This window comes from Melospiza melodia, chromosome 1 (assembly GCF_035770615.1).
Source record: "Melospiza melodia melodia isolate bMelMel2 chromosome 1, bMelMel2.pri, whole genome shotgun sequence".
Classification (NCBI taxonomy): domain Eukaryota; kingdom Metazoa; phylum Chordata; class Aves; order Passeriformes; family Passerellidae; genus Melospiza; species Melospiza melodia.
This window is the reverse complement of record NC_086194.1, coordinates 156392894-156537072: the sequence shown is the minus strand read 5'-3', so window position 1 is coordinate 156537072 and position 144179 is coordinate 156392894. Positions and strand designations below refer to the sequence as shown.

Sequence of the window (144179 nt, the reverse complement as noted above, 5' to 3'; positions counted from 1 at the left end):
TCCATGAAGCCAGTAAGGCTTCAGACTGGAAACACAGGGGGGGTTTTTTTCCTGCCTGACTGAGGAGTGCATGGCTGGGAGAAAAAAATGGGAGAGGGTTTGGTGTACTTTGTCATAGACACCATGGCAGAGCTGGAAGCCTGGACCCTAATCACAGATGTGCCAGAGTCAAAAGGTGACTCAGATCCAAGATATAGGTCTGGGTTCAAATATCTTCAGTGTGTCAGCTCTTCTGAAATATTTCATCACTACATTATTCCTCATCATCTATTCCAGGGCCACGTTACGCTCTGCAAGTGTAAAGGCCTTTTTTGATTCAGGACAGTGTGAATGCACATAGGCTGCTAAAGCAGAAACATCAGCAGTTACTAAAAAATGCAGGACCTTTAATCCAGAAAGGGCTAAATAACTGATTTCCTTCCTGCAAGGTCTTTCCAGAATTATTCATTTGTGTAATAAAAGCCAGCTACACTTCTGAGAAAGAAACAGTCTTACACAATGACAAAGAAAGGACATTTTCACTGTTTGTTGAACATTAATTTTGCCTGAAATAAAAAGTAATGGATAACCCAGGTTAAAAAAAAAAAGCCACATAAGAATGTCTGTATTTGAGCTGCTTTGAAGGTAATCAACACCCAGTTTTTGCTCTCACTTCGTAAGAAAAGCTCCTTTAATACCTTCTGCCAGCTCTCTTAAAAGTTTGGCTTCTCTTCTGAAGAGATTCAGGAGTGCAGGCAAAATCCTTCTTACGTTGCAACTTTGGGCCCTATTTGTTTTGGATATGATGGTTAGTGGGTTTGATTCACTAATCTGACTTTATTAAGAGGCTGTACAAGGTATTCCACAAAGAACAGCCTGCAAGACAGAGAAAAACAGGGATGCACCAGGGACAGGGGGCCTACACAAACTGAACCTACCATAATGTAACAAAATCAGGGCTTAAAAAAACCCCAAAACTAAGCCAAGGGTAAAAGATTTCATTTTATTCCTCCCAGTCCTCTAAGGCAGAATATGAAAGCAACTGACAGAAACCTAGGGATACCTTCAGTCCCCATTTTCTTTAGTCTTTCTTCATTGTAGGCAGTTTAAGGCCAGTACTTTTAGTCCTTTTTGTGCAGAGCAACTAAATAGTTCTCTCTGTGTCCCATAAATTGTATCTGACAGTGTCTGCTGAAGGAAACCTGTTCTGCATCCATTTAAACTAAGAAAATATAGTGGATATATTTTATAATATAAATATAATATATTTACACTGTGTAAGATCCCACTTTGGTTTTGGTCCCCCTGCCTTCTAAGCAAACAGATCTAACCGTTTGTTGTATAACCATAAACACACACAATTTACTCACAATTTAATTGTTTCTGAAGATTTAAATAATTTTTTCCCCTAATTTTACAGGTAAATACAACTTTTGTGTGAATGGAAACCACTCCACTTACTGCAGTCAAGTGGAGTTGACATCCATGTTACAGTTCAGCTCATCTCTTTTATGCTTAGAAAGTAAAAACAGGATTATGAAAATAATTGATGCTTTTTCTCTTTTGTTTTAATTTAAAATGCTTTAAACATTTTAAAGCATAAACATACTACAGTTGCTTTTTTTTGACTTGGTGGGGGAGAGAATTACCCATTTAACTTCAAATAATAAGTATTTCAGAAGGAAAAGCTTAGTTTAACCTCTTGCTTTGAATTTAAAAGTGCTTTCAAATTTTCCTGTGTGAATGATCTGAACTCTTTGACTTGCAGCTGGGTTTCCCTCAACCCCTGGTGGCAGAGGAAGGGGAAATTTCACATCAGATGAAATCTTTGAACCCCTCTGGGCTCTGCGCACCCGTGGTTGCAGTGGGCCCTGTGAGTGAGGTGGCTCTGTCCCTGTGGGAAGGAACAGAGCAGAGTGCCAGACAGATGCACTTAGTGACCATTGAAGCCAAAACTCCCTCTCTGGCCATATTCAAATAAACCTTGGTGCCAAATCTTTCTGAGCACAAAACCATTGGACTGAGCAGAGAAATGTGAAGGGTTCACTACAATTGACAGAGGCAATATGAAATACTTTGCTTCTCCACTAGTAGCATATTGATATTTAATCAAGCATTTAAAAGAAAACCAGACTGTTGACTCAGGGTGAGCTGGTGAAGTGACCCAGGGACTTAAGATGAGATTACTTTTTTTTCTCTGTTCTTGTCATCAACCAGCAGCAAGGAGGCACTAACCCTTTCTTTGAGCTTCCTGCTGCTTCCAGAAGCAAGTAAGCTATGGTAACAGGAGTTCCCAGAGGCTGCTCCTTAGTGGTAACTCCTGATTTGTCCTCTAGCTGGAAATGCACCTCCAGGAATTAGACAGTTCATTCATTATTCTTTCCTATTACCCCGGGCCCCTTTCTACTGGTGGAGCTCTAGCAGCAAGAAGAGAAGGTTGAACTGGGGTAGGCTGCAGATCCTGGTCACTCACTTATGCTGTCTGCAAATGAAAAAAGCTACAAATCAAGCTATACTGCTGTGCAACATCTGTCTGAGCAAGACCAGGCAACCACTGAAATTTCTGTTCACAGAGAAATTCACAAGAAAAGGGCAACTGAAACAGGGTTCACAGAAAATTTGCAGAGACCAGACTGAAACCAGACGCATTAGCATAACCCAGAAAGTTTTTGGATAATCAGGTGTCTGTCTCTGTGGAATCAAAATTCCCCTCTGGCACAACCAGCCAATGTTTGCTTGGGAGGTAGAAGTGAAAAGCCAGTGGATCTGAAATCTGAGCTTCCACAAGAATTTCTCTGGTCGGTGCTCAGCGTTGCCTTCGGGGGATGAGGAGGCTGCTGGGCAGGATGTCGGCTGCTGGGCTGGCTCCCAGCGCCTGCGGTTATCGCTCGGGTAATCCCCCACGGTATAGCTGAACTAAAACTAAGTTGTATCCATTTCTTCTCAGCCCGTCTTTCCAGAAGCAAGGAGATTTTCTTACTCTGAATAAACACCGAAATAGTATTTTTTCCTTATAATTCTTTGTCTGAACACTGTAGCTGAAAATATTTCCTTTTGTAGCAATGACTATCCATGTTGGCAATAATTGCACTGGCAGTGGTGCAGACTGGCTCTTTTTGCTTGCCTGTGGAAATTTAATTTTTCAGTGGGTCCTTCCTCTAAAACATTTACAAATCCCACAGAAACAAGAAAGCCTTGGACATGTGAAAAATTCCAGGCATAAACCTTAAATCATAATTTTAAAAGAACTATAAAAAGTAAGACATATTTTCATGCCTGATGTGGGCCTGAAGATTGCCTTTTACTTTTGAAAATAAACTGTGCACCCGAACCCATGATAAATCATACATAAATAAAACCATACCATAATTCAGATGCCAGAATTCAGAAAGGGCAGTTCTAAAATGTTCATTTAAAGAAGGGTTTTCTCATCCATTTCAGGTTTTACTCAGAGAATGGAGTACTACAGGGTGTTCAGAGTCTGGTGGAGAGAAAGGAGAGGAATACTTTTTTCACAGATTGGAATAAAAGCAGAGTTAGATGTCCTGCAATTTAAAATTCAACACTGAATTTGTATTCCCTAGGCACAACACAGTGAACCTGAATAAAACAAATTCATGCAGATCAGCTAAAGCCATGTATGACAAATTAGTCTAACCTCATGCTTCTTACAATATGACTTCATTCATAAGAAACATTAAACCGTCTTTTCCTTATTCTTCTTTCTCATTTCTATTGCTTTCTTCTTGCCGGAATAATGCCACTGTCCTAACTCTTCATATCAGAGCTCAGTACTGAACCAGTGAGTCAGCATCCTTTCCCACAAGATTCAGTACTTGGGATTTTTCAGGGAAACACTGCCAGCTTGTTATGTCTCAATGGGAATTTTTTTGGAAAACACCTTACATTTGGAACATCAAAAACAACCGTTGAGCATTATGTAGATGAGGGCCAAGGACCCATTATCTTCCCAAAGGATACCTTACCAAGAAGGCAGTAAATTGCCCAGGAGGTGGGGAAATTACTCCAAGCCCTTCTCCAGTGCTGGCAAGCGGCTCCCTTCAGGCATCTCAGGATTGAACATTAACTTAGTCTAGAGAGAGTGAAAAATATCTTCAGGGCTGAATTTCAAACTCAGCATTCTCCTACAGAAAAAGAACAGAAATGACTATTAAAGAATTGTAGTTTCTTTATTCTTATTATTGTAATTATTTCGATTTTATGTATAAATAGACAGCTCTGGAAATATACATTTATTTCTACAGTTAAACTTTCTGTGGGAATGGAATTTTCTCTGGGGCATGAGAGCAAACCCAGGAAACTGCTGATTAAAAACATACTGTACTGAATGGGCTTGTAGGTATTTTAACCTTAAGCAAGGCTAACCAGGCAACAGGACTGATGCTTTTTTTGTGTGTCAGACTTATTGTTGCTTCAGTAAAACTGGAGTATGAGTCTTACAATACCTACACTGTGGGAGCAATGATGATTCTTCACAGGGCTGTATTTTCCTAGCATAAGGGTTTTCCTAGTCATTACCTGATGTATAATCCAGGCTTTTTGTTTGTCAGAATCCTTTTACTTTGTATTCTGTGGGTGTTTGAGTTTGTCCTATACCCTTCAGGATTACACAGTGGGATGTTGCAATAACCACTCTCTTATCATCATGTGAGAGGGAGCAGGGACATTTCTGTGGGAATAGGTGCAATTTCTGCACTTCCAAAGCAGCTTGTAAATACAGCGTAGCACAGAGCAATAGCAAAGTGCTCTGCCATCTGATCACTGCTGAAGGAGCCTTTGAGAAGCAAAATATTTTTTGGAGGGTTGGTTATTTAGAGTGCAGTGGTTCTGTGGTTAATTGCTGCTCCTTACAGACTCAGTAGGTACCTTGCAGATTTTCTGCATGGTGACGTGAAGGTGACAGCATGGCTGAATGGGAGAGGGGTAAAATGCAATGTAAGAACAGAGCCTTTCTCTCTGCCAAAGCAGGGGAAAGAATTGCATCAACAAACTGAGCAGCATGAAAGCAGAAAGAGCTGTAATAGGGCTATTGTGTGATTAGAATGGTTTTAAGGGAGCAACGAAGATGGGACATGAACAGTCAAACCTGTGTGTTTCACCCAGTACTGTTCTTTTTGAAATTCATTTCTTTGTGCATGTAGAAATACTCTGCAATTAGTTTAACTGAAGAGAACAATAATTAACAATAGTTAACCCAGAGTTTGAATTCATAGAGCTGTACAAAGAGTTTTTAATACTTCCCTGGTTGTGGCTCCTGGACATCATTTTTTGTCCAAGCAGACACATTTTTTCTATTCCTGTTTAATGCAAATGCAGTTCCTGCCTCCCCATTTTTCTATGACTGTTTAATATGCACTCAGCCACTTGTGTGGCCCCATTCCAGGATGGAGGCTGGAGGCTGGTGTGTCCTGCCTGTCTTCAGGCTGTCAGGGCCCCTTCCCAGCAGTGGTGGATAGGATCTCCTGAGGCTGGGGAGGAAGAAGTTCACTCCTGGTGCCACCTCCCTTCTGTGTGTGCTGTTGGACAAGGAGAGGTTGAGTGGCAGGAGAGTGAAGCAATTATCTGCACCCAAAGGAATCACTCAGCTGGATTGCACCCCAAGGGAGAGCTGGGCTGTAAGTCCATGTTTCACTGAGACAGTGATGGGGTGGGAAGACAGAGACCCAATTTCAGCACACAAATCTTTGCAGCAACTTCTCTGGTGGGTCTGAACTCACTTGTGCTGCATTTAAATTGTCAAGTCATGGAGGGTACAGAGAGGGCCTGGGAGCATCAGTGGTTGTCAGTTCTATAGCTGGGTATTGAACTGCCTTGGGGCTGCCATTGCTTGCCTGTGAGCATCCTCTATCCACACAACATCACCCCAATACTGCTATGGGGTCTTTGTCAATAACTGCCAAGGAAATCTCTTATTTTCTAAGTGCTTGTCTTTTATGATTGTTTCAAGAGACAAAGTCTGGTTTTGAGGCACAAAGTGCAAAATTTTTCTGCATCATTCCTCTGTCTTCTTGAGGTTTCAACATGTCAGTCTTCTCAGACTTTCAAAAACACTTCTCAGTGACAGTAACTACCCGCTCCTTGTATCCCTGTGTTGGGTCCCAACCCACGCGGCGTCAAACCAAGCTGCTTCTCTCTAGTTCCAGAGACTGGAATAGTCCAGTTTCCCCATGGCTCCACCAGCCTGCCAGCTACTCTCAGTTTGTTTTGCTGCAATCCAAAAACACACCCTACTTTGAGCATTGACACATCTCCCAAGTGTGGACACCCTTCCCAAAAATATGAGCCTATGTTAGTCTTCCCTAACTGCGGCCAGGAGAAAGAGGCTTCTGCAAAACCGCTGGTGTTTAAGCACCTTGGTCTTTGATGTCTCAGTCTCTCCCCGTCAAAGAATGCAAAGACCTGATCTACCTCTTACTGACACTGAATTTCCATTGTATTAAATGGGATTAGTTATCCTTTAGGATGTGTCATTTCACTCATCTAAAGTGCCATAGGCAGACTGTAGCTCACCCTGAATACCAAACCACCGATACTGTCAATAGACAGAAATTTTGTTTTGTCTGCTGACAAAGTTCTGCATATCCAGAATGATATATATCCTACTAACCAGAAAAATTATTTATTTATTTAAAAGAGAATGAAGACTTTCCTTCTTAGATAAAGAAATAAAGGAGAAAAATATTCTCCAGAAAGTTCTGTCTTCACCATTATTGAACCACACCCTGTATTCTTCACAGAAGAAATATTGCCAAAGCCACAGTCTTTCATCATGTGGTTCCTTTTAAATAACCTCCTAGGTACTAAAGGTCAGGATGATTTTAAAAAAATAGCTTGGTAGTATGAAAGAACTTTTTTTAAATGCAAAAAGACAAACAGAGGAATCCTACGCAAACTTGCCATAAATACAAGGGATGAAGATGATGATGAGTGGAATAAATTACGTTCATATTGTGTTTATCTGCTTTATTTTGTCTCAAGTTTTATTCAGTTCAAAAGTTTAACATAAAAATAGAATTATTCAATTGATTGCAATTCTGCATCCATTTTTATAATTCTTTCCCTTAGATTTGTCCTTGAACTCCCCTGGGAGTAGTCACACAGTGACATAAGCCTTAGCTTTATACATATTTTCTGTCTCCTCACTACTGAGCTTATTGCCAATATTGCTTCTTCAGCTAACTAAGGGAAAGGAAGAAAAATGAAAAAACACTTTTTTTTCAGTTATTTTTGTCCAATTTTCATTTCTCCATGCTATTTCAACAAAGAAATATTTTGAAGGGTGGGCCTTTCCCATATTTGACATTTGCCCAAAATCGAATAGTTTCCGATAGTCTGCAGAAATTACTGGTACCTTTTTCTATAAATATTTGCTTATTTCTGAGCCATGGTTTTGAATTACTTTAAGACTGACAATTTGGGCACTTCGAAGGTGATTTGTGAGCAAACCAGACACCTCTGCCTTGGATGTGGCAGTGCTGACCGATATCAGGACAGGCAGGGTGGGTGTCTCAGGGTGCTGAAGGGATAAGTGGTGTTCCTGCTGTAAGGTGTGTGTGAGTCTGAGTGTGGTGTCCGGTTTCTGTGCTGTGCCCATTCCCAACCATCCCATTCAAACGTCATTATTTAGTTCTCTACACTTTTTAAAAGCTCTCTAGTACCTAGCTTTATTTTTAAAACATTCATTCTATAGCAGACTATACTATGGATTTTTATTCAGAGCATTCCTGGCCCTGGTCAGGGACCAGGTCAGGGTCTACTGTGCTTGATGATGTGCACAGCACAAAAAATATTATTGCAGAACTTAGTGTCTAGTTTCTTCATTAATTTCTCCCATACTCCAAAGCATTTTCTGGGACTTTAGAGACTGCCTTGATGGAGGACAAATGCATATAAAAACCATTTAAAAAGCAGGGTTGTAAAAGATTTTTGAATCATAAGGTTGTGCTTTAAACCCACGGTACTTTTTGATAGCTCAGGGTTGTTTCCACACTTCGAGAGCAGAGCTGGAAACGACAGCTAAAGAACATGCCTTAAAGCCCATCTCACTGTCTCCCTCAAATATTCCCAAAACTCCTTTTCCTTTCTCTCAATGAAGGGGAAGCAGACAGGACAGGACAATCCCTGCCCCTGTCTGGGGCAGCAGAGACAGCACACTTCTCTTGCTTCCTTGTTCCTCTACTCCTTTCCATCCCAAGGCAAGGCCGGCCTCACCTCTGGCCAGAGGATGGCAAAACATTTTCTTCCTGAGCCTGGTCAGCAGCCAGGCTGGGAGGAGAGCAGCCACTGTAACCCTGGCAGGTCAGGGCACCCTGAGCACAAAATCCCTCTTCAAGTCACCTCCGAGGCCCAGCTCTGGCTGTTTGTCCCCAGTCCTCACACCTCACATTTTGCCCCCCACAGCAGCATTTCCTCCAAGCCAGGGACACAGGGACCCCTCTCCTACCTGCTGCCCATTGCACATCTTCCTCCTCCTGCAGCCTTCCTTATAAAACAAGCTACCACCCCCAAACCCACATTTTTTCCAAGCTTTCCTCCCACTTTCTGTTTGCCTCACCCTCTCCCTCATTATCCTGGGTCTTGCTTTTGTTTGTCTTGGCTATTTTGGGCTGGAGGCTCTCTGGGGAAGGGAATACAGTTGAAATGTCTCCTGCTCAGGATGTGTTCAAGTCATTCAAGTCATGAACTTCATATGAGTGAAGTTCATAAATGAGGGACAAACTGGCTGAGAAGTGTTTACTCGAGCATGGGCAACTGATCAACTGAATCAGCTTTAAGATGTATAATTCATTAAGCATGTGTAACTTTGCGTTTGGGGGGAAAAATCCTATTTTGAAGGCACAGGTTATAGTTCTATGCTAAATTTTCCCAGGAAATCCAGTCCAGGCCATGCTCTACTGTAATGAAGCATATCATGTTCACATGGTAGTTACAGCTTAAACTGTAGGCTCTGGCTCCAAGCACCTTCTTCACTAACACAGCATTGTTTACAGAGAGTTACATGTAACTACTTGAAAAATATAAATATAAATGTATAAAATAAAACCCATGTACTAAGAAACAACCATGCTTTTCTCTAGAGGGCTCTATCTCTGTGACAAATTTTTAAATTATAGTGCTACTTGATACTGGATTTCTACTAGCAATTCCAAAATTGTTGTATATGTAGAAAGGATTAAGATGATATTGTTTACAAGGTGTGTGTGATCTGCATTTTGTTGCCAGTAAGATCATTATTCTCACTTTAACACCTAAAACACCCCAAACCTCCACACCTGTCAGAGTCATGGAAACATCTGGTATCTATTTTGCAAATTTGAGACTCTGTTGCTATAATCTTTTAATTACATATAAAACCACTTTCTGTTGTACAAGTATGTAAATTATCCCAAATGAATCAACACAAAACTAGGAATTTTTTCATGTTCAGCACCATTTCTCAGTTACAGAATTAAATGAGATGCTAATAGCATGTGAAATTTAAAAGGGAGTTTATTCCTTTTGATAAAAAAGAGATGTGAGAATTCAGTGAATATTGAGTCCCAAGTATTTTAAATCAGTATGTCTCATTTGTATTTGCTATATGGAGAGCAATTCTGATGAACACCTATCGTATCAAGCAGAAATCTCTTTCTCATTCTTTGCTTAAGATGCTCTCATCTCTAATAGAAGAATATTTGTCATGCAAGGCTAAATGCTTATGGATTTCCTTTCCTTACACAATGGAAAAGAATATGTTGAATATTCAAGCTCTGTTCACATGGTTTACAGGAAAAAAACCCCTTTGGCTTGCATTGTGAACGACCACTGGTCCTTAAAATTGTGAGCTTTTGATGATGACACTTATCCAGTCTCTGTTCTGCTTTTATGGGGCTCAGGGCTTTGTAGGTGCCTCATTCTGTAGCTGAGAGAAATGGTAAATGACAATTTTTTATGTGACCTCTCAGTGCTCCCTTCCTTTAAACACAGTGGCAATATGTGAGGCTTTCCAAGCCTGTCAGGCCCATGCATCATCTTTCCTCCATGAAATTACAAGCTGTGGTTAGGGCAGAGGTTGTGAGCTCTCCAAGAACGTCACTGGGCCAAGAGTGGTGCTGGGCCAAATGTGTCTATGGAACTGTAATTGGTCATATCACAACCACCTGGTCCTTTTAGACTGGAACCAGAAGGACTTTTGTAGCTTCTTCTACACCTTTGCAGTGACCATGAAACTCCATGATCAATATTTACTTGGTTCACATATTAACTACTAGACCAGACAGGGAGTAGCAGAGACCCCAGCTCAAGATAAAGTGCAAAATCCACATAGTCTGTCTTTGTAATTAGTTCCTACTTTAGAATAATCAAGAGTAAAACACCAGTCAAAAACTAAATTGAAAAATTTAATTGCTTTATAAAATAAGATTATGAAATTCTATATAAAAATCCAGCTTCTTAAATATGGTACATTCACTTCCTCACAGAATATTTAAATATTCAGGTCACTTGAGCTATATTTTCACTGTATTTGAGTTAAAATCATTGGATAAATTAAAACATCCTTACCAAAAGATACCACAACTTATACAAATAATACTAAGCAATAATACATTTTTTAAATACAAAATGTAAAGAAATTAATAACTCTTAGGGCATGCTACAAAATTTTGCCAGAAAAATATATGGAATCATATTTGTTTAGCTAGAAAATATACAGTGTGCTTTCCAATTCTCTTCCTAAAATTCAGTCTCATATCCATTTAACTTAATAAATATGTACAACAAAAAGGTTTATTCCTTGAAGAATATAAATAGCAAATACTGGAGTAGAGCCTGGTCTGGCATTCCTTTCTCATCTAGTGACTATAGTGGGACTTTTCAACTCTGAATGTGCAAAATTGCAGAATCAGGCCCTTAGCGTTACCATCGGGTTAATAGCTTTTACAAAAGTGATTTTTATTAAAGAAAAAAAAAAAAAAAACAGCAAAAAAAAAACCCTTCAAAACCACTGCAGGAGACTTAGAACTATTCCAGTCAGGCATTTCTATAAATAGTAAATCAAAATGTAGGGAAATAACGTTCCAGTTTAATTACTGCTGGCAGTAATTAGGGAAGAATAGTCAGTGGAGATAGAAACGTATCTTGAATTAGACACATTTTACTTTCACAGATTTAAGTTGGTTCCCTACCATTTCTAAAAAGAGTTTCTGGTATAATCTATACATTGTAAATCTGTGAAGAAACTTTATCACCTTCTTCAGGCTTTGGATGGTTCGTTTTGGAAAGTGGTACATTTTCAAGTGCTTCAGTCCATACATTAAACCTTTAATGGTGTCTTGGTCACCATTCTTTATTCTCCACAGATTGAGAAGCTTCAGAACTTGCTCTGTGGATTGACATAGTTTCATTGTGCGCTCAACATCTTTTTTTCCCACTTTCTTGCCTGGCAGGCTTGCCATCAGCATGTTGAGATGTTCAAAGGTGAGGTTCAGGTGGCCAACGTGCTTTAAGACACTGTTTTCACAATGACCGATATCTATAGAAAGCAAAAAGAGAAGAGAGCTAAGTACAGCATATTACAACTTTACTGTAGCCTGCAAAAAGCCTTCCAAAATTCCAAGCTGAATTTGCTTTCCAAATTTCTTTGCTTCAAATAATTCTCTCATCTTTGCTTTTTTGGGCCCATCTATCCTGTAAAATGTTGTGTGTACGTGAGAGGACTCCTAGTATTTGCTTCCAGTGAATGAAAATTTAGCTCATTCTCTTCAGAAATGCCTAGGCAAGCTTTGTTAAAATAGCAATTTTGAATTTTGAAGTACTCTAGACACTTCCTAGATTGACATAAGCATACATACTAAATAGCAGAGGGGTAAAAAAAACATTTCTGCAGCATTTTTCAAATCTATTCTGAGTGGACAAAATGTCATTTGAATGTGGTGGTTGTTGATGGCGGTTTACATGAAAAGAGTTGGCCTAACTACTGTAAAAAACCTTGTTATTAATACTGCAGCACTATTTCATTTTTGAAACGTGTCTTGGTAGGTTCAGCACAAACAAAGCCGAATCAAATAAACAAATGAATCAGCATGACAAAGATACCAGAAGGGAAAAAGAAAGGAAAGCCTCTCTATGTATTCATAAAGTCACAAATATCAACCTCTACTTTACAGAAGACAAACTGCACTCAGCTGCAGGGAACCAGCTCCCTGTAACCTCGGCTGCTCAGATATTACAGTGGGAAACACTTTCCTCACTTGATCAAAATTCTTTGTATGTTGTGCAGTCTTAAAAGGGGACCTTGGTCACGGCACAACACACACTCCAAAGTACGCAACAAGTCTGGAAAGAATTCAGTCCTTGACTGATCTGGAGAAGTGGAATTCTGTTCCTACTTCCCTTTGACTTCCCTATGCTTATGGCATTGATGTATCTCAGTGAAGGCCTGCAGGCCCCTCTCCAAGCACAACACATCCCCAGGGGGTATTTGATCCAAGCAATTTTTAAGTGCCATTCAGAAGGTTTTTTATAATGCATATGCTATCACAATAAGATACCTTGGATAATCTTCTTGACCATATCCTGTTCTTTGTTTTGCTGCTTCCACAGTTTCAAAAGATGGAAGGTCTGTTCTTGAGGGCTGTGCCTTTGTTTAATCCTTTCAATATTTTCTGTGCTAACCTTTGTCCCAGGCAAGCTGTCTGCTAGTATGTTCAGCCAGTTAGGTGTGACATGAGTAGGAACAGCAAACCTGAACATAGCCTCCTCACACAGGGTTACATCTGAAATGAGAAAGAGATGTCAATTGTTCTGATCTCTTACCTTAACTGTCTCAGGAAAAAAACCCCAAAACCAACAAAAACAAAAAACAACAACAACCAAGCAGCAAGAATGATAAGAAACAGTATTTAAAAAACAGACTAAGAACTTGTCTTTGTAGTGCTGTTTCTCTTTGTGCTTGAGTTCTTTTTGGTCTGAGCTATAATAATTAAAATTCTACTATGGCCATCACCATAGCAGGGAAAGAGCTAACAAGCTAGGTATTTTTATCCTGGATTTTAGTAAATTAATTTTAACAAAGGTATGTTTTCAGAGGACTCTTCCTTAATATGATACACACCTATTCCACATTTTTGAGGTGTCGGATCTGTATTTTCCTGACAGATGTTGTCACGAACCTCATTGCCTTTCAAAGCTATTTTGAAACCCAGGGCACTACAGTTTGTGTGCTTAAGACAGGCTGCTTTGGAGGAGGTTTCATTTGAGAAAAATCCCTCTGGACATCTCTCACATACAGTGTCACTCTCAGGGGTACCTGTGGAAACAGGAAAACAATGCATCCAATTACATATAACCTCAACTATGGAGAAAAAAATTTAAAAAGGAAACAGCAAAAAAACATTCCTCTCTAAACTGTCATGCTTCTGCTTTTCATGTTTGTGATCTATTAAGGAATCACTTTGGAAGAAAAAGAGACAGAAGATGCCTTAGGAAAAGGATGTTCCTGCCGATGTTATACAGTAAATAGTACTCTTAAATATGTTACCAAGTTTAAAATCGGTGATTACTGATTAAATCAGTAATTTAGTAAAGTAATATCTTCATAACCTTGATTACTCAAGTCTATTCACACATTATGCTATGTCTGATCTTCATCCTTCAACTATACAAATATTCTGTAAAGTAAATAAGTGGAAAAAAATTTTCACTCTGAAAATTCTGAATTTCACTCTGCAATGACTGCCCAGAGCCTTACTTGAATGGGTTACTTCAGTTCGAGATAAAAATACAATCCAATTCAATATCAACTAAAGACAACAATTTTGAAATTCTTTTTGGGCCCTGAATAAAGTGTTATTAAAAGCAAAGAAAGCAGTGTCCAATATTTAAAAAAATATTTAATAGACATACATGCTCTACTTGGTGATTTATAATGCATAGTTTTACTTCAGAACTAAATATATCATACAACTAGAGAATCACAACATATGGTTCTAACATAGTAAGAAAACAAATCCATGAAATCTGAAACTATGCAGTCTAACCACCAGTGGCAGGAAAGTAACAGCACCAATAACTGCTGTATACTCACTCCTAATTCATCCTTATTCATCCAACATTTAACAAGTGCCTGAAGTCTGGTATCTAATACTGCATTATTGAACATGAGCTTAAGCACATGCTTAAAATTTATTTGAAAAAAATTGGCAACTGTATTTGAATAAGAAAATACCTCCATCTAGTGTATTTTTTTAGTATTTACATGTTTATTTTATGGATGTTTATTTTAATGTTAGCTTTTTAGCAATCTTTTCTTTATTTCGGGAAATCCTTAGAGAAAAAGAGTATTACACATCTCGAGTTTTCAATCAGCTGTGAAATCAAGAAGAGTGCTTGCACACAACCTGACCCAGCACTTCATCAGACAACGAGTGGAAACAAAGGAGTTCGTAGCTGCCAGGGTCCCTGTATGTGCCAGCCCCCTGGCAAAGCCCGCGCGTCCTGCAGCCCCAGCATCGCCCCCGCGCAGTGCGCGCTGCCCGCAGCGCTGCTGGACACGGCTGCGGGCAGCACCTGCACCCGCGGGCAGCGATTAGCTGGCCTGAGGCAGCTGCATTTCAGCAACTTCCCTGCCACAGACAGCTCGGCTGTGTGCTGGCAGCGGGGAAGTGGAAGAAAGGAGTGTTCCTGCAAATGGTGCATCGTTCTGCTCACAGCTTGCTGCATAATCTTTGCAGCACAAGGGAGGAATATACCGCGTTCTCCATCAGTGTTCTCAGGACTGAGCATGAAGTCACTCTCCAGCTCTGCCAGCTTCTTCACTGTTAATTTCGCCGCTCTTGTTAAGGACACGAATTGCCGCTGTCTGCCTGCCCTTCTGCCACTCCCTCCAACCCTCCTGGAATCCCCCATTCTTCCCAGGGAAACGGCAGCAGCCACGGGAGAGACAGAGCTGCCTGCCTTCCCAGCACAACGCTGCTCGAAACCCTGCCTCATCCAGGGCCCGCCGCGGCAGAAAGGAGCAAAGCCTTAATCTTCACTCACAAAAAGGGACTACAAAGAAAGGTGATATCCCAGTGTAATCATGAGCAATGAGCACCAGGGAAACAGAATTCTAATGCTTGAAGCCTTAAATGAAGCACTGGACCACACCATCTCCCTGTGAGGGAGTGGAATCATACTTTTCTGCTCTTAGGTTTTATTTACCTGAATGTGCCTCATTACAAAGTTCAAGGCTATCATATGGCAAAAAGCAGTAACACGGTTACTTACTTATTACTTATTATTACTTACAAATAAGCAGTATATGCTTATTAAACTCTTAGTTGTTGCCTCACCACAAAAAGTGGTATTGACACAGGGGGATGCAATTATTTTTACAATGTTTTCATTCCTTTTTTGAGGTCTGCTTGGGTTTAGCTGGTTCAATCTGATGGTCTTTTGGAAACAAACTTTTCAAGATGTTACAAAACTCAACATTTTATCTTCTTTAAAAGTTTGCTTCATTCTGATCTGAGGGATTGAAATTTGTCTGCCATATTTCACCGCGCTCAGAGGGATGCAGTAGGCTGGTTGCTCAGACAATTTATGCTTTCATCTCCCAAAGTCTTTCTGAGGATTTTTGTTTCCAGTCCCTTTTGACTTGCTGCTGAGATACAGTGGAACCTCATTAACCCAAACTCCTGGGTATAATGGTTTAGGTTAATGAAGGTTTACAATATGGAAATGTGGTAACTGCCAGGTGGAAATGCTTAGCAGTGGAAGGGGATCAGGGTAAAGCTTCATCAACCAATTACTCAAGGACTAGTGAGCAGCTACAGCAGTGACATTTCTCCTTCTGCCAAAGCTGCTCTCCAGTGAGAGGTTCATAACCCAGAAAAGGACTTCCAGCCTGTCATTCAGCTCAGCACTAAAATGCACAGGCCAGCCCTAGTGTTTCTCACTCCAGGTACATCATTTCTAGGGAAATCATTCTGCCTGCAGGTGTCTGAGACACTTTGATTTTCTGCATTTCCTTCCTCAGTGCTCTTCTCCAGGCAGTTATCAAGCTCTGGTACAATGACAGTTTGCAATTCTTTCAGGCTGTGTTAAATACTGGAGCTAAACTGGGCCACAGCATTTGCCAAACAATAAATGATGTATTTGGTTTTGAGGGAAGAACAAATTATTGGTTTAACAATTTATGTTGTCTTAAATGAAGAATACGCTCCATTGAAAAGTGCTGCTTTGCTCTATATTCCCACCAGACTTTCAGCACTGTGCCAGCTTGCTTGACAAAGAAATGGTTGTTTGCTTGATAATAGTAACAGTTTCTCTAAGAAAGGAAAATTCCACTTAGGATGCTGATAATTAATTATTACCACATATTGCAGTGACACTAGAGCTATATTAATGTTGTTATAATTATATACTTGGTGTCAAACATGTAGTGCTCCTGGTGTTTGTCAAGATATACGGTTGCTTGAAACAGCAGATTTCAAAATGAAAACCATTATTATTTTTCACACACACAAATACTACATTCCAGATAATGTTCCTTTAAAAGAGGCAATCCATCATGTTTCTCATTAGAGTGCAATTTGCTACATTTGCTACTGCCATTAAGTTATATATTACAGCAGGAGCAGGGTATTCCACTGAGAAACCTTCCTTTGGCTGCAGTCCAAATGATGCAGATTAGAACAAGTTCAATTGGCTTTACAATTTACTGTCCTGCAATTTCATCTGGACAAGCCTCTTTCCTAATCTTGTCACTGCCACGACTCGTGGACGCGCTGCCGAGCTCCGATTACGCCTGTGCCTATGGAGGAGCGGGACCCACCTGCCTGGGCAACCCCGGAGCCGGGCGGACACTCCGTGTGCCTCAAGCAGAACTCGAGCTCCAGGTACCTGCCCGGGACGCACTCGCAGACGCGGTTCTGCGTGCTGGAGCACTCCTGCCTGACGAGCTGCAGCTCCTTGCACACGGTGCTGCAGTACTGGCACTCCTCGTTGCTGTTCCACTCGTCGGCGTAGTACTGAGCCGGGCACGGGGCGCACTGCGTCGGGCTGCTGGCGCTGCAGTGCCGCTTCACGTAGCTCCCCGGAGGACACTGGTCACACAGCAGCTGCCGAGATGTCTCTGGGTCGTAATGGAGATACTTGGGGGGAGAGTCATCTTGGAAGGTCCATTTGACAGAAATGTCCAAGAGCTAGCAACAGGAAAACAAAACATCGCCTCCTTTTAGTTCCGGGAAGCACCGCGATCACAAGGAAACCTGCACTTCAGTCAGTTTATGAGTCTACTCATGTCACTCATCTTCAAACAGATATTTGCATTTGAAATTTCTGAGATACCTGCAAGCTTCCAGACTCTCCCATGTCTAAGAATGGGAAAGTTTTAGGATCTTATCTAGCAAATCTTCCCGACCTAAGTGATTCCTTCCATAGATGTAGATACTATTCTCTGATTTACACCCTTTTAATATCACTGGGCAATGACCTTTTACTGCCTGGCACCAGAAAATCTGTCCAATGCACAGCAGGTGGGAATCATACACCTTTGTGCTCTTAAGCAGAAATTGTGCCTGAACATATGAATATGACCAGTGTAGTGCACCATCACCACAGATACCTTTAAAGGTGATTCCTTACACTATTTCTCTTACACTATTTTTTACAGAAATTAATGGCTAGAACAATAGAGGTTACTTTTTAATGCCTTCCATTCAATTTTGCACTGATATGCAGAAGCTTTTGGGATGTAATGTGGCAACTACATCAAAGGAGAAGATACAGCTTGAGACAAAGGTAAGGAAGGATGCAGGGTACGAAGAGCACATTAAGGACTCAATTGTGTGAGCTCGAAGAGACCAGGCCAATGCTTTTATTTCCTACCTGAAACCACAGGCTCACAGCTGTTGGGAAAAGCTGGTTCAGTACCAGCACATACCATGACAGCTAGAGTCCTCCTGCTTCCTACAACAGTCAGCTTTGCTGGTGTGACTGGGGACCTGGTGAGCTGAGACAGCCTGCCTTGCTGCAGAGACAACCTCCATATCACTTTGTTTTGGTCTTACAATTGAAAATTTGGTTCCGTGATTCTGTCAGTCTACCACAAAAATAACTTTTGAGAACCACCCTGATCCCCACAGGGTCTGCCAACAGCTCACTCTCCTCACTGATAACCCAGCTCTGTCCCTGCACTGCATGCATGGCTACATGTGCCACTGCTCTTCCAAAACTTGTACATTATTTTATAAAGACGAAGTAAACTGGATCTGACTAAGATATTTTTCAGTGTATCCAATAAAATTATAGATCTAACTGACTTGTCTTTATTGCTAATTTAATCCTTGTCAGCTAACACAGAGTTGCCAATTCAATTTCAAAAATGTCTTTCCTCTTTTCAAATGTCCCCAAAGTATAAGTGAAATTAACTTTTTTTTTTAAAGTTGTATTTTCTTGAGATGCTTCATTTAAGGGCCTCACTTCTGCCATATCAAGGCACTTCTAAAGCCATAGTCTTACTAAGTTTGGAAATGGCAATTTAAAACTTCATCTGCATTAACACAATTCACAGAAAACAACAAGTGATATGAGATGCTTAGCTTAGGAACTCTTATTGCTTAAGAAAGTATTCTTAAATGCATTCTCCTATTGCACATCTATGAATCCACTTTTCATACACCTGTACTTGGGCTGAGGAATGAAATGCAGATAGTATGGATATTCCCTACAGCCTCTTGCAGCTACCCTTGACTAATAATGCCCTTGACTGACGACTTATCAGATTTCTTGAGGATGGAGATCTCACTTTTCTTGTGGTCTCAATGCACAATACCTTTCACTGTGAGAAATTCCTTATTAGTCTTTGAAGTTTGATGAACAACTCCATTTTCCTTAAATGACTGGATCTGTTTTATGTGATCTATTTAACAAAGAGGGTGCAGCACATTTTTTAATAGTGAGTGGCTTTACATTGAGGAAAAATGCCCCCACCCTTGGTAAATCTACAGCTATGACTCTAGTAATAAGGAAGTCCTGGTAATCTCATTAATTGTTGATGTGAACAGTGACATTTTCTTCTACGGTTTTAGTTCAGTAATAGATAATACAGCATCCCAGAGTCCAAGACTTGCATGGACACAAACATTTCCTTCACAGAACATCTGACTACAACATGTGGCACAGGCACTACAAAGATAAGCATCAACCCACACTTCACATTGATATCTATGGAAACCCAAGACAATTCCCAAGAGAGGTGAACATCTGACACTGTGAAAATTATTAGGGACAGCAACCAGTCATATGGGCAACAGTCCTTGTGCAGAAACATCAGTATTCCTGCTCTGCAGTGCACAGCTCCCCACAAACCCAGAGCTGTCACGGCAGTAGAATCTGCTCCTCTGGGTTGTGCCTCTGCCCGTGGTGACACATTTTCACGTAATGAACAAGGTAGGTGAATCATTTCATAGCTGTTAACTCTACTCTGCAACATGTAGGAGCAAGAATAACAAGATTTTATCTATTTTCCTTACTCAACTATTTACATGGGAAACCATGTATGAGGCAAATAAAGAGTTTTGCGGCAGGGGATGATTCAGTATTAAAATTAATTAGAATTCAATAATCAGGGTATGAAAGCCTAGGAATTTGTAGGGGAAAATGGAGGCATCTGCTCCCTGAAGGACCTACAGCTGTGGGAAACAAGCCACTAAAAACTGAAAACATTTCAACACAATTTGAGAGGAATTGACTTTAAAAATTGAGCAAAACAATACTTGAACCATATGTGTGTGAGACATACTGAGTTTTGTCCTTGGAAGAACCAATAACTATAAACTAATAATGGCAACTAGAATATTATTAATCTAAATGAGCATAACCAAACCCCATAATAATAGGATAAATAAATTAGCATCACTAAAAGAACAATCAGTCTTCCCATTTGATTTTTTTCTTTTTGCTTTTAAGAGAAAAGTACATCACACTTGTTTTCTCTTTTTTCCCAGGAATACATTACATAGCTTCAGTAATCCATTGATCAGTGGCTGAGCCACATGTATGCAGGAGCCAACTATTTTATTTAGTAAAATATTATGACAAAAAGATCCTTCAGTCAAACTAAAGATATGCAATGAATATCTCAGAACTTCACCAGAGCATTTTATACATAATTTTCAACATAGAACTAGATCACCATTACCACTGTTTGACTACTGTGAGCCTATTGGCACAGGGAGCTGTGCGACTCACTGCCATAGGAGATTGCAAACAGTCAACTTCAAGATGATACCTGACATAGTAATGGATGAAAATAATAAAGGACTATTAAACATAAACATCATCTTTTGATCAAGAAATCCCAAATCAAAAACTGAATTCACAAAAATAGTGGTATTTCTGCCATCTCTTCTATGCATCAGATATCAACCACAGCCATAGACAGCATTTGGGTCTTTTTAGGGCATTTTTTCTGGACTTTTTTTTTAGACCAAATATAGCCATCAGTATGTTGCTAAGCACATTTCTAGACCTCAATCCCCAATACCACACTTCATAAGACTACTGTAGGTTACTTGATAGTACTTAAGAAAAAAGATCTGCAATTGTTTTCTATGCAGTCCAAACACACATAGCACAACTGAGTATTCTGAATATTGATATGCAACCTGCAAATGAGAAGTTATCTTTAAACCTACATCAAGTGCCAAAGTAAATTCAATCTATTTTTCAGATGTTTTGCAAGAATTCAGTAGTAATGGTGGAAGATAATGAAATATAATTTTCACTATTTTTACTGCAGCAACTTGGCACAAACAGAATGAAAAGACTCTTTTGTCCCCCAGTTCACAGAATAAGCTGGAGGGGAACATCATTAAATTGTTCTTTCTCCTGGCCTAACACACAGTGATTTTGTGCTGACATTAGGAATTTGCATCACCTGTTACAGCAGATTTGCAGAGCAAAACAGATGGTGCTGAGCACCTGACATCCACATTATGTATTATTCTGAGGGGATATTTTGGACTAACTTCAATCTGCTCTCATGGACAAGCATGCATTAGTGGTTACAGTGCATCTGGTGTCTCTGGGGCCCATCTCTAGATTTGCTTTCATGAGTTCAGTTTACTTTGGTAAATCCACTTTGTGCACTCCAGGGCTGCTCTGATATGGAAACTAAAACACAGTAAATAAAGATGATCAGGAGAGGCCCTTCAATAGCATGTTCCTAAGACAAATTAAAATGGCATTTAAATGCATTTTATGTCCTTCCTGACATTTCCTCTCCTAAACTATGCTATGACCAACTTGATAGCAGTTTCTTAGCTACACAAAGCTCTGATTGATCTGAATGTCCATATTGAAATGCAGTCTCTATACTAAGCACCTGAATGTCTTCTATTCACTAAGCACTATTTGAGCACAGAAAAGGGCCATGATCTGAACTTACTAGTTCTGAACAGTGGTCTCTCCAAAAGGTTCATAGAAAGCAAGATTTCTTCCATAAACATGCCTGGCCTGTTTTGCTCTTGCTGGAAAAGGTGTAATGTGCTAATTTGAAAGAAGGAAGAAATTGCAAGTCCAGCTTCAGTCTACTGGAATCAGTAGTAGGGACAATGAGTATGTTCACCCTATAACCCTTCTGAAACCAAAGATGGCATCCATCAGTGCTGCACACAACCAAATTAATGGATTTGTCATTCAGAAGATTGTGTAAAATTCTGTTCATCCTTGTTTAGGAAAGGATAATTCACTGGGAAGCAGTACAGAGACAGTTTCAAAGGAAATGGAGACCTCCTCCCTGGAGAGGATCTGGACTTATTCAATAGCTTGGCAAGTCACAAGAGAAGCTATGGACTCAGTACAGACAGCCAGTGAACTCAGAGAGAAGAACTTTCTCCATTAAAGGATAATACTGGCAAATGAAAAGGGGATTCTCTTGTCAGAGGAAGATTTGGAACAGCCTTTCACTGAGAAGCAGGTGTAAGAAACCCATGTGTCCTAAATATAGCTCTCGATGCCTTTCTGAAAGCAAATACCCCATTTCATTTCCTGGAAGAGATGGCAAATGGACTGAAGAGATCCAGGCAGTTTCTTTCAGTTTTAAACCCTCAGCCAATTCTTTATATGCCAGCACTAAGGGACGAAAATAATGCTCAGTATCTTTTTCATCTTGACAAATTAATTGCTAGTGTGATTCATTTGTAAACAGTTTTCCTAGGGTTAGTAAAATGCAAGGCTCAATTAAAAAAAAAAAAACCCTAAAGGTTAGGGGATTTTTGTTATATGAGTATGAAATTCTATCAATAACAAAATTGTAATAGCAAAACCAAAAACAAACAAACAAACAAACAAAACCCCACACCAAAACTAGAATAAAACCTAATATAATTAACTATATCTAACAACCTATTGGGTGAAATGGAGTTCTAGTGTCATAGGCTCACTGCTAAAAAGACTGAAGAACTCAATCTTCCTCCATGTCCCTGGGGGAAGTCCTGGGCACCTCTCAGGATGGCTGGCTCAGTGTGAGGAATTGGGATGAACTGTAAATACTGAAATATAAGTCTAGTGTAAGTCAGTGTGATGCAAGCAAATGCTGAGAACTTATTCAAGATGAATTACTCAAGGTTAGACAGCAGTTCTTTCACTGTGTCACTCAGCACATTAGGCCTGAAGCTATATTTCTCCATACCATCCTTATGTCAGCATACACATAAAAGGCCTGTGCAGTCCATTTGTTTGATTCCCTAGAAGATGCTTTTGAAAGAGAAATAATGTGATTGTAAAATTTCATTTCAGATCTTGGGAAAAAAAAAATACACACCCTTCTCTTTCATCTTTAAATGTAAGGCAAAGAGCTGCTTGACTTCTCCTGTTGAATTAAAATGAACTAGAAGACAAAGCACATGAAGTAAAAATCCTTCAAGCATCATCCCTTTAAATCAGTGCTTTGTGGCAGAAAAGAGAGTGGCTTTTCAGCATATGAAAATATTATTATATAGCTTGGCTTTGTGGTTTTGGGTTGTAGACCAAAGGAGAATGTTTAATTTGCTGAGAAAGATAAATCTGTTTCTGTTTTGCATTCCACAAGTATTCCAAAGCATATTTTCTTGTGTGATAAATAATCATTAAAGACATCTGTCAGATTGCTCCCAGTGTTTGCATTGGGTTCAAAGTAAAACCTCACAACTCTCCTACTTTGCCTTCTATATAAAATATTTGGACAAAACAAAGGCAGGAGGCTTTCACATATCCTCAGCCCTTAGGCAAAATTCCTCACTGAAATCATGCACAGGTCCAGAGAAATCCTACTGGCAAAATATAGCACTGGATGATATTATCAAGGTCCTCTTCCATCAATATCTTGTATCTCAGATCCAGTATGTGACAATGCCATGCTGGATCAGATCCACATCCAGCTATTGAAAATCACCATTGTAAAATGCTTGCCATCCTGGCAGAAATGACTCCCATCTAGCTCTCATCCACCTCATCTTGCTGTTGTGGAGGCCCATGCAATCACCAGGTTTAACCTCTTTGGGCCAGCAGCTCTGCAGCACTGCTGATCTGCCCTGTGGGGGCTGCAGGCTCACAAGTACACTGCCCAGGCAAAGGACCTTTCTGCAGACCACAGCCAAGTGTCAGGTACACAGTGGCAAGAGCCAAGTACACAATGAAACCCGACATGGAGTCATCTTCACTGCTTGGAGTTCAGCTATAAAGCTCTTCTACCATTCTACCAACTGCTTCATTGTAATCCACTCACTTTGGACATAACAGGACCTATTTTTGTTTGGAAGACACTTTATGAAGTGGAGGCTCCTCTTTTACATTAGGAGTTTAACTGGTGACTCTCCTGAGTGATGCATATTCAAAACTGAGGCTATGAAACACTGTCTTCATTTCTCTGCCAGTAAAGGAACATGTCAAAAAGTCAAGTCTTGTAGAGACTTTTTGAGGCACCATTAGTTGTCATTCATGCCAATTTAGGGGTCTAAATTACTGTTTCATTTTCAGTGGTATGAAAATGAAATTCAGATGAAGAACAGTTTTACATTTTATCAAAGCAATGCTAAATTGAAAGTCTTCATTTCTATGAGTTACATTTGCCTTGAAACCTGTAGAGGGACAAAGCAGGGAAAACGAATCAGATAACTCTCCAAAATATTTGTCTTACATTTTGGAACATTATTCACCAGAGTGACAGCAATATTTAGAGCTAACCCAAACCTGGGATGTTCCCACTGCAACTACAGTCTGCCTTTGCACTGACAGAACTACTAACAGCTGACTGCTAGCTAGAGGATGTATGTCCAGTACTGTGTGCAAACAGGTGTTTTTACAGAAGGAGCAAAATTAAGTTTTCCATGAGATTTGAACAGTGGGTGTAACTTCAATTGTCACAATATCTTTTAAAAATTCTTCTGGTAACCTTAGTGTTTTATTTTTAGTGAAGACACATGCAGACATGCAGACAGAAAGAAAGTCAGACAGAAAGATAACTCCTACCCTCACAGGCTGCAAAGCCACTGCTGCCTACACACAGCAAACCCAACAGGCAGGCCAGAAAAAGAATGTCACATGTGCCCAGAGATCCAAAATAGAGAAAGGTCAAGTGTAAGGGTCAAAATAGTTACGTGACAAGTAATGAGATTCAGCTTTGGGGAATTTCTTTCAATTCAGTCCAATTTCATAATGTTTGTAAGCAGCTTTAGTGTTCCAAGCAAATGACACAAACATGAGTGCACCCCCACATCAGGAATAACCTTTCTGAAACCTTAGCAAAGAGGCCAAGGCTGAAAGTACATCATGCCCCAGATACAATGTCTCCAAACAAGGCTGGGCGATATGTGAGCCAGACCCACAGAACTTTTATCTATAGTTGTACCTCCTAAAAGGGTTGCTGTACCTCCTAAAAACAGATATTAAAGCTACTTTTCTGAGCTCTAGCACATCTGACAGTACTTAAACTTCACTAATTTTACTTTAATTTCACAATAATTTAAAATAAATTTAATAACAACAACAACAATAATAATAATGCAGTTGAATGATGATCTCTTTGCTATGCACTGCCACTGATGTATTTCAGCTCCAAGACTCATCTGCCAGAGGATTATGCTGAACTTCACCAAATGCTATTACTTTGTGGGAGAACATGAACAGGCACATTGCATTTAATCAAAATCAAAATCCTGATGTGATTATTTTATGACAGCCACAGATAAGAAGCCAGGTTGATAACCAGATATTGCTGAAACTCCCAGATTAACTTCCTGTGATTTCATATTGACAAAGCAGGCACAACATCAGACATGGGATGAAAAAGTTGTCCTGCGTTTCAATCTGCCGACCACATGCCTGACAAATTTTACTTCCCGTGCACCATTAATTACTTTGGGTTTCCTTCTCAAAAAGCTCTTTCAGAAAGTTGTACAGAGAGTAATAAACACGCATTACTCATCAAATCCTGGAAATCTCGTTGCATTTATAAAAAGCTTTCAGAATAAATGGATCTCAGTTCTAATGCTCTGCCACAACATTAATGCCGTTGTGCTCACCAAAACAACCCAGAAGCAAGTTACTGTGCTGGAAAGAGCCTGCTCTGAATATTATTTTTTAATGTTTTTCTTTGAAAGTTTCCTTACGCAAAAGATGAAGAGCCTCCAAATAGATGTTACACAGGATCTGTCGGTAGGCAGGTTTTAATTAAACTGAACTCATATACTATTCCATGTGACTAAATGGATTAAATAACAGTTTGAAAGATTTACTGCACTGCTAACATCTCTAATTTTGCATCTGGAAGTATCTTACTAAATCACCAAGTAAACAAAAACTTATTAAAGCGGGGGCTTATACCAGATTTAATAACCCAACTTCTTCTGTAATAGCTGCTGACACAGCTACTAATTCATCACCTTCTTGCATTTGAGGCTGAATTTTCTAAGCCAAGACAAGAACCACACACTAGTGGGGTTTTTTTGTGGTGTTCACAGTGGTTTTCCCGGGTAAGAAATCCAACTCAGTACCTGAGAGTGCCCCTGCAGCAGAGATTAGAGGCAGGCAGGGATGGAGCTTTTGTAAATCAGAAACAAACACTGTAGCCTACAGTTTCTAAATTCATTACTCGATACAGGTTTTTGCTTCAGACCAGTCTGATGAGGCCTTATAAAAGGAGGGAGGAAGTCAGAAAAAAAAGCAAAATAAAGGCAATTTATGCCACTACCTTGAGAATGGGATGAAAATCCCTGCTGTCTCCCTGGAGCTGAACGCGTCCATCACATTCCAAACTCACCAAGAAAGTTTGGAGAGATGAAACAAAAAGGGTTTACCAAGAAAACGGAGAGAAGACAAAGCAACCCACAAACAAACAAACAAACAAACAATCCCCCCAAAACCCCCAAATCCAAAACAAAAGCCCAGAAGAAAAGCCGTGTGTCTCTCCAGGCTGGTGTCTGAAGCTGCAATGCATCCTAGAGCCCATCTACCTCTGCAAGGGACTCACCACAAGCGTGCAGCACAGGAACTTGTTCATTGTGGTCGGTGGAAGAAACCTCAGCGCGCTGGGAATCAGGCAGAGTCAGCGCCAGGCTCCAGCAGCTGCTCACATTCCCAACATTAAAGACACGATATATATATAGTCCCGGTGTAACAGGAAGCCTGGGCTCAGCTTTGATCACACATTCCCTGCCGTGACCAAACTTTTCTCTCGCGCACTCCCCCTCACCTCCCCCCACCCCCCTCTTTTTTTTTTTTTCTTTTTTTTCTTTTTTTTTTTAAGGAACCTGTAAAACTTGGTGACTTAATGGAACCCTTTGAGCGCCGTAACCACAGACTGGAAAATGCAGGAGGGAGTGTCGGGGGCTGGCCAGGGGAGGGTTTAATTGCTCCCTGTCTGGCTGTCTGGCCGTGCCGCCCTGCGCTGCAGCGGGGCCGGAGGGGAGGCTCCGCTCGCTTGGCTGGGCTCCGCGGGGGCTCCCAGCAGCGGGGCAGGCTGGAAGCGAAGGCCAGGGCGGGGAAGCAGAGGAGAAGGAGGGTCTCCGTTCCTTCCCTTCCCTGCTGAGGCAGGAATGCGAGGGACGGCCCCCGCCTCTCTCCGAGGCGCCTCCGGCCTACCCCGGCCCGAGGGGCTTGGCCCGGGAGAGGCCCGGGCGAGCGGCGACACGGGGCCCTAGCTGTGATTTTCCAGCGACAGTCGTGCCTTCAGCATGGTCCTGCCCCAGGAGAAATCCCACTCAGAGCGCTGTTCTTCCTTCTCCCCAGTTTAAGTTAGAGAAGGCCATTTTTCTGAAGCCATAGGGATCAAACCCTGCTGTTCGTGCTTCCCGGGATTGCTCCGAGGACTCCATGGAAGCCCCGGGGAGCCTGTGTGTGCCAGGTGTGGAGTAGAGGAAGGTGCAGAGAAAGGATTTATTTTCCCAACCTGCAGATAGCTATAAACGATTGTGGGAGCCTGTGGGATCCTGGGGAAGAAGCCAAACATGATGTGCCTCCAGATTTCACAGATGGTTTTTTCTCCCTTTTCACAGGCCAGACCAAAACCTCAGCTCTGGATATGCCAGCTCTTGAGCATTTAAAACTGGGGCCCCTGTTGGCAATGGGTGTGCAGTTTCTCCCCTTTGAGTCACAAGGCTGAGCAGGATTGGCAAGAGTTAGGTGGAAAAAGCCTGCCTATTGTTTCATAAAAATTCAGCTGTATTGTCTGGAAACCATCATCTTCAAGGACAGCCTCACACATGCCTCCTTACAAATCTATAACTTGATGCATAACCTAAGATTGAAACAGATTCTGGTTACACTTGTCAGGATGATAAAAATTCAAGACACTTGAATTAGTGGTAAATTCTCTGTGAGAAATGGTGTGAAAACTGGCACAGAAAGCCGACCACGCCTGAGGGAGCATTTCTGGTATTTGATGGGTAGTAGTCACCACTTGATTAGTATTGTACCTGGAATGGATGATGCAAATGTTCCTGTAATCTTTTCACAACTTTTTAGTACTTTAGCATTTATTCTTAAATATATTTATGAATGTATCACCCAGGTAAAAGCACAGTAGTGCCAATAGATGGATTTTACCTGTACATTCCCACATTTTCATTGTGGAGCAGTGGGAAGGATTGTTCCTGACATGGACATCTTTGAGCATGTTAGGATAGCTTTGTGTGAGTATGGTGTTCTCCAAGCAGGGACCAACTTCAAGTGTCAACCATAATGCTACAGCAACCCATCAGCAGAAGTTGTTAAGTTCATAAGTAGAAGTTTACATTAAACTGCTTTTATCCTCTCAAAGGCCAAGAGCTGGACATGGCAATGTGTCTCTTCTGATTGTAAGCAGCTCCAGTGTCAAGTCAGGGGATCTTGGGAGGGAGGTGAGGCTGATTGCCTTCATCTCAGATACAGCAGAAAGAAAAGCACCAACTGCATAGCAAGCTCCTTGTGTTTAATTAACACTGTTAACTGAATTTCAGTGGGCTTTGGATGGGGCTATGTCTTCTCATTGCTGGTACTAGCCATAAATGCACAACAGCTGGCTCTGTCAAGAAATAAAATTGTAGCTCATAAGCCTATTTAAACAGGTTAATGTGTATGGACAGTAGCGTTCATATCAGAATTTTCTAGTGATGGAAGTATTTTATGCAATTAATCAGAGCAGAAAACAAATTAGAAAGCCATTGAAATTCTTCAGCTGAAAATTGTGCTGTTGTTTAGAAGAGGGATCTTCTTCCACACAACTATTTTGTGTATATTTTTGTTCAGAGTTAGATGTGCTGACTTTTTTTGAAAAGATGTTTTTCATCCTTAAGCAGTGAAAAAACTGGCAGAGGTTAATGAGAAGAAAACAGATCCTCCTCAAGCTCATTCAGCTAAATGGAAGGGTGACAAGTGTATCTGTTTCAACGATGACAGCGTGTTGGGACTGCTGCTAAGGAGACCATCACCTTTACCAGACACGAACATGAACTTTTCAGCCATCTAATCTCTGTAGAGCTGGCTGTGGATGTTAGCAGAGAACTGTGTGCTTGTACTTAACATGTTTGATCCTGAAATCACACGTACACAATAAATACAGGATCCCACACTGCCATTTTCAGTGTCACTTTCCAAAGAAGAACTGTGCTTTAACAAGGTTTAAACTGCAGTTTGAATGTTTTCACAAGTGTTTTACAACGTTGCCACTTTGCCTTTGGGAATTAGTTAAGAACTGCATTTGCAGAGCATAGAATCATGGGACAAGGCAGTAAACCCTGTAATAAACACTTGTCCATGCTACAACCAAGTTGTTCTCAGCAGTGTTTAAAAGAACCACGTTTGTGACTACATGCCATAACAGAGAAGAGACACAGCCTGAAATTATTTTTTGAAAGTTAAGTGCCTTCAAGTATCCATTATTCATAGAAGATTACAAACTGTTATAGGAAAAGAAACTAAAAAATCAGGTTTTCTTCTTTCACTAACAAATCTGAAGTGGTGAGTATTACAGGCATTAAGTACTCCATTCCATGTTATGGGAATATAACTAATTTATTTTAATAGTCATTAGTTAAAATGGTGTAGAAACAGCCCTCTAGTTAACAGAAGTGGTTCACTGCAACTTGTAACAGTACATAAGACTGGAGAAAAAGGACAACTTGCATTGGGCAGGCTGAAGGTTACCAACACTACGTTGCTTTCAATTTGCAGTGATGTGCTTTGGCTAGAACATCAACTTATTGATTCACTAGTAGTCTTATTTCCAGACAGGTGTTTATCTTTCTCTGGTTTTTATCCTCACTATTTGTATTGCTGTCCTGGATGTTATTATTGTTGTAAATCTATTTTTGTTCCCATGCATCATTATAATCACCAGGTCTATAAATGGCTTTGCTCTTCAAGCCTGTCTGATATCTGGAAAAATTCACAAGTCCCAACCAGTGAGTTGGTGCTGGCAGGTGAACACTGCCTCTCTGAGTCATCTCAATATATCAGTGTGGTGTTTATTGAGCCCAAGCAACAAACAGTGGGAAGACTGTGGCTTCAGCCTTGGGACGTAGAGTTCACCACATGTTGCATTTAGAGAACACTCAGAGACTCGTCATTAAGAGATTTATGTCAAACTAAGGGGAAGAGGAATCTTTAAAAGATCGATTGGCTCTGAAAACAAACATATTAGCAGCAAGAAGGCAACAATCTGGCATTCTACCACGCTATTACAGCTGTCCCTTAGAAATGAATCTCTCTCTGTAAATTGTAGGAGCTGATGATCTGAACTGAGAACACTTTGAAAATGGAGGCTTAAAGAAAACTGTTAATCTGCAGGCAGTGTGGTGGTGCAGGTACCAGGAAAGTGTGTCAGATTTGACCAAGTAGGAGAAAACCTGCAGCTATTGCCCCAACCTTTTTCTCTAATATAACTCAGAAACCTTGGGGATAAGATTTCATGCCGATATATACTGAAGAAAGAGAAAAGATATTTAGCTAATAATGTTGTCAAGAGAAAGCTTATACCTATATGATTATCTTTGTTTTAACTGTGTGGCTTGTTTTATCTTTTAAGTGGATGTGTCTAATTTTTTTTTATTGAGACTTTGCCTTGTTTTGTAGATCTGGGGCATATACATGGGGCTAATATACAAAAAGGAAAATCCCTTTTGTCAAACTGCATCCAGAGAAGGAAGAATGGAGCTTTTCCTATACTTGATTTGGATTGTAGGATTCGAAGGTTGCGATGGAGGAACTGGTAAATTAGGTCACAAAAGATGTATAGCATATCAGCCATAAAAAGAAGAAAAAATAAAAAAATAGAAACATCTCTAATTTCAAAGTTAAGAAGGACATATGTTATTTGCTGTCTGGGCTTGTCTATCTAGGGAATTAAGTCAGCTTGTGAATTTGAAGAGTGCTGGTTCCCTGTGTGGCCACCCTTTGCTGGTAGATGATGTTATCTTCTCTAGTTCCCTTTTGAAGTGGATTGACTCCATGTAATTCGGCTGGATTTGTGAATTTTGCAGGTTGTATGAACAACTTGAACTGTGTAAGATCAGATTCCTATCTTTCAGATGACTGTAGTTCAGAGTAACCCCCCTCTTTGTATAGGGGTCACCAAACTGCTGCACTGTAAATTTACATCCCAGTCTGCTTTGCAGTCACTCCAACCTACAGACAAACCAGCATGAGCACAAGGAATGCTGAAGATCTGTGAACTGAGAAATGACACTTGTATTTAGCCATTCCTGCCCTTGCCATTTTTGGCGTTTTTTCCTAACTTGATCTCTGTGACATCAGTAGGCTCAAGGCAATGATTCAGATCCTTCAAGTACTCAGAAACCTTTGAAGTTTTATGAAAAACTCAGTTGTAAACCCCATTTGATAAGAAGGAATTCATTGTTCCCAGAATCAACATTTCCAGTTAACACCAGTACTCCAAAAGAGAAAGAGACAGCACATATTTTACCGAAAAGCTATGAAAACTGGAACTGAAACAAGACAAGCTTTAGCCAGTAAGATTTTCTGGCTAACAGGTTTTTCTTTTTTGTCTCTACTAATTTGCTTGCTACTCTGTAATTGAAGGTCACTGGTTAAGGAAAATGGTCCTCTTAGCTCATGAGGAGCGTCTGCAATTTCATTGCTTTCAGTCTGACTTCATTGTGTATATTTGGGCAGCATTAACATGGCACCAAGTTTCCCTCCTTCTGGTTTTCCGCATACGCAAGATTGTCGGGCCAGAAATGATGCCACTTTCAGCCTTCAATGAATTTTGCATGGAGGCCTGAGGGTTTTTTCTACATGTTCTGAATTCAAATCTGTCAGACACTGGGTTCATTCGGCTGTGAACCAGCTATTGGTTTGTGCAGCTTGATGGACAGTCTGTATAATTTACATCCAAATGGTTTCACCACCTGTGGATTGGTAGGTTCTCCCCTTTCAGCCAGGAAAGCAGTTAAAGGCAGTTGTCATCTGTGAGAAGAAGCTGGCTCCTCCTGGACACAGGACCGTGGCTGCTTCTTGTGACAGTAAACATCTACAGTACAGCAGGGGCTTTCAGTGCTGTACAATCTGAAATACAGGTGAGGTAAGAGACTGGAACCTCAAGTGTAGACTTTACTGAGGTTGGACAGAAAAGCTACTGTGAGAGAGTACAGTCTATCATAGGAATCAAACAAAATAAGGATATTTAGTGTAAAAGCAATATCCCTCAGCTGCAAACATCAAGCAATCTGCATGACAATTCTATGAGTTACCTAGATAGCATTTAGAAATACAGTATTTTCAGACACAGAGCATTGCTTTTCTCCTTATTTATACAAAGTTCCTGGCTTTGCTGTCTGACATATCAATGCCATGCTGATTTGAATTTCTCCAACAACCTTTCCTATTCTCACTGAACTGAGTTTAAGAATTTTGTCCACACCTTAGAAAGTGGCTTGGTTCTTTCCCTTACTATTTATCTTTATGTCTCTTTTCATGTGGCTTCTGTTTCCTTTTCCATGCCACTGAGGCCAGCCTCAGCTTGCCCATTTTCCCCCAGCCACCTCTTTGTCTTCATCATTCATAGATCACCCTTCTTGAATGTATATTGAAGACTCTTTACTTACTGCTCTATCCACCCTCTCTGGCTGGGAGCAATGAGTGTTTGATGAGCAGGCATAAGTGTATGCAATATATGTGTAATATATATGTGTCTTTATATTACAAAATGTATACTTCTCTGCCTTGGACTTGCTGTACTTTGAAAAACATTCTAGAATTTCTTACGTATTCTGCCTTCCTTCCAGGCAGGTTGCACAGCACACCCACAAAAAAACCTCATTTACAACTATACACAGAAACAATCACAATAAAGTAACAAAATCAATAATGAACACCCAATATTTCCTCTCCAAAATGGCTATCAGAATTTATTTGAAATTCCTTGTATAATGTCAGCTCTGCAGCTTCTGGCTTCAAAGGAAGTGAGTGCAGTGGCTCAAACTAAGAAGAAAAAGGAGGGGCCTTTGTGAAGTAACGCAGAAGGAATATGCAATTTGTGGATGATGGCAAAAGTCACTGGGAAAGCTTGCCATGTCCCTGCAGAAATAGCACATGCTCACGTACTAAATGCTCTGAAGCACCTTTTAGGTAGTTTTGTTTGTGGCCAGACTTCAAGCATAATAAAGCTTTTGTCCTTTTCTTGGTAGAGAAGGTTGAAAACCAAAAACAGGAGTGGGGAGGAGATGGAAGGAATTTCAGACACCTCAGGAGAGGCATTCCAGCTGGTGTGGACTGTGCTACATCCTTCCTGGATGCTGCAGTGCATTCCTTTGTTTCCTCTGACCAGACATTTTCTTTTGTTTAGTCCATCAGTGCCCTGCAAAGTATGTGGTACATCCTCGCCAATGTGGAATGCACTGTACAGTCTTTATCCTCCAACTCTGAAGTTTCCCCAGATTTAGCATTTTTATCACATGCTGCTTTTTAGTCCCTGTGTTAAAAGAACTATTAATTATTGGTTTTAATTTATCTTATTCAGCACTGAGAAGTGAGCTAAATTAAGCTTTGGTGGAAGCCAAACTAACTGTCAACTTCATGCATATTTATTCTTCATCTTGAACTCAGCAGGGTGGCACCCTGAGAGCAACAGCACAGATTCCAGCACTTCACCCAGCAGGGACCAGGACTTTTTAAAAGAGATTGCCCAGAGTCAGTGATTATTGTCCACAAGGGAACACACTGATTTAAAGATTTTGCATCTACCATACTGTGCCTCAGTTAGCACTGAGAGTTCACTGTGTTTCATGTAATGTGAATCTTGAACATTGGACATTTGACTTCTCTGTGTGTGTATGTGTATGTAAGATGCACCTCTTCCCTGAATCCACCTTATTCATGCCTCCAAAAATGTATAAACTTCCCCTTCAGCTTTCTTCTAAGCTTGTCCTCTCCTGGTGGGATTTTGAGATTTTGCTTTTGAAGCTTACCCTTAGCTTTCTAGCCTTTTTTTTTTATTTATTTATTTCTTTCATGTTGATCTCCATACAATTCCATGTTTCTAGAGCTACAGGGATTCTTCTGGCCTGCTCTCAGAGTAGGCAATACAACTTTGTACTGTAAGACAAGTTTGCACATTACCATGCTCCTTTTCAATCAGGATTCAAGAATTTCACTACGACGACAAATATTAAAGAAGGAGCCTACAGCCAGTGGTGATGGGCCATGAACCAGGCTCCTGTCAGTGAACAAGAAATTAAAGGTTCCTCCCAAGCATTTAGTAAGAAGCCTATTTTTTCATGGGAGTAAAGCCGAACTTTCTTGATAAATTTATATTGCAGGAGAGGGTGCTCACTTGATCTTTAGTGAGGTTTCCCAGTAAGTGTTTCGGCAGCTGTGAGTTCAGCTCCAGGAGGTGGAAGCTTGGCTCCGTGGCAGTCTGTTCCTGGACTCCTGAAGACTCAGGAGGCTTCAGAAGTGGAAAATAAAATCAGGGGAAGTGAGTGTTCACCCTACTAAAAAGTATTAACACAGAAGAGATCAATATACTTTTTCCTGTGTAAAAACAGATATGGCAAACAAGAAAGAATAGTAATAATAATAACAACAACTTTAAAGTGGCCTTTCAGTTAAAGAATTCAGTGCTGCTGCTTTAAATTGTTGATGCTGACTGCACAAGGAAAGCTAACAGCATTCTGATTTGTTGTGAGAACTTCCCCCTAAAATGTAAAAGTCTTTCTTATCAGACAAAGCCTTTCCCTTCTCTGCTTCTGCCATCTTTTTTCATATTGCTATAAAAAGGCTAACAGTAAATGTCAATGAAAATGAAGGCAATGTGGAAATACATAGAAACTGCTGCTTTGTTTGTTTTTTTTCTCTGTGAATTATTTTAAATAATTTTGATCTGCATCCAGAGCAGTTTGTGGAGGCACAAAATAGTGCATGTGGAACAGCAGGCAAGAACATGGAATGAATACTAATGCACTCAAACACCCTCCCCCAAGCTCTCTTAAGCCTGAAAAATCCTTCTGCAGCATAACTACTAGTTCCTCTGGAACTTGCTTATATCCTCATGGAGGAAAGCCCTTTAGTATTTAATACAAAATTATTATCTTTTCATACAATTTTTGAGCTGTTAGAATTTAATACAAAATTTTATCCTTTCCATACAGTAGCTTGGGGAATAAAAAATCCTCTTCAGACTATCATGAATAAATTCTAAAATGTTTTTAGGGAAGATTTTTCAGGCCAATAATACTTTTTTGTAGGACCTGCCTGAATATCCCTTGATAAATAAAATGTGATTTTTTTCACAACGGCAGAATCTTGAGCTAAATTGATATAACAGGTAAATTTACCAGGACAAATTTTAACTCTTCAGTGTAAGAGAAGGGCCACCTGTGAAAAACAGAAGAAAATAAATAGAATATAAAAATCACCTTTTTTCCCCTGAAAAATATACTACCATTTCTGGAAAGTTAAATACTTAAATTATTTAAACCTTTTTGGCACAAAAAGCAAAAAGGCCTTTCTTTTTCTTCTAATTTCAGAGGTCTAATTACAATCTGACATATCACTCAGAGATGCCAGCTGAAGTGCACAGCACAGAGTTTGGGGCCAGACTGGTAGCAGAGCATTTCTTTTTCACTAAACCATTAATTCTGTGAAAGGGGCCATGTGATATCTGGCCTGCAATAACAGAAAACTTCAATCAGTGGCATTCCCTTTTCTGGTCCCTCTGCCTCCCATTTCTCACAAACTGGATGTTCATTTTTCCTCCTATTCTGCCTGTATAATGACTTTACATGTTCAGAGTGTAAATGTACTTAGGTAACCCCTCAGAAGGACACATATAAAATTTCAATTTTAAATGTGCATTGGATACCTCTTTTTCCTACAGACTCGGAACTCCAAGGACAAAGTGGCTGCTGTTCCTTGTTATATGCAGAGTTTGAAATTGCAAACAGACAAAAAGTATCACCATTCCATAACTAAAGACAGCAAATTTAGTATTTATAAACCTTTTGTGGAATGGGCTGTTTGCAGATGTTTACTTCCCCAAGGCCATTTATCCACAAAAGGGCAGGGTGGCCCAGTGCAAGGCTTTTGAACAAGCTGATTCCAGTTCTCTGCTGGGGCATCACTCTCATGCACTCCCAGCCAAACATCCACACTGGTCTCCAGGTTATTTTGGCTCTGCAAGAATAGATGGGATCTGACAATCTTGCAAAATGGAGCCATTTATTTTTTATTTTTTTTTCCTTTTTAAAAATTCTTTTTGAGTAAAACATCATAAACTGGTATTGCTAACAGCTGGGTTCTGCAATGAGAAGAGCTGTATGATTACCTTGGGTAGGTAACTAAGAAGTGGTGCTGACAGGCCTTGGCATTTAGCATGCTGACTGTGACAATGGAAAGATTTATTCAAAACTACTGCATCAATTAGAGTCTGTTGCGCGAGGGCGTATTTGGCCCAAGTGTCCGGCTAGCTGAAGCTGTAGATGGAGGTGGCCGACACCCCCGGCGCATGCAAAGCCAGCCCCCTTTGGCGTCTCAGGCCTCAGGCTGGGCTGGATGCGCGGAGCGGACGGGAGCGCAGAGGAACGAAAGACGAGGTGACCACAGGCTGGGGGCTAACTCCGGTTTATTGATCGTCCGATGGTAGGAACAGGAAGGGAGGACGCCAACCAGCTTGTGGCAGGGAGTGGAGGGAGAGGTGCAGTTTTAAAACGAAGGGGTGGAGAGAGGAGGGGAGCCCAACTAGCCAATCCGGGAAGGATACAGACATAACTGACATAAGTAACCAACCAATCAATACAACATAAAGGAGGAGCCCCGGGACCACAGCCAACCACAACCCCCAGAAAGGAGAAGATTCCAGAAAGCTAGGAGGAGTGGGGGGTGATTGACTGGGCCCAGGGAGGAGGAAAAACTTACATATAAGGTGTACAGGGGAGGGGAAATTATATAACAAAGGGAGATTGGCAGTTGAGGGGGAAGGGGGTTACCATGGAAATCAACTGTAAGGGAAGGCAGTGGCGGGAAAACCAGGGGAGGGAGGAACCATTTTGTAGAAACTAGGGGGAGAATACATAGAATAGGGGAATAACTGGGGAAACTTAACAACACACCACAACATCTCCCCGTTTCTTAACAAATAAAATGAAAGAACGCAAAAGTCCATATAAACTTAAACTTCAGGGACCCGCGGCTGGTCCGGCCAGTCTTCGTCTTCTTCGAGCTGGGGCTCGTCCGCCCATAGATGTTCGACGGGCGGCACGGTCGACCCCTCCTCATCTGCAGCTTCTTCGGCCTCCGAGGAGAGGTCCCCCAGCTCGATGTGCTCTTCTTTGGGCACTGTCGCATGATTAATGCTGGGAGAAGTGGCCCTGGATATCAGTCTCTGGACCAGACCGCGGATCACCATAACGAGAACTGAAAGGACAATCAAACTCAAAACGATTTTTATGACACTTTCAATAATGGAAGTGGCCCACCCGCTCAGGCCCCAACCCTTGAAGAGGTCCCCCAGCCAGTCCGAAGTCTCTCGTTGGACTTTATGGACGAGGTCTTGCAGCTTGCGTATGGATTGTCTGGCGTCCTCGGCTCGGGTGGACAGGTTCAAGCAGCAGAGGCCCTCAAACTCCTCACAATGATGGTGGTGGAGCAGCAATAGAAAATCTATTGCTGCCCTGTTTTGGAGTGTCGCCTTCCTTGTAATCTCCTCGTCTGACAGGAGGTCGTATAGCGCGGCTGATGTAAAATTGGCTTGCTTCGCCACCCAACACTCTAGGCGGCCCAATTCTCCTAGAGCCTTCGCCACCGATACCCACGGCAACAAAATGGTAAAGGCGACGGACTTTGAGTGTGACCAATGAGTAATTTCGGCATCACAATCCTCGGTGAGATCCTTAAGATCTCTTTTAGACCTGCCCAATTCGGATGTGATGTTGGATCTTTTCCAATCAATAATTTGGGACATGTTGGGTGTGAACAGCGTCAGTCGGCCAAAAGTGCACGGCCCTCCCACCAGGCCAGAGGGGATGCCTGCCCACGCTCGGTCTCCGCAAATTAAAAACACACCCCGAGGAAGGGAGTAAGGGGTCCGGCCAGTAGTGGTGGGGCCGAGGATCTTCAGGACAGCCTGACACCACTGTCTGGCCTGATATTCTTTTTTGGTCTGGAGGACCACCTCACTGCCCCTCTCTACGGGGGTGATAGTATAGTCGAACTGAAAACAGATAGAGGCATTGGCGGAGCCGAGTAGATGTAATTCTGTGGGCTCGGAGGTTGCAGGAGCCAGCCTGAACACTCCGTCTCTCCAGGCATTTGAGGAGTCAAAACTGGGGAGGATAGTAAGGCTCCGGGCCAGAACAGGGTAGAAGGAACGTTGGAAAGTGGGAGGGAACTCGCCTGGAGAGAATGGGATCCCCACAAGGCAAGACGACATCGGGTCCTCTGCTGCGCCGGTGTCTAGGCAAATACTGTCCTGTCCGAGGGATTGAGCCAAGGCACGCCAGACGTTGACCTTTGGCTGGGGGACAACCCACGGCTCCGCAGGTGACATCAGGAGCCAGAAGGTGGTCATAAGGATGGTCAGCGCTCCGGGGTTTGGGGCCAGCGGTGTTGCAGCGGGGGCCATTGGGGAGATGTAACTGAAATGATACAAAACAGTAAAAGTACATCGAACTCATAAGAATGGTTCCTCCCCGAAAAGCCAACTTAAATAAAACATGCGGGGTGTCATATCCGGGAGTGGGGGAGAACAAGAGGAAACATGAAGGAGGAGGTCCATTGGTGGAGGAGAGGCTGGAGGGGAAGGCTCTTCCTCCACGGAGGGAAGGTCTGGAGGAGCAGATGGTAGTGGATGGTTTTGCCTCCTCCGCCGCCGCCAACACGCCTGCCGGACTTGTGGCACAGTCCCTGCTTTTGTCCCCTGCTTCGGGACGAAGGGCCTTACCCACTTAGATGGAACCCACTTGGGACCTGAGGGGGTAGACACGCAAGCGTATCCCCTCCCCCAGGTCACCAAGTCGAAGGGGCCCTCCGTCCGCCAGGTCTCCGGATCCTTAACCAGAACCGGAGGCCTGACTTTAGGCTGCAGCTGCTGGTGGCTGCCGAAGTGCCGGACCACTGGGGGATTTTGGTTGTCGAAAGAGCAGTTAAGGAAGTTGAGGGTATACAACGCTCTCGACAGCCGGACGTGGGGGGTCTCCACCTTCATAGCCGGTTGTTGGCGGGACAGGGTCTTCTTAAGGCTCTGGTGGGCCCTCTCCACCATGGCTTGGCCTGTCGGGGAATAGGGGATGCCGGTCTTATGGACTATTCCCCATTGCTGCAGGAAGCTCCGCAGCTCCTTGGAAACATACGCAGGGCCATTATCAGTTTTTAGGGCCCTAGGGATGCCCAAGACAGCGAATGCCTGAAGCAGATGCTTCTGAACATCCGCTGCCTTTTCCCCTGTGTGGGCAGAAGCGTATATGGCACCGGAGAAGGTGTCTACCGAGACGTGGACGTAACACAGCCGGCCAAAAGATGGAACATGTGTTACGTCCGTCTGCCACACCTCGCAGCTCGCCAGGCCTCGGGGATTAGCTCCCGAGACCACGGTGGGCATCTGATGTTGCTGGCATTGGGGACATGTGGCCACAATCGCCTTGGCCTGGTCCTGCGTCAGATTGAACTGCCGAACCAGGCCGGGCGCATTTTGGTGAAAGAGCTGGTGGCTGATCTTAGCCTGGCCGAACACATCTGGGAGCGGGCCCTGCGTAACGGTAGCCGCGGCCAAAGAATCGGCACGGCGGTTGCCCTCCGCGATGAACCCGGGCAGATCCGTGTGTGACCTCACATGCATCACATAAAATGGGTGCTCGCGGTGGGAGACCAACTCGACGAGCCGGTTTAATAATTCGAACAACCTTTTGTTGGTGACCTCTTGAAGAACTGCATGCTCCGCTCGAGACACTACACCTGCGACGTACGCAGAATCTGTCACCAGATTGAAAGGTCCAGGGAATCTCTGGAAGGCCCTGACGACTGCATCTAACTCAGCAACCTGTGGAGAACCCTCCACAGTAACAACATCGGTCTCCCACTGCTGAGTCTGAGGATCCCTCCAAGTCATAACCGACTTGTGGGATGCTCCAGACGCGTCAGTAAAAACAGTCACGGCATCCAGTGGTTCCCTACTTTGGACCTTGGTTAGAGATAATTTGAATTCTGAATTAAATAATTTGTGGGCCGGCCGATCAACTGCGACGCGCCCAGTGTAGCTGTCTAACGCAAACTGTAGATATTCATTGGTCTGCAACAGTTCTTCAAAGGTCTTTAATTTTAATTGGCCCGCTTCCAATTTAATTGGAATGTGAATGCATGCGAAGTCACATCCTGCCAACTCCCTGATCCTCGATCTTGCCTTGAGGATCAGTTCGGCTACCAACTCTTGTGGCCGTGTCATCCTTTTGGACCTATGGTGGCTGAGGAACACCCACTCTATGATTAAGAGGGGGTCACCCAGACCCTGGTCCTTCAGGTCTTGGTCCCACTGATGGATCATGCCATGGAGGTGTGGCAGTTTTCCCAGTATAATAAATTTGAATGGCAGGCCCGGATGGTATCGATGGGCCTGCCTGGCCGAAATAATTTTTTGCACCTTCTCCAGAGCCACCTCTGCCTCTGGGGTGAGAGTCCTAGGGGAACTAAGCCCCTCTCCCCCTTTCAACAAATTGAAAAGGGGGGCTAGGTCTTCGGTGGGAATGCCTAGCCAGGGTCTCACCCAATTTAAAGACCCACACAGTTGATGGACATCTGCTAGGGTCTGGACTTTCGTCCGAATAGCCAATTTTTGCGGAACAATGGTCCGCTTTGTGATTTGGAGGCCCAGGTACTTCCAAGGTGGCATCCGCTGAATCTTATCCTGCTGGAGCTCAAACCCTGCAGCAACCAACGCATTGGTTGTCAGGTCAAGCGCATGGGCAAGTAGACTGTGGTCGGCCGCACACACGAGGATGTCGTCCATATAGTGATAAATGATGACGGCATCCCCGAGGGCTGTACGTAAAGGTGACAGCAGCGAAGCGACATACCATTGACAGATCACAGGGCTGTTCTTCATGCCCTGCGGTAATACCCGCCAATGATAGCGCTTGGCCGGGGACTCACGGTTGATAGACGGAACCGTGAAAGCAAAGCGCGGAGCATCGTCCGGGTGAAGGGGAATTTGGAAGAAACAGTCTTTTATGTCAATTACTGCCAAATTCCAATTTTGGGGGAGCATTGCTGGGGAGGGCATCCCTGGTTGGAGAGATCCCATGTCAACAATTAAATCGTTAATTTGGCGGAGGTCGGTCAGGAGCCGCCACTTATCTTTATTGGGCTTCTTGATGACAAAGACAGGGGAGTTCCATGGAGACATGGACTCCTCGATGTTGCCCTTAAGTAGCTGCTCCTGCACGAGCTCGTTGAGCGCCTTCAATTTCTGTTTGTTAAGTGGCCACTGTTGGACTTGTACTGGTCTATCAGAAAGCCAATCCAGCTTCCAAGTCCGGCGCTCATCAGTGGCCACTGCCCGAAAAACCTGGGGAGCCTTTGGCAGGTCAATTCTGGCTCCCCACTGGGCTAGCAGATCTCTCCCCCAGAGAGGCTCGCTGTAATCTAAAACGAACGGGCGCACTGAAGCCAATTGCCCGTCGGGCCCCTTAATTTGAACAACGCTCTTCGATTGTTTGGCCAATTGTAAACCCCCGACACCAGAAATCGTGCCCGCTGCACTTTGCAAGCCCCAATGCGACGGCCACTCCCGAGAGGGAATGATCGTCACATCTGCACCCGTGTCCAAAAGACCCCTGATAACCTTTCGATCCCCGCCCAACGAGAGCTGGCATGTCAGGCGGGGCTTCTCCCTCCCCACGAGCTGCGCCCAGGCCACCGACGGAGGCGATGTCTTCTCCGCGCCGCTGCTCCAGTGGTCTTGATCGGGCACGGGGATGGCCTGGGCGATAACCTGTCCCTTGGGAAGGAGAAGTGGGGGTCGGACACAGTACAGCCCTACCGCGAAACGATCCCGGTCGGTAGTGACCAGACCGGGGATGATGTGCACGTCTCGCGGCGTGTGCTTAGTGTCACCGATGACAGTCCACCTGCAACGTCCTAGTTTCCTCCAGCGACCCGGATGTTGGAGGTCGACAGACACCAGCTGGATGTTACTGCTAGGGATATAAAAATCCCTAGTTAGCTGCAGCCTGTAAGGGGAAGCAGAGGACAAGGTGTTAAGCGCAGGAACTGCACCACAGGTATTAGTCAAGTCCGTGAAGTGTGTCAAGTCCGGCAAAGTGAAATTTGGCGGCGGCATTCCCTCATCTCCTTCCTCCCCGCGTTGTGATCTTTTGCCCGCCGCATTTTTGTCTTGGCGCAGGGAGGGGCTGCGCTCTTGGCCTAGTTTTTTGCCAACTTTTTCTCCCTCTCCCTCTGTTTCCGATAGTTCAAATAATCCAATCTCATTGGACACTGGGGCATCCAGTGCCCAATCTCACCACATAAGTGGCAGGGGTGGGTGTCTGATGTTCTTCTGCTGGGCCCTGGTGTCGGTGGCCCAGCAGCGGGGGCAGCCTCAAGATCGAATGGCTCGGGCTCGGGGAGGTCGGCAAAGGCTACGGAGTTACGGCGCGGGCGCACAGGGAGTGGAACATGAGCCACTACCGCCTCCATCATTGCCTCCACCGTGGGCCGGGGAGTTCGGGGGAGAGTCCGAATAGCCTTCCGGCATTCGGCATTGGCATTATAATATGCCATCTTTCTTAACATGGACTCTCTCTCCCGGTCCCCAGACACCTGTGCCTCTACGAAACGGTAGAGGCGTTCGATGAAGGCTAAGTAGGGCTCTTGCGCGCCCTGCCGCACCTCGTCCTCCTCCCATTGGGAGGTGACGGTTGCCAGTTTGAAAAAGGCTCTCTCCGCAGCCTGAGCCGATACCGTCAGGTGTTGAGAAAAGAGAGCCCGAGCCTGGGCTGCCCCATTTGCCCACTGTCCCTCGCCCAACAGCTGTTCCTCCTGCACCAACAGGCCGTCCGCATCGTGAGAAGTGGCAGGACTCCCCCAAAGATCTGGGAGAGCCTCCACAATCTCCCTCTTCCACTCCTTCACCCAAATGCGAAACTCCATAGGGCCGGTTAGACTGGAGAAAAGAGCCCTCAGGTCAGCGGGCACCAGATCTCCCTGCGCAAGGGCATTACGGAGCAACCCCCGGAAGTATTCAGACTCCCGGGAGTAGTCCTTCTGCGCCTTGCACAGTTCCTTGATCCGGGCCGGTGCTAAAGGCACCCACTGCGCCAGAGAACTCCCCTCTCCAGTCAGGGTGTAAGAAACCGGGGCGGCTTCCAACAAAGGCACCGGCCCCGGCCTCCGGTCATCCACCCCCCCCCCCCCCGGAACACAAAGCGTGGGAACCGGAAGGGGAGGCGTGGGAACCGGAAGTGGAAGAGGTCGAGGCGGGGCCTGGTAGCGAGGCAGGGCGAGGGGGTGGGCACGACACACCACCCCTCTCCGCCCCCTGGGTGGAGCTTGGGTGCGGAGCCGAATAGGAAGGAGTAACAGGAGAGGGATCCACGGGGGGCTGAATCGGGGGAGGGGATACGGGAGGAGCCGAGGGAGGAACCTGGGCTGGGTCAGTGGAGGGCTGTACCGGAGGCGGTACAGGAGGCGGAGAAACGGGAGGAGTCGGAGGAGGAGCTGAGTACGAGGGAGGAGCAGAGGCGGGGTCAATAGGAGGCTGGACCGGGGGCGGAGCAACAGGCGGGATTGAAGGAGGAGCGGTAGGCGGGACCAAGGAGGGGTACGAGGGAGGGGTAACCGATGAAGGGGTTGGGTCAGGAGGGAGAAAGGGGTTGGGATTCGGGAGAAAGGGATTCTGGGGAAGAGAAGGGGCCCTGGCGGGAACGGCCATGTGGCCGGCGCCATTTTGGGCACCCTGGGAGCCATCTTCCAACTCTTCAATAAACCGAACTTTAGGTCTAACAACCGGGGACTTGGGGGCCGGGACAGGGGGGTCGGGACGGAGAGAAGCCTGGCCAGGGCTCCTCGAAGGGGGAGGCCGAGCAGGTCGAGGGGGAGCAGGGGCAGGTGGAACCCCCTGCTTCTTGTCGGCCTTTAAAATCCCCCTCGAGGGCTCCTGCCTGTGGGATGGGGGGGCGGAATGAGGGACAAGGGCAAGCGAACGAGGAGAACGCGGGGACAAACCAGAACTTGCGGGCCCTTTCTTCGGCTCCCCTACTGGGCGGAGAGTGGCAAGCACAACACCCGCCCAGTACGCCACGTTAGCCAGATTCGTCTCCCCAGACTTCACTACCTCATTTAATTTGGCCACAACGGCTGTCCAAAAACGTGGCTGCTTTACAACTTCTGGGGAGACGTTGGGGAACTTCGAAAAGACCCACTTAACCAATAACTTTAACTCTGGTTTGGGCGCCTTGTGCCCACCAGTGAACAACAACCCTCTAACATAATAATATACCTCTTTCTGTTCCTTTCCCAAGCCCGCACCCATGGCACCTTTCTAGCAGCAAAAATTTCACCACTAGAAAGGGGGAAAGGAAACCGATGACACTCCCCTCTCACCCGGGGAAAAACGCAAACGAAAACACCAAACCGCTAACGACGAGCCTCCGCCCTCCCACCGCCCCGAAGTCCGGGAGAAGGTGTGAGGGACAAGGAAATAGGGTGGTGGGTCCGGCCCCCGCGTCCGGGGAGAGTCCGGCTCCCACAGGAATATTAAAACAATAAAATTAGGGTTTTAGGGAAAAGGGTGGGGGGCAGGTCCCCAGAGCAGAGCCCGTACCCCTAGGGGAAAGTTTAAAAAGGCGGAGGGGAAGCCCGGAGAGTCCCCAGGGAGAAGGGGCCCGGACTTACCAATCGCGTCGAAGCGGCAACCAAAAATCGGGCGAGGGGGCTTTCGTTCCTGGAGTCCTCCTCAGGCGGTGCGGAGGGTTGGGACTCCAATCCTCGGGGAGCGCTACCCCTAAAACGGGGTCTGCTACCACCCGAGGTAGGTTGACGGCCAAAAGAAACTGTAAGTTCCACTCCGCGGGGTCCGGTCGGTGGTCCGATGTCCAAATGTCCACTCTCAGGCCCCACGTTGGGCGCCAACCTGCGCGAGGGCGTATTTGGCCCAAGTGTCCGGCTAGCTGAAGCTGTAGATGGAGGTGGCCGACACCCCCGGCGCATGCAAAGCCAGCCCCCTTTGGCGTCTCAGGCCTCAGGCTGGGCTGGATGCGCGGAGCGGACGGGAGCGCAGAGGAACGAAAGACGAGGTGACCACAGGCTGGGGGCTAACTCCGGTTTATTGATCGTCCGATGGTAGGAACAGGAAGGGAGGACGCCAACCAGCTTGTGGCAGGGAGTGGAGGGAGAGGTGCAGTTTTAAAACGAAGGGGTGGAGAGAGGAGGGGAGCCCAACTAGCCAATCCGGGAAGGATACAGACATAACTGACATAAGTAACCAACCAATCAATACAACATAAAGGAGGAGCCCCGGGACCACAGCCAACCACAACCCCCAGAAAGGAGAAGATTCCAGAAAGCTAGGAGGAGTGGGGGGTGATTGACTGGGCCCAGGGAGGAGGAAAAACTTACATATAAGGTGTACAGGGGAGGGGAAATTATATAACAAAGGGAGATTGGCAGTTGAGGGGGAAGGGGGTTACCATGGAAATCAACTGTAAGGGAAGGCAGTGGCGGGAAAACCAGGGGAGGGAGGAACCATTTTGTAGAAACTAGGGGGAGAATACATAGAATAGGGGAATAACTGGGGAAACTTAACAACACACCACAACAGTCTGTATTTTATTTCACTGCAATGTGCTTCTTGGTGTTTTGCTTTGTAGCTTATTTAGCAAAATAAGCTCCCTGTTGAATATATCAGCTGACTGTTAAAATGAGTGAAAATCCATGGCTTTCCAAGCAGCACTGCACAGCAAAGAGAAAACCAAATTAAATCCAGACATGCTGATGAGAAGGGTGAAGGAGATTCATCAGACACTCTGGCAACAGCAAATGCAGACAGTGATGGTTATCTCTCCATCTCCCTTCTCCCTGCCTGCTGGTGGCTGGAGTTGATTCAACAATGGGGGAGGTCAGAATCCAAATTAATGATCTCTTTAATAGAATCTCTTTGTCCCACAGTGAAGAGCTGTTCCTTCCCTCTCCTTATCTCTGTTTATGTTCAGGCAGCCTCACCATCTTTCCCTTCTTTCACCCCTCCCTCCCCCACTGTACTCCACCTTCTATCCAAAAAGGAAGAAGTATAAAGCTTGATGTTTTTTGCTGCTACTGCCATATTCACTTTCCTTGCAAGTTGTGACATCTCTTTTGGGGCCTGTCTTGACTGTTTGCATTTCATACTTCCCTGTTTTACATTCATCACAATGGGATTGTGACCTCTTGAATTTCTTCCAAATAAATAAGTTCCAGGTAAGGTCAAGCAATGAGGCAATGGCACCCCACCCATGAAGAGCAGAGTGTCAGGCGCTGCTTTAAACATCAGATCAAAACTCCAGTGTATGGTGCTATGCCACTCCCTCACCCTTTTTCTATTTAAGCAAAAGTCATCAGTAGTGGTCAGAATTGCTGCATCTGTTTGTTGGACTCTGGAGAGACAGACAACAACAAAACAGCTAAGGACTATAAATCTTGCTCAGCAGCCTAGGGCTAGTTCAGCATATGCCAGCCAAAATATGACTGGTATGCAGATATCACTATAAGGCAATCAAGTTATCCCATAACTGGTGGACAGCCCAGGACTTGTTGAACTCTCCTGCACAGCTGCAGAGTTGTGTGCCAGGATCTCTCCTTGAGTGGGTATGCCTCTCAAGGTTACTCCTCAAGGCTGAGAAAATCCTTATCACACCAGATACACCCAGTAGGTGAATTGGGAATAGGAGTACTGAAACTTTGAAATCTTAGCTAAGTCATAGAAAGGCTTTATTGTGTATCCATGGTCATACAGACATAAACCATTGACCAAGTCTCAGACTAAGCCTGAATTCAGCCACTCCTGAAAATTCCTGCTGGGAGGGAGTTTAGAATGCAAGGGGATCCGTTCTGAACCTCATGACTCAAGGGAGGTCTCCTGACAGTTTGCCTGGCGCTGTGCCCTGTGCAGCACATACCTTGCCATTGAACCTTGTTAAGCCACTGTCACATTTACCATTGAGCTTTGGTGACTCACTGTCCTACCCCAGCAAAATGTCTTGTTGCTTCTGCCTTGCGAGTGAAGCTCACGACTCTGTCTGAGACAAGGAGAGACTCAAAGCATGAGAGGGTCCCCCATACTCCAGCTGCTCTCATTGTAAGCCACGGCCTCATTCCTGGGATATGTAAGTAAATGTGCAGCTCTGAGGGTGTCAGTGGCCCACTGCCTTGAATAGGATTACTCACACTCACACTGAAGTACCTTCCTCAACTGGAGCTTCAGTATTGAGTTGAATAGCAGAGAAAAAAATGCTTTTGAGATCCATTGAAAAGTGCTAATTCAAACCCCATGTAAAATGTAGGCTGGTCTGAACAGCTACATTATTTCTCTAAAAAAATATACAGCCATCTTGGCAGAGCTCACATGTTATTGAATTCATTTTTATATGACAGTTTATGGGAAAATTAATAATACCTCATATTTTTCTTTTTTATGGAAACTGTGCAAATACTTGAAGTTAGCAGATGCTAACAACCTTTAGTAGTCTTCAAAACGTAACAAGAAAATTAACTTTTTTCTTTATGATGGCCCTATTTAAAAATCACAGATAAACACAACTTCTTTCCCTCTGAAGAAATGGGCAATCTTTTTAAGTAGCTCATATCAATGAAAGAAAAGGCACATAGATATAGATCAAATAGCACCAATATGAAAATAGTTCAAGATCAAATAACATTTTTGTTTTACTGCCAACCCCTGTGGAGATCCTTTGCTTTCTCACATGTTGAGTAGTTGCTTGGGGCAACCTTTGGGAATTGTGTGCATTTGCCCACCATTGCATTTGTCTCAATGACTTTTCTGTGAAACCACAGTTTGTGGTACCTCCTAAGGGTATTCACAGTGAAAACTTTGTGCATCATTTTAGGGATGTTGAAATTACTGAAATGCTGTGAGTAAGAGACATACAGGAATTTCCCTTACCAGCAGGAGATGAAGTAAACAAGTAAGAAAATTCAATTTCATCATAAACCCATTGGGGGTTGGGGTTGGGTCACCATGTCAAGCTATATAGGAAAAATAGCTTGGTTTCCATGTTCATTAAATAGTACTCCTCTCTGCTGAAACTAGCAGGAATGCTAATTAGTGTTTGCCACTCTCCATTGGACTGACACTGTGAGATGTCTAAATATTCAACTCACTAAAAATTGTAGCTTCTTGTGACCTAACTTATTTCTGAAGCAGTTATTTAGAAGCAAAAAGTTCTGCTTTTCTTTTTCAAAACCTCTCTCTCCATCTTAAGCTGTTCTAATTTTGCAAAAAAAAAGCACAATTAATGCTTCCAAAACCCCAAATCACTTATTGTTACAGTACTGTATTGATGTTAGTCAAAGGATCATTTAGCAGCTGTAACATTTTGCAGTGAAACTCTTGGCTAGTTTAATGATATTGGCCACATTAATGAACTCGAGCTGGAGAGAGAATTTTGCTTAGCAATACTGATTGCTTGTACAGCACAGATAACACAAATGCTTGGTGCTTACTTACAGAAGATCACAGAATCATAAAATAGTTTGTGTCAGAAGGGACCTTTAATAATCATCTAGTTCTACCCCCACATGTGGAAATCACAGAATGCCAAAGGTTGGGAGGGAACACTAGAGATCATGTAGTCCAACCTGCCAAGGCAGGGTCACTGAGCACGTGACACAGGAACTCTTCCAGATGGGTTTTCAGTGTCTCCAGAGAGGAAAACTCCATGACTTCCCTGGGGAGCCTGCTCCAGTGCTCTGCCACCCTCAGTGTATACAAGTTCTTCCTCATATTGAGGTGGAATTTTGGAGCTTCTTTTTTTTTGTTGTTTATGGCTGTAGGTCCTTGTCCATTTTGGATACATACCGTTTTGATTGTAAGATCGTTCCCTGCAAGTCCAAATTGTTCCACTCGTTAATTACAACCAGTACAAAAAAGGAGTGTGGTTTATCTTGTCTTTACACAGCGCATCAGCTTATCTTTTATGCCATACAGTTCACAGAACACCACTTGGCTACCTCAGTGTTGAGTCCAGCAGCTTTTGTTAAGTTTTTTCCAAGAGACATCTTTGTCTGTATTCAAAGACACAAAGAAGTGGAGAATACACCAATATTCTTGCTACTTTGTCCTCATGGTTAGCTACCACCAAAATAATTTCTCTGCTGCTTATTTTTGATATCTTCTGATTTTAATTATACATACTGTTCTTCCTGATGTCATTTTTGAACAACTGAAGCCTCAGTCCAACACCTATTTAAATCAAGGGAAACATTCCTATTGATTACAAAGAATATTGAACCAAGCTCTGAATTATATATAATGCTTCTCTGTGGTTTATGAGATGAAAGTCTCTTTTAATTTTCTAGGAGAAAGAGAATATGGATGATAGAGAGAATGCTGCCCTCTCATGGTTTTATGAATAAATATGATCTCATAATATATAAAAACCACAAAAATTATATTTTAGGTCACTACATGCTGGTCTGTTCTCTTTTATGTATTGCACTGAAAGGCATACTTGCAACAGGTATCACTCTTACCCCCCAAAAATGCTATAAAAGCTCTGAAAACACAGCCCATTAATTGCAGACATGGAAGCAATGAAGCCCAAGGACAAAGGATGATGCAGGATGCAAGTCTAGTATCACTTTCTTTCAATCAGTTAATCAGTTTTTTAAGCTCATCCATTCCCCAAGTGATCTGTTCCACACACTGTGCTTTCCCTATTGGAGAAGTCCTGGATGCCACTGAGCAAGAGGTACAGAAAGTGTTTTTCTAGTTTAAGAGCAAATCAATTCCAAATTACTGAGATTTTTTCCTCTACAAATGAGTAATTGCCTGAGCATGCATGAAGCAATAGAAGCAGGTACAAAATGACTGAAAGCAAATCTGTCTTCCTACACATCCTTGGTAGGTATTGAACAGATGGAACACATCCAGCACACCCGACATATGCAATTCATGCAGTTCCCAGAACAGCTGCTGAACAAACTGCAAGATCAGGGCTGGTGTTGGTCTTCTGTGCCCTCCATGCACATTCCCTGCCCAGCTGATAATGACCTTTATCGTCTTCATGACCAGTTGGAAACTCACAATGAAAAACATGGCATTAAATGAGAAGACCCTGTGTGGTGATTTCCCTAGAAAAGGACTCCTGCAGGCTGTTCAAAGCTGCTTTATATTTTTGTGAGAACTGAATGTCATACTGTAAAACCTCAGACCATGAGCTCAATCACATCTCACATTCTGTGGAATCCTTCATGTGCAAAACCATGCAAGAAACCACATCAAGATGTGCAGACCACTGAAGTCTTCAAATAAACATCACCCACATTTCTCTATCACTTCCGTACTAGGAATAACCAAATTCCATCTTGACTAACTGCTAAACTATGTTGAATTGGGAAAAAAAAAAGCATAAAATAACTAGTTGTATTTAAACAAATCATAGGCCAGAATAGACCATTGGGTCATGTAGCCTTGTCTCCTGCATAACAATAATTTTCCCTAATTACTGCCAATATGTTATGTTTGACTGTAACAAAATACTCCAGGAAAGCACTGGTGTGAAAATGTGAAGAAAGATAATTTTCTTCCTTTGTCAGTTTGTGACGGTTAAGTCTCTGTCATTCTTAGAAGTTTGAGTATTTCTCCTTCAATTCTCACTGAAAGATATCTGTCTGTCTTTCAGTCATCATTTTATAGCCTCATTGACAAAGTATGTCTTAATTGAATAGATGGATCTTCCAAACAGTTGTTACTCAAAGGGCTTTTTTAAAGGAGACTTTCTTAAAAAAAAAAAAAAAAAAAAGGCTTTGTCTCCACAGTGGTATTTTTAATAGTTTTGGATGTAGTCATGAAAATATAATGTAAAATAACCTTCTTTTCCCACATGGGGTGGTAAACCCAGAATTCAGTTATTGCACTGAAAGGGGGAATTCACCCTGGGAATAATATGGTTTACCCATTTTTTCAAAATTGGACTGGGATGTTTTGGTCTGGCCATACTAAGGCTAAAAATTACTCAGATACCAAATGTGAAAATTCAACACATTTGAAAGTACTTTGGTTTTAGTCAGGTTATAATGCTGTAATAGGGTGAATGGCAGCAGAGCAATTCTGGTTTCCAGTTGGTCTTAGGGAGGAAAACCTGTTATATCTATCACAGTCAAACAGATATATCCCTCTGAGCACTGACTGGATTTTATTTCTCTTGAATGTTCTAGAGAAAGTCAGAGTCCAGGCTTCCCCAATTACTCGTCTCTGTTTCTCCATGATGCCAATATTTCATGTCATGCTAAACAATTTTAAAATGTCAGAATAAAGGTAGGATAAAAATATACTCTAAATAGTTTTTACTCCTCCATTTCTCTGTAGCAGATTTCCGAGCTTCAAGAGTCAGCTTACACATAGAATCATATTAAAAATCACTTGAGCACATCCCTCTGTCTCTTCCCAAAGAAATTGCATCAGCAAAAACACAGAGGAAGAAAAGCTTATGATGATTAGTGTTGCCATATGCGCCAAATAAAGGGGTAAATATCTGCTTGGTACATGCTTACCCAAGAGGACAATTCTGACAGCTAAGCAAGCATAACTTTTCAGTTCCTCTGAAAAGACTCAAGTGGAATAAATGTCTGGCAAAATTATCTGGTAAGGTCCACTTTGGGGACTATCACAAACCTCAAATTTCCATTCCACTAAGAGATCTGATGCTGGCCAACAGAAAGAGAGGCACCTGTAGCAAATCCACAGATCCAAAGAGATCTGCATCCTCTCTGATTCGTATGATGGTGTAAGAGGCTTGTGTCTTACTCAAATACACACCTTGCTGACAAGGCTATCCTGTTACTCGTGTATTCTGGGCTGAAATCATAAATGTTTCCCTAACAGAGGGCTACACTGAAATATGACCCCTTTGCATTTATCATATCCATTGAAAATGCATATCAGCAATGATGCAAATTAAGTAAAGTTTGTCAAAAACTACCCTGATATTTTGATTCACCCAGCCTGCTGGTAAGTGTTCTTTCTTCCTCTCTGCTGCTGTGCTAAATACAGCATGGTGTATTTTAAATATTCAGAATTGGAAAGCATTTAATTCATTACATCATACATCTTCAGAATCTTAACCAGAAATATACCTTGCCAAATACATCTATTTAGCCATTGGCTAAACCTAATGTTACAGAAAACAGCTTCAGAAGGCTGTGCAATCCAAGCAGATGATAAGCATGCTCTGTAGCCTGAAGCTTTAGAGAAGGGGCTTATGGACTGCACTACAGACTCTCCAGCTTTCAGGATTAGGTGCAGCTGGGCATGACAGCCATTACCATAGCTCAGGCTGATAAGGAGAATAAATGATCTTGCTCCAGAAGGTATTTTCAGTCTGTATTGTCACAGACCAATAAAGTTTTGGGTCTGTTTCTCCACAGGAAACAGAGCTCCGCCTGACGGGGCTGAAGGGTACATGCAACAGAGACATCTACCACTGCACCTGAATGAAGGATCTGAGACAAAAGGCATGAAGAATGGGAAATGGCATTTACTCATAGTTGTCTTTTGGGTCCACTGAGCCCAAATTTTCCCTCACTGTTGAGCATGGTCAAGTGCCAGAGAGAATTACAGAATCACAGAATCATTTAGGTTGAAAATGACCTCCAAGATTATTGAGTTCAACCTTTGACTGATCACCACTTTGTTAACTAGACCATGGCACTGAGTGCCACATCCAATCATTACTTGAACACCTCCAGGGATAGTGACTCCACCACCTCCCTGGCCAGTCCATTCCAATGTTTAAGAACCCTTTCCACAAAGAAATTTTCCTGATTGAGGTGCTCTCATTGTATTTCAGAATTGCTGCTTTTCTCTGCTTATTGAAATTACTGTACAGTGAAAACAGCTCCAGACCTACAAAACCTTCTGCTTTATACATGTTTTGCATTAGCTGTGCCTTGGGGTTGTTTTTTTACCCATACCTCATTCTGCCTTGTTAGTATGGATAAAGGAGCTGATGACTACAGAGATTACAAGGTTTTTATTCAGAATCCCCCAAGGGCCATTTTGAGCATTTTTGTAGCTATTTATCTATCCAAAACAAAAAGCAAATGGACAAATAAAAGAGAGGGGAATTAAACATTATGCAAAGAAAAACTGAAAGAACTGGCATGACAGTCTGAAGAAAGGGACCTTCTAAAAAAGCAACAGCAAAATTAGCCATTTTCTACCCATATTGAGCACAGAAGAGAAAGAAATTAAGCTAGAAGACAGCAAGAGAGCTGTAGTCTGCACCCTGGAAATACCTTCTGGTTGGAAGGCTTGAATACTGGGAGAGATTGTGTGAAAAACCCATGGCTTCAGTGTCACTAGGATTGTATAAGTAGAGGTTATAAAAACCTTTGTCAGCTACAAATGATTTTATCTGGAGACCAGCAGAAGGTCTTCACTGGCTTCTCAGGGTCCTCTCTAGGGAACAGCCACAGTCCTGAATAAACTCTTCAACTTCTGCTCCCCTTTTACTGATACTGAAATAACAAGAGCTGCAAGTTATGAAAGCCTTGGGAAAGAACCAGACAACATTTCTGAAAGGTTTAGGGAGAGGCTTTCCAAGTACTCCTGAAGACTTTAGCCCACTCACTGTCACCATGGAGAGATGGCATTAGCACAGGTGAGGGATGAAGCCATGTGCTTAAAGGACATTTTCTGTTGGGTGTTTACATGGATAGACAGGAAACCAAATTAACAAACTCTTGGCAGAGCTATGAGGCAAGAGCTTTGTATTTATCGTTCATAAGGAGGTATTGCTATTTTCTACCGCTAAGCTTGTATGCCTTTTCCTCTGATTGCAGTTCCAGAAATCTCCTATAAACTGTTGGACCTCATGGCAAGTGTTGTGTATTTGGGGCTCTTCAGGAGGCCACACAGTCTGCAAGAGAACTTGAGCTGGGGATGTTGGTTTCAAAAAAAAGATCTGCCCAGGACCTAGCCAAACCTGTCCATTGTTTTTGCCAGGGCCACTAACAAGAAGGCTTACAGACAGAAAATAACTTTCTCCTAATTCTGGCCCAAATGTCTTTTTTCAGGAAGCAGAGGGGAAAAGGGTATCTCCTAGTAGAGCCACCTTCCTTGGCTCTCTTATGGAACTTAACTATCATGTCTAAGAAGCAAGTAGGTGCAGAATGGGTCTGAAATGGTTGATTAGGTATAGGGGAAGTAGCAAAGCTCAAATTTTCAAGGAGCTTAAAGTGCAGGGCTGAGTTTGGGATCTATTCTGTACAAGAAGGTGGGGGAAGTATTCACACCTAACAGCTGAAGAAACACAGGGAAATACACCTGTGGACTCTTATCACCATAAAATGAATGTGTTTAATTCATCTGAGCAGCTTTGCAATGGCAGGGGAGAATTCTAATAAAACCCTCTGACCAGGAGAGCCCTTAAGAGAAACCCAGATGCACATCTGGATCAACAATCTTCCCCCTGTCTACACCACTCCCTCCTGGGGAATCAGAGAGCAAGTTCAAAGTTGGCTGAGGCATTTAAATACCCCACAGTAGTGTTATCTCAGTGAGGCATGTCCTCTGCCCATCCCACAGGCACTATCAGGTACCAAGTTTCCCAAAGTCATGGAGTGTCAGTCATTTTTGTACCCAGTCAATTTTTCAAGTGAGCCTTTTCCAAGCACTCTAAAGCAAGACTCAGCCTTTTGTTGCAGTCTGATGTCTTTTCCAACCATTTCTAGGATTTATCTGGTGTGCTTCAGACATGCTGTAGGCTCTGCTCCAAATTGTGTTTCAAGGACAATTTGTTTTAGTCATTTCTGACTTAGGCTGTACCTCCCAGCACAGCCTGGTCCAGGCACTTGTTCTCCCAATACAAAAGTGACTCAGTCTGCCAAGAGACTTCTTCTCCACCCCTTCTCTCTTGGGTGAACTCACTGTCCCCAAATAATGTAATCTTCCCATTTGGCTGTAGCTGCCTCTTCCTATAAAACTAAGGCCATTGGCAATCAAACCTTCATTCCTGAAAGAAACACCAAGAGCAGTCCATCAGTCTGTTTCTTGATCTTTTGAGGCTGTTTCTTCCAGTCAGAGGCAGAAGATAGAAGAAAATGTGTTCTTCAGTCACAGGAAATTCAGGAGGCAGGCTTGAATATAGGGGGAGTAGCTCTGGGAGAGAAAAATAAAATATGAAATAATTAAATAAAAATTAAAATGAAATGAAATGAAATGAAATGAAATAAAATAAAATAAAATAAAATAAAATAAAATAAAATAAAATAAAATAAAATAAAATAAAATAAAATAAAATAAAATAAAATAAAATAAAATAAATGTTCAGTGTCAGAATCTGAGTGGCATTTACAGCTATTCTGGAAAATATGAGTCTCTATGTGGTCTTAATGTTTTTTGAGAGCAATAAGCTAATATGGATCTAGTCCAATCTCCAAAATTCTGCCACAGTGTGTTATTGCTAATTCTTGAAGATTAAAGCAGCCTCTGGCTCTCCCTCAGTGGTCAGTGGCCCAATAAATATTGCAGGCTGCCAGAAATTAAACAAGCTGTATTAATTGCCCTCTGTGGTGGTGTTTCTTCCAAAAATGGTTGGCACTATCTCTGTAGTCATTGCAAGATCTTGCCAATGGCCATGACTAAGAAGTGGAGGGGTAATTATGAGCCTTTTTGTCTGGTTTCCTATATTCACCACAGATATATCACACCATAGTCAATTTGATATTAAAGATATTGACACTGCATAATATCAAAAGTTTCTCTTCAGTCATTTGTTATGTACAACAAAAGTATTGAAGAAACCCAAGGTTAAACTTTGCTAGTAATTAGTGTGGATTTAAATTCATTTAACAGCTGAATTCACACTTGAATCACAACAGCATTTTCCTTTCCTGGGCAAAGTTTTGACTGCTGACAGGGTTTTCCAGTAAAGAAACTCAAGGGACCTTCAGTCATTCCAGTTGAAGACTCTTAATTGTGAATCAACTACTTAGAGCTTCATTCCATGGAACTATGGAACTGGAGAGAAAAAATAAGCACAAACAATGCATTCCACTCTATTTTAAGCGGTTTGCTTTTCTCCCTTTTTTCTGTTTTTTAATCAGTGCGGATATTAGCTCAGATGCATGTTCTCAGCTTTCCCAGTGCTCTCCATAACACACCCCTTACAGGCAAAGCCTAATGAGGTCTGAAATTCAGACTCTGTTATGCTTGTGCTCTTTCCAGTACTCAGGGGAAACAACACATTGCCAAAGCTCCTTTAGTGTTTATATCTTAGAGGCAATACCTGGTGTGTGAGATCACTGCACACACCCTGGCTTTTCACTTGGAGACAATTCTTGTAAGTTATAATAAAGACAATGTTTTACAAAATGCATTGTTTCCAGGACCAACAGTTATAACTGTTCACACTTTCGTTCATACTTTTTCCATGTTTTCTCTGATCTTTGGATAAATTGTCAAGAGGATGTATCAGGTGGTGTGGAATATTGATGTAATTTTCTGGTGACAGAAGAAGAGAGGCTTGCAAATGAGATCTGACAGCTCTGAGAAATGATGTGGGTAAAAGGAAGAATACAAATCAGAGTTTTAAATTTCCTCTGCATTTTATTTAAAATTTATGGAAAAGGAAACAAACTGCTGAGACACGTAAGCTGCTAATCATTGCTGACTAGAACACATGCAAACATATAAACCCACTGATTTGCATTTGGTTTAAAAAAAAGATGCTGCCTTTTTCCAGTATAATTGATAAAGCTGAGTAAATAGCTCAGTGTACAGTACACTCAAGAAGCTGGTGCTCAGTAGATTCTGTGAGAACAAGCAGTATTATGCTATTGTATTCCACTTATGAAATACCAGTATACTCTGGGTAAAAGTGAATCAGGCCCTGTCCCCGGGAATTTCCACCTGACAATATTTAATAGCTGCCTGAGGGGGTCAACAGGGAATAAGAGGTCTGGTCAGCTCATTTCCTGGGCCTTAGGTGCCAGTTTAGGCTGTACTGGTTTCTTGTAGTGTTTCTTCTTAGCAGTGGACCCAGGATTTCAACAGAGGGAAATTTAGTGCTTATGAGTTATGTAAATGCTCTCCTTCCTTTTTTGTATTTTTTTTTTGTATGTCTTTCCCTAATCCATGGATTGAGACCAGTGCTCTGAGTAGACAGGAGAAAAAAAGGAGGATGTCATTCCAGTCTCAGCAGGAGCTGCAGCCTCATACAAACACAGCAAACACAGCAAACACAGTGTCTAGCAGGAAAGTTTTATGGTTTAAAAAGTGAAGCCTTTGAACTAAACACAAATCCTTTGCAGCAAAAGTTAGAAGAATTTTTGTGTTCAGCACAGGAAATACTTTATGCGTTTTTCCTTAGTGGAAGCAGCACAAAGAATAACTCATATTGAATTGAAGTTTTGTGGTGTCTCAACTTTGTTTAAAACAATTTTGAGAGTCCAACTCTACACAGTCTGGTAAAAAATCTATTTTTTCAATCATTTAGCTGACACAGTGTGGTGTCCTTTGAAGGATGCAGAGCAGCCAGAGCAGTCAAAGAGCAATTTCCTTTAAGACAAGAACGGGTTTGATTTTTTTCTTGAAAGGCCTCATGCCTTTTTCATTGAAATACAGAACATTCTTACTTAGATGAATTCTGGGCCTCAGAAGTCCTGTAAATAGTTTTGTGTTTTAATAGCTAAAGAAGGTGAATGAGTATTTCAGGATGGGCAGTGGAGGGGCAAGTACAGATCTCTTCACTCTCATGACCAGGGACAGGACCTGAGGAACTGGCCTCTAGTTGAGTCAGGGGAGATTTATGTTGAGCATCAGGGAAAGGTTCCTCATCCAGAGGGTGGTCGGGTCCTGGAACAGGCTCCCCAGGGAAGTGGTCACAGCACCAGCCTGACAGAGCTCATGAAGTGTTTGGACAACACTCTGAGGCACATGGTGTGAGTCTTGGGGGTCCTGTGCAGACCCAGGAGTTGGACTTGATGGGTCCCTTCAAACTGAGCATATTCTGTGATTTCTATGATGCAACAATTCACTCATTCATTGACAAACCTCCTTTTCAATGAAAAAGACCCCGAAAATGCAATTTTGCTGATTTTGACTCCAAATGATGCAGGAAAATTGCACCTAATCCAAATATGCACTTGTGACTAGATCAGCACATTCAGTTACTACTTCTGATTATAAGCCTGTTTGTCTGAGCTCATCATTCAGAAGACATTCACCTTTCTAGGGCTATTTGATATTCATACAAAAGGACAATGGAGCCATAGATTGCTTGATGAATTGAATGTTCTCACAACAAAGTAGGGTGCACTGAGGGCTGAGCCACAGTCACCTTCATTTAAAGATAGTGGGAAGGGGTGAGCTACAGAGCTCCAGCTCCAAGGTTATGGCACTTGCTCCAGTAGGAGAGCTTGCATTTGGACCTTCTAGGGTGACAGAGCCCAAATCCCTGGCTTTTGTTTCACATGACAGAGCCTAACCATCAGGTTGGGAATGAGGAGTGCACTATTTTTTTTGCTGAAATTGGGACACTCTGTAACTTGAATTTGAGGTCCATGAGTTCAGAGAGACAGCAACGAGCAGACCTGGAGCCGGTAGCTCAGCTGTGTGTGATCTCCACTTCTGAGGCAGGGATTAGATTTCAGGTATTCAGTATCAACACACTCAAGCTTTTGTTGTCTTTTGACCTTTTACTTCATGAAAGAGAGGGAATCTTCAGTAGTGCTGCTTCCTTGTGGGAGAGACCAAAGAGCACTCTGAGTGAAACTGGATTGAAGTGAAGAGCCATTGCAAAGCTTTAAATGAAACACAGTTAGGCCCATAAAACTACTCTTTACCCTCAAAAAGTTTCCTTTCTGTCTCATCCCCACAAAAAGACTTACATTTCTTTTTACTTTTTTTTGGGGGTACTTACAAAACTCTTAATGATGGCTGTAGACCACCTATGTGATTTTCCCGCACTGGGTCATTTCAAAAAACCCACAGAACTAGGGCACAATGAAGTGCACATAAACACATAAAATTCATGGAAGCATTGTTCCCTTACCATATAATATATCCAAGCATTCTTTCCTGTTATTGCCATCTTATTATTGGGAAAATGCCCAGTCCTGCTCATTCTTACAACTCAGCAGGTTCCTTTACGCCAAAAGTGTGTTTCAATGAGAGATGAGCTGGCAAATTCACTTTAAAGTTTTTATTAAATGATTTCATGTGACCTTTGCAACAAAATACCTTTTAAATAATTTCATATGACTATGATGATCAACGCAGAACCAAGATTTGCAGACAGTAAGTTGGTAGAAATTGCTGAACCTAAGGTTGAAACAAAGACACTCATTCTTCCACAGGGGAAAAAAATGGATACTCCTTTGCGATCCCTCTGTTTTTGCAATAAACTTTTCCGTTTGTGCTGTGCTGTTTGTGTCTTCTGTACTGGTGATGGGTTAAATTCAACAGACGACAACAACAACATCCTGAAATTTAAAGCAATATTTTATTTTGGTTTAAGCCTAGTGAAGTAGGCAGTATTAAAGGCGAATGGATGGAAAGGTGTGTAATATGCTGAAGAATCAACTCCTTTGAAAGCAGTGAAAAACCAGAAATTGCCTTTAGCAGCAGGCTGAAAGGAGCATTAGAGAGACACACAGAACAAACTGAGAGCTTGTTGGAGACTGACTGCAGCAAGCCAAGCAGATAGACTGGTTGGGTATTTCCACATCCAACTCCAGAGCTTCAGTCATTCAAGTTACCAAAAGAGTGACTTTTTTGAAGCTGTGTCTATTTTGCTAAAGTATCAGCAAGCAAAGCTAAATTAGCAGATCTTAATCAAGTAAGCTCCCATTATATCAGTTCAGCTAACGAACCACTTGATACAAACTCCTTCACAAAAACGTGATTCCTCTGCTCTACAGCTTTGACCAGATCATAACTCCTTCATTTGACTTTGCATCGATAGTTTCTCACTGTGCCTATATTTACAGTACCACATTGCTATTTCCAACAAGACAGCAGTGGCAGAATTCTTTCCAGTTCTTGGGAATGTTTCAAAGTGGGTAGTAGTGAGGATTGTTTTGAACTGCCAAGATAGAATCACTTAGGATCTTGGCAATGAGAAATAGCATACATGTTTGGGTTGACCTACAAGTAAAAATATGCATTTTGGTATCAAGTTTATTCACTTTACTGGTCATTCAGGAAAGAGTAAAGATTGAAATCACTAACTCCTTCCTCTTTTAGTTCCTCTTAACAGAGTCTGTTGTTTCTGAGTTTACATATAAAATGAGCGTCATGCTAGAACTGATACGGCATATTTCAGTTTCACACTTGCATTTCCCAGGGCTAAGCAAGAGACTCCAGGGAGTCCAGCAGTAGCTCTCCTTCAGCAGGGAGAATAAGAGAATGTTCCTTGGCGCTGGAACATCCATCAAAACAGAATTCAGTGATGACAAATATAAAGGGATCCATTATCTGCTTTCCTGTATATATTACAGAGCCTGGAGCTGCCTGGTTTTCAAGATCAGAGAGACTAAAATGTGTGGCAGGATATGAGGCTGAAACTGCCATTCAAATTCTCCGTGTAGCAATGAAGTAGGGCTGAGACAGTATTGAATTTTATGCCGGCTTCCTGGGCAGGTGTGCTTTTCACCCTGGCTAAGGGACATAACATTTTCTTAACTCCCAACAATTGTGGAATGCATTGCTAACCTCACCACAGGCTGCCACAAGTGCAAACAGCAACCTACGGCAGCGTGACAAACTGACCTCTGTGTCCAGCTTCGAGCTGCCTTCTCCTTCCAGCCAATGCATCCTGGCAATCATTCAGCCCCTTACTGTCCCTCACCTGCTTTTTGTGAAAACAATGTAATTTCCATTACTGGCATCCTAACCCCAATGTTACAAATATAAAAATCAGACGGCTATTCCCTCTTTCTTTATGGGATTTTCCAAGATTGTCTTGGATATATTTAGTATTCATGTGTAATGAGTCAGAGTGTCCACCTGTGGTCTCCATAAACCGATTTTGTAAATAGCATTGACTGATGTGACTCAAAAAAAAAAAAAAAAAAAAAGGCCAGTTTCTGTTTTCCAGTTTTAGTCTGAATTCAAACACTGTTTGCAGTTCCAAGAACTCTGTGGGTTTCATGCTCTAGGTCAGTGGGTGGGGAATACTGGAAAAGGCACACTCCATCCTGTCCCCTTGTTCCGGTGGGCTGTAGGTCTGCAAAAGATGACTTTATTTTATAGCACAGCAAACAACCTTTTCATTTAGCAACTATTTAATATGGAACCTGTAGAAGAGGCCCTGGCATACATATCTTCCTGTGTCCCTTCCTCACTTGGACGTTGCTTTTGGAAAACACTGAATTTTTATCCAGCACAAATGAATACAGAAAATGAGCTGAAAAGCATGGAAGGATGTAAATCTGACTGACATTCTGTAATACTTTGAAGAATATAAGAGAACAACTTTGTTGTTCTGTTATCTAAGCTCAATTATCCTCATGCTGATAGAGGTGCGCACACTGTTGACTTCTTAGTTTGGACTGAAGTCACTTGTGTGTATTGTGAGGTCCTTTGGGGCTGCTCAAGAACCACAGGATTGTTAAGGTTGGAAATGCCCTCTAAAATCATGGGGCCCAACTGTTAACCCAACCCCACTGCTTCCCTTGCTAAACCCTGTACCCAAGTGCCACATCCACACCCCTTTTGAACACCTCCAAGGATGGTGATTTCACCACTTCCTGGGACAGTCCATTCAAATGCCTGAACACCCTTTCAGTGAAGAAATTTCCCCCAATATCCAATCTAAACCTTCCTGAGTGCCACTCAAGGCCATTTTCTCTTGTCCTGTCTCATTGTTTTGGGGAAGGTATCGATGCCCACCTGGCTACAGCCTCCTTTTAGAGAGTTGGGGAGAGTGACAAGGTCTCCCTGAGCCTCCTTTTCTCCAGGCCAAACACCCCCAGCTCCCTCAGCTGCTCCTCATCAGGCTTGTTCTCCAGACCCTTCACCAGCTCCATTGCCCTTCTCTGAACATTTTGCCCTTCTTTGGACAGCACTTGCTCTTGGTTTTTGAACAGCTGAACTGTAATGCTGAATGCTCCTGTATAAATTGAGAGACCTTTTTGGTGCAAGAGAGAAGTTTTGGACAGACAGTAAAAGACTAACAGCAAAGAAGAGGAGGCAGCTTGTATCCTGTTAATAACTGAAAAGTAGTTAATTGAAGTTTAGATTAACCTCTCTGGCAGATCAATATCTCAAGATAAAAGAACCATCATGCATAATGGTAGAGATATATAGATTTGGGTTTAAAGTCAGCTGTAAAAGGATAACTGAAATCAGCTCTGCAATGGTATCAAACCCCATCTCCAGAAAAGATATACCTGAAATATACCTGAAGCTCAGGTTTCAATTTAAAATTTGGCATTTCTTAAGATATTCTTAAGACTTTTCTTAAGTTCTTGTATTAAAATCTTTCATCTGCTTCCTTTGTAATTGCACAAAACAAGCAACTTGACAGATGTTCTATAGTTGCTAAAGGACACTGTAAAACCAGTTCAGATTAAGGTGTTAAAAGGACATGTAGAAGAGCATAGGTACATGCACTATAAGACTGTATATACTCAAAAATAACCAAGGAAATAAAACAAAAGGATATGCTGAGTGTTCAAGCAGTCAGTTGACTTTAGTGAAAGTTTTGGCAAAAGCTAAAGGCAGGCTGGCCACTTCCTAAACGATTGATTGAAATAATTAATGATTATGGCAGCATCCACTGTGTTTCTTGTATTTTCTGCATTAAATTCATTGTTTTTAGGGCTTAGAAATAAACCTCTAACTCTGAACATGTCTATTAAAAGGTCCATTAAGACTCATAGAGCTTTTGAACCTTAATAACCAACCTTAATAGCACTGATTATTTTCCTTCACCACAATTTTATGAAATTTATGATTAGCATGTTTTCATTATGAAAGTCAAGAAAAGTGGTACCTTGAAGGACTTTTACATTAATGCTTCACAAACACTTGAATCTGGTTCTTAAAGAAAACTTCAAGGCTTTCAAAACCACTTAGGTGGGAATGTATGATACAATGAAAGGCAATATCTGCATGACTCTTTGCCAAGTGAAACCACCAAGCACCACACAGATATATTAGGACATGATTTTGCCAGGTGCTGACGTGTCTTGTGAGTCATTGTGTACTCTCAGTCTTTGAAATCAACAGAACCAAGTCAGAAACACCCAGGACTTACTGAGATCAGGTTTCCTACAGATCACTAAAACTGTGTTTTCTGCTATATTCTTTGAATAGAAGACTGAATGCCAAAGCGTCCATTTGCAGACATCAGAATTACTACAATTACCAGGGAACCAGCATTTCTCATGTCGTGATAAATGCAAAGCAAGCAGCTGAGGTGGCAGATAACATGAAGAGTGCTAATTTGGAACTGCAGAGGCATTTGATAACAGGGCAATGGCTGAAGTTCTATCAGCATTTCTATTATAAGCCGCCATAAAAACCTACTGAATCCAGATATTTGGTGTGTGCTTTCTGAGCTTCAGACTCATTCTAATGTTTGCAATTGATCAAGTAGTTTCCGCTGAATGAAATCAAATCAGTTATAATAACTGGCATTCTAGATAACAACTCAACTGATGTTTAGGACAATTAAATATATTTGCACTTCTGTTACCTGCAAACTTTAGTCTTTAACATTAATTGCAGTGTTTATTATTCCATTACTGTAAGAAAGAGATTTCTTATTTCAAAAATAACCTGCAAGAGTAGAGGAGTTTCTCATTGTTTATGGCTTTGTGCTGTGTTCCTGATGTAGATGCTTGTGACTGACAATTTCATCTTAGTATTAAGATATGCACTAGAAATAAAATATAAGAACTACTAAGTCCATTTTGTCTTCTGTGGGAATGGTGTTTTCTGCCTATTGTACTTTATGCTTTTTGGTGTCTGTGATGCTATGTCAAGATTGTTTACTGGCATAGTACAAATTTCCAGTCTTCCTCAGGCTAGCAGTATCCTTTCTTGCATAGGAACTCCAGTAGGCTGGGCACTTTCCAAATACAAAAGGCAGCCCAGCTTTTGTTTCAATGTTGTCAACAGCTAAAAAGGCATGACTGAAGCAGCAACTCAGCAATTAATAAAATCCAGCCAGGTCCCCTTGAGCATTAAGCAAAGCCAGACCCCCCATGAAACACAGCAACAGTTATAGGAATGCCAGCAATTTGGCACAGAACAAAGGAAAGGAAGTACAGAAGAAAAAACATAGGCAATTAAAGTAACCAGAATTTTAAGGTAATTACCCAGCCTGTAATACAGCCCAAAGCCAGGATAAAGGCTGCTATTCTTGTGACCAGTGTCATTGAATATTTTACAGCCTGAAGTGGTCAGGACTCAGAGCCTCAGGGCTGGGATTCACCTGCAGGAGAGCACCCCAGCAGGGCACGAGTGACTCAGGGTAAAGAATGCCCTTTTCTGAATCATGATGCCACTTCCTGTGCCACTTTGTTTTATTTCCAGGATTCCCCTGGCTGTCAGATACTACTACTAGGTAGGTGGTAAGATCTTAGGAAAACTGAGAATATCTGAAGTCTTGGACTGAGTTTGTGCCCACTGCAATACAGTCGGTGTTGCTGGCTTTGCCTCCAGATTGAAGGTTTCTTTTAATTTCCTCTAGGCCTTAAAAAGTTAAGAATGGTAGGTCTAATTTTAAAATATGCCCCTGTGTTTTTTAAGTATTTCTCAGCCTTCTGGTTCCATAGGCATTTAAAAATTAGTCAGTGTTTCCATTACAAACTCCTCCTTTGGGGATTTATCATTGCCATAAAAAACATGCTCATGGCACATATATACTCACACAAACTTTCTGGTGAAGAAAGCTGAATTCAAGTGTCAAAAGTTGCTGTATTAGAGCAGGTTAGAAGGAAAATGAAAAAGAACTTGATTCTGAAATGAATGCAAAATACTTGGGTTTAAGCATCTGAAGAATTTTGTTGAGTTCCAGAACTTTGTTTACATTGTTAACAAGCAAGCACTGGAATCAGAGTAATTAATAGTTGTTAAAAAAATAATAAACAAAATAAATAGACACCATAAATATGCCTTACACTCATTCAAAATAAAAGCCACATTTGTCTATAAGAAAGGGCACAGAAGAAGGCACATAGAGGAAGGGACTAAGATTACAATCTTAATTCTGAAAATAGTGACATCTCAAACACGTAACGAATTTGAAGTGTGTTTTTTATCTCTGCTCTTGTTCAATTTAACTGTAAGAAACTCAAGCTGTTGAAAGAGGTTTGTCTCCTACCTTCTGAAGGTTTGGTAATGCAGAAACCCTTATGCATCTTCCTTCTACCTGCTCATAATATCTATTTTGTATAGATGCAGTAGGAAAAATTAGTATAAATTACAGTAATTGAAGGAAGATTACTGTGAGATGGAGAGAAACCAAATAATGTTTCTATAGATAACTGATTTTTCTTCTGAGGCTAGATCTCTAATCCAGAATTCCTTCCCTATTCTTTCATCTTGTACCATACATGCCTGCTGAAGAGACTGAAGACACAATTTGTACAAGTTGCTTAAAAGGATAAGGGAAGAATGTGGGTCAAGTCACATCTTTTTCCCATACTCTGCACCAAGTCCCAGGAGTAGATGTATTCCCAAAACAACAGAGTGGTGCACTTATTTTGCTGAAACAAGTAAAGCAGGTGAGGATAAACTGGTGAACAAAAACAAAAAGACCAAGCCAACATCCACAAAACAAAACCAAACCAACCTTCCTAACAATGTTCCCCGTGGAGGCACTACACTGTTTCTTTAAAATTCAAAATGGTTCTTTGCCCTGAAAAGTTTGTCAAGTGCCATGCTGCTTCAGACAAAAAATGTTTTGCAGTAAAATCTTTTGAAACTCAAGTCACTTTTAACCATTAGTTTATAGTTACAAACAACTGGAACTCACATGCCTTTGGGCACTTGCATCAAAAAGCTTTTACTGAGAAACAGTAAACACACTCAGACCCAGCAAAGCACTGCTGAGAGAGAAAACTTTGTCATATTTAGTCAGTATGTTACAATGAAGAAAAGACATCTGGGAAGGGCTCTCTTAAGGGCTCAAATTTTGTGGAAGGATACTTGTCTTGAGAGTTCAAGTGTATCTGTTAACCTCCACTGGCACCACAATGTGCAAAACATCAAAAAAATATTCTTTGTGAGAAAGGAAAATTAATTAATGCAGAAAATAAGAATATATTGTTATTATTAAGTTTGCCTTAGGGTTAGATATCCACATGAAGAAAAGGCATAGGAAAGGGACAATTTGCCATTAATGCCTACTTGGTAACTAAGCAAAACACTAAAGTCTGGGTCTGCTTGTGTCAGGCAGCAAGCCAGTGACAAATAACACTCTGGAAGTGTTTAAGAGGTGTCTGAATCTGGCACTGGGTGATGTGATTTAGGGTTCAGGGCTTACAGTGACAGTGCTGGGTTCACAGTTGGACTGGATGATCTTTAAGGTCACTTCCAACATTGAATTTCTATCAAATTGGAAATCAAGGAGTAGGTTCACTGAGCCTCAGCTCAGAAGCCTGGTCCCAAACTAAAAATAAAGAAGTGTCTATAATACCTAGTCTTCATGGCTGAAGCTGTTTTTTTACATCTTCTTCATAATTTGATTTGGAGACTGGATGGGTTATCTTCCTATGGATTCTAAACTATCTGCCAGTTTTCCTACAATTCTGCTCTACTGTTCAGTACAAAGGCTCAATTTCTGCTTACAGCTCCCCTCTTATTTGCTTTTCTCCTTCCCATGCCTTGGAGCTTGTACTTGCCTCTGGTTTAGGTTCTGGAAAAGTGACAGGTACATAGGAAGGGATGACTGATCCATTAAGGGCAGCAATGGTGTGTTGGTAATCACAGTCCATGCACATCATTGATCCTTTCAGGTTATTGGATTCAATGGGAGCTTTTATACACCATGACACTTTGTGTTCAGTCTGGGCATGACTAAATGGGGAAAGGCAGGAGTGCAACACTGCAGAATGGAGGATTCTTGGGAAACCCCAGGTTTGGTACTTCCTTATTTCAAAGTGTTAGTTTTGTAACCAGATCTGACTTAGTGTGAATCAGGACCCAAGGGAGGAAGGAGTCCATGAAAAAGGCAAGAAGATTGTAGCAGAGTACAAAACAAAGTGGCTGAATTTGGATTGGCCAGATAGGCGAATATCTGGCAAGTCTCAACTTCAGAGGACTTGATTTTACACCTAAAAAGTGTGAGTTTCAAGTGTATATTGCTAATTTATTTTGCTTAAGAAAGTCCACTCTGTTCACATGGAACCACGTCTCATCATCAGTGGGACATTGATTGTGACTGCCTGTGACAGCTGCACATAGCCAGCTCTCTGAGCAAGCATTTATACACTCAGCTACCAGCCACACACACACCTCATTTCCAGTGGAGAGAACTGATTGAAAATGGGGTGGAGAGGGCTCCTAAAGTGGGGCAAAGGGAGGAGCCTTTCCCAGCCCCCATTCCCAGAGAGCAGCTCCAGCATCTCTGTAACCTCTTCTGCTGTGCTGGCTGCAGTGGAGCTACACCAGCATCGGCTTGTGGTGCTGGCAAGCTGCCACAGCTTCCCTGAGCTTGACAGGAAGAGGCAGAAACATCTCTGGAAAAACAGTTTTGCAAGACAAAAGTTACGTGTTTCTTTTTTCAGTAAGAGCTTTTCCTTTTTGTCCTGCACATACATGTTTGCACACACCTCCACCACATGTCAAAGCCCTGCTGAAGCACCAAAGAACTTCCCAGGATGAAGTAACAAGAACATTTTATGGTGTAATGGGTCAGGGCTCCCCGGTGTGCAGGCTGAACAATTGCCACCCTGATGATTAAAGCAATGCAAGGTGCAGCCTACTACAGGGTGGAGAAAAATTTCCTCCTGTCCTCCATACCCACGTATGAATTGCAAGTTGCTGGTCCAGAGTGTCCCAATGAAAGTGCTATCACTGTCAACAGGGTGAGAGGAGTCCTCAGCAGGTTTCTTGTTTGGTCTTCCTGAATGAATGTGAATTTTAAATGTGCAAAATAAATATTGAATATCTGCCACCACTATTACAGGAAGAAAAAAAGAATAATGTCACACAATAGCTCATGTCTCTCTCAAGATGCTTTAATGTTGGGAAAAAAATATGCAAGCACAACTATTTTTCTAATTAATTTATCTTTGGGGGTTACCAGAGGAAGGTCTTTTTTGCGTCCCAGACCACCACAAAGTTGAGACATGGGGAACAAGTGATTGTCTACATGATTCTGCTGTGAAAGTTCTGGATTTTCCAAAGGGCCGTTTACAGTTACATGTTCATTCCTTTTTCCAGTCAGTGAGCATTATGAAAATAAAGGACAGAAGAACAGAGGTTATGCTAATAATTCCCAAGTGACCATCAAGAGCATGCACTTTCAGTCTCTGATGCAGATGATAGCAGAGTTTCTCAGGAAGCTAAGGGAAGACACAGCCCAGCTTTGTGAAATTGCTTAGAAGCTAATAATTTACAAAATTTGTATCCATAAGGTCATATCAACAATTGATTTTTGGGTGACTCTTTGAATTATTGGTAGCATTTGTCACAGTCTCTGGCAGATACCAGCTGTAATATTTGTAGTTAGGTAGTCAGGAATTTTCCATCAGAGCTGAAAACCCTGATGGTCAGCAAATACATCTATGACTTTAAAAAAATAAACCTTTTCATTGAGGAAACAGTACCCAATTTCTGGTCTTCTGGCATTCAGAAATATTCTTTACTTGAGGTCTGACATTTAGACTGTTTTATTGTTTATTGAATTTTCTCTGTTACAAAAAAACCAAGTCAAATTAGAAAAATTCTGTGAACTTGACTAAATACTGAGAATGTTGGCCCATTTTACTGTCCTCCAGCATGATTGACTGAATAATCCAATCTGTTGTTTTGCTCCAGTGGAGGTGAAATAAACTATACCTTGCTTCCTCATGGGGATGTTGACAATAGATAAGCTGTTCGTCTGCATTAAATGTAACAATTCTTTGTGATTTCTCCTTTTTGGAAACATCTGAAACTTCTGAAGAAACTGTTAAGCCATGCCAAAACAAAAGCTGTTATGGATGGACAAAAAGTTGTAGTGTTGGACAGAAGCACAAAATTGTCTTCAGTGGCACCTTTCTGCATAAGCCTCACTATCTTTATCATGTTATTTGTCATGTGATTTCACCCTGCATTTTTTCTACTTTCCAAAGCAAATGAAAACCAGTCACTTTTAATGGAAGGACCTTTGATATGTCCATTCTTATGTTCTTCTACATATCCCTGTTCCCATTGTGAATTTACATCATTCTATTGAAATTAACCTGGTGAAGAGGTGAAGTGGGCTCTTCATATTTAAATGCTCCCTTTTCCATTCTAAATTCATAAAGGATTTGGTACAAAACTCGGGGAAGTTGATGGGAGCTTTTCATTCATTTGCACTGAAAGATGTGCTGGAGAATATCTCACCAGTTCTGTAGCTTCCCTTTATTTTTTCTCTTTACCCTATTTCTTCTTTCCACACACCAAAAACATGGGACATTCTTGGTTGCTCCCATATAATTTCCATTTGCATCATGCATCCTTCCCAACCCTTGTCACACACCTATCAGGTATAACAAGGTGTGTCTAAAAAGCTAGATGGCTTTCTTATTCTCATTCATAGTGAGATTTCTTTCTCCCACACAAAGGACAAAGACAAATGATTCGTGTAAATCTAATAGAATCAACTCTCCACTCTGGAGTCATGAGATACAGCCAAAGGAAAAATACAGTCACAACTTCTGGAGCTGAACTGTTCTTGGGAACAACTGCATAAGCAATATTGTGGCATTGTGCCAGAACTTGTTAGCTTTGCTGGATGTACACTGACTCACAAGATCATCTTAGCTCTCTCTGTAACCACTGCACTGGTTGATCTACAAACCAAATTGTCTTCCCCTGCATAATGGGGGATGACTCTTCCTTTTGTCAAGCAAATTGTCTGTGTCATCTAAAAGGTGTTTTAGGCAAAATGTTGAGGTTTTAACCTCAAATAAAGGTATTTGCAAATATCTTAACTCTGTCCTGGTTTGAGACTCCCTTTTTGTTCAAGAGAGACAAAATGGAGCACCATGTAAGAACAACCAAGGTCACTGGGAAAGCAGGGCACCCCCAATTCCCTCACCACCGTGGCCATGTGGAAAGCAGAGAAAGCCTTGGCTCTGTGTTAGCCCTACTCAGCAATAATGAAAACATCTCTGTATTATCAACTCTGTGTTGATAAGAACAATATCTCAGCCACCTCTCTAAATGGAAGACAGAGGTAAGACATCTGTGCAGTTGTCAAGACACTATATGCTGCAGAAAGTTAAGGCAGTGGGCCTTGGGACTGTCATCTAAAGGGAACAGACTGAGCATTGCTGTAGGCTGTAGGCTGGAAAACTTCACTGGTAAGGGTTACACTTCAGGAAGAAAGCTGCTCCCTAACTGGAATACATAATGAGATAAATCAGCTTTCAGGAAAAAGGATGTAGAACTAGTTGGCATTTGGGCCTAAAATTGATAGAAAGTTATACATTCTTCAAATACAATTGTTTATTTAAACAGGTGAATGTATTAAATACACTTTACTAAATATGCATTTCAGAAGATCCAGCAGGTTACAAAACAATAGTAACTAGGCATTAAAACAGGGTACTTGTATTTTCACTCACTTGAAGTAGTAATATAGGGATGGCACATCTTCCAATCATCACCAGCATCTCTGAGCAGGAATCACGATGTGAAATTCCCAGGCTTATGTTACGTACACATGCTGGTTTTGGCTGAGGTTGAGATAATTTTCTTAACAGTGGCTGCTGTGGGGCTGTGTTTTGGATTTCTGCTGAACATGACAGTTGATAATATAGAGATGCTTCTGTTATTGCTGAGCAGGGATTGCAACAGAGGCAGGGCCTTTTTTGCTTTTCATATGATCATGGTGGTGGTGAGGAAATTGGGGGTGCCTGGGAGGCTGGGAGGAGACACAGCCAGCATGGGTGACCCAAAGTGGCCTAAGGGATATTCCAAACCATATGACATCATGCTCAGGATACAAAGCTGCAAGGAAGCAGGAAGGGGGGGACCTCTGAGTGATGGTGCTCGTTGTCCCAAGTAACCTTTGCACATGATGGAGCCCTGATCCCCTGGAGAAGGCTGAACACCTGCCTGCCCACAGGAAGCAGTGAACTGATCCTTGTTTTGCTTCACATTTGTACAAAGCTTTTGCTTTCCTTATTAAACTGTCTTTATCTCAACCCACTAGTGTTCTGGCTTTTACTCTGCTGATTCTCTCCCCACTCCTGCTGGTGGGAGAGCCAGTGAGGAGCTGCTGAGGCTCAGTTGCTGGCTGGGGTGAGCCACAATAAGAAGTGTGCTGGTTTTGACTGAGATAGAAGTAACTTTCTTCACAGAAGCTGATATGAGGTTGTGTTTTGGGTTTGTGCTGGAAACAATGTTGATAAGGCAGGGATGTTTTAGTTACTGCTAGGCAGTGCTTACACAGTATCAAGGCGTTCTTTGCCTCACATCACCCCCGCCACAACAGTAGGAAGCCAGCCTGTATCACCCAGCCTGTATCACCGTAATGATCCCTTCTGGTTTAAAAGCTCTGAATGCTATACATAATCCCTGTAATTAATCTAGCTCCATAGGCTTCTGTTTACGTGTCAGTTATTTTGGCTGTGTGTATCAGAAGAAATAACTGGTTGCACCCAGTCAGGGTTTATTGAAAGCAGGGCATTACTATTTGGAGCAAAGTCTGTTTCTAAAAAGCCTGCTGTAGAGCCTATGCTCATTGGAAACACTGAAGTTGATCTTGGTGACACATCCTATTTGCTGAAAGTTTACGGTAGATTGACTCATGCAGTTCTATGTTGTGCTCAGTTCAAAACACTTTTTTTTTTTGGTTGAGTGGTAGCTGTTTCAGTGGTTACCTTTTGGTTTGATGGTTTGTTTTTAGAGGGCAGAGAAAGTTTACCCAAATTACGAGCAGTTGCCAGTATTGCCTGAAGAAAAATGTCATCCTGACATTGATTTCTTTGGGGAATGAATCATGCAGCTATATAACTTTTAGCAGAGCTGTCTGTCTAGATTTGTGATCTTTTTCTTTCTTTTAGTACAAAGTTTGTCACTTGAAACAATGTGTGATGTCTCATCTTAAGCATATTTATAGTTTTCCCCCTGTTTACCAACAATTCTGTTCTGTGTGTCATTCGTGTCTGGCATATGCATCATCGCTAGCTCCATTTCAGTATAGAAACCCATAATTTCACTTTATATTTTGTGCATATGCATCATTTTTGTGGCTATGTTTTATCCATGATGGGGAATTACAAGGAGGCCTTCTTAATGATAGAAAGCATGGCGTGTCCCGAATATAGCACAGTATGGATAATTGCAGACAGGGGTTTAGGGGTATTTTTGGTTTTGAGAATTAATGACTGTCTACATGGAAGTTTTATTGAATTGCATCACATAAAAAACCACGAACAGAAAACCAATGACACGTTCCTTTGGAGAGCTCCCTTGAGCTCATCTAATCCAAAGAAAATCAAAATGGCCAAATCTTTAAATCAGCACAAACAGAAAACCTGAGTAATGAATACAGCTTGATGGACTTCTTCAGGCCAGATCCTGTTCACTTGCAATCTTCCACTTACGAGGAAAGGACTGAGGAATCCCAGGAGCAGCAAAATCAAAGCAGCAGATGTTTCTAGTCTGGTTCTAATCTCATGTAATTAGAAAAACAGATAAATCATAACTTCTCACTGCCTCATCCTGGCTTTCTTTTTAAGATTGATAATTCCCTTCTTTCCTTGCTCTGTTATTGTGGGTCCCTGTTATTTACTATTTATTAAGTGCTGATTTATGCAAATCTTCAGAGGTAAAAGCCATAATGTTTGCCCTGATGTTCAGGGACTCTAGTCACCAAATCTCATCTTTGTCCTTTGTTTCCTTGAAAAAGGGCAGCTCAGCATTCAGTTTCTGACTGCATGGCCTGCCCAGCCCCCATGGAGCAGCACTCACTGGACATGTGCCTGTCTGTAGGCAGAGCATGACAGAAGGTACACTCATCACAACTGAGGAAGTTGTCACTAAGCATTCAGTTACTGACTCATTCCCCACCACAAATTCTTCTTAAAGTAAAACATGTGAATATCTTCCTAGTGCTTATTGGCAGTAATTCACTTTCAGATTGATTAAGCCTAGAAATTTTTTTTTTAAAGTTACAGTTGAAAATTAGCCAGTTCCAGCTGGGGAACTGGCAGAGGCAGCATTGAGCAGAATGCAAGTGAAAATCTATTTCCAGTGCTCATTTGTCCCCTTGTGAAATTGGCTTCCCACCTCTGTGAGCAGGCGCTGTGCCATCCTGCAGCACGGGTACAAGGGTGGGCACACACTGACTGTGGGCAGGAAGGGCACAAATCCAAGCCCAGGAATGTGGATGCAACAGCACGGCTGGAATGTAAGAACACATTCAACAGTAAATGGGCCATGTCAACAGCATGAAGCTGGAATCACCTCTGATATCAGCCAAACAGCCTCCCTATCTGAGTGAAGCCATTTTCATTGCCAGGGGATCGAGACATATACTGCACCAGTAAAGAAAAGAGGTGAAGAAGGAGAAGAGCAGTCAGATCTTTGTGATGGGTTGTACATTCATGCTCTCCCTGCTCTTTGCACAGCCTTTTTGCTTTTGATTAAGTTGTTGATCTTTGCAAAGAGAGAAACTGATCTGTGATGCAGCACTGAGGATGCTTTGCATGGCAAACCTCTTCTGTGCTGTAAAGCCAAGGACAGCTAATGAAAGATAATCTCTTACCATTAACCCAACTGCTCATAAATTCAGGTTTATTCTTAACTAGTTCTGGTAAGAAACTAGTTAAGGATGCTTTTAACCACCTGAGGAGTAAGACCTCTTTACGACAGAACAGCACAAGAACCTGCAGGGTCTACTCTTTGCTCCCAACCCATGCTGCTCTGACCAAATTGCAAGCACCTAATAGATTGTGGCAGTTTCCTGTCCCTTAGACTGAAAGTGACCTTGAAACCCATAGAAATAAAGCTGGAATCTCCAAAACACTTGGAGAAATGACAGTGCTACATAATGTTTTACTGATACTGTTGGACATGGTCCGACACTGTCTTTGGAACTGATTTAATCTTACTTGTAAACTCATAAATTCTTTTGAATGCTGTCATAAAATTCCATAGATTAAACAAAACCATGCCCCAGTTTTGGTGATGAGAATTACTGTGCTGATTTATGAATCTTTCTTCTATATCTGTACTTATATTGCTGAAGCTAGGGAGCAGGTAGATTAAAAAGCAAAGCATCCAGGTAGGCATCACTTCCCATGTGGGGATGAGGCAAACAAAAATGTGAAGTATAGGAGAATCCTGCCTTGGGGAAAAATGCAGAAAGCTCTGTGGTTCTCAACAGTTTGCATCAATGACAAAGTCATTACTGCTCAGAAATCTTTTTATAAGCCCTGTAGCTCATTTTCTTCCTTGCCAGAGGTGGCTCAGCAGTTATTCCAAGTGATGTGAATTACTCCAAATTGGTAGAAGTCACAGCAGTCCATTTATCCAGCCTGTGGTGGTAATGCACTTTATATGTTAAAGCACTATTAAACTAAACCCTAGCCATAATGACATCACACTGTACACCTAAGCAAGTATCCACAATTCAGAGGCATGCATATGAACTGGGGAGTGGGATCCAGCCTTCCAGTTTGAACTGGGGAGTGGAATCCAGCCTTCCAGTTTCCAAATCACATGTCAAAATCTCCAGAGGTACCAGCAGTAACCATCACTGAGTAGGAAAACCTTATAATTTCAAAATCTTTCTTCATTACACAAAACTTGAACATGTAAAAAGACTTAATTCATTAGCAAGTTAAAAAAGCAGAAAAAATCCACAATAAAACAAATGGCTTTCTGAGTATGAACTGAGTGAAGGAGTTTTTTTCCTTTAGTTTTGTTATGCTGTCAAGTGGAAAATAAGCCACGACCATCACCCTGCCTCCTTTACACTAGCAAACAGTTTGGCAGACAATAACTAGGGAGATGGGAGAATGAGGCTCAAAACTTTCTTTTTCTTGCCAGAAAGACACCCACACAGACATGAAACCAATGTTACAACACATTGCACAACACTGTGCGTCCCCAAACAGCAGGGAACAACTTAGGACATAGATAGAGTTCACTGGGCAGGACAAATGCTTTGAGACACATTTGGTAGCAGAGTGCAGGCAATGACCAAGGCCAGGAGCCTCTGGGCTTGGAGGGAGGTTTCAAGCTTTCCCTGTTTTCCTGCTCTCTCATGTTCCTCACATCTTTGCCCTCCCTTTTAGCTGGATTTTGCTGGGCAGGTAGCTGCCTCCTGGTTTGTTGGAGTTTATTTTGCAAACTGCCAAAGGAAGAGCTAAAAGCTGTTTGGCTTTAGCACTCTTCAGAAGGTGTGCAGCAGAGTTTGAACTGAAAAGGAAGAAAAAAAGAGAAATCAAACAATTATAAATCTAGATAATCTGTATAATAAGAACCTATAGGGTTAACCTACAACATGGGCAATGCAAGACACATCAGCTGAATTCTAGGACCAGGAGAGGAAGATCAAGTAGATCTGGACTGGTAGAGCTTGAGCTTTGAAGTTTTGCTGTTGCTCTGCAGGATAAACAGGTTTCATATAAAATCCACAGATCAGCACATCACCTATGTATCACTTAGTCAATTTAGGGTTTTCTCCTGGACACAGGCCTGACATCTGCCATCTCCTGTGACTATGTCTGCCCCATCACATTGCTTTTTCATCACTTCATGGAAGGGTTTCAGAGCATGCTGGAAAGCAGAGCTCAGCTTTGTCCTAATCCAAGGCTTTGTACAAGGTTCTGTCAGTTTGTGTTGCCATGTCAGCCACTTTTCTGTTCTCTTAAGAAGTGTTAAAGAGAGCAGAATCAGTTTTTCAGTTTGTCATGGCGTGGAGTATATCTATTCTCTTGGGGCAATTTGTGCACCACTTTGCCACTAATCCACACTATAAACTTAAAAAGCAAACACAAAAGACTGGACACCAATGCTATTTCAGTTCCCAGCTGTGTGTCCAGTCTGTTTCTAAATAGAAATACCTTCATTAGCCATGCAATCCTCTGTTTAATTGCTTACATGATTTTTATTTTTTTAAGAAAGGAGCCTCAAATCAGGATGGGAAGGGTATAACTAGGCAGCAAAGAAATGTGATTCCAGAAAGAACATTATATTTGGTTCCTACTTCTGCAGCCCAAAATAACAACTCTCCAAAGAGCACCAAATTCCAGAGCCAGAAATGAGCTCCATAGCTCAAGACATGATGTGATCTCTAGGAGGAGAGCAAAGAACTCTAAAAGACAGAAATGCCTGAGATAAGAATGTAAAGATCTGAGGCTGGGTACATGCCCATAATCCCTCATGTGTAAACAAACAGTTAAATTTATGTCAGGAGCAGCATGTTTAGTTTTCTGAGGAAGACATGTTTCCCAGAAGGAATTATATAAATATTTATGAAAATGAAGCAGGAAATATTTTCCCAGGGTAGGACACTGTTCAGCACTGCATCAGGTCAGTAGAAGCTGGGGTTTATTTTGTCAGTCTTCCCCGGGAACTGAATCATTGCCCTCTTGTTTGCAAAAATCTGTTCTGACACAGGAAGAGGCTGCACTTAGATAAACACATTTACAAGCCACATTGAGTATTTCATTTCTATCACAACTCTGACTACATTTGTGAATGCCTTACATTTTTGGATGCTTCTCTGAGTGATTGGATGGAAAACAATAGCAATAAGTATCTCTTAGGCCTCTCTGAAATCCTGGTGCAATTATGTCAAAGGTGTCTTCAGTGGAACTGAAAGCTTGCATGCTAACCGACAGAGAAGCATTCTCAGTCCAAGTGTTCACAATAAAAGTGCTTATAAAACACTCACTGTGATCCAGGACATTCTTGCTAAATGCAAAAGTTAGAAACAGAAAGTTGTAATGCAGTTGTGATGCTCACCTGAGTGAGCAGAAGTTACACACAATTGAGGTCTGTTTGCCAGAGGGGGTCCAGGGGTCAGTACTGCTCCTCATAAAGCTTCCAGCAGCTCCCTAAATCTGGGGTCTGCAACCTGAGCTCCTTAGGAGAGTTCAGTGCTCTTCTGTTTTGCCACCTCACAGCAGATACTGGAACCTGAACCCAGATGGAACCTGGGTCAGCTTTTCTGTTGAGAGCTAAAAGCTGAGGGGAGGGAATAGGAGTGGGAAAGGGGAGGTAGGAGCATCCCAAGAAGGGATTGTAAGCTCTAGTGCAGACCTGAGGTTCTCCAAGAGAGCCATCCCTGTGTCAGACCAGAAAAAGCTCTCACCCATCCCTCAAGGTACTCAACTCAACAGAGAGGCAAACTCATCCGCAGGAAACCAGAGAGATCATAGTTCACAGTGGAGCATAAATTTCCACACAGCTGATGAAGCCTCTCAAACATCCAACCAGATGTTGGATGATGATCTATAATCCTCAGAGTCCTACAAGCTGACTTACTAAACATATAAGCCATAAGATTTTGCACAGTTTTGTCCTTAGGTTGGTTGGTTTTGTCAGTTGTATTTTCAGGCATATCAGAATCTGGTCATTGTTTATAACTTAATCAGAACAAAAACAAGTGGTGGAGACTGTGTTTACAGGCTCAAGCAGCCATTGCATGGTGTCAAATCCAAAACCAGCACTTTACAAAATAGCCCTAGGATTACTTTCTTCCCTACATATTGCAAACCACAATACTCAGCCCTTCCTTTTCCATTTTCTCTAAGCTTTGCCACCTTGATTGATGTATCCAGCATTACAGAATGAAAGACCCCAAATCATCATGACCCCTGACACAAGAAGAAAAACCATCTAGGATCCCAAAGCAAAGAAATAGTCCACCTTTTTTTTTCTTTCAGGTGCTCCCAAGTTTATTCAGTACAGTAAGGTACAGAAGCGGAATGTTCTCCTTGATGCTGAATTTGGGTCAGAAAGGATGCCAGAGGCTGAACACTGTGGCTGAATCAGCCCCTGGTTACAAGCAGGATGTATTAACTGGCAGTCCAGCCACAGGATCTGTGACTATACAAATGATGAAAACTGGCTCTAGGTCTGGCCACCTTTTGATGAACAGTATTTTAGCATTTTGTCTGTGCTCCTTACAGTCTGTTTACATTAAACTACTAATATCTGAAGAGTAGGCAAATGAAGGTTTTGCAAATCTCCAAGGAAGTTACTGGGACTCCAAATAGACAATGCACAAGACAAAGGTTACCTGACTAGTACTCAACTCAAAGAACAGAATCTTTCTGGATATTTTTTTTGCCTTTTCAGGGTTTCCTTGCAAACATTCATGCATTTGTTTTGTGACTTTTATGTGTGGGTGATGTGGCCTAGTTCATTTTTCTTCCTTGCCTACAGTCATTTCTTTAAGCCTGACTCAATGAGAATTAACATGTGCATTAGGCACTCTGCTTCATTAAATCTCCATCAGCAATGAAGGTGCTTGAAGATTTTTCAGTGAAACTGGTTTGATAAATATTGATTTGCCAAAACCCAAGCTTTTTGTGGTACTACATCAGTTTTGATGGACTGCCTGTTAAGGCAGGTTTTCTAGCTCCAGGACAGCATTCCTGGTCCAACACATGGGAAAACATAACTGATTAGCACACACCCTTGTAATAAAGCAATATAACCTTAAGGCTCTACTGCAAGCACTGGTTTGAACTAGGCAGAGAAATAATTAAAATCTGGATCTCCTACATATTGAGTAAGTGTTTTCATTTTCCAGGTTTTCAGATCCATTAAATCTAATTTCTCACAGTATTTTCAGGGGACTTGTGACTGTCAGGGAAGGTGGAGTGGGGGTGGGAGGTGGGGGTTGGGGAAGAGTAGAGTCTTGATTTATTTTCTAAAGTGGATTGAAAACATTTGTAAATGATCACACCACTGTCAGAAAAATTTTTCCCTGCTTAGTCCCAGATAGTAACTGAAGTAGTTAAACAAATTATTTCCTCTCTCACTTAGACTTTACCCCTCTTTATCCCTGATAAATAACAAACAAGTCACTGTAAGTCTCTCAGTACCATGGAACAGATAGCATCATTCATGCCAGTTTGGCAACATTTCCCAAAATGCCTCCTCCAGCCCTAAGTACACTAGCTTCCCACTCCTACGCTCTCTATTCTTGCTCTTACATTGACCTTCTGCTCACAAAATGGAAAGTGAAGAAAAAGTTAAATAAAACAGATTAACAGTGTACAAGGCAGAGGCACAGTGCCCAATGTAAATCACAGAGGAACAAGTTTATTTCTGGTATGCCTCTACTCAACCATAACCGTGGCTTTGTGTTTCCTCCCCCAATAGCTGTGTGTACCCGTTATCAAGGCCACGTTTGAGGGGGTACATTAGATGACATTCTCTAGGACAGAGACCTCTGTTTATTTCTGAAGAGCACCATACACATTTCAACAAGAAAAAAAAAGTGTTTTGGAAAGGGGGACAGTCTGTGAGCAGGCTAGAAAGAAAAAGGGAGAGGAGTATCTTGACCCTTCTTGGGACTTTGGCCAACATTTTATCACAGATGAAAGCCTGAAGTCAGAGCCTGCCTTCAGACTTTAAGTAAAGGTATTCACTTTTACATAAGTACTGCTACTTATTCTGTATGCCCAAAGGCTGAAACATAGAACTAGAGAACCAAATACTCTCTTAAATAATGAGGAAGCCTCTCAAAAGCTATTGATGTAGGAAATATATTTTTTCCTAAGATGGAAAGCAAACACCCTCTCACACACTACATAGCTCAAAAGCCTAGTTCAGCTTTTTTAGTAACTGTCTCATTGTGTGAGAAGTTAACAAAATTCCTGGAAATACTACAAATAGTCATCTCCCCTTTCTTTTCTGCCAGGCTACCTTGAACATCCTCTTACCCTGGTTACTGTGCTCTCCTTAAGAGAAAGCTAGAGATTTTTCCAGAAGGGATTGTACTCAGGTAGGTGTCTGTCACAGCTCCTTCCAAAAGGAAGGATGCATGCAACTGTTCCTCCACCCAAGAGGCCTCCTACACTGGTTTCAGGGTCCCAGCACCCAGCTGAACACCTGAAGGTTACCTCAGGAGTCAAACCAGCTGGAGTTTCCCTAGACAAGCCAAAGATAACATTCTGTTGGGATCTATGCTACACCACTGTTCCCATACATGGCCTCTCCCAGTGTATGGCAAGAGTGAAATGGGAGAAGGTGATGCAGTCATTCAAGCTCATTTGTTCTGTGTCTTCTGTCCTGAAGTCTGTCCCTTCTGTGCTCTGTCTACCAACATGATCTGGGCTTGAGGCTAGCACTGTGGAGCCATCTGTAAGCATAAATCCCTCATTTGTGTGTTTCAGGCTAAAACACCCATGGATAATGTCAGCTTTTCATTTGTGGGTACCTGACACCCAAAAGGTGAGATGGAGCACTGGGGATTTCCACCCACAGTGGACTGGCTCATTTGTTGTCACTAACAGTCTCCTTGGTGGAAAGCTTTTATGGAAAAGTATTTCTACATGTTATATACAGTCTGCATTACTTTTCCAGCACACAGGCAGCCAAATGTGTCTATGACTAATTAGTACACACTTGGATACAATACCAAAGTCTTTTGTCCCTTGAGTTAGTGAAATGCTGGGCATGAAGATTCAGTGCTGAGAGGCAAAAAAGTTACAAGAGAGATATTCCCATATGTTGGAGAATTTTTCCATGGCAAAAGCAGCTAAATGTCTCATTCAGATAAGAGATAAATTGGAATAAACAGCTGTCAGTGTTAAATAAATATCCTGGACAATGTGCAGGACAGAAATAACTACAGCATCGTCAAACTCCTTTCTTCACTTTATTTAGCTGCTCTTGCATGTAGCTCCCAAGCTTTCCACTGCTCCAGTTAGTGAAGCATTTATTTTTGAGTCAGCTGCATTTCTTAAGACTGCAACAACGAAAGGCATTTCCTGAGAAACTGCAAGGATGAGCAGCAAGAAAGAACAACAGCTAACGACATATGGGACCCTTGTAGTGCTTTTTATCTTGCAAGTTCAGATTTTTGGTTTTGATGTTGATAATCGACCTACAACAGATGTCTGCTCAACACACACAATTTTGCCTGGACCAAAAGGTGAGGAATTATCAGGTTGCTAATTCTGAGACCAGTACTGATAAAGGCTGGTTTTTTTATCAGTGGAGACTTGGAGGGCTTGTGGCATGGGCTGGGCATGAAAGACGTGAAATATTGCAGACTGTACAAACATCTGGTAATCCGTAACTGTAATGGGGGGAAATGGAGAAGCGAGGACATTTAAATTTTCATTTCTTTAGTTTCAGGAACAGCGTCACATATTTTCATATAAGTTAGAGGTGTCTTTTTGCATCTTTCCTCAGCTACACAAATCTTCTGTTATTTCTTGTGCTCATCACACAATGAAAATAGCTAACAGACACAAACTGAGGGACTTGTTTAAAAGTAGGCACCTCTTGTGAACTGTTAATGGTCTGCTTTGCATCTACAGATAGGGAGAGATACACAATATTTAAAATTACCAAACTGCCGTTATTTTCAAATGTTTATTTGTAAATACATCTCTGCTACATTCATCAGTCCTGATTCAGTAGCTCTTGTTGAATTAAACAGGTCCTTTGCTAACCTTTGCTAGAGATTTTAACAATAACTAGATCAGTTCTGGCATGTACAGGTCTTTTATCTTCAAAACACTTTGCAAATATCCGAAACCAAATTTTCTGCATTAACTTACTTTTTCTGTAAGACAACTAATATCAGTGGAGTTGCCTGAAGGGTATCTTATTAGGTCCATGACATACAAATCTATCTTGCAGTGACAGATCTAAAATATATATTCCACACCATGGCTATTGCAGTTCCAAACTATTGCTTTCTCTTTAGTAATTCGTTGTATTTTTCTATAGGCTACAGACTGAGAGGAAAAAAATCCAGCTGATTTAAATTTAAAGCAGAAAAAATATTATCAAGTCAAGAGCACTGCTACAGACTCATTTGTTTTTATGATGGATTATTCAAATGCATGTTGCTTAAAGGACCATTTTTAATCAGGAAATTAATTTCTTTATTATTAAAATCCAAGCTTAAATTTTGGCTGCCACAGCATATATGCAGAGAGATGTAATGATCCCCAAGGGAGCTAGTGGGTGCTGGTTTAGTTAGTATCTAAGTAATGGCAGGCTGGAGAACAAAGTTTGACAAATTGTGTTTAACAAGTCACAAGGCTAATGAGGGGGGTCTTGTGACAACACAGAGTAGCTGGGACTCCAGCTGGCCTCTGTGGTCTACCTTGTATAGGGAGCATTTGAAGGGTAGATATTAAGTGCAATACTGAGAAAGTCAGGGTTTAGTCATTACCAGTCCTATTTTTCCTGGCTGACATCACAACACAAGATGAGACCAGCAGTTTATTGGCACAGCTCAATCTACTACTTTAAATCACCATCCCCAAGATCCATGATAGGAAGAAGGAGTACTGAGTATAAATCACCTCCAAATTACTAGCTCATATGCACTGCAGGTCATCAAATACATTTTGGAGACTATGTGATATGATCCTATAAGATTAATTTCAGGTCCTTCCAGAGCTGAGCTTATCCAGGACAGTTACAAGTAGCCCTTACTGGCACTGTTGTTCCAGCTTCCAGTCATCAGGGCAATTAAAGACAAAACAGGCTGAGTGTGTGAACTACTCTGGTACTTCTCAGGCACCCTGGTAGCCAAGTATGAAAAATGCTTACCTAATATGCCAGAAGAAAGTCTGTCCTGCTGTCAGTTTCCCTTCATCCATCTAATGTCTATGACTCAGAGCACATGGTCCCAAGCTCATAACCACAGCCACAGGCAGAACTTTGCGGTTTAAACTCTAAGCTTGATAACAGACAAGCCTCTGACTTTTACTGCTGTAGTTTTGGGGTTTTTTTCCCTGTTCTACATCTCTTGTGTCCCTTTGTCCATTGTTCTCTTTAAAATGGGTTTTGACTCATCCTGAACAAGTTTTACCCCCTCCCCTCCACCTGCTCAGCATCTCAGCCATGATAAAACATGGTGGTGCTCCCAGAAGACAGAGGTGCTGATCTCACACACTACTTTGACCAGCTGTTTCACCATCACAGGTTAGATTCCTGTTGTGGCAACTTCCTCTTTCCATGAGAACATGGAAGTGCCTAATAGGCCAAAGCAACCACAAAGCAAGGGATTAAAAGGTATTCAATAGCTGTAAGACACTGCCCCACCTCGCCTCTCCCACTGCAAGGCATAAATTGTCCTACAGGCCAGATCCAATCTGTGTGCTCCAAGTGGGATGGACCCCGGTCCATCAGCAGAGATAGATGCTGCTGTTTCCATCACACAGCACAGTGGAGAGGAGAGCACTGAGGGAGAAGTGGGGGCTTTTGGACAGTTCAGAATTTATTACTCTTTATTGCCTGCACTATTGGAGGATGCATGACTCAACCCTCTCTAGGCATCCACAGTTGTCACAGGAGCAAATTCTCAACCTCTTCACATGCTTACCCTGAAAATCACCTGTTCAAGAAGGGTTGTGTAGATAGGCCACTTACACAATCCACATGTAACTTGTCCAAGTTACTTGGTGCACACCATATTCTTCAAAAACATCTCTTTGCTATGCTCATACCTGAGATGTCACAAGAGAAGAATGACATGAGCAGTGGGATGAAGAAAGTGTAACTGCAGGCTGATTACCAGAAAAGTCTTCAAATCACCCACAACAGCCCCACCAACTCCCAGAAAGCATAAGGCAAAACCAGCGGCCATTGTGTACAACAGTAAGAGCTAGAAAATATACTCTGGAAGACTGGAGACTCCCAGGAAGAGAAGGGATGCAGTGGATGTCCTGTCAGGTTTGCAGCTGTGCTGCAAGGACAGCAGCGTGTCCGAGCTCCGGTGCGCGGTGCAGCGAACCCCGCGGGTTCCAGCCCTACCTCTGGGGGCTCACACGGGGCCCACCAGGTGCTGCTGTCCCCCCCAGCTGCTGGTTCCCCTCGCTGGGACAAGCAAATGAAACCTGAAGCCTGTTTGCCAAGAATTATGCAAAGAAATTTGCCAAATGGGCACTCCAGAACAGCGGAAAATTATAAAGAAGAGGGAGGCAAAACTTGTCACTCTTCTCCATTTCCTTTTCTAGGCAACACTCAGGTTTCTTCTCAAAAAGAGGGGATTATTTTCAATGAAAAGAGCCCACTGCAATGGCTGTCTTGTACTGCCTTCCTGAAAAAAGATTTGAGGTACACAGCCAGCTGGCTTATATGGCAGTAAAGAACAGAAATGTGTGAGGCATTTTCTAGGATTCTTCTAGGAACATCCCTGCCCTTCTTTTCCACTGCCCCCCCACCAAAACCAAAACAAAAGTAAAAAAAAAAAAAAAAAAAAAAAAAAAAAAGTAGATATTTTCAGTGTTTGTAACCAGTGATTTTTGATGTTTGACCCAAGATGTTAGGAACAACTTGGTCCCAGCTGGGCTGTTGTGGCAGAGAAACTCTGAAAAACTTACACCTTACATCAGCTAACACAGATTCACAGCAGGGTAACTGGGGCAATAATGAGCATGCTTTGTACTTCATTGACTTCTTGAGTCCAAAGAGAACCAGGAAATGAAGCATAAATGAAATAATGAATTTTCCAGGGCAGCCAGGTTATTGGTCTAGCAAAAGTAGTCATGGACCTATTCTTTACTTTCTACCCTTCCAAGCCTGCAAGCAAAGCAGGCTGGCTGCTGCTGCTGAGAAAGGGTCTGGGACTGTGGGGAGGCAGCAGCTGGCACAGTGAGAGCAAAGGCACCAGCTGTTGTGCCCTGGCAGCATCAGGAGGATCAGGCTCTGCCCCCTGGACTCTGCCTTTGAGGGGTGTCCCAGCTCTGTCCTTCCTCCCAGCCTGCTCTCCCCTGGAGACTGCAAGCTCTGATCTGCAAAGGAAGTTTCAAGTGGGCTGTTGACATTGATGAGACAGGAGTTGACCTGCTGTGAGTAAATCAATAAGCAACAACATGAGGGTAGAAACAAGCAGAGGACGACCCCAAACTCTGACTTCTCAACTCCCATTAAGTATGTGAGCAGGGGCTGGCACTGCAGAAGCTGTTTTCACATGGATTCATGGGCTCTCAGCACTTCAGAAGATTCTAGACCTTGCTATCTGTCCCAGTTCATTTTCTTTGAAATCCAGACACAAGAACTTTGAAAGTCTTGAATCAGATCCAGGTTGAGAAACCGGAATAAGTTGAAATTTGAAGAGCACCGGGAGTTTCCCATAGCAGTTTAGATTTAAAATGTTTCTTTATCATTATTTCTGACAAATTATGATTATAAACTCTGTGACATTGGCTGGTACCTCAAAATAGCATTTACTGTGGTCACCAGTATAGCTGTCCATCTCTCAGCTTTAATTGTGCTTACGCAGTTCCACTCCTGGAAAATCTCAAAGCCTTTCAGAAACCAGATATGCTGCTATCCACGTTGCCTTCCAAAAATACAGAACACCTTACCACATCCTATAGCTGTTCAAATCTATAACTAAATTTCCCTCTTAGTGCCTCATTTTTGATCTGAAGAGTCCTTTAATTTCAACACATAATTCTATTTTTCATGGCTTCTAGAATTCCTTGTTTTAGCACAGAGTAAAGTTCTGGAAATTATCAGGCTGAACTACAAAGCTCAGGGGATTTAAATACATAAATTCAACAGACAGAGGGTCTGTATTTCTTACCAGTGGCAGTCTGATTCCTCACTGAAGCCACCATAATTCATGGGTCTCTGAGATCATGTCAGAATGGCAGCACAAGAGGCTGGGAAAATCAAATCATGCAGACCAAGTAAAAGGAGAATCAAGAATGACTGAAATTATTTCTGTGTTATTAAAGAAATAATGTATATTCCATTCATGCACAAAGATCCACACTTTCAAATAATACAAGTCAGCAGAGGTTCACTGAGCTTTTTGAAGGCTTGGGTATGCCCCGTGCAATGCAATATGAGAGGAGGGTGTTTCTAATGAAGTCAAATTTATAAGTAGAAAGGCAATCAGAATTGTTTTTTTTTTTCTTTTCTTTAAGATTCTTTTTATTTTACAAGGGAAGGGCTTGCATTGCATAATTTGAACCTGGGTGAAGAAAGATAATCTGTGTAAGAATGGTGCATACGTAGGAGCCCTGCATGTTCCTGCAGGACACCTGGGAAGGTGACCATGGGTGCAGTTTCACACTACAGCTGAACACACTACTCAGTTCTCAGGTTTTCTGACAAAAAAGGGAGGCCAAGCATCTTTTTCTTCCACTCTGACCATGTGGTCTCTGCTCCAGCTTGTGCTGGCTCAGCTATTTCACAGACTCACAGAATATTCTGAGCTGGAAGGGACCCACGAGGATCATTGAATCCAACTCCCACAGGAATGGCCCATGTAGGGACTGAGCCCACCATCCCAGCATGGGGCTCTGGCCAAACCAGGCTCTGCACTGAGCTGCTCAGCTCACTCACTAAAAAGGTGTGTCTGCCTTATTGATATTCCTCTGTTTAGGGAGATGAATTTCTTCCAAATAGGGTGAAAAGAGTGCTCAACATCAGGCAGAGAGAAGGGAGGCATGCAGGACAGTGCTGGGAACTGAGCGGAGGAGGAAGGACAGGGAAGGGAACATCACGTCAGAGAGGCAGCTGATGTCAAGAACTCCTGTCCTCACTAGCCAAATGCAGCGTGAAAGCAAGAATGCACACGCTTACGGGAAATTTGCTAAGGATCTAAATGACACTGAAAGTGAAATTAGAGGAAATTTTGAGTCTTTCTATTGACGTAACTGTGACGCGCTCATCCATTGGAAATACAAACAGGGCTGTGTTTGCTTATTTCTTAAAGTCTGTGACTCCCTCTAGTGACAAACCCTCTCGGCAGATATTGTGCGTGCCCAAGTGCTGCAAAGGTTCTTCCTGCTCAGGCTCACTCAGTGTCCCAAGCTACACAGCTAATCCTGTGAGGCTCTTCCAGGAGGGCAGGCATTCCGTTGCCCCTGTAGGGTTCTCAAGGCTTCAGAATTATGCTCATCTCCTTATCGTTTCAGTTTGGATAAGGACAGACAGAAGTCACCTGTACTCTTCACATTCAGTCTCTAGAGGTGGGGAGGGTCCATCTGCTACCTCAGGTGGGACTAAGAGCATGAAACATGGAGCTCAGCAGAACTGTGTCAAACGTAGCAAATTCCATACAAAGCCTTCGTGGTAGGGCATTGGCTGTGCCTAGGAATGATAAATGAATCTAAGGCAAGCAGTGCAAAGCTGCTTGTCTTGCCTAAGAATACCACCATGTGGTACTCTCATCAAGATTAGAAGAAAGATTCTCATCCTTCCCCCCTCAGGTTAAATTAGTCATTAGGCTCTGGGCTTTCCAAAGACTCTTTGGCTGGTAGTGGCATTTTTTCAGTTTAGAGTATCTGGTGTAGGAGGACAACTGTGCTGTAGCCCAGCATAAGTGATGTTTCTATCATTTGAAAGGGTGCGCATGTCCTGGGTTCTGGAGGGAGACACACCTGCAAAAGAGAGGATGAGAGAGCATTAACATTTCTGTAGTATTTAGCTGACCTGAGGCCAGGGCACACCAGCACACCTGACAAAGTGTTCCCAGGGAATCTCTCAGGACAGCTCCAAATGTGCTGAGAGCTACTCATGCATAAGCCCAGCTCAGAGTCTCCTCTCAGCCTGCAGAAATGCCCTCAGCCTGATGCAGATAAACATGGGCTCTGAAACCCCCAGGAATTACACCCAGGCTCTCCAAGAGCCGTGGTCAGACCTTGATTACAAGACTTGGAGAGTCACTAAATAACTGCAAACAATATCTGTGAACTTGAAAACATCCTAAGTTCATGAATACAAACCAGAAAATTTCCTACAAAAGATTCATCAGGGAAATCTAAGTCACTTAAAGGTCAGTAAATTCTTACTAATTAAATTCTTTAGTTATTTAGTGTTTTTTAGTCAAACGCCAAAAAAGACAGAGCCCCTTTCAACTGCCTAAAACTCCTGCTGGTGATTGGACCTTCAGCATTTTCCTGAGCTTGTTTATAGAAGGTCTGCAGTTCCTTCTCAATTACAATTAAAATTTTCTAATGGCTGCAAAATTTACTTACCTCTTATGGCTTCTGCTCTTCTGCCTTGCACAGTCCCAAGCTGGAAGAGTCTAGTAATTTACTGCTTCAGGTGTTTCTTTTAGCAATCTGGTGTTTCATATCTGTGACACACAAGAAACCAATCAACTTGAGGAAATGCTAACAAGGCTGAGAAATAGTCTTACTTCAGTTAATGACTCCAAGTGCTTCTTCACCCATGCTTCAAATGCCAGTGCAGTATAATATCTGACATCTCTGCAACCACACTTTTAAAGTGATAATCTGCTAATTAGGTTAAAATTTAACCTGACACTGCCCCAAGTGCAAGGCAGCACGAAGGAGAGGTTGACCTCTAGATATAGATAACAAGGTCAGGGATCAGAAAATTTGTGTTGCACAAAGCACAGTACTATCGAACTCAAAAAACCAGTCCAGAGTACTAGCAGGACAGATTTTTTTTTCCCCTAGAAGACTAAAAACAAAAAAAAAAAAAAAGGTGGCTAATGCAGTGGGATGGCTTGTCCACATGAAGTCTCGGAGGAAAGGGAGGGATACTTATAGGAAACTAGAAAAAAAGCCAGCTCAACCCCTGCCCAAAACAGTCAGCAACCTCTCAGTCTCCCCTACTTGGTTGTAAATCATAGCAAGACCACAAGAGGGAAGCACAACCCAGGAGTTCACGTTTTGTGCCAAAATTTGAGATCACAGCACACAGCAGCTCAAGGAGGACACAGCACGTACCGTGTTAACAGATACTGGGCTGAATCGAGTCTTAAATTAACGATCAAATGGTATCACTAACTAATACTGTTTCTTTCTACCCTTGTTTTGTAATGGCCTAGCTATTCTCAGATGACAGATGGGGAGAAAAGCAGGATTACCCTCTCTTACAGACAAATTATTGTGCTTCCCGTTTTCCTGGATATGAAAAGTAAGACAGAGTGCGGCAGGCTTCTTTACACCTAGATGAAACAGGTGATGGAACTTATTTCCCTCTCCCTTAGGCTTTTAGAGGTCTTAAGCAAAAATTTGGATCACATGATGGGTTAATAAAAGTTGAGGCACTGCCTGACTTCTGGAAATCCCCAGAACAAACTTTGCCACACCCTTCACTCCTCTCACCTGGCAGCTCTCAGGCTAATGGTCCATACAGGACAAAGTAGCTTCAACTCCAGCAGCCCTAGGTGTGAAAATCTTGTTCCAAAGTCCATCAGGAAAAGTCACTGGATCTTTCAGTGGTTCAAAATGCTGAAACTGAGACAGGAATAAAACATCTTCAGAAAGTAATTTGCAGCTTCTCCACTTGTATATTGACTTTCTTTCCTGGGTTCTATTTTCAGGATTAAATCTTTCACAGACTTTCTTTCCTGGGTTCTATTCTTAGGATTAACTGTTTCACAAATGAGAAAGAGAGAGATGGAGGGAGGAAGGGAGGATCTTGCACAGAGATCTTCCTTCTGCAGCAAACACCAGTACTTCCATAGCTTTAACTCTGCAGAGCAGGCTGCAGAGAATGTAACTGGCTGGTCTGAGAAAGGTGAGGAGGATGACAAGCCCTGGTTTGGAAGGTCAGCAGGAACATAGTTTGTTTTCCACAGGCCAAGGAACCTCCTTCAGCAGCTTCTATACCAGACCCAGAATTACAGCTTTTTTTACACAAAGGAATTCATTCCACAGGGAAAGGCTGGACATGAAAAGCCTCCCCCCTCTCCCTTCCTTGTCAGAGAACACAGTCCATTTGTGAAATACTGCCATGTTGCATTTCTAGTCAAGATTCATTCAGCCTTTCCAGCCTTTGGATCATGCACTGCCTCCTTTCTATTGTCACACATATTTCCCCCTGTGTGGGTTTGCAGATGATGATGAGATCAGCTCTTAACCTGCTCCCAAACTGTCCTTTCACAAGTTCCTTATCAGCCTCTGGGAACTTCTCTGAATTTCTGAACTACTGAAAAGTGACTTTTTCACTTTCACAGGGGCTTCACGCATGGATTTGGAAAGAACAATTTCCTCTTGTTAGCATTGAAGTCAACAGCAAAATTAAACCATGCATTCTCTAGCTCTGCTGTTTGATGGTCAGTAGAATCATAAAATCATAGAACAGTCTGGGTTGGAAAGAACCTTAAAGATCATCTAGTTCCAATCCCCCTGCCATGAATAGAGACACCTTTCCACTGGACCTGCTTGCTCAGAGCCCCATTCTGCCTGGCCTTGAATACTTCCAGGGATGGGGCATCCATAGCTTCTCTAGGCTCACCACCATCACACTATGGAATTTCTTTCTAATATCTAACCTAAATCTACTCTCCTTCAGTTAAACTCATCCCCTCTTGTCCTGCCCCTACATGTCCTTGTAAAAACTCTCTCTCCCTCTTTCTTGTAGGTTCCCTTCAGGTACTGGAATGCTGCAATTAGGTCACCCCAAAGCCTTTTTTTCCCTAGGCTGAACAAAACCAAATCTCTCAGCTTTTCCTCATAGGAAAATCCTCATTTTCAATCCCTCCGACCAACTTGGTGTCCTCCTCTGGACTTGCTCCAACAGGTCCATGTCCTTTTTCTGTTGAGGACCCCAGAGGTGGATGCAGCACTGCAGAGCAGAGTGAAGGGGCAGAATGACCTCCTTGACCTGCTGCCCACTCTGCTTTTGATGGAGTCCAGAGCAGGTCTGACTTTCTGGTCTGTGAGTGCCCAGTGCCAGCTCATGTCCAGCCTCCCATCCAGCAGCACCCCCAAGTCCTGCTGGGCAGGACTGGAACCCAGTAAAAGCAAGCATCCTTCCATCAGCTCCCAGCTCAGACCCACAGCTTCTGCTGAATATTTAAGGAGCTTGGCTTTTAGAAATATACAGTAGCTTTTACAGTATTTTTAAGACCTAGTGAAAAGAGAGATGTTTAGAATTTATATTGCTGACTGCTTTTAGACTTTACCTGTGGAAGCTGGTGTTAAAAAAAATGCCTGAGCAAGCCAGCCAGCACACAGCACATTGTTTCCTCCTTGTCCATCTCTTCAGCAGCTGCTTCCTCCCTTCAATGTGAACTGAAGTTCAGCCCTTTATCTTCCTCAGCTTGGCCCACTGACCTTCCCCCCAAAGAGCATCCTGACCAACAGGGTGAGTCTGCCCTTCACAAGAGTCCCAGCATGGAAGGGTTTTTTCAGCATAAAGGGACAGGCTCAGCTCAGTCCATGTAACTGGAATGGAAAGGTGCCAAACAGCTAAAACTAAATTTTATGTGCTGTGCAGTTAATGTGCAGCCCTTCTCATCTGCTGTCACTCTACAGAGCAGCCCATGACATGCTACCTCTGACTACGGAAGTAGAAGGCCAGGAGTGAGTGGGGCAGTATTTTTCAGAAAAAAAAGGAGACCAATATAATGATCAGTCTTAAAGCAACCATGGGAAGGTACTTTCTCCCCAGCACACTAAAAAAAAAAATCATTGAGCTATTTGCCAGAGGATATTTATTATAAGGGCCAAAGGTATAAATGGGTTTAAAAGACACAAGGTTAATTGGTGGAGGGAGGAATCACTAGTGGCTGTTCATGAGGGGAGGGGATATATCACATTCACATTTTCTGAAAAACCCCTTCACCCAGGATTTTTCTCCTGGGAAATGGAGAAGACTCAGAGAAAAGGGAAAACAAATCCTTATCTCATTTGCTTCTCCTGTGTTGTGCTCACATGTGGAATGTGTTTGGAGATTGTTTACCACAGGTGATTGTTTCATTGGATTTCTGGTGTGAGTGTTTTCACTCATTGGCCAATCAGTGCCGAGCTGTGCTGGGACTCTGGAGAGCGTCACAAGTTTTCATTATGATCTTTTTAGCCTTCTGTAATTATCCTTTTTGTATTCTTTAGTATAGTTTAGTATAGCATTCTTTAATATAATATAGCATCATAAAATAATATATTAGCCTTCTGAGAACATGGAGTCAGATTCATCATTCCTCCCTGCCACGAGGGTCCCAGCAAATACAATAGGGATGCAGTGCTTGGCTCAGGTAAGCACTGAGACCATTGCTGTGAGAGGCTGGAAGTGGCTGCCTGGGCCATAGTCACCCTCAGTGCACCTCAGTTCCCTGCACACTTTCTGCTGGGGCTGCAAGTGTGGCACCACCAAGGCACCACCCTTGGTGAGACAGGTTACTGCTCTTGTCACACACTGCTGTTCTGTCCTCACCTCTCTGGCTGACATCCAGGCACACTTCCCTCCCTTGGCTCTCCATACACTGAACAACCGACTGGCTGCCACTACCACGCGAGATCCTGGCTGAGCCAGGAGGCTGTGGCCCTGCTCCCCACTGCACAGCAAGGCTCATTGCCAACCAGGGCAGGGAACAATGGCAGAGGCTCTGGAAGGCTGCCCTCTTCAGTGAGGGCCCTCTGCTGCAGGCAAGTCGTGTGTCTCCTCCCCACCTCTGCTGGGGGGAGAAAAAAAACCTTCCTCTTATGATCTGGCTCCAAACTAATGAGATGACAAAATCATCTTTAGTCTTTCTTTCCTGCCTTCCATGCAAAGCAACCTTGTATGCTACTTGTGGAAGGAAATAACATTTCTTTCTGACTAACTGCTGCCTTGCACCTTTACCCTATACACTGCACAGTGAGAGACTGTCTTCCAACAGTGAAAGTGCTTATACAGAACCAAACAGGAACCTGTGTAATAGGGTCTCAATCTCTTTTAGAGAAATCTCTGCACTACCATAATAAATGCAATGATTTTGCCTCTTACAGATACTCTCTGCATGACCTTTCAAAATAAAGCATGGGAGTAATTGCAAAACAAGTTCCTTGTATCAACATACAAATGCCATCTGTCAAAAAAAGAAGGCAAGAATTGTGTCATATTAAGTGCCAAGGTCTATGTCAAGATCTATTTCAACATATTTACATTCCTCTCATTCCAAATGCATCTGCATACCCTGAACACAGAGTCACTAGGAAGGGAATCACTAGGAACAATTAATAAACACCTGTTGCCTCCCTTGGCAGTTTGCCCCTGTGTGCTCAAGTTTCCCAATACCAAAAGATTGGTTTATTTATCTGCTTTATAGCTAAAAATGTTTAAAGTGTAGGAGTAGGAATTGCTGTTGTATAATTTTCATGTTGTAACAGCTTCTCTGAAAGGGAAAGCTTTTCACTTTTCCTAGTGATGGCCAGATTCCTCATCTCTTTTCTGAAAATTTATCCCATGGCTGCTGTGCCTTAAATGTGAAGTAAAAAGAAATCAGTAGGGGAAAAATCCCCATGAACTTTTCTTTCTGAATGTGTTTAGTTGTACTTACTGCACTAAGAGAAATGTACCATGATGTTTTATTTTCTGGTTTTTTGGAAGGGGATGAAGGTGAAAAGGGAGACAGAGGAGAAGTAGGCAAACAAGGAAAGGTTGGACCAAAAGGACCAAAAGGTATTTATGATGGTTTGTTGTCCATTGCTGGCATATGAATATCATTATACACAACTGTACTGATGCATATGATTGGTGTTTAATGCTTTTAATTTCTGTTTCACCAGTGGATTTCACAATCCTGTCAAATATTAATTGGTAAACATAACAATACTTAGCTTGGTTCAATTCCTATTGATACTTAAGACAAATATATATGGCTGTCATGAGTGTGATTCAGAAAACCTATATCATATACATAATCAGAAAGATTACTCTTACTGAAATTAGTCTTTAGTTGAAATTGAATTTTGACCATTATTGCCTAGCAATATGTCAGGGTGCTCAATAAAATTTGGTGTCAGTTGTTTGTATTCTGCAGACAAAGCAAACAAAGCCATACACACACAAATAAAAAGTTCCTCTGATCAAACAGCATCAAAGATGAGAACAAGGACTTACAGATGTTTCAGGACTTGGCTCAATTAAATATGTTCCATACCCACAGTGTGACCTGGGCACATCATTTAGAGGCACCAGGTGTGACCGTGTCAGCCTTGTTTGCATACTCTAATTTGAAAGCTTAATTTATCTTTATAGTTTAATGACAATGCATGTCCAAGATCTTCCTTCTTTGACTGTGGCTTAAGACTAATCAGGAAAGTTTTTACTTTTATAGAAACTTCAAAATCACTCTGTTATTATTGTTATAACAAAAAACTTCTTCCATTTTTAAATGCATTCTTATGATTTCACTTCTTACCTTAAAATGAACATCAGGTAAGATACAAGGAATTTGGGGAATCAACCATTTACAAAGCATCTTATTGATGTTAAAGTCCTTTTGCAAACTGAGATTCCCTAGATTGGCCTGTCATCATTAGACAGCTATTTCAGAACTTACACTATTTATTAATCAATTAAAAAGGACACCTGTTATTTTGGTGCTCTGAAGACTGGGAAAACACATACAGCAAAATTAGTAGCTCCCTACTTGCAGGCCTGCTTTGAGAAGGACTCTCAGCAAAGCCACAAGGACTTAGGAAAGTGTTTTGCCTGGAGTGGAGAAAAATAAAAGGTGTCAGCCTGGTTAGGCTGTGAAGTAAATCACTAGCAGATTTAGTTTCTATTTTCTCTAAGACAGTATGATGTTTGAACAGGCAGTTTTGTTAAGGTTCTATGCCATGTCCTACTGTTGTACCCTAGAGGAGCAGAGATCTGGCTGTACTCTCCAAAATATCCTCAGGGCTGTGCTCACTTCACTTTGCTACACAGGCAGACTGGCCACACTCAGGAAAAACAGCAGCAGTAGAGACCTAAAGAGTGCCTCAGAAAAGAAATTACAGCAACCATCCATACTCATTTCCTCTTCATTTCTGCTCTTAGGAAACAAAGGACCGGTGGGTGATGTTGGTGACCAGGGAATGCTTGGTAAAATTGGTCCAATTGGTGGAAAGGGTAAGCTCTGGTCTGGGAATTTTCTTGGGGTTTTTTCCCTCAAGGTAAATATGTGCTTTATGAGAGCTCCGGATATGGACCAATATTAGCTAATGGTACAACCAATGCTCTCCAAATAAAGTTATGAATAAAGACTGGTTATGAGAACAAACTGAAATAACCTAGTTTTATTTCTTCACACAATATATACAACTCATTTGGCTAAAATAATTTCTTTTATGAGTTAAGACATCAATCCTCTTTGATGGATCTAGTTGAAGGTGTTTCTGCTCATTGCATGGGGGTTGGACTAGACAACCTTTAAAGGTCACTTCCACCCCAAACTATTCTACAATTCTGTGGTAAAAGAGGATGGGAGAAATTCAGTACCTGTGAAGTAAATGCTCTGAACACTCCAAGAGAAAAATATGTGCCTTTGATTTGGATGCTGAAGGCCTAAGACAATGTCCTGCTGCTGCTGAGGATGCCACACCTGCACTGCTGTGGGTCATGTGAGCAAGCAATGCACAGGACATCTCGGTCCTGGTAAGGAACTAATGCAGGAATTTTAAGAAGGTGCTCACATAAGCAGGGATGGCAACTATTTGCAAATCAAGGTAGACTCCACATCTGCCTGGACAATCATTTATAGAAATTGTGCTCTATTTATCTTGAGAAGAAGCTCAGACATTCCTTTCTGATATTCCTAAAGAGCTACTTAAAAGGAATATTGCTTCTGCCACAAGGAGACCTGCCTTGAAAGCCGATGAGGGACACCACCATTGCCAGGAGAACTCTGGGCTCTCAAACCAGCAAATCAACTTGGATACACTATTGAGTGGATGGAACAGTCTCTCTGGAGAGCTTCTCAAACCACTGTTTTTAATAAACCTTTCATGGCCTCCAGCCAGTCTCAGTATCAGGCAAGAAGAAAATATTTTGACCTGAGGGATTAATTTTCAGAAGTGCCTAGAAAACTGAAAACTCAGAGAGTTATCTCCTAAAATGTCTTCAATCCCCAAAGGAGACAAAAAATGAAGACACTCACAAGTTGCTTTTCTTTATCTGAAAGTAAACCAATGTTCTGAGCCTTTAAATCAAGCTCTCTTTTAATCTGAATGCACAATTTATAGTCCCCTTACAGTTTTTTCTCATTTTTTTTTATTTGTGGAAGCAAAGGTCACTGTTTGAATCTATGACTAAACATTGGAGTTCTTAATGAAGCAAGCCTGAAATTCCAGCTTGCAAGTGTGCAGTGGGTGTGCTGCTAATTAAAATGACAGCCAACATCTAAATTCTTTAAAAAACCACAACCATAAAAAGTAAAAAGTACATAAAAACATGGTCATCAATAAGGCAGAACAAGTATTAGAATGTTTTGACCTCTGAAAGTTTTATTCATAAAAGAGCTGACATGAATTTCCGATAAAGTCCAGCTGTTCCTGACCCAAATTCCAACTGAGGTTTTTTAAAGAACAGGTCACCTCCAGTTATATAGTAGCAGAGCATTTGGAGAAGTATTTCTATCATTCTTATAATTTACAAAAGAGAGTTGGATGAGAGTTGGAGAGTTTGCAGTTGGATGCAAATAATTCCCATTTCCATAAGCTGAACTGAAATGCTGCTCCTTAATGCAGGTGCCAGCTGCTGCACCCACACTCAATCTCTTGCACGCACAAATTCAGTGGCTTAGAGCACATCTGCTGCCTCCTCTCACCATGGAGCTGCTGAACCTGGGGGAAGGCTCTGTCCTGCAGCCCCTGAGAGAACCCAGATCTCACCTTTTCAAGATTTCTTAAGTGCTTTCAGCCTCTCAGGATCATTTTGCAGTTTATATTTAAAGTAAGTGGTACCAGGAGCCAGCAGCACACAAGATGCCTGTGTTATCAGTGAGTTAGCCATTAAAGGGCTCTCATTTCCATGCACCAGAATTAATCATGGTTTGTTTAACTTGGCATGTCTTCCAGTACAGTCCATCAGAGCTTCCTACCAAAAGCACACTGGTAATATATTATTAAATGGGTTTTTGAATATGCTTCCCTGACATATTCACTCTCTGAGATCTGAGAATATATTTTCCTCTTTATTCAGGTGACAAAGGAGCCAAAGGCTTACCAGGGGTTTCAGGAAAAAAAGGAAAAGCAGGTATGCTATTCATCCATCTGTGCAGAATGGTCAAATATGCTGGATCTTTGATTTCAGGGTTGGTTTGTAAGAAATTCCATGAAATTATGAGGGCCAAGGAAAATGCATTGAAATGCCCAAGAAGAATAAATGAAATGTAATTGAGGCCCAAGGAGAATAGATGAAATGTAAGGAGGAGACTGAAAATGTTTTGTTGAAGAAAATAAAGGATAGTGTAGGGACATGACTGATTCCTATGAATATACCAGCATGCACAAAATATGAAATCACCCAAATTCATGGGTAATATTTGGTATAATAAAAACTAACACACAGGCCAGCAGTATGCATTTAAACTGGATACTAGAAGAAAGTTTCTTAGTATCAAAGGAATTAAGCCCTTTAACAGTTTCCTAATAGGAGCATGGGAAGAAAAAGTAAGTGATATTGGATTAAAACAATCTGTTATCAAATTAATGCAATGCATTTGCTTACAGGAGGAGAATTTTACTCTGATGCACTAGTAACCTAGTAACCTTGAATGACTACCCACCTTGAACATATACTAGTGTTTATTTTTAAGAGATTGCATATAAAATGACCATTTGGTGCTTAATGGGAAACCATCAGCAACTGATTTTCTTTCTGAGAAAAACAAAAAGAACAAACAAAACCTCTAGCAAGCCAAATTCCAGGTTAAAAAAAAAAAGAAAAATATTAACTGAGACTTCAGGGTTTGAATTCTATTGATTTTTGGGTCAGTATTAACTTGCTTAAGCCAGTTAGCAAGGGAGTGTACAGAGTGTACAGAGCCAAAACATTAAACACTTTGATCAACAGCAGTGTAGCCAGCAGGGTAAGGCAAGCCTGGCCCTCCATAAGTGGAGCCCGGATCTTCAGAAGCTTTGGAAGTGGGCTAGAGGTGACTCTCCATGCACACACACACACCCAAATGCTTCTAAATAGGTAAATCCTCTGTCCTCTGTATTGCATCAGGCACGGTCTGTGACTGTGGGAGATACCGCAGATTTGTCGGACAGCTGAATATCAATGTCGCCCGTCTTAACACATCCATCAAGTTTCTGAAGAATGGTAAGGATCCTTGAATATTTGAGGGGATTTACTTGACTCCAATAACAGGTGTCATTGCTATTCTTCAACCACTGTTGATCCATGGAAGTGTGGGGTGACTCCTGAATTATTTGGGAGAGTGTTCATTTTCCGAGGCCTAACTCTGCTCAAGACCACTCCAGCACCACTCCTGCAATCCATTAGCAGAGACAATCAATTTCCAGCAATCCAGGCATGATCCTTGGCACTGCTTATTCACTAGGCTATAAACTCACTGGTTGAGAGTCTGCTTTTAAAGCTGCTGAGCAACCAAAATTTTCTTCCGAGTCAATGCCACAGTGCTACAGCAGGTCTGAATATCAGGCCATATCTAAAATATCTTATCTTAGCAGTCACATTCATTCGCCTCTACATGGAAAGGGCCTAAAAAGCTATTTATACCACTGTGTTTCTACCCCTAGGCACTCTTTCACAATCTATATTCAAGAACATACAAAGCAATAGGGCGATTCAGAATTAGACATTGCCATTTGACAATTTAGCATGCCTTAAGCTGATTCCTAGACTAGACATCCAGGAAATAAAACTGAAGTGTCACAGGAGACATGCCAATCAGGACTGAGTAGTTCTTGTCCTAATGTGTGCTAAGAGCTTGACAATCCCATTAGTCACATCAATCTCTGATCGTGTCCTCATCGTTCATCATAAGTACAGTAGTGGGAATACTTTTCCTCCTTCCCTTTTATTAATTCTAATGTAAAAATCATCTTATTGTCATATTGGAATAGAATAACCTTCAGCATCTGTTGACATGCCATTAAGCAATTTTTCTTCTTCAAAGTTATAGCAGGTATCAGAGAGACAGATGAGAAATTCTATTACATTGTGAAAGAAGAGAAGAATTACAGAGAAGCCTTGATCCACTGCAGGGATAGAGGAGGATCACTGGCCATGCCTAAAGATGAGGCAACCAATTCCTTGCTTGCTGACTACATCTCCAACAGCGGCCTGTTCCGAGCCTTCATTGGGCTGAATGACATGGAAAGAGAAGGACAGTTTGTGTATGCAGACAACAGCCCACTGCAGAACTACAGCAACTGGAAGCAAGGGGAGCCTCATGACCCAGCTGGTCACGAGGACTGTGTGGAAATGCTCAGCACGGGAGAATGGAATGACTCTGAGTGCCAAGTCACCATCTACTTTGTCTGTGAATTCCTCAAGAAGAGGAAATAAAAGTGCCAGAGAATGTACCTGGCACCTGCTGTACATACAATAACCCATCTTCATTCATTTACAGTAGGGAGAGTAAATCAGGGATAGGAAACCAGGGACTCAATCCAGCCTTCACATCACTGGGCTAAGCAAGAGTAACTGCTGTGTGGTCATCAGTGACTGTAAAGTCAGCATAGGTCTGCAGGGGGCATCCAGCCAGCTGTGAATTTTCATTTCATTTCTACATGCATTTTAGGGTTGGCATTTCTATGTGTAATTTAGGGGTAAATTTAGAGCCTGAAGAAGTGAATATAATTTCACCAGTTCCAGAAATAGTAAGATCATTGGTATTTGAAGTACTGATGTGGTTTGCGAAGTCCACAGATGGAAAGAGCATGACCTTCATTAATCTCTGACTTGCACAGGGAGTCCCAGTAATTTCCCTTATGACTTCAGAGCTCAAAGTAAAGATTTTAAGTATCTCTTGAAAAAAATCCTTCTTTTGTTAGAACCATAATTTGAGGTGGAAGGTATCTCTGGAGGTCATTTGGGTAAATCTTGCATGCAAAGTAGGACCAACTTCAAACTTAGAAGTTGTTATACTCTCCTTAATTTGGCTGTGCAATTATATTGCCTGATAAGCATTTATCTGGTCTTCTGTAAAGCCTTGGTCCCCTTCAATAACATTCTCTTTAAACTGGAGAAATGGATTCAATGGGTGGACTATAAGGTGGATAAATTGGTTAGATGGCTGCATCCAGAGGGTGTTGGTCAATGGCTCAGAGTCCCAATGGACATCAGGGACAAGGGATATCCTTCAGGGATCTGTAGTGGGATGAGCACTATTTAATATCTTCATTAATGACACAGACAAAGGCATGAAGTGCACCCTCAGCACATTTGCAGATGGCACCAAGCTGGGTGGTGCAGTTGACACACCTGAAGGATGGGATGCCATTCAGAGGGATCTGGATGCCATGAAGGAAGTGGTCCATGGGATCATTATGAGGTTTAACAAGACCAAGTGCAATGTGCTGCACTTGAGTAGGGGCAACCCCTGGAATCAGTCCAGGTGAGGGATGAACAGATCAAGGGCAGCCCTGCCCAGCAGGACTTGGGGTGCTGCTGGATGTCAGGCTGGACATGAGCCAGCAATGTGCACTCACAGGCCACAAAACCAAACAAGTCCTGGCTGCATCCAAAGCCCTGTGATTCTGTCCCTCTGCTTTGCTCTGGTGAGGCCCCACCTGCAGTGCTGTGTCAGCTCTGGGGTCCCCAGCACAGAAAGGCTATGGACCTGTTGGAGCAAGTCCAGAGGAGGCCATCAAGATGATTAGCAGGATGGAGCATCTCTCCTATGAGGAAAGACTGAGAGATTTGGTTTTGTTCAGCCTGGAAAAAAAAAAAAAGGCTTTGGGGTGACCTAATTGCAGCATTCCAGTACCTGAAGGGAGCCTACAAGAAAGGTGGAGAGAGAGTTTTTACAAGGACTTGTGACAGGACAAGGGGGGATGAGTTTACCTGAAGGAGAGTAGATTTAGGTTAGATATTAGAAAGAAATTCCATAGTGTGAGGATGGTGAGCCCAGAGAAATTGGGAATGCCCCATCCCTGGAAGTATTCAAGGCCAGGCTGGATGGAGCATTGAGCAACCTGGTCTAGTTGAAAGAGGCCCTGCCCACAGTATGGGGGCTTGAACTGGATGATGTTTAAGGTTCCTTCCAACCCAAACCATTCTATGATTCTACGCAGAAGAGATCTTGCTTATCTCTGTTTTCAACTCTATCATCCATCAGGCTGACCTGAAATGTGAGGAATTAATTGTACATAGGCATGCAAGCCTACACAGCTTGTAGGGAACCTAAAAACAGATGGAGTAGTTCTAGTGTCTGAATTCCCCAAAATCTGTGATAAGCATACAGAAGTCTAGCACAAAGAGAACAGTGTAAAGGAAACAACACCATTCCTGTAGGCTGTGAACAGGCACATATCATAAAAGCTATACCACGTGCCCTGCTGGTTTAACAAGTGATTCTAGGAACATATTAACTCCCTAACGCAGAAGCCAGTGACGTTTGATGTTTAAGTTAAAATCACCCAAGCCTTTGTAACACAGGAAGGAGCTATAGAACAGGTTTCATCCCCCAAGAACCCAGGTTCAGGTGTGGTTGAACAACTTAGTCATGCAGTTCAGTGGGACTCACTAAAAATGATGAGCACTGAACATAAAGGCTCTGCTGTCACTGCCTGGCTACTTAGATCTCCATGTCACAATGCCCACAAGAATCACATTTTCATATATTTGCGAATACTGACAGAGCTTTTTTCCTTCACACACATCAAGTGCTTTGTCATGGTTTGCCTTTCCTCAGAGCAAAGAAAAACCTCAGAGTTATCACAATGCAACTCTGTAGGTTTTCCTTCCCACCAACACTAAAAATTAAGGAAAGCTATCTGGAAGCTAAGGAGAATGCTAGATGGTTGGCACCACACAGCAACATTCCCTGTGGGTCACTGAGCACCAGGTGCACACAGCCCTCCTCTGGGTATACAAAGAGCTGGCCATACCATCAGCTAGTAATGCGAGGGTCAGCTCTGAGTCTCCCTTCTCCTGCTGAGTACAGCACTGCAAAGGCAACCAAACAAGCATATGTCCTCAACCTCACCCTGAATGGGAAAATTCTCCAAACATTTGCCTGGTTGTTTGACTCCAAGTTCACCTCTGAGCATTGACCAACACAGGAGCATCCCAGGTGACTCTGTGACTCAGAACCACTCTTGTAATCTGGTTTCTCTGACACCTGTTTCTCCAGAAAACCTCCTGTTGCTACCAGCAGTAAATTATCTGCGTTGCTACACTCCCTCCAGGAAACTATTCAAACCTGTGAATAAAGAGGTGGGACCACATTTCTTTTCATTGCTCCCCTTCTATGCTATGAGACTATTTGGGCAAACAAGTTCACTTTGCATGATGTAACTCAGCCTGAATTGTTCCCTCTCTGGGAATTGATATTCCTCAAAACTAGGCAGAATTACATTTTTAGGATCTATTGTAATAAACATGTTAAGATAAACACTTTGTTTTTAGAAGCATTAAAGGGTAATGATAAATAATTAATGATTAATTCAAGAAAAAGCTTTTTGAGGAAAAATGCCTTTTAGAAGTTCAAGTCCAAGGCTGCTGGCCTCATTCACAGCAAGTCAGTTCCTACCAGTCATGCAGAAGTGGCATAGTAATATCCCTGTGTGTAGGCACAATCACTTCTCCACACTTCATCTTTACTTCTGACTCAAGAAGCCACCAAAACATGCTTACCAGACTGGAGGTCCATATTCTGAAACTGTGTGGCCATACTGAGACCACTGGCTGACAAAATGTCCTTAATGCTACATCCATCACAGATAGACCATTTTCCTGTTCTTTAGGAGAAAACTCAGAGCTGGGAGAAAGTGGAGCAATGCTTTGCTGCAGGATCAAGCTCTGCCTTAGACTAGACCAGCTGCTCTCCAAGTAATTCAAAATCAGTAAATACATGTCTAAATTGAAACTTTAGGGGGGTTTTAGGTGACTATAAGTTATGAGTAATCCTGGACCATGTTCCATGTACAGGAAGGAATGACAATCACAGCCTCTGGCTCCATGGCTGAGTGATGAAGTGAGTGAGGAACTTGTGCTGGATTTCTATAATGGAAATGCTGGGACTGCCAAGTTCTTCCATCCTCATCCTCTACCACTACACCATTATCATCCTTTCTTAAATAGAAAAAAAATAAACAAAACCAACCCTTTTACCCACTTTGTATTATTGGAACATTGGGCAGAGCTACGCCAGCTGAAACAAGCAGCCTTGGGATGGCAGTGCCTTTGCTAACCAGAGAAGAGGGACAGCAGAGGAGCACAGCAGATGTCCAATGTTCAAGCCAGTCAGGCATAAGTGTGAGCGGGTGCTTGTGCAGCCCATTCCTGCAGCACTAGTCCCAGTTGATAAATTCTGCCAAGAAGCTGAACTTGTAGGCCACGCCAAATAAGAAAACCCATACCACAGAGGAAACCTGGCAGGCAGTGCCTGCCCCATGCCTTGTAGACACAGGCTTGAGCCTGAACTAAGTGAAATATTAGAGCCATGTTTTGCAGAAAAAAAATATGCTTGCTATAATTAAGAATCTGGGCTACATCAAAGGTTTCCACTGCTAGCCAATGGAAATTCACTGTGGTGGGTAAAGTATCTTTTATACATGAGATGGATGGAGCCAGGAACAGAGGAAATGGTGCCTGACTATTCATGATTTATGGTCTGTTAATGTGTGACACCTAAACCATTTTACCCAACACCAGTATTACTTTTTCACATGTTTTTCTTTCCATTATTCCCAGGCCAAATGTTCTTGTTTCAATTTATGCTTGCTGTTTATTGTCCTCCCGCCAATTAACTTACCACTGAGAAGAGCCTGGCTTCGTCTTCTCGAAGACACTCTCACAGGTGCTGACAGGCTGCTATCAGGTTCACCTGAAGCCACCTCCTCTCCAGGCTGCACAAATCCATTCCTTTATATCCTCCACACGTGCCTCTGACTGCAGCCATTCTGGGGAGTCTCAGCTAAACCTAGCTCCAATTCCTCACTGCATTTCCTGGAGGGGCTCAAAAGGACACAGTGCCTAGATGTGGTCTGACAGGTGCCGAGCAGGAGCATAACCCCTTCCCACAAGCTCCTGGCTGGGCTCTCTCCAGCACAGTCAGGATTGTGTTTACCTTCATCAGGAGTGTGCCCTGGCAGCAAAGAAGCCATTACCTTCTTTGCTGCCAGGGCACACTCCTGATGCACAGGCTGTGTGCTGTCTGCCAGGACGCTCCAGAGCCCTTGCAGGAAAGCCAGTCACCTCCAGCACGTATTGGTGCAAGGGCTCAGCATTCCCAGGTGACAGGAACTTTGCATTTGTTCTTGCTGAATTTCAGAAGGTTCTTCTTGGCCCATTCCTCCAGCCTGCCTAGGTTATTCTGTATGTAGCACTGCCCACAGCATATTCACTGTTCCTTCCAATTTGGTATCATCTGCAAATCTGAGGATGTTATGACCTCCTTGAAGCACCTGGTAAAGAAGCTAAACAGGACTGTTCCAGTCTCCAGATCCCTAGGTAAACAGGAAAATGTTGTCTGGGTAGAGAACAACACATTTAACCATTCTCCTCTGAGTCAATTCAATGAATTTTTTTGCCATACAAACCATAACATCCAACTGGGGTACAAGAATGTTGTTGGAGACAATGTCAAAAACCTTGCTAAATTTGAGTTAGATGATAGCCAGTTCTCTCCCCTCATCCACAAGCCCAATCATAGAATCATAAATACAATCAAGAAGTCAGACATGAATTACATTTGGTAAATCCAGGCTGATTGTTTTCGATCACCTTCTCCTTCACATGCCCAGAAATGTGCTCCAAGAAGACCCAGTCCTTGAAGTTGCACAGGGACCAAAGCAATGCTGGTCACTTTAGAGCTCCCCAGATTGTCTTTGGCCTTCCTGAAGAAATGATGCAACATTTACCTATTACCAGTTATTAGGGAACCTTCCATGATCTCCATAACCCTTCTGATGTGATAGAGTGGCTCTGCAGAGACATCTAATCCTGGGTTTTTTGGCACTTGGATGTGGTCTGTCTGCTCCCATGGTGTTTTCTGGTCAAACTCTTCCAAGTAACCCCCAGCTAAACACTCATCCACTGCTGGTAGTTCTCTTTGGACCCTTTCCCTAAGCACAGATGCATGGGATAGTTCGGTGGTAGAGATAGCAAATAAACCTTAGAATGCCTCCATTTTATCAGTGTCTGCTGTCACTACATCACCTCCTCCATTCAGCAATGGTTTCAGGTATTCCTTCCTCAGACTTTTTGTACTAACAAAGCATTGGAAGGTCTTGTTGTGCTTCCCATGTAAGCCTCAACTGCATTTAGGCTTTGTATCACCCAAGGCTACTCCTACAAACTCAGGTAATTCTTCTGAATTATTCCACTGTAGCCTGTCCCTGCTTCCATCTCCTCTATACTACCTTTTCATACTGGAGCTCCACCAAGCTCCCTGTTCAGCCACACCAACCTCCTGACAAAGCTACTTGTAGATGTGCAGTGAAAACAAGACCACTGCCTAAGATAGCAGGAATACTTCAGTATGCTTCTTGGACAACCAGGAATTTATCATCTTCTGTATTCTGAGGAATGTTATTCAGTACAAGCATTATCATCCTGTTCTCCCAAGGCTCATAACATATATAAGGCACAGATATCTATGGTAAACATAATGTTTTAGAAAATAACTCTAATAAAAAATGATCACAGAATAAATATATCCCATTGGAACACATTTTCCTCAAGCATTTCAAACTGTCTCACATGGGCATTCAGCTGATCCATTTCTTTCTTTCTACTTCTTTCACTGCTTTTAATAACTTTTGGTTTTTGTTTTTTTTTTTAAACACCTAGAATAATAGATTGCCACATTCTTGACCACAGCCACAAGAATATATAGGCATCTCTATTTAGTTTTACATACAGTCTTAAAAAGTACATTGCAATTGTAGTTCAGCTGGCTGAAATGGTTATTGAGATGCAATTTGACACCATGTGTGATGACAAAAATAGTAAATGTGTCACAGAGAGACATTTACTGGGATTAATATGGTTATTTGGAAAGCATTGCTCTAGATTGTCTTGATTTAATAGGTTTTCATGGGCACAGAAGCCATAAATTGCTATTTCTTTTTTTCCCTCCTTCTTATTTGTTGAAGTCATACATAAACTCCTCAAAATGGAGAAAAAAGAATGATCAAGATCAAAGTAGCAGCTTAATTTGTGTTTCTTTTCTGCGTTTGTGTCAAGGGAGAACAGCAAATTGTAAAAGAATTTCTGCCTCCCTGCTGTGTGCAGTGTGCCCAGCTCCGGGCCCCACCCACTCCTGGCCTGCAGAGGTTGCTCCATGCAGATCTTTCAACATAGGGAGGAAAAGTTTCAATTGATTTTTAGGTGGGTGGGAACTCACATCACTCCATTCTGCAGGCAGCAGCAGCCTGCTGAAGCACAGTGGCTGAGCACACAGAGCTGTCTGTGCCTGGGCAGTGTGGGTGCATGGGTGCATTTTGAGCTCTGAGTGCCCAAGGCCCTTAGTGCTGTACCCCAGCATCCCCAGTGCCACAGCTGGGCTTAAATCCCACCGAGGTCCTGTGCTTAATCAGACCTGCAGATGCTGGGGGAGTCAGGGAACTGAAGCTTCTCACTGGTATGAGGCAGTACATCATGGAGGCATCTGCAGAGCCACTACCTTAAATGATGCAATTTCATTACATGTCCTCTTTTTTGTCACATTTTTCTTTACTTATGTGTTTTGCAAAACAAATATAACATTTAAAAAGTAGCCATATGTCTATCATTACTTTGGTTTTATTGATGTGGACATAATTCAAACCTAAAGAGTCCTAAAAGGTATAAGTAATATCTTTTGGAAAGCTGATTTCAGTGATGAATCCCCTGTTCCTTTTTTTTTTTTTTTTTTTTACTACAAGACAGCAAGTTTTGCTGTCTTGTTAACCTCTCAGCAGTAAATTGTCTAGCAAGAGATGCTAATTTTCCCAACTTCATACAATAGAAGTCTAGTTTGCCACAACATTCACAGAGGGCATGGAACACTCTGCTATGTGGAGGGTGGAAGGAGTCACAGTGATGATCAGTTAGTCAGTAGAAGATGAAGTAAAACATTGCAGAAAAATGTGAATTCAGAGTTGGCAGATGCTTACCATGTGACCTGATAGATTTATTTCCCACTGTGAGCTAATTTTTAGGTCTTCAAATGGCTTTAAAGTTTGTCAGAGAAAATCTAAAATGTTGTCAGTAGGTCCAACAAGAAATTTCAACTCAATAGCTCAGGGATACCACGGCTTTCTGCAAGTCCATGTTGGCAGGAGAGAGAGAACTTTCTCAGGACCTGAAGAAGCAGAAATATATTTTCTGCAAAACCAAGGACAAAGCAGACACAAGTGATTCCTATGATCTCTATCCAGATACCTACTAAAGTACAAAACAAATCGTTCATCAAATGATGCTATTGCTTTCTGTTTGTAGTGTAGGGTCTAGCCAGGTAACTGGAGATACACATAGGCACTTGATCAGCTGAATCCCAGGCTGGTTTCTTTCTGTGCAACAGAAAACCCAAAAGACTTTGTGCGAGGTGAAGTACTCATTTTTGAGTATAGCTAGATGTAGAGATGTATGAACACATTAGTCCAAATTATATCTTCAAATACCCCATAAACACTAACAACACAGCAATTATACTATCCTATTAGTAAAGTAATGCACAGAATACTGACCTATTTATTCTTTTTCTATTATGTAAAATTAATGAGCTGTATTTTTTTTACCACTGATTTATCCTGCTTCCAAATACCTGTGGATTAAAATTTAAGCTACTTAAATAGCTCCGCAAAACTATGGGTAGGCAGCAAAAGGCAAGGCTATTCAAGTATTTGAAATGCACTGCTACAGATTGTAAATACTCTGAAGGATATGTGAGCATAAAGTCCCATTCCAAATCAAATTCCGGGGTAGAAAAATAATTTTGTTTAAATGTGTAGGTAGTCTACTTAAAAAATTGTTTGGTTTTATTCTTTAGTTACTGCCTTGTAAATAAATCACAAAACTTACCTGGTAGCCAGGTCACCATCCCCTTCTCTCCCCTCATCCAGCACATCTGAGAACAATGTGCAAGTCCACTGTGGGGACTTATTCACTGTAGAGGATGAAAACACTCTCTACATAGGAGAAGCATGTGCACATGCATGTCCATCCTGAAATATGTCAGGAAACAAAGCACAAAGCCAGACACTAATGAACTCAAGAATTCATCAGTAACTGTGAATGAAATAAAATATTCACATGTGAATGAAAGAAAATATTAATGTGGCTGCAATTTTAAAAATTGTGGAGGCAAAGTGAGATAGTTTTTAACTTATTTTTCATAGTCTAAACCACATCTTAGCAGAGTTTGACTCAACATGAGGATAGCACAAACCACCTCACCTTCCTTGATGATGCAGAAGCTAAACCTGCCAGCAGAACCACAGATTGTTTTCTATCCAGAAATTGCATACATGCTGCGTGTAACACTTATTTCTTTATGAAGGACGTCAGGCCAGCAGGAATGCAGTTTAACTGGTTTAGGATTTATGAAAGAAAGAAAAGAAAAAAACCCTCAAACCTGTTTGCTTTCCTGTGAATCAAAACCTACTTGATCAAATACTTATACTTACAAAAACATTGTGAAAGAATCTGAGGTGAGGTTCAATAGGAACTAAATTGCTGGGATAGGCCTGCAGAAATATATTCACAGTAATTCCCTGAAATAAAGATATTGTTCTCCTGTGTTATGTTAATTCCTGATGTAGCTTCAGGACCTGATGGCTCAGAAAGAGTTACTGTGTGGAACTTGCCATCCCTATCAGGAGTGGCTTTCGGAGGATCAGGCAGGCAGCATTTCTCAATGTGACCTAAGAAAATCAAGCTTTAGAAGGAAGGATCATGTTCTGTAAGGGGCATCCAGCTCCTGAAAATACCTGACTGTCCCACGAGAGTTTATCATTGCAGAGGACATGCAAACTCAAAATCTAAAGTTCAAGGTTATGGAGCATGTATTTGTGCTTACTCAAAGTTAAAAAAAAAAAAAAAACAAAACCAAGAGAGACCAGTGCTGCTATATCATGAATCATTCATGTCAGTTGAGACCCTTGGAGTCCTCCAGGATATAAAATGCTGTAAACTTCTCTCAAGAAAATTACACTGCAGGTACCAATATCCCTAAAATCACCTACACATAAGAACAACAACACAACTCTTTATGAACAATTTCAATTTTATAACTAAATCAATATTATTTCAATACAAACAAACAACTGTGATCATTTCATTTTTCCCTTTAATTAATATGGAAACAGTAACACAGTGTCTAAAGATGCAGAAGCACAGCTCAGACCACCTGAAGGTTTCTAGAAGCTGTATCAGCATTTCTTATCTGAAAGAAAAATCCCAATTTCCATCTATCATTTAAAAGAGTAAAAATGTCCATGTACTGTGCATTCCATAAAGAAGGTAGAATGTGGCAGTGTATTTGACTCATAATTTTTGTGTTTAATTTTGAACTCTTCTGTTAATACTGAAATTAATTAATTTTGTGAACACCAGAGGCACGTGGATGCTTGGAGACAGTTTTGAAATGATGCATAGTCAGTAAAAGGATTATAGGTCTGCCAGTGATTGAGCAGCTGAAGAGCTCCCTCTCAGCCTTATAACTCCAGTAGTTACTGTTAGTAACAACAGATGTCTTTAGAATAAGACCCTGCTGTTTTAAGCAAACTGAAACTAACTAAAAATATAGAAGTAACTTATAATTCCCTTAGAGATGCCTATACCTACATTCAAAGAGCTCTTCACCATCCCACTAACAGTCATCAGGTAAGTCCTAATTATGTGTATACATTGTAACACTGATAAATCCTTTTTATTTCAAATAAATAATCTCAGAGTGCTTTGAAATCTATAAACTCAGTCCTTTTGCAGCTGCATTTTTATGCCATTTCAAACCACTACAGTGATTTTTTATACAATCATATTTTAATGTCTCCATGCTTCTCCTTCCTGAATTTAGTCATCACAAAATAAAGCCACCATTGTCTTTTGCCTAATTATCCTTTGCCTTCTAGTGGATTTTTAGCCAGGAATTTGCTCAATAAAACAAACAGTCCCCAAAAGGCAAACAAACTGCAACTGAAGAAAAAAGTGACTTCCTGAAGCACTGATAGTTCATGAAAACAATGGATACCTACTGCTGCCCAAAGAGAGATAAGATCAGAGGCCAACACATTATGAGCAAAGGTTACTGCATCAAGTCTTGAGTGCTGCCAGGGTGAGAAGAGGCCCACGGTACCGGCAGTACCAATGGCACAGGTCTGTGCTGCATCCTGCAATGGCAGCACTTGGCACATCCTCCTTCAGCCCCTCTGCAACCAGCTGAACTGGTCCTCGTTTATACCATGAAGCTGGAAAGGGACAGGAAAAAAAAGTATTGCTACTGAGCAGTCTATCCACTGTTTTCCCTAGGCAATTCTGTCAAAACCAACCAGTGCTATTTACTTATCCCTCATCTCCAACAATATCATGCTCCCAGTTTTTACCTCAGAGACTTTTACACTCTCTTCTGAGGACAATCCATGCAAATAATTTTTCCTGCTGCCTCACCTATGCCAAGAGCAGAACACTGACTTCTTGAGACATTTTCCCATTAGGTAACCTGGCTTTGCTCTGCCATGTCCCTCTCTACCCACCTTGCCTCCTGCACCATCTCAGGTCAGGATCTCCCTCTGTGCTATGATGAGATTCTGCATTTTTACCTTTGCTGCACTCTCACACATCTAAAAGGAATTTCTCAAAGTAAATAAAACAAAAATTGTCCCTTGGAACCTTATACTGTATTGCTAGAGAGCATCAGTGCACCAAGTCAAAAATGAAGTGCTGGTAAGCTCAGGAACATGGAAACAACGTTATGAGAACAGGTGAGGAACCTCAGCCTGACCTCCCTGACACCAGGAGGGTCCCTGGCTGCGTGCCAGCCTCCAGCTGTGTGGTGCCTGTGTGAAGGGAGCCTCAAACACCCCTAACCAGCCAGAAAAGGCTTCCCTGCTTTAAAGGGTACCCTGAGAGCCAAGGCAGACAGGTCAGTGCCTTCCATCCCACAGCTCTGGGCACAAAAGACACTGCTGCAGGAAGAGGCCATGTCTGAAGTACCACCACAGCCCTATGAGCCAGCCAGAAAACACAGCAGAGAGCAGCTCTGAGGCTGCTTGAAGGTGCCCCAGGGACTGGTTTGGTAACCAGCTATCCCTGGCACTGGTGGACCAAACAGGGGGCAGGCACATTTATCTTCACTTCCTCTCCTCAGCACACATCCCAAGCTCAGTTTAACTGGATGAAGTGAGACATTTCAGTGTAACGAAACAAGGAGCAGCATGAATTCACAAGTGTGGCCCTGCTTGTTAAAAAATCTAAAACTGTTGCACTGCCTCCCAAGAAACCTCAACAATGTGGTGGTATTTGCACATTAATTCATAATATGCATAGGTACAACCATGACCCTGCAGTTCTGTTACCTCTGAGTAAATACACTACACAAATGATGCTAAAGGCTTTCCTTATCACTCATCTTATGCAAACCAGTTTTATGCCTATTTAATTTCACTGGCTAAAGGGGAATGACTCCAGAGTTTGTACCAGTATGAGATTAGAATCCTACATGCAATTTCCAGGAGCATGTTAAATTATTTCATCCATAAACAAAAAGCTTGTTTTGCATGATCAGCTCCAGGCTTTCTATTTTTGATATGTAACTAACTATAGGATTAGGAGAGTTTACATTCCATTTTAAGAAAAAACAGCTTTGCAAATCTAAAAGAAACACAGATGACTTTTGGGAGCAACTTCCTCCAGAACAAGAAAGTAACCGGAAGAAAGAAGCAGATCCTGTCTGGAAAACCTTGCTTAGCTCCACTCTGCCTTGGAGAAATCTGCTTGTGCATAAACAGAGCCACAGGAGAATAGGGTTACTATCATTTATTTGGTTTGTATTTTCCATCCCTTTGACCACTTTGGCAGACCACCCTTGTGCACACTGTAAAACAGGACATGAGATTACATCTCTTCCTGAAGTGCTTCTGATAACAGACTCTGATAAGGTGTTAAGGACCACGAATTCTGAAATTGACATTACTTTCACCTATTATTCTATTATCCTCACTAATATTCAGCTCTTCCAGAAGTATCATACCATACATCACAAAAGGTAGTCTGAGTGTAATTTTCATATCCAGTATGATGGATATGTTTTTTCAAAATACTGATTTATCTTTTATTATAGCTGACTACAGATTTTCATAACTTACTGCATTATTCTAATTGTTGGTCACCTGGAGGAGAATTACAGCATTCCAAAAAATATATTTTCAGTTCTATATATAATATGCAAATCACTATATGTGGAATTAAATAATCAATTATTTTTCATAATCTAAAATTGATAGCAACCGGTTTAGTAGTTCTGTGACAATGCCTCCTTTACACTGACTGCCATAACCATAAGAACATGAAGGGGAAAGAGCTTTTTACAGCCATTTATGAGCAGTTTTTAGTCCTTGTGGTTGTATGGACAGACTTTCCTACACACAGTGAATCAATATACTTCTGTCTACTTGTTGACTTTGGTGGACTGGAAGCTGCATCATTAGTTTACCTTGTAACATGCCAAGATGCAATTCAGTTACACAAAAATGCTATTAAAAAGCAGTTCAACACAAACATATGCTTTTGTGTGGAAACTTGAAAATGCAATCCTGACATTAATAGCTTAAAAAATCTGGTTCTTTAAAGACTCAAACAGTACATGAATCAGTATAAAAGCAATCCCACATGGCACTGTAGCACACCTTGCCTGAACACAACAAAAATAATTTAAACAGCCACTTTAATTTAAATTATTAGAATTTAGGAAAAAGCACAGCCAAAAATCTACTCAGTGGATCTATACCTAGTTGTGAAAGTTAAATTTGAACTTTTTTGTCAAAATTTCTAAGAAATTTCGACTAAATTTCAATAAAATAAGTGTTATAAGGAATGTCCAGGTAAAAAGAAATGGCATTTACAAGCAAGAAACAGTGACTGCACATGGTATGCAATCATTAGTAAAATCCAGTACTGCTGGAGTTCACACAGATTAACTATGCAGCTGGATAGTAACACTGGAAATGTTTATGACCAAGCATTATTTGTACTTCCTTTTTGTAAGATAAGGACAATCACATTTCTTGTTCTGAATCATAAACCAACCGTTTTCCACCCACTCAGACCTCTCCCTCTGCAGGGCAGTCTTAACAGATTTAGGGCCAGACTGTGACATTATTTTGACATCTGGTCTCCAGAATGCAAGCCCAAAAAGAAGGCACAAGTATGAACCCCATTCCTTTCCAAAACACACCCAAACCAGGTCCTGTAGGCATGCACTTCCAACGCCTTAAGTATTTTCCTGAAGATAAAAGGATGGGACACAAGGTTAATTTTTTAAATAGGTCTAGAAGATAATATTTTATCTCATTGGATAAGTGATGGGGGTAATGCACTCAGAAAAGAGGGGAGGCTGGGCTTAGTGCTTTCTTCAGCCTAATGGGTGTTCAATCCCACATCTCCTACTTAAGAGTTCAAGAGACATCCAGCTACAAGAGGCATAGGGATGAAGACAGAGCACAAGAAAGAATGCAAACTTTTGCTTGTTCCTCCTTTAGAAGCCATGATTTCAAAGCCAAGCAGTTATTAATGCATATTGAAAACATCACAATCCTATTTATGTACAGAATGGTATGTCAGAAACACAGATGAGTCCTGTTTTATGGAGCCAACTGCTCTCTACCCAGGGCTTGGATGGGGTGGGGATAACAGGCATCTCAGGATGTGGCATTTCTTGTCATCATAAAAACATATCCGAGACACATCATGCATCCAAAAATAAAGGAATATAATGTTCATGCCCAAGCTAGTTCAACTTCCAGAGCAGATACACATACTTGCATGAAACTATCTCTAAAGTCGCAGCTGTACGTGTGGGGGATAAACACTGGGTGAAACTCAGTCTTGGTCATTCCAGAGGCAGGACAGCTCAGCCTAAGTCACGACAGGAGAAATATGTGTAACGTTGCTGGATGACATATCCTTCATCTGGAGAAGATGCTTATACAAAGAAGCAAAAGAAAAGAAATTTATTATAAATTGGCTGGTGAATGTGTACCTTTCTCTACCCCAAACTTTTACAAACATTTTCTACTACTTTTAAGCAGCGGTGCACAGCTGAGCCAGAATGAACAAAAAGAAGATACAAATGAAACATTTTCAATATTTTGAATGGATAACATAGTAGGCTCCTTTAATAAACACAAAAAGTGCAACCACGCAACTTCCAAGCCCAAATATCCGTAACCAGAAGGTAAATAACAACCTTTTGCAAACCGGCATTAGGAAATCACGCCCCGAGTCCGGCCGGCCTGATTCAGGACTCGTGAATGCGGAGCGCCGCGCTCCTGGCGAAGCCGAGAGGCAGCGGCCGGAGCCGGCCCGCTCCCAGCCCCGCTCCCAGCCCCGGTGCCCGGCCCCGGGCCAGGCGCGGCGGCTGCGGGGCGGTGCCGGCGCCGGGCCGGGCAGGGGAGGCGCGGCCCGGCCCGCCCGCACCTGCGCCCGCCCTCAGCGCTCCCCGCTCGCCCACCTGGCCGCGCTGGGCACAGCCGCCGCCGCCGCAGCAACATGTTACCCAGGGGAGCCTCGTCCATGCCGCCGCCTCCCAACCCCGCTCCCTACTTCCCGCCTCCGCGGGTCACGCTGCCCTCCGGCCTGGAGATCCTGCGCACCTTCTCGGGAGCCGTCATCTTCCTGGAGATCGTGAGTGCGAGGGGCCGGGTGGGAGCGGCCGCGGGCCTGCCCGTGTGCTCACCTGCCATTTTGTGAGCGGGGCAGGTGTGGGGCCGCGGCCGCGCCGGGGCTGGGCCGGGGCTGGGCCGGGGCTCTGCGGCTGCGGCCCCTCGGGCCGGGCTCCGCGGCCCCGCACACTGATGGGTTCGCGGGGCTGCTGGAGCTGCCGAGGGCTTTGAGCCGCGCTCTTCCCCCGGCCCAAAAAGACACCACGGAGAGTTATACCGGGCTGTGTCTGCGCGTGTTTCGCGTCCTCTACAGACTCCTACAAGTGTGTTCAATGTCATGTGTGTGTTAGACCTCGCTGGTGTACGCAGGGCTGAGGACCTTTGAGCTGAGGTTGGATATCATGCTCTGTAGTGCCACTGATTAGTGGGAGATAAAAACCAAAAAAGCTTGGTATAACTCATCTGACTTTATTAATTTAATTTTTGTCTTATGATCAGAGCAGAATACTGCTTGGGTCGCAGCCTGTAAGCTGTATCCCACCTCACAAGCTGTAAGATTGTACCTGAGCAAGGAACAAGTCGAAACTCGAAACACAAGTCCGGGCACTAAACCAGGCCCGGAGGCAGCAGGGACAAAAGGTTAATTCGGTTGGCCAACCAGTTGTGCATCTGACAGCCAGGCTGTAGTGGACAGGTGTCGTGTCAGGAAACAGCACAGCAGTGGCTGCTGAGATTAGCAGTCTCTCTAATACAGTTCTAAATGTATTTTTAAGGAACCCTGCAAGTTTGCACATTCAAAATACTGAAAACATTTCATGTGTCTCTGTTTTTTGTTTAACAGACACTTTGTGCTATCCCTTTTGCTTCCTCACTGCCCATCACTCTCTGGTCACCAAGTAACAGACTTGCACCTGCAGTCTTGTGAAACTAGAGAAAGTTTGGTTCTACACAGCTAAAAAGGGAACCCTAGAGAACAACTTGAACAGTAGTACATAAACCCATGGGAGCTTTGAACTGAGATTAGCAATGCATCTTTACATATGTGCTGCTGCAGTGTAACGCCAGAGAGGAACCAGCTAATTTTATAGCAGGCATCTTTTGAAAGGTATCTCTTATCCAACCGTGATACAAAAGAGAGCTCTCTGAATCTGAAAATGTAACCTCTGACTTCCTGGTTTGTAAATCTGTAGAATTTAAACAGGAAAGCAGTAACTTGTGGTTGGAAATAGATTTTAGTTGACACTATTCAACAGGTTGGATTCAGAAGTTCAGAAAGATTCTGTGATAAACAAACATACTTGGATTGAAGCATAATTGTAATCTATTTATCCTTTTTTTTAAGAGGCAGGATTTTCAGGAAGAAATAGTAGCATTCTTTAGGCCAAGAGTTAAGGGAAGCCTTAGAGTATGTAAATTCTCCATCAAGCCATCCCTAGCACAGCATCCCTACACTCATTTGCTGTGAGGAGTCTGCTGAAATGAAAATTGGCACTGCTGAATTCTTCTTCAAGTTATGATGAGTCTGGAAATCTCTATATTTTTCTAGTCTTTACAGCATAGTTTACAACTCACTTTATTCTGTATTGTAGTTTTTTCTTTTGCTTTAGTACTTTGTGTCCTCTTTTAGCTTAGTATTACAAATACATTGAAAAAATGAGTGTCTTTTTATGTCCTTTCTGTATCTCATCTGATTAGGACTACAAAGCAAAACAGTATGAGATTGAATCCAGAGTAGTAGAAGTACATCCTTTTTGTGCTAATTTGTGTATATATAGAGAGATGTGTGGTATGTGTGAACTGTGTTTTCACACTTCTTCTATATTGCTCAAAATTACAGCGAGGGTAAAATTTTCAGCAGCAGCAGCAGCACACAAGTCACCTGGGTTTGTAAATCCCATTTTCAAGACTATTTTAAGAGCATTTAGGAATTTCAGAGTAGCTTTGTCTTTTCACCACTTAGTGCCTATCATTTCTGAGAGGAGGACTTGGTCTCTCTGAGTACTTTTGAAGTGTTTCCTCTTGGTTCCTAAGAGTCATCTGATGACATGTAAAGTGTGATATCAGTTCTTAGGCAGAAAGGACTGAGTAAAAGTTATCCAGTTTATTCTCTGTATTCCTTTCCTTGCAGGTGTTTGGAACAATAGTCTGGATTTTGGTCGCCTCTACCCAGATTCCACTGCCACTGCTGCAGGGATGGGTGATGTTTGTGGCAGTGACAGCATGGTGCCTCTCCATTGTGTTCCTCTCTGTGTTCCTCTTTGGTTATGCAAATAGAATTGCTGTCAACTGGAACCAGGCGGTGAGATCTTTTCTTTATTTAAGGATTCCATTTGTTTTATAAACTGAAAACTATTTAATGAGAATTGTTGATCCTAAGTCTTAACACTTGGCTTTCTGCTTCAGCACAGAGTTTTTCAAACAGGAATTCAAAACCAGGAAAAGAAAGAATAGGGTTACAAAGGTGGCAGAGGAAACTGTTTTATGATGGAGGCTGAAGGAGCTTTTGAAACTGTTTGAAGGAGTACACTTGTCCTCTCTGAGCACATAAAATGTATGAGCAGCAGGAAGAGGAATAACTTAACATTGCATGACAAGAAATTGGTTTAAATGGCCAGGAATTATTGTACACCGGAAATCAGAAAATACTTTCTGATTATTTGAGAAGTGGTAGTAACACCTTGTGAATAATGGGATATAGAAAGATATATCAAATATTATAAAGGAAAGGATGCATTTGTGAATATACTGTGTGATGTGGTTGTCTGAGATAGCACAGACTGGACTTCAGCACCCAGAAGGTCCCCTCCAGTTCCTAAGAAAGTCTACTGGTGACTTTTGGGTCAATTCCTCAAAGCTAAGGTAGCAATGGTGAGTGGCTATTGGACCTTAGGTGGTAAAAGACATCATAACTTGTGCTATGATTTATCATAACATCTTATTAGGAGACTTAATGTCTTCATCTTTCTTAGAGGGACCTTGGTGAGACTACAGATATAAGTATTCTTTGCTGAGATTTTGAAGACAGTGAATTTTGAGAATTTTGAAAACGAGCCTGAATCTTGCTGTAATTTATTGTCATGGTTTGTGCCAGTAGTTCTCAGACTATAACTTCCTCTTGAAAAAGGGAAGTTTTTTGTATTAGTTTTTGCCAAAAACATGGATGCCTCAGGTTATTGACTGTTAATTTACATGCTCCTTTGTGACTGTTAATTGTGTTTTACTTTGAGTTTTTAATACTCAAGTAGTTAAGCATGAGATTATATCGCACTCTCTTATATTACTGGAAGTGAATTGTAAGAAGTGGCATAACTGTGATCGGAATTTTTAATTTTCAAAAAATATTCTTCCAAAAGGATTGCAACTTCTAAACCATTGAAGTATGTCTGCCTGTAACTGCTGATCAGCTTCACTTTGCTCCTGGGGAGCTTAGTTTTCCTATTGACATTTCCCTTGGTCATAGCTGGAATTGCATGCTTCAGTATGCAATTCCAATGTGGATATTTATCTGTTCAGGTAATTTATGGATAGGCCCTTAAAAGAAAAGTTCTTTAAAGCAAATCATAAAGCTTATGAGTTTGGAGCTCTGATAAATCAAAGCACATCAGTGCTAATAGACTGGATTCTATTAGAAAACAAACTGTAGCACTTTGATAGTGAATAAACATACATACAGCATCAGCTTTCCAGCACAATACAGGCAGTAATTAGGCTAATAATCAGTTACAATCACAGAGACCTTTACAGGGATTTATGCTGCAACATCCTCACGAATTATGATGCAACAAAGCCCTTGAGCATAACTAAAGTAAATTAATAGTGTCCTGGGTTTCATTGAAACTGTTTGCCAGTTTGCAGTCGTGCATCTATTTTAGAGTTGCTGGGTAAGGACAAAGCCTTAGACTGAAAATCCTATACAAATTTCAACTTATAACAATTGTGTGTGTGTGTTACGTATTGGCTACTTGATGCTGGCAGTTTGTTGTAAAGTTTATTTTGTCCTTGTATTTAATAATTTGCTGGAAAATTTTCTATATCAGGAAATGTATACATGACTTATATACAAACTACGTTTGTGACTTTAAAAAAAGCTGACAGAACTCAGTCAGAGGGAATGCAGAGGGAATAATTTTATGTCTAACTTGGCAGCTGAAACCCAGCGCCTTCCACCTGTCAACAAAAATAAGACACTTTACCACTATTTTCAGGTACCCAAATGTTTTGTAACTTGTTGACACTAAACTCTTTAGTTTGTGTCTGTGACAAGTTGGGGTTTTTTTACCTTCTGTTGCAAATAAATAATTAGTTACTGGAAATAGTAAAACTATTTTTGTTACTATAAATGCAGTCCAGGATTTAGTAATACCTTACATTGTAAGTATATCTGCTTATACTAATAGAGATATTTTAAAAAATAAGATGGTACACACTGGAAAAGATGGACCTTATGGAGCTGCATTGCTCAGTACATCCGTGTATTAAACCAGATGGTATGACAAGTACTGCCCTTTACAGCCTGACTCATAGCTCACACTCATTTACAAAATTAGATGTGAACTAAATTATCATGCTGCTCTGATAGTGTTTTTGCATGCACTTTGTTTGAGGTTTCAATGATTATACAAGTGTGGGAGTTAGGCACTATGATAACAATTACTAAAACCCAAAAAAAGGTCCCTCATAAGGTCTTAGGGATTTTGGTCACAGAAACCATAACCATGTAAATGGGAAACCTTACTGATGCTACAGAGCTTCACTATAATTGCTGCCAGGAGAAGGAAATTAGAGGGTTAGGCAGGAGAATGAAGGAGATGAAAGAGTCTCTCCTGAAAAATATCTCTCCTGTATGCAGTCATTCCTGATCTGAGTGGAATGGGGAACTGTAGTAGCAGCTTATATCATTACTAATCAAAACTGACTAGGGTGTGCTTGAAGCAGCTTTAGCTGCAATCAAATACAGAACAAGTAATGAGTTTGAAAAGAAGATTCTTTCAATGAAAAGGAAATCTCCCATCTCTGGAGAAAATGCATTTCTGTGGACAGGGTAGTGCAGCACATTCTCCCTGCTCTCAGGCAGGCAGCAGGTGAGGATGTCTCACAGTAATTTCTAGTGCAGAAGAGTGCTGTCTGCTGGACACACACAAGATGTCCTGGCTTCTCACTCCAGGCATACTGATAGTCTGTTGCACTCAAGTGAAGCTAAAGTTCATCAAGAACTCATTAGTACTGGAGTTAGACTGCATATCACATGTATCATAAAGCATACATATACTTGCATATATTTTAAATATTGTCTCTGTGGCTTTTGCAGACCTTCACAGGTATAGGCACAAAGTATATGTTGTATGGATCAAAAATTGAGTGCAGTGCAAATGTCAGCTTTTCAGACTGAATAACAGAAGGAGATGTTGGAGGAATACTTTAGACATTTTAAACTGTACTGGAACATGCCTTACATCTTGCTGCTGGAACACTGGGCTCTGAACTAGGGCCTGCAAAGGCACCAGACCTTTTTTATGTGTGTCAGTAATGAAACCCAGAAATGGAAGTTAGGTGTTTAAACCTTACATTCAGTTAGCATTCATCACAGAGGAGGGAGTTTCCTGGAGAAGGCCAGGAGAGAAGCATATTTGAAGTAAATCCTAAAACCTGTCTGCACAAGTCTTAGACTTTTTATTCCACAATATCACAAAGAACTGTCAGGTTGCTTACTATTGGGTAGAGCCAAGTCAGAGAGAGTTGTGGAAATACCTCAATTCTTGAATTTCATTGTATTGGGACATTGGACATTTTAGTTGTGTTAAAGCTGAATTGTTTCTGGGCATTTAGAGAAGCAAAATTTAAGCATGGAAGGAAGATCTTTGAAGCTTTGATTATAGCTGAGAAGGGTCTTATGGGATTGCAAGACTGTATTGTACTGCTTGAATTGTGACCAAGTTGGCCTGTGTATGTCTTCTTTTTTATCTGTCTGAAGGGAGATTTCTGTAAACTCCACAAACTTTAAGGTGGTCTAAAATGTCAGCATGTGTATATAAAGATGAGCAGGTGCCTCTTAATTTGAAAGAATATAAGATTTGGGGAGAGGGAGAACCCTTTATCACTAATAATGTTAGTGAGTTGCTTATAATTACAAGAAGCTGTGAAAACATGTCCAGGTTAACACTGCTTATCTCAAGTTAGTGTTATCAGTTCTTGTTTCATGTTTCAGTGTTTTCATTTGTATTGAGATGAGAAGAATTAGACATGTATTGGAGCTCAGACTGATTCTGTTATTTGCTTTTTAGGATTTTATTTTCCATGGGGCTACTTTTGTCTTTTATTTTGGAGCATTCCTACTGCAAGCAGCGACGACATCTCTGCATTACTTTCCCCGCAAATTCAACTCCACCACACAAGAGACGATTCTGAGTGGCCGTGAATATAACATAAGCATAGCAGCCTCGGTATGTGTTCTGTGTGTTTGTACCAGGGGAGCACAGGTCTGTAGCAAGCACTTGTAGCCAGCCATTCAGCTTGGGAATTTAACAGCAAACTGGAATTGAAAGAGGAGCTGTGAGAGAAAGAATTGCCTTTGACAGCAGCAAGTAGTGTCTAACAAGAAATATGCAAAAATATTGGTATAAGCTAATGGTTTTGGATAGCTGCTTATTCTTCAGTATAGTGTAGGGTTCATACTCTTCACTGTAGTGTTTTAAATATATGATCACTACAGCTTATAATTTTTAGACAAGGTATTTTGTAAAAACAGGTTTGGTTATTAAAAGAAAAAGAACAACTGAGCCTTTATCAGAGGATCAGGTATGAAATTTACACCTGTGCTCAAAATTGCTTTTTTTATACCATTTAGATAGTGCTGACCATGCCATGGAGATAAAAAAAAATGGACTAGATCTTTGTGAATCTCCCATATGTGCCTACTACATCAGGGTCCTGGTGTCTCTTACTGCAATCATTAGAGAGCTTTTCTTGGTAGCCTAAGCCCAGAATACATTTTTCTCACTGTAGTTGCATCATCACTGAATCAATGTGTTTAGTGATGTGGGTGTCCATAGCTGAATCAGAAAATATATCAGGATTTAGTTTTATCCTGGCTGGACTCTTCAGGGATGAGTAGAGGTGTGTCAGGCTTAACTTACAGAACTGAAACCACTGCTCTTAATTTTTTATCCAGAGACTTTCATACCAGGGAACTGTATATATTTATTAAGCTTCTAAACCCTCTGTGGTTATCTCTTGTCCTTAAAACTGTGCACCGTAGCTTTAGCACAGTAAGCACTTCGAGTTCATCTTTAGATAAAAACAGATGAACTGAAGGTGTAAGGTTCACACTCTCTGCAAGAGCAGAAGAGAAAGGAAGAGCCTTTAGCTTTGGCAAGGCAGGCCCTGAGGAGGTGAAGTGGGTGTGTCAGGGTCCCAATGTCAGAGTTCCTCACGTCACCCCCCTGCCTGTAACACATCTGATCCCTGGGTGACCATGTGGCACAAGGACAGCAGTGGTGTTCCAGCTGTGCCTAAGCTAAGGGAGGGTCTTCATACTAAGCAAGTATCTTAAATTCTACCCCTAAGTGTACCTCTTCAGTCCTAGTTTAGTGTGTTCAGATCCCACTGAATATATGGTTTCTGCACTCATTTTGTCTGACAGAATACTGGGCACTCCAAGAAACCATTCCCTGCTTCCATACTAATTTTTTTTAAGGGAGAATTCAGTTGTTCAAGCCCTTCAAATCCCTGTCAAGATAGAGGAGGAGAAGATTCTTTTGTAACTTGCCTCAGTATCTTAATTAAGAATAGCTGGAAAACAGTGAATGAGATAAATGTAGTCTTTGCATTTTTTGCAGAAGTCAATATTTAGGAAGTCAAAACATACAGAAAAAGATTTTGAATCTTTGAAATATTTAATTAAAACAGTGTTGTCAGCCACATGACAAATAGAAAAAAGATTGCTAACATTCTGTCTTTTAAGTTGACATTTATATACCGTGCATAGAAATACATATATGTTCATTTTAACAGGATATGGTTCTATGGTGTCGCATTTATTCAAAACTTTAGTTAGTCAAATTAACACTTGTATGTAAAGGATGACTGAATTGGTATATTAAAAGAAACAGAATTCATTGTTATCACTGGACAATATGAGAAATGTTTTCTCAGAAATTTGGTTTCTCATATCTTCTGTTGAGTGTACATTACATATTCACTTTCAATGTGGCATGACCTTCAGTTCAAATCTGTCCAGTTCAGTTCTGGAGCAGGAGCAACTTCCCTGGCACTGCCTAGGAAGTTGTTCTAATGGCTGGGTATCTGGTCAAGAAGGCCAGATAGGAGTTGTTTCTGGTTTTGTGCTAGTAAAAGAGTTCTGCTCTTTAGAGGGATTTCTGCTTTGATGTTTGCTGGGGTAAAAGCATTCAGTTGGAAACATCTGAGATTGATGTTTGATCAGCCTAGATAAGAGAACTGAAATACACAGTGTACGTACACATAATTGCTTTCACCATAACTTATGCAGAAATCACGTTTCTTATTCTATTTCTAAATGTCTGCTCAAGCAAGTGAAAAGTAGTAACATGAGGTAGTAGTAAAATGGGATTTTTACAAAGAAGTTCCTGAGAAGACTTCAGAGGATCCCAAACCTATCCTACCTTATTAAGCATTTTGATTGGGGGAGGTACCTTTTTAATCACTTGTGTTCCTGTATTACTTTAGAATATAAAAATATTGTAGAACAATGTGTGATTGATTGATTTTTTTTTTTTTCTCTGCTCCTCCTCTAGATTTTTGCCTTTGCAACAGCTATTTGTTATGGTTGCAGCACAGCCCTGGCATTAAGGAGATGGAGGCTAAATAATAGCTGAAGAGTGGTTAATGCCCACATGTTCCACTTCAGATCAAATTAAGTGCTACTTGTCTGTTTTACTGAAATTTAATTCTAAAAAGACTTTTTTTTTCCTGCTTAAAATCTGATTTAAATGCAAGTAACCCCTAATCAGGATTTCTTCAACGAAAAAAAAAGTTTCCATCTCTTCCCTTTCTGATAATTACTTTTACTGTGTACTCTTTGTAAGGTATTAGAGAGTTTAGGGACAAAGAGACATGTCATTAGCAGACAACAGAACTCCAGTGCTACACCAGAAGAGGAAGAAATGGAAACCAAGCCAAGATGTTAACTACACCAGCAGCTGAAAAGCTGCCCCCTTGTTAAGCCCTGGGATTAAGCGCTTCGTTACCGTGCACTCCACACAGGCAGAGCCTTGGGGCTCCTGGTAGAGCCATGGGTGTTCTGTGTGCTGCCCTTTGCATGATCAGAGCCCAAGCTGACTCTGAAATTCCAACTCAGTATATATATGTTATTAACTTTGATGTACAGAGAAAATATTTTTAAAAACCATCCAGTGAAATCTTTTTATATTCTCTTATAGCTGTGTCTGGTTAGGGTCACCTGAGCCTTAAAGCTTACTGTGTTCCATGCTAGATGAAAACTGGGATTTTCAATCAGTTGTTTATTAGTTTTAGGAATTCAGCTTAATCAGATCTATTTATACTACAAAACAAAACAGTGCATTTGTGTTGTGTGTGTATATACATGGTATATTTTTGTTTAACAGGAATTTTTGCACTGTTTAACTTTGACGGAGTACAGCTTTGTTCTTGCTACTTCAAGTGCTGCATTTGTTAGGTATTATGTGAGTCAGTATCATTTGAATGGAATGTTACCAAATAGTGAATAATGTCTGACCTCAATTCTTGCAGTGTGTTATTTGTTGCATTCTAAAGCTGCAGTGTTGTAAAGGTGTTCTCATTTGGACAGATGCCTGTACAACATCTTGCTGAAAGCAGTGGGCTGCAAAGCGGTCCACCCACTGTGGAGTTTGCTTTTCGCACAAATGATGTTTAATTGAGCCTCTCTTGAATATCCTGGTGTGTGATGACATGCAATATTAAATACAGAAAAGTGATTTAGCAAAACTAAACTATAGCATTGTGCTCTGCTCCCTGACACTCATGTTGTTTTGCACATGGTGAAACTTTTTGTTATTTTGCTAGTAAATAATTTTTGCTTTTGTGAATAGTGCCAAAAAGATAAGCTGGGACAATAAAGGCTCCCTGTCATTTGTAAAGCATCTTGTTCACTACATCTTGCCAGTGCACCTGATTATTCTGCAGAGACCAGCAGTGGTTGCATATGGGAAGACAGGATTTCCTTCATTCCCAGGCCTACTCACTCTCTTTGAGCCAACAAGGGTGTCTGCCAGGGAGGCTACTTTCTCAGACTTGTCAGGTACAAGGATCTCTGGGGGGCAGCCACTCTCAGCAGTGCCCTGCTGATCCAGGGCAGGTTCTTGTGGGTGGCACTGCAGTGAGTGGCACCCTTCTGACTATGGGACCACTTGGTCATCCTGAATTACTACAATGGGATGTTGTCATTTATCTGTTTTCTAAGATTTTGTACTCTGCCTGATTTTTTCCCCCAATTCTGTCATTGCATTGAAAATTTTTGTGAACATTTTATCTAGAGTCATATACTTTTAAAAATATTTTGTGTTGTACAAAATACCTTTACACTGGAGTATATGGATGAAAGTGTATAACAAAGACTTATGCTAAGCAGCATTAAAGATACTTAATATATTTATGGCAGTAGTCTGGTTATTAATTTTGTCTTTGGAAAGTATCAAAAAAACTACCTTGGTACTTTGACTCACCTGATGCATACAAAATTGAGGCTAAGATTTCATGAGAAGGCACAGTTTCATTGGGGTGGTTTCACATACACTTAATTTGTGTCACAGCTGCATTGCCATGTGACACTGTGTGGATATTGGTGCGAAGAGTAAAGTCAACATTTCAACATTACAGTGTTTCAGACAGATGCTGATCCTCACTTTGGTTTCTCCTGTGCCCTGCACCCTCTCTGTGCCCTGCACACCACAGACTGTGCATGTCACAGCTGCAGTCTGTGCAGCCAGCTGAGATCATGGAGGGCAGATCTTGAATGTTTTGCATATTTAAACCTACAGGGTATGAATCATTCACATGGAGTCAATTAAAGAGCTGTCCAAGCTTGGTTGGCATATATATCCAACTTCCAAGATCAAACCTGAGGTGTAAAACCCTTGATTGGTGAGTGCTGTTCAAGCCTCTTAATCTACTTGTGGAAGCCCAGATAGCAGAGTGTGGTTAGTGTAGCATGGGAAATGTTTGCATAGTGAGGAAAGACTGAACTTTCCCTCTTAAGTATCAAAGACAAACAAAGGACAGAGAAGAGATAAAGGTAAAAACTACAGTAATGAAGAACAGCTTTCACAGCTAAAATGGACTGAAAGAATAGAATTTTTGTGTTAGAAAGGACAGAGTTTTGCTGTACTTCGAGAAAGATCTATGAACAGTCAAACTGGAATAAGCAGTTCTTTCAAAAAGAAAAAGAAAAAAGTCAGTAGTTAATTTTTTATTGCTTTATACTGGGAGCTAAAAAGTAGGTGTGACTTAGGAATGGTATGTGCGTGCTGGATGTGTGCAAATACTGATATGGGTGTAATATGTAATCCTTGTGATAGGTATTCCAGGGAAAATGTGCAAGCTGGTTCTAAAAAATCTTTCTTCCATGTAAGAAAATTCCTCCAAGCCTATGACCTTCAAGGATGCAAGCTTGGACTTCATCAAAGAATGGAAGGCATGTGTGGGGGAGAGAGGGAGATTATTTATCTCAATTCATTTAAGGTGAAAGGAACAAGACCCCTGATGCCTGTGTTTTCATCAAACATCTCTTTTTGATGTGAAGCTGCAGTGCAGCACTATCTAAGGTACCATGCAGGTCCCTATTCTTAGAAAATATTTCATGGTGTTTTGGATAGCACTGTGTGGTAGCTGCTGGTAAATAAGCAGAAGGAGCCTCAAAGCAGACTTTCCTTCAAAGGGTGCAGAGATAAGCAACAGTTATTGCAGTTACTCTCTTTCTAAAGAGAAGTGAAAGTGCACATGTTAGAAAGCTAAAATTTTGTTAGAATTTTGGCAGAAAATATGCACAGCATGGGCGTCACTGAAGTCCTGACTGCTTCTGCCTTGCTAGATGTCTGGAAATAATCCAGAGTGGCACAGGTCCTGCAGGATTATTGATCTGCACGGGATCAGTCTGTTCAGATTCTCATGCTTTCTGTGGCTGCATATATTGGTTGTAATTCCTGATGTGAGTAAAGCTGTGCTACTGGGAAGTGTTTCCTTAAAACACAGCTGTAAAGCACAGCTTTTAAAAGATAGTGGCAGAACCAGTGACTACACAAACCTGTGCCCTTCATAAAAATTAAAGAAAAACCACTGGATAATCACTAGACCTGTGTTGTCTCTTTCACTTCCAAAACCAGATGACAATGCTGACTCAAACAACTTCCTCTGATTGTTGTAGATTTGCATTTGCTTTATAACTTTAAAGAATTTTGACATTTATAATTTCACCCTCTGAATTTCAAAAAATAAGAGCTTAAAACTCTAAAAACTTGTTTGTTCCATTTTTATCTAGACACTGTGAAATTGGTCCTTGAACAAAAGCATCCTGATGCATGTCGTGCTCCTCTGCCAGGCTGCCCAAGTTGCACAGAAAGGTTTCCCAGGTTTTTGTCCAAAGATAACAGTGAACCATTAGTTCTCAGACTGAGATGCAAATAGAACATTGCTCTTTCCAGTCTTACAAAAAGAAAAACTTGAAAGTGAGAGCATGTTGTCTTTCTTTCTTAGCTGTATTTGTACAATTGGTCATGACACAGTAGTCTTTGTTGAGACATAAAGAAAACCAGAAAGAAAGAAAAAAAAAAAACAGAGCAAAAAGCAAGTCTTACGTACTAAAATTAATAAACAGAAATGGAAAGTATTTAATTTTTTTTTTTTTTTTTTACAAAGCTGAATTTAGCATGATTGTTCTCTTTTCTCCCACCTTCTTTTGCTCAATTTTGGTGTTTATCTAAACACCCTTATAACCTGACCTGCTCAGAATTTACCATATTTATCCTCAAGCTGCTCCTGTAAGGAAGAAAAGTGCTGTTCCCATTTCTCAGGTGGAAACCTGGATGCAGAGACACTGAAGAGCAACTTGCTTGGCCTTTCTCAGGAGATCTGTGGAGCAGGAAGAGGAAACTTGGTTCTCAAGGGAGAGTTTCTTGGTGCCTTGCCCAGCAGCCTCTACTGGTGCCCACTGTGGGCTGGAAGGAAGCACGGTGGCGTGGGTTTTGTGTGACCTGACCTCACTCCTGTCTCTGTCATGGTGGTGTTCCTCTGGCAAAACATTAAGATAAAAGGTACAATGACTGTTTGTGGAGGATTATGAGTCAAAGGGAGGTTTAAAATGCCAAATCAGCATTCCTAGATCAAATATCATAGTTTCCAGGTGTTGTAACAAATTTTGGTTATCCAATTTTAAAGAGACATGGAGTTCCTCTTTGAGGTGTTGATCTACTCTCTGCATCTTAAGAGAGGATAAAGGTCCTCAGGAATCTGTAGGTTTCTGATGCTTCCTGCTATATGATATGTTTAAGCCTTAAATTCTTGGTACTAGCAGAACACTACCTGCCTTGAGCCTGCCAGGACACAGCACCCTTCAGTTCAGAAACCTGAGCTAGGTTTTGGCAGCTAACCTGTCACGTTACCTTTCAGGGGAACACAGTGATCAAACTGGGTTATGCCTAGGTGTGGTTTTAACATCTTTCTTGCCATGGGATAATTGCAAATGTCTGTAAAGATTCTGGAGATTGTGGACACTAAATTCATACACTTATGTCCAGAGTTACTGTGCCTGGCTACAGAGGGGCTCTTAAGCAAGGACTGAACCCAATGGATCCATACAGGGTTTGATTATGGTTGCAACATTAATAATAATCTTAAAATAATTACTGCAGATGTTAATCTCATCCAAACACCTTTTCCTGGTTGCCTCAGCAAGGTGTGATTTCTGTCTTTGGACCAGTGCTGTGACACAAGAAACATGAGAGAAAACACCTGAGAAAAGCTCTGCATGACTTGAAAAGCATCATAGAATAGTTTGGCTTTGGAAGAGATCTTAAAGGTTCTGCACTCCTCCTGCTGGAGAGCTGGGACTTCCCACAGCTGTGTTGCCCTGTGCAGAGGTGATGGCATTTCCCAGTGATCTGATTGCCTCCTTGAGCAGCTGTGCTTGCAGTGCCCACCAGTGACTGGCTTTTGACATCACTTTGTTACAAGTGGTTTGTGTTCAATAAGCTTTACCAAACAAACTAATGAGGCAAAAAGTGTTTTATTTCCATATAAAATAGAGGTGTGGAAGATTTGCTGGAAGATTTGCTAACTCAAGTTTTGTCCCACACAGGGATCACCGCCTTTTGTTTTTTCATTATTATTTTGAAAGTGCAAAACATACTTTAGCATAACTTAATAATGTAATTAATGATATCACAGTCTTATTCCCCACACTTCATGGCCTGGAAGTATTTCCAGAGTCCTGAGTCCAGAAGAAAACCCCAGCTAGGTTGCATCCCTATGCCTCTGTGAGATCTCAAACAGCATCTTCCCTTTTCCCTGCCTCTTACCCATTTTTGGAAAGCAAAAAGAGAGCAGCAGCACAATCTAGATGGGCTGGGCAACTCAGAAAACTAATGTGGTGTATTGGAGTATGATTCACTCTTCAGTAGCACTCATGGGCATAGAGCATAGACAGTCTTGTTGTGTTTCCACCAAGATAAAATACAAAGTTATGGCAAAAGGGGAAATGGGGAGGCCTACTGGACAGAAAAGGTGCCTAAGAGCTCAGTACTTGGCTACAATTGCTTCCTGTATAAAGTCTGGCATCAAATCCAGCACTTGGCTCCTGAATATACCTGTATTTCAAACTGTTAATACCTTGGCCTGGGATCTAAAGCCCTGGGGAACCTGTAGGGCCAGCTTAGAGCTTTGAATTGTTGGAATAGGAGGCAAGATGAATCATCACCAGATACTTTAACTCAAAATTCAGGAGCAGAGGAAAAAGAGAGTTGTTTGCAGGTCCCTTTTCCAACTTGTTACCAGCTCTAGGACCTGAGAAAAGGGCAGGAATAGTTTTCTTCTACCTTCATTCCTTGGCTGCAATCACCGTGGACCTAGAATGAGCTGCAGGACTGAAAGGATGAGGATTTGTACAGAATAATCTGAGATACACCTGCCCTACCCACAGCAGTGACAGCCATTCCTGGGCCAAGTCCAAGATCCATCCCCCGACCTAAAATAAAAATCAATAAAATAAATTAATAAAAATTAAAATAGAAATAATGACATTTTTAAACAAAAAGCCTGGGTCTTAGCTGGAGCAGATGTTCTTAGAAAAAGAGTTACCTCTTTTTCTAGAAGAGAAATTTAATGGTGAACAAGAAGCCAAATTGTTCTTTTAGTTATATAAATGCAACTTCTTTTGAGGTCTAGTTGCCAGTGAGAAATTTCACTAACAGAAGTAAGAGCAGGATTTCCCCTCAGCACTAAGTAGAGCTGACCTTTGAAACAAATGGAATTATGAATTCCTTGGCCTTGTGTCATTTGCTATTTCTACTAAGGATCCTGCTGCTAGGGTGAATTGCTGCTGGGATCTGTTGCTGCTGCTCTTAATGGACAAATAGCCTTTGTGGCCATGGCAGGCTTAGAAAGTGTGAAGATTTCAAGATGAAAATCCAGCACTTGTAGAATCTCATTATTTTGGAGGACTTGATTTATAGCTTGTGAATGGCTTAGGGTCAGCAATGCTGGGCACGGTATATGAGGTACAATGTCACATAAAGCTCCTAGGATGAAAAGCTTTTACCTTATCCTCAAGTTACAGTCTGGCTGAAAGGATAGCAGAGAAGAGATCCATGCTGCGTTTCCTGTGTCTGTTTGGCCAAGAGGAGCCCCCGCAGGGAGGGAGCCGCTGCCGGCAGATGGAGCCGCGCACCGCGCCCGCCGCATCCGAGCCAACGCCGCTCCCAGCGCTGCGGACAGGGTGCTCGCTGTAACCGTGGTGATCCAGCTGAAAGAACCAGGCTCGCTTTCTCATCTTTTTGCTATAAGGAGACACAGCAACGACTTAGCATTGTACATGACTTCATACTTCTGTTGTTAAGGTTGTATTACAAACTTCATATTTATCAAGAACAATCCCAGGACACAAGTACAATGCAAATTTTGTGATGGTAAGAAGTAGCTGCAGACACTATTCTTCACTCTTCTCCCTGCAGGACGCAATTGGTTTTATTGCCTTCTATAAATCATTTGTGGTTGAAATCCATGTAGCTCCACTAGGTTAGAGAAATAGAATGTAGCCTTCAAGCCTTAAGGAGGTTTTGGAGGGTGCTCTTTTTCCTAGGGAGTTATAAAAGTTAAACAGGTCAACTAATATAAAAGGACAACTGAACGAGCTCATACCATGGAGTCACTGTCATTGCATTGTTTGGGGCTGATTCTTTTTAGACAGCCAAGTTCTGGGCAGGCCATGAAGACATCACCAAACTGAGCTGGCTCAAAGGTGGCAGATGAACTTTAATATAGATAAATCTGGGGCAATGCATCTAGGAAAAAATTATCCACATTAGACCTGGAACTGAGAGTTATTAGGAAAAAGACCTCTGAGCCATTACTGATGGTTCTCTGAAATCATAAGCTCAGTATGCAATGGCAAATGAGCTCCAACAAAATGTTGGCACTTATGAGAAAGTTGTTAGGAACAGGACAGAGAGTGTAATGTTACTGCTACATAAAAACCAAACAAACAAAACTCCAAAAAGCCCTGTGATGCATTCTTATAAAGGGCAGTAAAAATAGCTGAGGTGCTGAAGCTGCTTCCTAATGAAGACTGAAAACACTGGGACTCCCCTCAGGAGTGAAGGAAACAATGGAGTGAGGTAATGATAATTTACCAAATGATGAACATGTTGGTTAAACCAAACATGCAACTATTGTTTACAAGGACCTTGTACGGGATCTAGGGGACACTTGAGGCAACTACCAAAAGATTGGTTTAAAAGAAATAAAAGAAAGTATTTGCTGACACAGTGAGTGGTGAACCTCTGGAGCTTGCCAACACAGGAGCTTGTGGAGGCAGACAGTGTTAGCATGTTCAGAAAGGGATTAGACAAATAAATGTGCCTTTATGCTAAAAGGATAAAGCAGGAGCATACCCTCTACTATGCCTAATACAGTTATGAATGCTGCTTATTAGGGAAAAGGACATAACTAGCCTCACATGGTCTTCCTAAACAGCATTTCTTTTTGCCACCACTGGAAACAGAGCAGTGGGTGAGGAGCTCATTATGTGCTCAACAGGCTGTCTCTGATATGCAGCCTGGGACTTCTTCCCCTTGGCAGGGATCCCCTGTGAGATACAGCCTCCCTGCACACTCAGCCCTGGCTCCATCACCAAAAGGCAGAGTTCATTGGCCAGCTGATCATTGAAAATCAAGGCAGGTAAATTAAGATTTCTTGGAAAAGGTGGAACTTTTATATCCTAGCATAAACAGAGCTGCTTGATTTGGTACAAATGAACAACAGTTCAAACAGTGCTGGCTCCTGGTCATTCACAAGGCAATGGAAGAATAAGAGGTAAAATCAGGTCATGCTCTTATACACAGTTTTTGGAGCCATAAATAGGTACAATAAAGATGCCCAAGTCAACAGAGGAGGCTCTACCTTACCCTTCAGTACTCTTCCTCAGACTCCAAAAACATTTTTCAGCAATGACAATCTGAAAGCTAATTGTCAAAACTAATTATATGTATGAAGTAACTGAAAAAAGATTAATGAAATTTCCATGTTATCTCCTAGATACTTCCTGGCCTCTTTTTTCCTCCCCAGTTGATTACCTGTTCTTCTATGCTTCTGTGAGGGCTGGGCTGTCTTTACAGGCATGCTCATGCATGCAAACACACACACTCTCACTTCCTCATCCCACTTGGTTCAGCCATCCCCCCTCCTCCCTCTCTTTTATTTTCTTTTAACACAGTCTCATTCTCTGTGTAGTGTTTTGGGTCCCATATGCCTTGCTGATGTTCCATCCCCACCTCTTCTCACAATCCTTGTGCCATGTTTTAATCTCCCCTGTTGTCAGGCTTTAACAGACTCATCACTTGTGTTAGGACACAGGACAGGGATTTCATGCTCCAAATGACTTGAGCAGGGCTGTGGGACTCAGGTAATCAGGGAATTGCACTCTGCTGCTGGACATGCCACAGCTCTGTGTGTTGAGTGAGGGGTCTCAGAGTGGTCAGGTACCTGCCTTTCCCTGTTAACATGCAGCTGCTTGCCAGTATGGATACAGGGTTATTTTTTCACTATAGGTAAAGCAGTTTTTCCCAGATACTCTTTTTTGAAAGGATTTAATGACTTTTGATGAAACCTTCCTCAAACAGTTCAGCAGAAAATAAGCAACCAGCATGGAGAATTGGTTTAAAACCTGGGAAATCATAAGCGATTGAAAAAGCCTATCAAAGGAAAGTGTTATGTTTCTTTAAGGATAAGCAATGCTTCCTACTCTGGCCTTAGCATCTATAAAGCCTTCACACTTACATGTTCTCTTGACACTGAGGAAACATTGTCTTTTTTTGGCAGAATTCCAGCTGTATGATCATCACTGGAAGATGCTTCTATTATTGTGACCAAATTTTCTCAATTACAATCTAAATGCCATTTTTCTGAAGTGAGACTGAGGTTTGCTTTTCAGACAGAGGGCAGTATTTGCCACTCTAAAGTGCCCCTTTTCCCTGAGCATATGTGCCATTTTCCAGGAGGTCTGAAGCTGAGGAGCTCTTCTCCTGCTGCTGTGGAGCAGCTGTCTTGGCTTGTTCAGCTGTGCCAGCTCACATCAGCTGGGCATCCAACCTGGTCTTTAATAAGGTTCCTTTTGAACATTTACACTTTGTTTTTCTTTACCTGGAAATCACCAGGATGGTGAGGAAAACTGACAATGAGACAAATGGCTCTCTGAGAGAGGTATGAGCATATAGGGGCAAGTGGAGAGGACAAACTTCAGTGTTTCAGAGGTTCACAATAACATGCTTCCCTCAGAAAGTATTCTTTATTCAAATATCCCTTAAAGGGTAGCAAGTAACCACAGGATGCCATATATCTGTGGGTTATGACTCTCAGCAGAGAGGCTGCACAACGTCCTGGATTGTCTTTAAAAGGAGGTGAGGCAGACCTGGAAAGGTTTCCATTTTCCAGGCTGCTGGCTTTAGCAATAATGTCATGTAAGTCCAAAGGGAGACAAGTGACCTTCTAGCTCATGCTATTGTGCTGGTAACACACATAAACAAAGCCTGTAGCTAGAGGAGAAAGAATTTCACCAAAAACAAAGTCTAAGAAGAAGTCCTTTCCTTTGCACCTTTTCACATAACCCTCCTGTGACGAAAGCTTTCCTAAGTGACTGCTCTTTTTATTGTCCATTCACCTAAGGGGTTTAAAGTCACCTCTCCCCCTGTCAAAAGAGATCCTTAAACACCACCTCTCATCAAACATACACAAACATGCTGGGTTTGTATCATAGTGAATAAAGGGGGGTTGTGTTCTCATGGTGGCAGCCATCAGTAAACTTCTGGTGATAATCATTTTCCCACCACATCCTTGTCATCCATTACCAAGGGGCTATAGAATATCCCTGTCAGGCTGCAGGTTAAAACCTTAATAGCTGTAGAAGATGGTCAAATCCTTGGACTCTTATGTCATTACTAGTACCCATAGCCACTATCAGCCTGGATGGATTTTCCACCCTTCTGACAGCCCAGTGTGCTGACATCTGTCCCCAAGGTAGGCTCAGGTGAGCCTGCTTCCAATGGCAGTTCAGGACATGCCCACCCTGGCTGCTGCTGCCAGCCCAAGGATGCTGCTGCAGGTCCCATCCTGGGCTGCTGGCCCCATGCAGGGTCCCTGTCCTGAAGGGGACTGGCAGCTCTCTCTCTCCAGACATGGGCAGGGTGTACTGAGCAGCACGTCCACCAGAAAGGGGGGGAAAAAAGGATTTAAAGTATTTCCTATCTTTAACATTTGAAAAATCTAGACTGTTTTAGTGTACCAGTGTGCCCCTTGTGGCTCACTCTATAGCTCAGTCCAGCACTCACCTTTGATGTTCTGCCCACAGCATAATAAACTTCACCAAAGAATAGAAAAACAGCTCTCTCTGTGAAAGCCACGAGCAAATGAGCTGGAAATGTGAGCTGAAGCTGCAACATGTTTTTTTACAGGAACAGATTCTTTTGTATTCAGTGGCCTAAAACAATATGGTAGAATTCAGCCAGACAGAATGACGGTCAACATTGCTAGAATTTGCCTGGGTAAAAAATGTTGTATTTACAGCAGTTTTGGTAAATTACTAAATTTGCTACATGCAGAAATGGGAAAAGGACTTTAGAGATAAGTGTCTTAGTTTTTTTCTCCTCTTCAGACTTCTGGTTTAATCTTGTTCAGTTTCAAAGAAACCAAGCAAAAATATGAAAAATATGACTTCAGGAAAATAATAAGTAGTGGGAAGAGCAGAACTCAGGTCTGAGAATTTTAATTTAAAAATAATAATTTCTTTAAGATCAAATTCCTAGCTCTCCATAAGTTTTAAAGGGAAATATTCTGCCTAATTTATCCTGAACAGTGGGAGATTTTTTCCTCTCACTGTATTCATTTCTGTTTGTGTCCTTCCTGGAAAGGGACCTCTTTTTTAGATATCTTCTAATTTTGTGGTAGGGATTGTGGATTTTGGTGAAAAGCCAAAGTCTAAAGACTTTCAACACTGAAAGTTTCTAAGAAAGAAATTATGTCAGATAGATTCTCTTACCTCATATGATGCTTGGCCTGAGATTTTCTGCTGCTTTTTTCTAGGATGCTGGAAGAAAGATGTGCTGCCACTTGGTGAGCAGCTTTCAAGCAGTCCTTTATAACTTTTATCCACAGAGGAAGAGAAAAGATAAGAAAATGTCTTTGACAAGAAGATGTAGTGAATCAGTAGTGAATCAGCTGTAGCAACATGCCACATGAGTTCATTTTTAAAACCATGTATAGGATATGAAAGGCTAAAAATCCCATTGCTTCTTAAGTCATGAAGGGCCAACTCCACAGAGGCCAGAATTATGACCACTCTTGTCATACATAAATATAGATGGTCAGTGCCTAAACTGGAATCTCTTAACTGGATTCAGAATGAGAAGACAGGTGAAGAGTGCCAGTGCATGGCCAGGAGACACTGTGGTGTCCACAGCTAATTGTCACTTCCTTTTAAAAGTACCCTGTGACAAGATACACTGGAAAGGGGTGGAAGAACCCATCAAATGTCTAAAATGTGAGGAAGCACCCATCAAATGTCTAAAAGGCAGTACCTGCTACCTGTGCTTCCCTTTCTGTTCCTAATTTGGACAGTCCTGTGCAGTATTTCACTTTAATCTCAAGGGGAGCTCCCACAGCACAGGGTACTGCAATCCCCACAGTGCTTGACCCTCATCACCCCTGCCTGCAGGCAAGGACTCTGCACAGATTGCTCTGTACAGGGCACTGCTCCCCTCACCCACACCCAGCAGTAATGCTGAGGTGAAGCTTAGTAGGAAATAACCTATTTTGCTCTTCCTTTTGGCATCTGGTCTGGCTTTTGAATTTCCTGTGGTTTTGTGCTACACTGGAAGACCTGGAGCAGAGACCAGTGCTAAATAAGGTGAATTATTCCCTCAAGCTGTTGCAGAACTCACTGTCAGAGAATTACATCACCACGTGGGACCATCTGTGGGGTGTGCCTGCAGACAGCCATTGTTGGGAACAATTCTTCCAAGGCAAACAAGACCACAACTCAGGAGCTGACTGCAGTGAGTTGGAAGATTTGCTGTGAGAAGTTCTGCACTATGAAGCAAGGCACAAACTATTTATTCACCTTACTGCATTAGTAAAGACTCCCTGTTCTATACACTGACCTCACACATGCCTTTTGCTCTGCAGAAGGACTCTGTTGTCTCACTAGGAGTCAGACCATGAAATCCCAAAGGACTACCTTGGGGGATGTCTACATGTTCCCTTACAGCTGCAGGTCCTCATGGGGATGAGAAGAAGCTCTCTTCATAAAATGCTGTGCTCTACACCCTGAAACCTCATTGGTCTTTTGCAGACCCCAGCAGCAATCCTGTTGTGATTTTTATTTGAGCAAAGTTCACATTGTACAGTCAGCCTTTAGACATTTCAGGGGAAAATTTTCATTATTAGGGACAGAAATGAGGCATAAAATCATTAATATATCCTGGCTTTTCCAAAGCATCTCCTCATCTATCTTAATCAGAAGCCATGAGAAGAAAAGAGGATTAAAAAAATATTTAGAGGATTAAAAAAATATTTTTCCACAGGGAGTTTTTTAACTTCTTTCCTGCTCTAAGGCTTAGCACTTATGTGCTGGTTTTGGCTGGGGTAGAGTTAATTTTCCTCACAGTGGCTGCTATGGGGCTGTGTTTAGGGTTTGTGCAGAACACTGGGTTGATAATGCAGAGATGGTTTTGTTGTTGCTGAGCAGGGTTTACACAGAGCCAGGGCGTTTTGTGCTCCCCCCTCCACCAGAGGAGAGCCTGGGGAGGGGACAGGAGCCAGGAGCTGGGAGGGGACACAGCCAGGACAGCTGATCCCAGCTGACCCAAGGGCTGTTCCACAATTTATGGCATTATGCCTAGCACATAAAGCTGGGCGAGAAGGAGGAAGGGGGGATTTTCAGGGTGATGCCATTTGTCTTCTCCAGTCACTGTTCCGTGGGATGGAGCCCTGCTTCCCTGGGGATGGCTGAGCACCTGCCTGCCCATGGGAAGAGGTGAATGAATTCCTTCTTTTGCTTTGCTTGTCCAAGGTTTTTGCTCTCCCTATTATATTTTACTTATGTCAACCCACAAATGTTCTGGCTTTTACTCTTCCAATCTCTTCCAATGCTCCACCAGTCCTGCTGGTGGGGGTGAGTGAGCAGCTGCCTGGGGCTTGGCTGCTGCCTGGGGTTAAACCACAACATTTGCTACAATGGAAACCCATTCAAAACCACATTGCTGTGCAATACCAAAAAGACATTTTTGATTATGAATTTGCCTCTGGGATGCTTCAAGGCACTGAGTGTCCCAGAATGAAAAGCAGAACTGGGATGCCAGTGGAAAAGGCTCCAGCAGTGGTGTCTCAGGAAGGCTACAGGCAGGCCTTTGTGAGTGCTCTTCCCATGGAGTGCCAAGTACAGGTTGGCTTGGCCAGCAGGTGTGAAATTTCACCACAGAAATGTATACAGGCATAAACTGCAAGCCTCTGGCAAGTAATTTTTGTGCAATTTCCTTGCCAAGTGCTCATGCTGGGGCTTACACCAACAGCTCTGCACACAAGTCAGAACAAAGGCAACTCCCAGTTCCAGTGTTATTCCATCCCCATTTGGCTTTTGCTTGAATAACTTTGTATTTCATGGCTCCTTAGCTTGGCTGACAGGACTTAGGACTCACAGAGGCCATATGCTCCCACACCAGAGCAGCTTCACACAAACTGAGCCCGTTCTGCAGAGGAGCACTGACTCTCCCAATGCATCATCACAGCACATGTGGGTGTCCCAGTCCTGGCTGAGTCTGACCTGGAACTGGAACAGGGCCAGAATTTGCTGTTTGGTCAAGAGCAGTATTCTAGAGGGATGCCAGATGTGTTGAACATGGATAATGTGGCAGAGAAGCCACACCAAGTGGCTTCTGAGACAAGTGACAGCAGGACACAGTGTCCAACCCTCAGATGAAGTGCTTGGCATTTGCTAATGCCTTTATTGGATCCTATGAAGAAAATCATCCAGGAAAATAGGTTAATGACAAGAGGCTATAATTTGCAGTGTATATTTCTGTAAGGTTTCATCCTGCATCCTATTCATATTCCTAAGAGGTTTACGCTTTTTTTTTGAGATCTGAGTGCTTAGCCAATATTTGAACACGCTAAGGGTCATTTCCCTAAGAATGAGAAACAGTTAATAAGGTTTAGGTATGCACTCAGAAAAAAAAATTGTATTTATTTGCAATAGGGTTTTTTAAAAAACTTCCTTTCACTAAACTCACAACTGAAATAAAGAACAGCAGCAAACTATCCCCCATCAAAATTTGCCCTCCACCAAGCTCTGGGCTCAAAAGCCTTCACCTCCTCCTCCTCTTCCCACTACTTTCAGTGTCCCAGTGACTGTCCCAGAGGCAGCCTGTCTCCAATACACCAATTATATTTCTACTGCCCTGAAAATGCATCACAGTGAGTTCCTCTCTGCAGAGTCCAGGGGCTGTTGGATGCACCTTTGGGTGTAGATGGTAATGGAAATCACCCACCCCTAAGTGCTGCTGTGTCCCTTAGGGCGCTTTGCAACTCACCTTATTTTCAACTTCTTTTCAACTTCAAATACTCCTTTGAGTATTTTTCAAGGGGTAGCTCTCAAAGGGTATTTCCCTTAGTTTTTCCAAATCTATACCATTGAGGGATTCCCTCCCTTTGTCTGGTCAAGTTCAGATTGTATCACTGATGATAATATTTCTTTCTCCTGAATTTTGGTCAGATGATTTTTTTTTCAGATATAGGCATTTAATCTCTTGCAGTTACTGCAACACTCAAAAGCTTTGTTAGATGTCCAATGAAGAAGTAAAATTTACCAAAGAAAACCACTCAATGACCTTCTCTATATCGCTGACATGCAGTGAGTTAGGGTAACAGAAATGTTTAATCCATTTCTTTAATCATATAGAGCCTGATCCAAGACACTACAGTCTTTCCATGGGCCTGGAACTTTCCATGACTTTCATAGGCCTGGAGAACATACACAGTAAATGTAGTGTATCTCCACCACATCAATAACTCATAGAATGTTCTCCTAACCTTTAAAGAGGATATGGTACTTTCTGTGTGTGTATATATATATACACACACACACACATATATAAAAGGAGCTTGATTTTATTGCCCTGGCTAGGCATAAAAGCAATCATTAGGAAACCTTACCTTGTACCTTGTGCCTACTCTAATACCAAAGTCTGAAGCAAAATCCAAATCTGGAGGAATGACAGGAAGCCACTATTAGTTTTTCTATGAAAATGGTATTTTTATTGAAAGCAGAAGGTGAGCTGAAGGCACCAATCCTCTTTAAAATAGCTTGGGGTTTAGCATCAATAATGGAAATATACATACTGTGGCTGGAATATGTCTAACACCTCTCCCATCTTTTCTGACTGTCCATAAATAAGTAGTTTAAGGCCAATGAATATAATAAAAGACTGATCTTAATATTTTGCTCTGATATTGTTTCCATTTCACAGGAAGTTCAAGTTTCCTTTAGTAAATGGTTTCTACTTTTCCAAGCACACTTGCATTCTAGTAAAATCTATTGTATATGCATTAAGGCTTACTTTATTCACTAGGGAAGAACAGGAACACCACAGAAAAATCAAGACTATGATATTTTAATGGTTACTTTTCTTTAAAATAGTTAGCAACTCCTTTTCCCTGCCATTTTGAGTAAGATGTCTGAATAGTGTGTACCTATACCTATGCATGTGTAGGTATAAAACTGGTTTTGGTTTCTTTGGAGATAATGCTAATTTCCTAAACAATAGCCTGACACAAGTTTAGATTATCTGAAATGCAAGTCTAAAATCAGAAGTTATGACAAACCTTCACAACCAGTGTTTCCTACTCCTTTCCAAGGAGTTCTGGAAGGGGCAGCAACTCCCTGTGCAAGGATCAGGCCCTTGGACTGGAACCTCTCAACTGCTCCAGGCAGGGAGGCTTTACCAGCTGGTGTCCTTAACAGGGGAAGTTTGGCACATTTTCCTGCCCTTTGATAGTCAAAACCTGGAGTCTCAAGAACTGAAAAATATGGTGAGAAAAATAAGTCATGTCAACTGCTTCTAATGAATCTGGTTTCCTACATGTAAAGAAAAACACGTTTTTCATGAAACCACATAGCAATTTTCCTGATAACACTTTTTTTAATTGAACACCTCCTTACAAGGAATACAAACCTCTGTTCATTGCACATACAGTATATCCTGCTAAAATACTGAAGAAGATAAAACTCCAAGCATTCCTGCAGGAGTTAACACTAAAAAATTGAACCACTGGAATCTACCACATTCATTTTTTTTTAAATGTCTCCAGCATCTATAATGAGTCATTTATTACTAATTTATGTCAAACACTTGCTGGCTTTGTGACACCAGCTCTAGGAAAATCTTCCACTTGCTCTTACCTTTTCTTTCCACTAGTCTAAAGGAAGGTTTGCTAACAGTCCTTCCTTGCCTACCTTTATATTCATTCTCTATGTATCCCAAATATTTAACACTTTATCCTGGGTGCTGGTTAAGCACCAGGTACACAAGCTCCACACTGTAAGCCAGATGCTTGATGAGGCTGGAAGAGGAAATAAGTTGAGGTGGAGCCATTGCCAGCTGTCCCTGGGGTCCTGCCCTAGATCTGCTGAATGGGAGAGCTGCCTACAAAAAAGTGCTTAAATTCAAGTATTGCACAGATTCCCTGACCATTAACTTGCAGAGGAGACAGGAAAATGGAAGTAGTTATGTGAAGGGCTTTAAAAATGCAGCAGGTGTAACACTCATTTTATATCTATAGCTAAATCTATATAAATCCTCAAGTCTGCAGAAGCCTAGTGCCAACATCTTAAACAAGCAAATTTCCAGTAACAACCATCTGCTTTTAGCCAGGATGTTTGGGAGACTGAAGAGTCAAATCAGCCTTCCACATCACCTGATTGCTCTCCCATTTCTGTTCCCAAGCAGGGAGATGATCTTACCTGCACAATGCACATCATGCTTTGTTCCTGGAAAACAGACCATGGATGCAGGTAAAGCAAGCCATGCTTGGCTTGCACCCCCTAAACCTGGGAAAGATGATATTTTGGGGCAAAAGGAGGAGTATTTTGGCATTCATTTACGTGAATTTTCTTTAAAATTCCTCCCATTTCTTGTGACCTGGTGTAGGCCAAGAATAAGAAAGAAATAAATGTGCTCCTTGGGAGCATTTCAGTAATACCCAGCAAAAAGTTGTCTCTGGCAGAGATTATTTCAGCAGGATCCAGAGAGGATTTAAAATCCAAACAGAGACAGGAAAGCAGCCCAGCACTCCGTTTGAATTGGTGGTAGAATGAAATCAAGTGACACAGCAGCACATGAGAACTCTCAACAAATATGGTATTTTAACAGGGGATTATATCATGACTGCTCCTTTTGAGAGTCTGCAGGGACATAAAGGAGCATAAATTACACAGACACTGGCCTGCACTGTGTCTCCAGATTCTAGCAGTACCCAATGAATGAGAGAGCAGGGGAGGCACAACCAGTCCTCGCAGTCCTCTCAGCTCCTGCTTTGATAATAAAAGGTCTGTGACAGCAGGTATAGTCTCAGTCCTGTTTCCAGGGTTTGGGCCATGAAGGAAGGTCAGCACAACAGCTGAATAAGCTTGCTATGTACCCATAAGAGCTTAAGGAAATGGGTCCTGGTTTGGGATCCTTGGGGAAAGTGAAGTTATGGGCCATCTCATAGCCTGCCGTGAGACAGTACCTGGATTTGCAGAGTTTTCTGTCTTCATCTTTGCAGACTCTGCCTCCCATATTTGTATCTGGCCCCTGAAGACAGCAGGTAATGTGTTTTGCGACTCCATCCCACGTGCAGTGAGAAGCTGCATAGGTGTGGCTGTGCATGGGAGTTTCTGCAGGTGCAGCTGAAGTCCTGCTCTCCCCTCTGACGTGAGCTCAGCCCTGGGAGAACTCCTCCCAGCTGCAGCTCATCTAATTGGAGGCATGAACAACTGAGTCTGTAATTAAGAAAGCACTGAAAGCATGGGTGTCTAGATTGGATGCTTATCAGCTACACGTCAGACTCCCTCTACCAGCAGAATCATGTTGTGAATCTATTTGTGGAACCTGATTTATGAAGAATAATAAGACAGACAAATTATGTCAACTTATGGCAAAATACATGTATTTTTCTTTCAGTTCAGATTCCAAAATGCTATTTTCTTTCTCATAGGGCTATTTTTAATGGCAGAGCCTATGTGTACCCTACCCAGGCCTGGAAGGAATGCCAGGACAGCTAAAAGCAATGCAATTATGTAGCCCTCCAGAAGGTCAAGCAAAAAAATATATGGTGCTCACTGATATTTATCAACCATTTCTAAACCTGGACAGGGGATTACAGATTAGAGCCAGGGGATTACAATGGTTTCTCTTCCTTCTTACCACTTTGGGTAGAAACCATTGTTTCCTATTCAATCTGTGTCTTCATATCTGACTCAGTGTCAGCTGGAAGATCCTGGTGTCATCTGCTAGTAAACCAAATTCTGTTAAAACTCTACAAAAATATCAGACACCATCTTATCAGTCTACATTCTCACTATTTCTGCTGCCATTTCCTTAAATACGAAGCACTTAAGGTTGTGAGTAGCCACAGACCCAATGGTTACATCTATTCTGTTATGCTGAAGAGGCCTTAAGGCCACATGAATTGCCCTCAGGAGTATTTCAGATTTCTTTCTAAGATAAGTCATTTAGTTTAGTAAAGTGGAACAGTCCTGGCTTGTTTGCTCTGCTTTCAGCCTTTGGTGCACTCTTCCTCTATGCTTCTCCCCCTGCAGTGACACCACATGGCTGACAGCAGACAGAAATGTCACCCACAGAAGAGAATAAGTGAGGAAATCTTTCTTGGGAAAACTCCTTGGCACTCATTCTACCAGTGGATAACCAGGTGCAAGGTTCTTGTAGTTAGTCACAGCCCTATCTGAACCCATCCCTTGCTCCTGTCTTTGCCCTGGGCATTTTTTATTCTGTGTTTGGCATAGAGTTGCAGTCCTTATGTTTTAAACTTCTCCAAGTAGCGCAACCAGGCACTGGCTCTACTTTGTGGTTGCTGGTGCAATGCAGAAATCCTCTTTCTTTCTTCTGAGGATGGAGATACCAAGAGTGACCCATTTGCAGAAGCAATGTCTAACTTTGTAGAGGAATGTGATAGCAGAAACAAATGAAATTAGCAAAATTGCTACTTTGACTAGCAAAAGCAATGTACATATTCAGATAAAATAACAAATGCAC

At 42.0% G+C, this 144179-nt stretch overlaps 4 protein-coding genes across 6 annotated transcripts; 2 read left to right on the top strand and 2 right to left on the bottom strand.

The window, feature by feature from the left end:
* Nucleotides 1-10366: 10366 nt before the first annotated feature.
* On the bottom strand, nt 10367-26697 carry TNFRSF11B (TNF receptor superfamily member 11b). Its single transcript, XM_063173219.1, has 5 exons — nt 26474-26697; nt 16796-17165; nt 13094-13288; nt 12531-12755; nt 10367-11512 (listed from the first exon to the last, which is right to left on the bottom strand). Exons 1-5 carry the CDS (start codon nt 26501-26503, stop codon nt 11124-11126), a joined length of 1209 nt encoding a protein of 402 aa, XP_063029289.1. The 5' UTR covers nt 26504-26697; the 3' UTR covers nt 10367-11123.
* Nucleotides 26698-37105: 10408 nt separating this feature from the next.
* LOC134416013 (uncharacterized) lies at nt 37106-46243 on the bottom strand. Its single transcript, XM_063152175.1, has 8 exons — nt 46144-46243; nt 44818-45055; nt 43447-43988; nt 42365-43286; nt 39042-42053; nt 38438-38570; nt 37999-38146; nt 37106-37350 (listed from the first exon to the last, which is right to left on the bottom strand). Exons 1-8 carry the CDS (start codon nt 46241-46243, stop codon nt 37106-37108), a joined length of 5340 nt encoding a protein of 1779 aa, XP_063008245.1.
* A 34870-nt stretch (nt 46244-81113) lies between these two features.
* Nucleotides 81114-105463, top strand: COLEC10 (collectin subfamily member 10). Of its 3 annotated transcripts, none has more exons than XM_063173208.1 (8): nt 81114-81419; nt 93758-93829; nt 95195-95266; nt 97337-97390; nt 98366-98461; nt 99282-102547; nt 103262-104394; nt 104436-105463. In XM_063173208.1, exons 1-6 carry the CDS (start codon nt 81272-81274, stop codon nt 99671-99673), a joined length of 834 nt encoding a protein of 277 aa, XP_063029278.1. In that variant the 5' UTR covers nt 81114-81271; the 3' UTR covers nt 99674-102547; nt 103262-104394; nt 104436-105463. The 3 variants fall into 3 exon arrangements, with proteins under 3 accessions (XP_063029278.1, XP_063029269.1, XP_063029261.1); XM_063173199.1 differs by having other exon boundaries at nt 103078-104394; XM_063173191.1 differs by having other exon boundaries at nt 99282-104394.
* Nucleotides 105464-114973: 9510 nt separating this feature from the next.
* Nucleotides 114974-125772, top strand: MAL2 (mal, T cell differentiation protein 2). The gene is made up of 4 exons (XM_063173180.1): nt 114974-115159; nt 117266-117436; nt 121419-121577; nt 123909-125772. The coding sequence occupies exons 1-4, from the start codon at nt 115025-115027 to the stop codon at nt 123987-123989; spliced, it is 546 nt and encodes a 181-aa protein (XP_063029250.1). The 5' UTR covers nt 114974-115024; the 3' UTR covers nt 123990-125772.
* The last annotated feature ends 18407 nt before the right edge of the window (nt 125773-144179 follow it).

What these genes read in the sequence shown, in the direction of transcription:
- TNFRSF11B (XM_063173219.1), bottom strand. Translation starts at nt 26,503, where the DNA reads ATGAACAAGTTCCTGTGCTGCACGCTTGTG. An exon ending in TCCTGTGCTGCACGCTTGTG is followed by an intron (nt 17,166 to 26,473) that starts GTGAGTCCCTTG and finishes TCCTGTTGCTAG; the next exon opens with CTCTTGGACATTTCTGTCAA. An exon ending in GGTCAAGAAGATTATCCAAG is followed by an intron (nt 11,513 to 12,530) that starts GTATCTTATTGT and finishes TGCTTTCTATAG; the next exon opens with ATATCGGTCATTGTGAAAAC.
- LOC134416013 (XM_063152175.1), bottom strand. Translation starts at nt 46,243, where the DNA reads ATGGCAGTAGCAGCAAAAAACATCAAGCTTTATACTTCTTCCTTTTTG. An exon ending in CCAGGGGGCGGAGAGGGGTG is followed by an intron (nt 43,287 to 43,446) that starts GTGTGTCGTGCC and finishes CTTTGTTGGAAG; the next exon opens with CCGCCCCGGTTTCTTACACC. An exon ending in CCCTTACTCCCTTCCTCGGG is followed by an intron (nt 37,351 to 37,998) that starts GTGTGTTTTTAA and finishes TTGTCCTTTCAG; the next exon opens with TTCTCGTTATGGTGATCCGC.
- COLEC10 (XM_063173208.1), top strand. Translation starts at nt 81,272, where the DNA reads ATGAGCAGCAAGAAAGAACAACAGCTAACGACATATGGGACCCTTGTA. An exon ending in TGGACCAAAAGGACCAAAAG is followed by an intron (nt 93,830 to 95,194) that starts GTATTTATGATG and finishes TTCTGCTCTTAG; the next exon opens with GAAACAAAGGACCGGTGGGT. An exon ending in AGGAAAAAAAGGAAAAGCAG is followed by an intron (nt 97,391 to 98,365) that starts GTATGCTATTCA and finishes GTATTGCATCAG; the next exon opens with GCACGGTCTGTGACTGTGGG.
- MAL2 (XM_063173180.1), top strand. Translation starts at nt 115,025, where the DNA reads ATGTTACCCAGGGGAGCCTCGTCCATGCCGCCGCCTCCCAACCCCGCT. An exon ending in CCGTCATCTTCCTGGAGATC is followed by an intron (nt 115,160 to 117,265) that starts GTGAGTGCGAGG and finishes CTTTCCTTGCAG; the next exon opens with GTGTTTGGAACAATAGTCTG. An exon ending in CTGTCAACTGGAACCAGGCG is followed by an intron (nt 117,437 to 121,418) that starts GTGAGATCTTTT and finishes TTTGCTTTTTAG; the next exon opens with GATTTTATTTTCCATGGGGC.